The following is a 144,179-nucleotide window of genomic DNA, read 5'->3' as shown; positions in this document are numbered from 1 at the left end:
TAGTTGAGAGCTCGATATCGCTGTGCCTATTATGCTAGCCGGCCTACGTTTATTTCATGGCGTTGTATACATTGTGCATGTATTTCTAATTTGATTAATCTAGATTCTAGACTCGTGTAGAACGATGACTTCCGGCGTGCTATCGTAGCTCGGGTTCACACCGGCAGAGATAGCGCGATCTAGCGCGCGCTAGACCGCGCTATCTCTCGTGGACCACCCCCAAGAGGTGCTCCAGTGGCACGCCGTTTTGGCTCGCCGTGGCTCGCTGTTGGGCGGACCGAAACGACGTTGTACCTTCCACACCGCAGAGATAGCGCGATCTAGCGCGCGCTAGATCGCGCTATCTCTGCCGGTCTGAACAGGCTCATGGACTCCAAGTACAACGTTCTTAAAATAATTTTCATGCATGAAGCAGCAGGTTCCCAATGCAAATGGGTTCACCATGACCATCACCTCTTCATATTTTCCTAATCACTTGGGAGCAATTTCATTATCCAAATCGTTTTCAATTTGCCCATAAAGGGGGTGGGAAATAGTTTTAAAGCAGTCCCTGATTTATGGCTGTTTACCCCCTCTCCATTGAGAGTAACAATTTTCATCTTTTAACTTCAATTGATTTTGACATTTTGCAGACCCTAGTATGACTGCCTGCTTGAGCTAAATGGAAAATTGTACAATCCTACACATTGACTGGATGATTTGTTACAAATTGGCATTTTTAAGTAACTGAGAACAGCCCTAGGTTAGATGTGAGTGTGAAGTACAGAGTAATATAAATAGTTTCTATTTTACATGATGTAGTTTTGTGAATGTGCAGAAAAATTGTCTTCTATAAAATGCTTTCAAGATCATTAATTATTTAGAGAAGACAAATCTTTATTCCCCCCTCCCAAATAAATCCATTTATGAATGTGGGTTGATACATGAAGGTGAGAGGTGGCTATTCTGAGTACAAAATACAATCTTCTCAACTTAGTGAGTGGAAACTCCTTGAAAATCAGTTCTTATTGTCTGTTATCAGGAAGCCTCCTCCCCATGTTCTTGAACATGAATTAGACGTGGGTGTGACAGCAGGATCTGGTTTCATTAATTCTTGTTTTAGTAACAAAATTGCAATAACAGTTCAAAATCACTGAAACCCTTCAATTTTTTTAAAACAAAAAATTGTGCATTAGAAATGCAACCCTGATTTTTTTTTTCAGTTGCTAATCGCTATAAACTATAGAAAAAAGGGAACAAAGGAGCTTCCTAAATCTTCTTTTGATGGTTCGTAAATAATAATACCAGCAGAAATTTTGGAGATTTTTTTATCAGACATAAGGTACAATTTGTAATTTGTCACACTCGATTGACTCTTCAATGAGGGTTTTTCAGGCGAAAAAGTGACAAATTATGATTATCATATTCAAACAAACTTTCAGACTGACATTTCAGTTTTATTTGCAAAGATCTTGTATGACACATCATGGCAAGTGAAGATTTCCCATTGCTTTCATTTTCTATATCAAACTTTGGTATTATCTCTTTATCAACCAAGGATTTGTCTAAATATGATATTTTTCTATAATTTAGAATTTGAAACCATACTTGAATTATATATTTTCAGCAGATGTTGATGTTTGACTTGTTAGACTGTTCAAAATCATGCAAATATGGTTCAAGGGGGGCAGGCTCTCCATCAAGCAGTTATTGAGCCATTTCTATTTATAAGAAAATAAATAAATAAATGGCCTACATTGGAATTTGTGTATTTGAGACAAATCAACACACCAAACATGTGTCTACTCATATAAATACTCGTTTATAGATGAATAGTTCATGTATAGATCTATATAGCCAATTCTGATAATACTCCTATTCCTAAGTAAAACTTTCTTTAACGTTTTTTGCCCTTACCAATCCTTAATTCTCATAGCCTAATCTGGTTATTCTTCTGTGCAAACCTTTCCTGTAGTCTTTGCCATTTCCAATCTTATGTTTTCTTTGGCATTCTCCCAGCATGGATAACATCACTTTCCTCTCAGGCCATTTGACCTTTGAACTCTTGGCTTGTAATTGGGGTTATGGTCAAGGGTCATTTGAGGACAAACTCTGATATGCTGGATTAGGAATGGAAAACGGCCTATTTTCCCCCCAAGAAATAGAGTCCAACTTGAAGAAAGAAATATTCTTTTCTCTTTTGCTTTAAAGTTTGACATTGTGTCAAGCATCAATGGTTTCTAATACCTTGGTTTTAAACTGGTTTGTTTATATATTATCTTGTTAAATGATTGATAGCCCTCTTTACATTTTCATGCATATTATATTTTATTTTTATGATGATAATCACTATATCAATGGCTGGATGTGCATAGTACCTTTTCCAGAGGATGCAATCAATTTAAAGCAAAACATGCAAAGAAAAGTATGGAATTTTGTAAATAGTTTTTAGTTGTTACAAATGAAAATACCTGCATACAACGTGGGTTCACAGCGCGTGTCTAGTCTGCTGTGCAAACCCTTCACTCGAGTTAAGGGTCTGAATGTGCAGCCTACTCATACCTTGTAACAGCAAGTTTTGTATGTGCTAGTCTTAGCGTGGAGACACACTTGCTGATCAAAGTTCCAAGCAGAGTCTGTGCCTGCAGACTAGCGCGTGCCTTAAGGCGACCGCACACCTTACGATTGGTCTGCGACCTGATTTTGAAATAAAACGTAGTAGAATTTGATGCTGATATTGAGACATGGAATATCTTACTGTGTAATGTTCTCAATCATCATACGAATACCTATTTTCAAATCTGTGAATATGCTATCATCCTTCTTAGAATAAAAGCAAATTTAATATCTAGTCGTAATGACGTCATAGCAGTCATACGATTGGCTACGATTTGAAACTAATTTGGCCTTTAATCCAAAATAAAGGCTTGCAACCTTTCAAAATGGTTATATTAGTGTTCTTTCAATTAATTTTAACCTCAAATAAAATTATATGTTCTATTTACATTTTCAGAAAATGAGCAAAATGCCATTTGTTCCAAAATCGGATCGCGAATAGTCGTAAGGTGTGCGGTGGCCTTTAGCGTTCTCAAAAGTACATTTACTTGTGGCCTATATTTTTATATATTGGCACTTTGGCAGACATATGTCCATCCTGCCAAAAGTGAGTGAAGTCGGTCAAATAAAATGTTATGGGTCGTAAGTGTATTGATTAAGATGTCCGTTTTCCTGTGTTTTCTAGTCATTAGTAGCCAGGTGATCAACGGCTCACGTGGCGAAGATAAACATGTGATCTGTTTTATGTTGTCTTTCTGGGAATTAAACTGGTACTCAATGGTGGATGAATTTCCATGACCGTTGATAAGACATTACCATTATTAAAACATTAATCCATCTCATGTTTCCGCCAAATCAGTATCATTGCTAATAAGGAAGAATACCTTGTGATGTAGGAGGCCTACGTGTTCCTTGAGAACATGATACATTCAACCATGTCATGCTATAATGTCATTGAAATACATCAAGTTTGGGTCTTCATTCTTGTCTGCAGTATTGTTCATGGTGGGAATGTTCCTGTAGAGACCTGTCAACGTCGGATTGGTGAAATCAAGTAGGCCTTTTGAAAATTTAGATCTCTCCGACTCTCATCAGACTCAGTCATTCTTTTTCAATTCCTTTTGCTGAATATTTTTAATCTCAATCTTATCTGGATATTGTCTCGCACTTGATTGCATCATAAATTCTACAGTATGAGAATTAAGAAATGCTCAGATGACGAGGACGAGCAGCTCGTAATCCACTCAGTCCCACCCATGCCTTGTCTTGCCTTGTTCCATAACATTAGGATACCAAGGTGAGTCAGATCCGTGTTCACTTTGATACAATTTTTCTTTCATTAAACAAATTAAATCGGTTTCAACTTTTCTGAAAAAAATGCAGAATTATAAGAAACTACTTTTGCCACTATTTTGAGATCTATGAAGTAAGTTTTGTCAATCCTTTGTTTCCTGCATTAAAAACCTGTATAGGGAAATTCTTATGAAAATTTAGTTTTGAAAAATGCTTTTTCCCTGCAAGAATTTTGCATGTTACAAATTTTGCTGCTATTGTGGGTACTTTGGAGGTTTTTTTTTGCTCAATCAGCAATAGCAGGTACAGTGTACTTAATAAAGCTCTAACGAAATATTCTGGACATTTTGAAGAATTGAAAGAGCAGTTTAGTCAACTTGAACCTTTTTGTACTGTAGCTTCAATGTGATCCCCCTCTGGGTCCTCAATCCTTCAACAAAAAAACAGAAGGGGAAGAAAAATATTTTAGAATTCAAATCGATGGTTTCCATGACGATGTTTGGTCGAGCAATGTTTTTAGACCAAAGGCTCTTTATCTGGAATCCTCTCTTTTCCCGAATTTCCTCACTTTCTTTCAAGCAAAATAAGATTGCTTTTGTGAGGGTCTTGTTCGAAAACATGTAATTGTTCAAAAAGTCAGCCGCACCAGCAAACATCCCTTTTTTTTCTCTACACCTAGAAAGCTTTAATATTGATTGTTTTGGACAACTAGGGCATGATATAGAATGATTCCTATGAGATATGAGGCTCTGGACTATTCAGGGGGTGGTTTTGGCCAAGGTTCAAGTTTGAGACAAAGTAAGTTGGGTATGATAATATCATGATAGTTTTTGTTTCATACATAGGGTCTACCTCATTACCATTAAAAAAAATCAGTTTTTATGATATAATACAATGAAATCACTCATTGAATGCAAAATATTATCTTAAGAAGCAGATCCGTGCACGTTTTTAATAGGAAATGTTATTTCTTCAACTGTGATTTGTAACTTTGAATATTTAAATTCATTAGAAATTACACTTTCATTGTTGATAACATTACTTTTTAGCCTGACTTATTTGAATAATGATTATAGTGAACAAAAAAAATTATATTACATCTTAATTTTATACGATCTGAATTCTCTTTTATAGCAAAGGCATGTATATTATGCGTTATTGTAACCTGGAGGTCGGAAGTTAGATGAAAAGAAAACTGAAAAGTCAGTAAGAGAGAAAAAGAAAGGGCTCCAGTTGATCGACCTAATTCGATCTAAAATAGCTAGGAGGGAATAAGCTGGTTTGGGGGAATTGCAATTCCCATTATTGTAGCTGTTATCGAGTTTCTCGCTCGGGACTACCTTAACCTTGGCCCGTGCAGCTCTGCGTGTTGGTGGTGTGATGTTGATACTCTGTGTAGGACATGGCTTTTTCTTGTTATAATCTAAATCTTTCACGTTGGACAAGATTCGGAAAGGGGAGGTGCACAGATGATTAATGATATCAATTCCAAATAATCATTAGCTATTTGGGGCGTGTGGTCGTGAATTTCATCTTCTTTGTCATTGGTATTGAAAGATTCATCACTGCCATTTAAATTCTTGAAAATTCTATAAGATTGAACTACATGTAGTCTGTATTGCCCTACTTACGATTGCTTGGGGTAAATGAATGCCTTATTTCAAAGACCAGATGAGATTCTACATTTCTTGGCAGGGAAACATGATTTGGTATGAGATCATTTATAAGCCAAGAGATCATGACATTAGAGTAAGAAAGTTATTTTTGGATTAAGCAAGAACACCCAAAGCGTTCATCTCACGCCCAATACGTGAGACTTGGCTTGTCTTAAAGATGATGGCACTTATATCGAGGCCTAAATTTATGAGCTGAATTGTGCTTAATAAAGTAAAGGGCCTATCACATGAAAATGTGTTTCACAAATTTCACACACCTCTTCTCATTTTCATTTTTCTCGGGCTAAGTCATTGCCATATTTTTAATCTAGAGAGGGAGGGTATCTGTCTTTAGGGAATTTTTTTTATTTCTTTAATGTATTTTACTGATTCATAGAAAACAAATAATCAATTTAGATGTATTAATTCTACTGTTTGGTTTGCGGCCAATGACATCATGTACAAGTACCTTCGACACTTAAATTGCATTTAGAGATCCTCTGTTATACCTGTAAATTTCAGTAAATGCCCAGGCATTTGGACTGTATTGATGGGGGATTTGATTTGATTTGATATGATGATGGGCGGGTAAATGACATTGCAATAGGTTTCATGCTTTACATCTGAATGTTTGTTACTGGTATGCTTCAATGTTTCAATGGACACTTCAAGTATTAAGTTGGTTTGAAAAAATAAATAAAAATATCTGTCAAGCTTGTAACACTGACAAATTTCTTTGGATGTAAAACTTGAAAGGACACAGCTGATATTTTTCGGGGGGGGGGGGGCAATGTTGATGAGTGTATTGTGTTAGGGTCACTTTTCCATCTATGCTTGGTGATTATATTTAGCTAAAGTGGGAATGGCCATGTTCAATTCAATTGGTCAATTTAGTTATTTATTTGTCCTGTCTTTGTATAAAAACACAAAAATTATCCTCTATCTTGTGATGAGAAGGCATAGAAGTATGTGCAGTATTGTGCCACCGTGCCAGAGATGAAAAAGTAAATTATACAAACACAAAGTGCAAATGAATACATCACAAAAGAAATAATACATTAAATTATTTGATCTAACTGAGGATCATTCAATATTTTGTGAATATTTAACTGCGTAAAGGGGTAGAATAATTCTGGCAATTACTTGAAATAGGCCCCCACCCACATAGTCTGGTTGTTGTCATATTTACTGGTACTTTCTTTCTTGAAGTCAATTCTGATAAAACACGTGTGAAGTTCAGCAATTCAGTGTCACTATCTTGATTCTTGATGAGAAGGAAAACGTGACCACTTTATTGGCTAGGGCTGGAGATACCCTAGTCACTCTCAACTCTCGTTTAGAATGTTTACTTATTTGACACATTTTGTATAAATTTATGATTTTTACCTTCCTCTCTTTCAAATTATTCTAAAATCTAAAAATTGTTGTCCTTTTAATGGCACTAATACCCCACCCCCCCAAAAAAAAATTTGTTTGAATTTCCTAGAAAATGGTGACTATAGAATAATATAGGTATAACATTTAATATTTACATTTTTCAATTTTATCCCAACACAAAGTTTGATTGATTTTGGCAAGGAAAGAAATAGATCCTTTGAAAAAGAGGTCCCCTTGACACATTGAAAATTCTTGGCCCCCAGGTTCAAGGTTGGTTTGATGATGGGGGGAAGCGCAGGGGTCGAGGACAGTACAATAATAGTTCCTCTCACACCTTATTGTGCATGGCAGGGTAGCTGATCAGCTATGAAATTATTACAGTCACGTAAAGGTGTTAATTGCCTAGGAAAGTGTGTCCTTCAAAAGTGCAGAGTGATTTTGTCAAGTTTCATTTTGTGGGAGGGAAAAGTCATCACCTTGCTCTCTTCAGAGAAATTTGCTTTGTGGTCTCAGCATAAAATTTCAGACAAATAGCAGAGGTAAATAATATTTCAGAGAATAAAGTTTTGCATGACCTGAAATATGGATTGGTAGTAGTTACTAATTTCAATGTTATTCACATGAAACATGGGGGGTAGATGTGTATGTTTGGCAAAATGGAAAGAATGTGAAATATAGAAAATATAAAGATACACAATGATTGTTTCATAGTTTTGACAATCCTTTCACAAGATAATTATGTGAAAACAGATTTTATAGAGAATAAAGTACCTTTGTGGAAGTTTGTGGTAGTAATCAAAAGTTAACTCAAAGAGAATCCAATGAAATATCCACCAAGTGTTGCTACACAGTTACAATAGCACCTCATTATTTCAAACCCAGACGATGAAGCATGCAAGAAATGTTTCACGTTGCGTAAAACTCATTACATGAAGGGTATCGGACGGAAGGCAAGGCGCTAATGGGCCTTGTAATGAGTGTCTCAACCACGCACCTTTGCCATTGCCACATGTGCAGTGACTCTCCGTTTATCTCAATGACGTTTGTCTGTCACAAGGTATCGCCATCAAGTAAATTGCATTAGAGATGAGAGCAAGAAAAAATATTAGGAAATGGAGCTGTAGGAGTGGATACCGGATTTGCCACTCTCCACCCGGGTGAAGCAAATATGTGTTGGCCTACATGATGGAAGAAGTTCATTGAATTTTATATACTTGATTGCGGGTGCCATGCCTAAGCCAGGGTGATAATCTGTGGTGCCTAGAAATGTAGAAGTGTTGCTCATTATTGTTATTATAAAGATTACATATTATTGTTTACTATATTTTTATCTTTGAAGTTTATTATTAAGGTTCTAATAATTAATCTCTCTCTGACTTGTCTTTTCTTTGTATAACAGTGCCCGAAGACCAAGGATCAGATGGCACAGTTTCCAGAAATCCCATCGGCCAAGTCTGAATTCAAGGTGAGAATTTATGCCCAAACGTCTTTTGAAAATGGGCAAAAATCGAATAATCCACAGACATATGGCAAAGTTGCCTATTGCAAACACTTTTTCTAGATTTATCATTCATGAATACTCAAAAACATAGGCCCTATTCATGACACTTTCTTGCGTGATGTGGAAAACAAGCAATCCAACTGTCTGTCAATATTGAATATACTACTGGGAGGAAATAGAGAATATTGGTACACCACCTATGCTAGAAGGGGGATGATAAAAGATTGTGGATGAATTTGATTACATTAGGAGTTTGATGTTGCGCTGCGAGTATTCCCTTGGACACTGATATGTCGCTCTGACGTCAGCCTGAGAAAAACGGGGCTCGGACGCCAAGCGCTTTCAAGAAGAATTCAAGGGTCTATGGAATTGCAGGCATGTTCAGACTAGTCAGATTACAATGTTTCTCTCTTCAAATGGCATCTCCCTCCCTCTTTCTCTCTCTTCTCTTCTCTTCTCTTCATCTCACCCTTTCTCCCCATCTTCACCTCAGTCAAAATGTCCACTCATCATGGTTTTGGTGGTTTGCATACCAATACTGCCAATCTGCAAGAAAAATCTATTGAATTTCATACATTTTCTGGAAATCTTCCACATTTCAGTCATTGAAAACCGAAAGTTAGTTGATTGATGTGTTGAAAACTTTATTAAAATGGTATCAACAGAAGTAGAAGAGAAAAGAGTCTGGATCGGTAAAACAATTTTTTTTTTTTTTATTAGAGTTATTTTTATGTTAAATATATACTGTATGGGAGGGAGTTGGGATGTATTGTTTTTATTCTGAATTAATGCTGAAAAATATGCCAGTAAATCAAGCAGATGGAATGTCAATATGATTGCTCACTTTGACATTGAGTTTATGAAAGTGATCTGTGTGACCTCCATTTTAAGTCACTAAAGATGCAAAATATGCCATTATCTCTTTATTTAGAAAGAAAGTATATAAATCAATTGTGTGAAATAAATCAAGATGTCTAATGGTCCAAATTTATTAATGGTTTGAATAGTAATTTGAGAATTTCTCAATGCGATATTGTTGAGTATTTATTGTGTTGAGGTGAAATATATTAAACATGAGATGAAAGCTCTTTAAGGAGGAATTGTGCCCTTGGTAGTGCTCCACAGATGAAAGCAGAAAACCTAACAGAACAGGAACTGAAAATATTCAAAAACTATTTTTTTTCTGAATTTATTTCACACTTCAGTTAGGCCTATATTTAAAATGTCAACCATAGTCTTCATAAAGCTGTCACTTGACAAGTTTATCCATTTGAATATCTGACAGATGAATGTGAAAATAAATCTGCTTAATTTTAATCCTTGAGATTATTATAATCTCAAGAGAGACAAGACAAAAATTTCGGACTACTTTACAGCTGGTTTTGACACTATTGATATTAATTCTCCAGGCTTTATTGATTTTATATTTAATGAAATTTGGATGGAGATTATTCAAGCCTTTTCTCCTCATTATGATACCCATTATTGAGACAGTATATCTGAATGATGTTATCCTCATGAATGTAGGCTATTTTTTGCAGTGTCTCATAATAAAGACCTACCGTACATATAGCAGTCTGCCTGTCTGGAAATGTTTCAAAACTCTCTCTCTGCTCAGACTTCAAGGCTAGTTCACACTTGTGCACTCACTTGTGCAGTCAATCAACAATAGAAAGTTGTTGGTTTGTTTTGCGACTTTGATGAGGGAGAAAGTGTGCTCACTTATCTAGTCATTCAGCAGTAGTAAGCTATCTTCACCACATGAATGTAATAGAAAACATAAATATATATTTTTTGCATGTCACTGCACATGTTGCATAAGGCCAAAGCGTGACTGGAAATGCTATGAAGTCCAGATCAGTCACCGCAAGGAGATATCACAGGCAGCACAACGCAAATGTTTGAGCGCATGCCTTTGACCTAGTCGATCTCAAATGCAAGTATTGTACTCCAACTGTGTCTTCCATAATTGTAGACATAACCTTTTTTCTTTTTTGGAGCAATATCTTTCTAAAAAGATAATATTTCAGTGACTTGATATCTCAGAATATTTTTGAAACAAAGAAGCAATTGATTCTTTCTCATGATGGTGAGATCTCACAAGATTTATCATCTTTCAGAAACAAGAAAAGGGTCATATCGGAAAATCTCAAGAAAAGGGGTAAAGATGCCAAGATGGGGCAAGTGAAAGAGGGGGTATAGATTGGAGGAATGTTTGATGTGCCATTCATTCTCCACTTGCTTGTCCATCCTCCACCTTTTCATAAAAATAATGAGGAGAAAAATTGGTAGGAAGATCTTACTGTTAGTCAAACAAAGGATGGAGCAGATTGATGCCTTGTCATTGATTTCAATAGACGAAAAAGGAATGCACTCTTAACAAGGGGATGCAGTTGTGATTGAAAATGTTGGTAGAGTGCTATGGTGCTCCAGGAGGGAGTAATGATGAATAAAGGCCATTCGTTATTCCAATCCATCATCTTATCCTTGAACTCAAACCTGAGAATGATTGAAAGAAAAGGCAAGAAAAATGATCATCCATAGTTTCTCCACAAAAATATTGGTAAAACCATTAGATGGGGGAGGTGGTGTTGGTCTAGGATTAGGTATGGATCCTTAATCCCTTTGGATTGATTGATGGATGGATTATCCATGGAAAACATGACCTGATGCGGCTCATGAAAGGCACAGGTCACACCTCGCATATTTGAGGCTGTTTGGATTACCTTCACAGCAGTTAATATTTCATAAATGGTATGGCCATATTCTCTTGTACTGTATGTGTTACCTCACATTTACCTGCTCAGATAATTTAGATTTTTTTTTTTTTTTTTGCCTCCGACGAAGATTCTGCTAGGATCGAAAGCTTAGGCCCCTTTTGACTTTCTAATTTAGAAAATTGATAGAAAAGTGTAGTTTTCTTCATTGCATCCCCCCCCCCCCCCTTTGTTCACATTGACATACCGGTAAATATACAACTTCTGAATGTAAACTATAAATCATTTCTCTACTTTTCTATAACTCGTGGGGGGTTTGAAGATATGTTATTGCTCTACAACCTCCAGTATCATACAGAATTCACATTATGATAAATGAAATAAAACATTGAAAATGAATTGAAAGTTTGAAATCTTACATAATGATGCACAAAGCATTTGATTGGCAACATTCTAGAAGGTTCCCATACTGTTCTTATGAAATCTAAGCTTAAATAACAAAATGACATCAAAGTGTTAATTGAAAAAAAGAACCTTGCCTTAAAAGTGTCGATTGTCATGCTCAGCTGTTTCTGATCTTGATTTAAGACGTATCCAGCACCAATTATCTCTTGCGCCAGCAAAGACATCTGATGTCGCTTTGACGTCATAAGAACACATGTTCTTCAGTATGGCTATCTATGATGGTGATCGAATGGAAATGTCCATTCATTAAAGCCTCTCAAATAGGTTTCATACTTTCATTCATGAAAGTAAATACTTTTTTATCAGTTTTCTTCTCTTTCGTTTATTCCTGAAATCAAAGTGGTTTTACCAAATTTCAGAGCCAATTCAGCTTCTGTTTTATTCAATTTTCCTATGCCATTCTATCAAGTCTTGTCCAATCAAGCATCATTTAAGGAAGTATTTGATGTCTTATGTTCAGGATTTATTGTACTTTCTGATCAGAAATTATAAGTTCTTGTCTTGTTTTTTACTAAATATTATTTAATTTATGAGTATTCAGGGAAATACATAACCAAAATTTTCTTGTTTGTTTTCATAAAGGTTACTTTTCAATATAATTTGATGTGTGACATTGGGACAATATTCTTATTAAAAAACATTTTTTTGCTTCAAATAAACATTCATGTAGCTGTTGATAATGATAATGAAAAGAGAATAGGAAATGCCTTATTTGAGACAGCTGTTCAGAAATATGTTTTGGGGAAGCTTGCCTGAGAATGAATGAAATCAGATAGTGTTACGTGCTATACCATATTGTTATGTTTAACAGTGATTGTAAACAAAACTGATGTTCAGATAGGATAGTAATTGAAATCTTGCGATATGTGATTCATCTGTCCTTACATTTCATGATTGAAATATAGTATCATGAATCAGTATGTTGACATTCAACAAGAAGTCATTTGGATTTGTTTCGTGTGAGAAAGGAAGCAGGAAAAATTAAATATGTACGTGAGAATGCGTGATCTATGCAATGATATCCATACCATGTTGTTACGTGACACTGAAAAGTAATTAACGACTTCTGGGGAAGGGAGGTACTAGATTCATATCACGCCTTCATCGGGGAAGAAGCGAAGCGGAGATCGCTGTAGGACAGGGTTTTCGGGTGCTTACGTTATGAGATAAGACAACATTAATTACGAAAAACAAAGATGATATCATTTTAGTCCCCGTAATACAAAGGGGAAAGTGGATTTGTATTTTGATGTAGCATCTCCATACATGATCAATGGCAATGAATACAGTAAATACAATGCTTACACTTAAAGATATTATTATAGATTGTTTGAAGTTATGAAATTGTATGTGTAAAACAAGTGACCTCCAGATAATTAAATTTTTGTCATTGCTTGGTGCAAAAAAATTGTGTGGGGGACACAAAAATAATATTTACTTTTAAGGTCAAGTCCACCATAGGAAAATGCTGACTTGAATGAATATAGAGAAATCAAACTAGTTACATGTAGCATAGTGCTGAAAATTTCATCAAAATCGGATGTAAAATAAGAAAGTTATGACATTTTAAAGTTTCGCTTATTTTTCACAAAACAGTGTTATGCACAACAAGGTGAGTCAGTCGATGATGTCCATCACTCACTATTTCTTTTTTATTTTATTGTTTGAATTATACAATATTTCATTTTTTATAGATTTGACAATAAGGACCAACTTGACTGAACCATATAGTATTAAACAATGTTAATTCCACATGTTCAGGAAGAAATTAATCGTTGTATCACTTGACAATGAGGAGAAAAATTAGAATATTTCACATAATGAAATACAAAAGAAACAGTGAGTGGATGACGTCATAGTCTCCTCATTTGCATACCAGCCAGGATGTGCATATAACTGTTTTGTGAAATTAAGCGAAACTTTAAAATGTCATAACTTTCTTATTTTACATCCAATTTTGATGAAATTTTCAGTGTTATGCTTGTTGGATTTTTCTCGTTTTATTTCAAATGAACTTTTTGTTGGGGTGGACTTGTCCTTTAATAATCTTGATGTATCCATCTACTTTATGCTAGTTTGTGTTTCTTGAACTCGCCCTCAAATATATGTACACAGATTAAAAGTGCAACAGCATTATTACAGTGCCATCTCCTGCTGAACTATAGCCATGCACTTCACAAAAGTAATATAAATTTTTGCTAAGATAGTCCTTTTATAAAGAATATGAAATTTGCCCAAAGCACAAAATCAGGGTACACTTCACCTTTCCATGTTACAAAAAAACTTTTATTGCATTTGTGTTTCACAAATTTCCTGATGGATACAAACCTATTTCATCACTCAATCTTTGTAAACTACCACAATGTAGCTCAGCAGATTTGAAGTTGAAACCCAATACTTGTGACTGTTTTATTTGTGCATTCTTTATAGACATTTTAAACTTAATTCTTGTGTTTTTTAATTTCATTTTCTTCCTCACTGCAGACCTTTCCAAGTAAGCAGTCTATCTGTTGGTCAGTTGATGATCCTTCGCAAGCTTTCGCTCCTCAAATTGACCGCTGTGATGGAACGCTACGCAGTCTCTCACCGGAGCGGTTGGACGTGGTAAGGATGATCCTCCATTGTGATAATATCCTGCTTCCATATACATGTACATGTAGCACTAAATACTTATGGACAACATCTCTGAGCATTACAGAGACTTGTCGATACCCCACTCATCACATTCTAATGATGGGGGCAGAACTGAGGGTGGGGTGGGCACGCCCCCTGGGTAGTCATTTCATAGTTTCAGATTGTGAAAAGAAAGGTAAAGGAGAGAAAAATATGTGACCTCTTCAAGTTGTATCTTATAAACAGCGAAAGAAGCCAACAATATCAGAAGTTGGAATAGAGCACGATGTTAAGTGCTTTCTCCAAAAAAAGAATTTCTTCCTAGTTGCACATTTGTCATAAAATACATTACCTTTTAAGTTCCATTTACATTATGTCGCACTTTTTTCCTTGGTTAAAAATATGTAGCAAACTTCCTGCCCTTTTGAATGTGATGCTTCTAAGAATGTTCTAAACATTCCACGGACAAAGAGTGTCATCTTATCTTTATTTCACCTTGAGAAACATTGCTTTAATTGAAAAGAGACACTTTTCCTCCCCGAGCCCCACAAGAGTGCATTATACCCAACCATAATAATTGAAGCTCAACGATTCCCTTGTCGCTTGAAGAATTATAAGGAAAAGAGCCAAGGCAGTTTTTCCATACTTTGAATTTTTCTAGCAGTGTCCATTTCGTGACCTTTTCGTTGACCTGGAGGTGTTTTTGTGTATTCAGGATAGTGCAGCATTAGATGAGTTATTGTGTTACTGTCCCAACAGGCCAATCTGCTAGGATGATTCCAATTTTTCTCCAGGGACTTTCAAGATGGGTGATTTAATAAATGGAAATGGTATCTAAACATGGCGGGTTAGAGTTTCCTTCAAGATTCCTTGTGGTATTTTGAGCCTGGGAAATTTGGTGAGGAAATGTTTTCCATGTTTTAAATATAGAATATCTAATGAGTTTTCCATGTAATAGCTTGAAGGAAATTATGCATCACGTGTCTCCATCCAAGATGTATTATTATATGTCTTTTATTTCCTATAGAGCTTTCTTCTAGTCTTAATAAAGTAATCAAATTTTTATGCTCTAAGAAATCTTGCGCTTGATAATTCTTGATAATTCTTAAGTTACATGTTGCTAGCTTGGCAAACACGTGTCATTATGTCACAAGACACAACTACTCAAATTTCTAAGTCTTGGAGTTCAGTCCCGCCCATAATTAATGGGTTAATGTTACATGTAAATGAATGGTTCCTTTAAGTGCAGCTTCATAGGCATGTATCAAAGAAAACCATTAAACTTCAACATCTTTGTCCATTTTGTTTAATTTCTTTGGAATAGACTGATCACATTTGTGTAAAAGCATCAAATCTTTCATAATCTTAAAGGGAAAATCATGCACTTTGTACAGTTTTAACAGAGAAAGAGTTCAATTCAATTCATTTTATTCATATCACTTTAAAAACACATCAGAATTTTTAAAAATCAAAGTTACAAATCAGTACATTCATTATACATGATATTTTTTTTTTTAAGTTAAGAGATACACTGTAGGCCTACTGATTAGTTTGTAAAATACACCCATTGGAAACTTCTTGAAAGTACATTAAATCATTAAAAGAAATTCAATGAAAATATATCATGTTATTCATTAAAAAAAGAAAATAATACTGAATATTGCTTTCGACCATGCACTCATGAATCTTTTTTATTTGACTAATATGTATAATAACACTTAAAAATGAGGGATATAGAAGCGTGGGCCTTGTTGATGTACTGGTTTGTCCTGTTAGCTGACATTGTAGCTTCAAGGGAGTGCACGAGTCTCTGGGTTTTGATGACAAATAATCACTTCAATAGGGGCAGGTTAAAGATAGCATGCAGAGGAAATTGCCGGTTATGTATGGTAGATTGCAGCAATTTGTTTTGGATGTGGAGGGGACAGGTCGTTGTTTAGTCCCAATCACTGGTTTTCAATGGGGGAGGAAGACGGTAGGGAGAAGAAGGGAAGAATCAGTCTAGACAGGATTAGGTGGATAGATAGAAGGAGAGACAAAAAGAGGAAGAATGAATAGAAGAAATTAGGAGGAGGAATGAGAGAATAGCTGTAGATTGGGTAGATTGTAATGTAGTAAAGAAGTTGATTTAAAGGATAAGTAAGTAGAAATTTAAATTGCACTGCATTAGTCATTACAAATGTAGTATTGTCACCAATAGAAGCTCCACTCTGTTTGTATTTCAAACACACTCAAATGTACTTGTGAGGGATAGACTAGATTTTTTCTTATTTTCCTTTTATTTCCCTTTTTTTTTAAAGAATATCTCTCAAGCTAACCTCGTTTGAAGAGACAAACAGCTGTGGGCATTTTCAGATTGTCAATCATGTCAACCATTTTCCTGATCTACACCTTATGTATTCATCCTGCTGTCATATGAAATTTCAACTGTCCTATATTTGAGGCCCATTATGGATTCAAATTGTCTTCTTGCATTACCCTTGGGGGTATACTCCACCTATACGTTACTTAATCGATCATATTTTGTACAATGTACAATGAGTATTTCATTAAAGGGAATAATGCAATTTGTGAAGAGCAACCACCATTCATTATGTTCTATTTACGTATCATAGCCAAGGCTTTAGCCCAGCCATCGTCTTAACATCGGATTTGTGGTATTTTAAGCCAGTAGAAACAAGTTTAACATTTAAAGTGGATAGAGCTTTGCTTGAAATATATAAGCAAAGCCAAAATTCTTAGTAATTTTGTACCTATTTCTGACCCCCATTTTGATTTGTTTTCTTCTTTTTTAGGATGGTGCCTCGGTTCATGAAACGGTCCAAGACGGCTGACATCAAGGACCGGCTGGTGTTTGGGGTACCCCTCCTCCACCACCTCCAGAAGACGGGTCAGCCCCTTCCCCAGACCATCCTGTATGCCATGCGCTACCTGAGACGACAGGCTGGTGAGGCGGTAGGGCTCTTCCGCAAACCTGGGGTTCGGTCACGCATCCAGCAGCTGAAGAAAATGAATGAGGCTAATCCTGGTGAGTAGTTAACGGGAGAGTGGGATGTGGTAGGGTAAGGTTTTGGTGGGGTATGGGTGTGGTGGGGTAAGAGTGTGGTAGGGTATGGGTGTTGTGGGGTAAGGTTGTTGTAGGGTATGGTAGGGTAAGGTCATGGTGGGGTAAGGTTTAATATAGTTGTGATATGAGAAGGGTTTTGACAAGATGGTATAAGGACTTTGGGATTGGGTGAGGTAAAGTTGGGGTAAGGGTGCAGTGTGTTTGAGGCAGAGTAAGGGTGTGATAGGGATTGGGATATTGTAGCGATGGGATAAGGGTGCAATCGAGATGGGCAAGTTTGTAGATGATATGAAAGATATTATACTTAATATACTTCCATTATTTACTTGTTGAGCGAATGTTTTCCCATTGATTGCAAACATTTATCTATGACTTAGTTACAATGTATTCTCTTACAACCCACCCAAAAATTGGCGGCATTATAGCACTTAAGTTTACATTCATCAGTATTGATTTATGAACACTCTCTAATCCTTCATGAAGTACATTATGTGAAAGTTGAAATTGATCAAAAATCTATGCCCCTATGACATTTTGTGTTTCAGACTCCCTGAGTTACGATGGCATGATGGCCTATGATGTTGCTGATATGCTGAAACAGTACTTCCGGGAATTACCAGAACCTCTGCTTACACCAAAACTTTCTGAGACTTTCATAAGCCTCTTTACCTGTAAGTATCTTGATGGAAAACAAAGACATATGTTTAACATATTATTTGAAAAAATAAGAAAAGGAAGAAGAGTCACGTTCCATGGTTGATATTTGTCTACATATATCTAAGTTTTGACTATTTTGACCTGTTATGATTGATTGATTATTGAGAGCTGCTTGATAAACAACTCCTTTTGTCTTTATAATATACAGTGCGTATCAAAAAAAAGTTTACACTTTGAAAAAATCCTGTAAAATTATACATTTGTAATATCCTGAAGATTTTTCCACATTTTAACATTGGTACAGATCCATTTAAGCAAATGACAATATAACTGTCGAAAAATATTTCCACTTGAGTAAGCACCACTTACTTTTGAAAAGTTAGTGAAAAATGATTTGCGCAGAACTTTGAAATAGTTATGCGAATAAAAGTAGACCTAAATCATGAAGAACACGTGGAATTTAGCTAGTAAAATTGATTTGAAGATATCTTTTACCTCTTTTTACCTGTTTCCTTGCCCAAAACACTTCGAAGAGTGCATTTCGCTCCACCCCACTCCCCCACACACCGAGGCCATCATGACGATATTTGCTTTACACTGAGCTGTGATTACATGGAATGGCTTTAGCTTGATTTTCAGTTTGTTAATCATTGCCAAGCTTGGGAAAAGTGTGGAGAAACAAGTATTAAATGAAACATGAAATGTAAACCCACTTTTAATGATAAAAAACTTAGTGAAAAAATGCTGGAGATGTCTGATATAAACTTTTGTTCAGATTCAGGTATGTCCTCAGATCCAGCTGGCACAAAAAGGGTATTAAGGTTGTGCTTACTAAGTGTTGAAATTTAAATTTGGGTGGCAAAATTGTTACAAAATGCTTGAATGTATCCGTTTTATTTCAATTGACTAAAAGTGCAAGGGAAATGTATGAAAAATGTTTCGCAGGGTAAGTTTGATTTCGCCCTTTCCCCTTGACACAGCGTGAAATGAGCATTTCTGCGCAAACAGATTTGTGCGAGCTTTACAAAAATGGACAGTGCTCACTCAAGTGTAACATTCTGACAAAACTTTTACTTTCATTGGATAGATGAGACCCAATCGCAAGAATATATGTGAAAAAATTACCCACATGTTGTATATTTTTTTATTCCCAGGGCTTTTTCGAAGTGTAAAGTTTTTTTGATATGCACTGTACAGTATTATTGCAAACCTGTTCACACAATTATCATTCGCAAGCTTCATACCCGATAATTGTTTTTGCAAGGCTTCAAACCTTGGTTGGATAATTATAGAAATATAATGAAAGGAATATGATTTTTATAGAAATATGATCTTTCTACTGTGTACGTGAGGACCTTCACTTCTAAAAATCTTACAACATCCCTCACTGAAATCAGATCTTTTGTACTGTCTTGTACTCTCTCTCTCTCTATCTATCTATCTTTCTATCAATTTCCATGCTATCACAAATAAGGTTTCCAAACAACTCAGTTGAGTTTCCTGAGCTCAACTATCAGAAATCACTCCTCCTAGTAGTACCAAGCATCTTGCCCCTTGAGCAAAAAAGCACAAATTTGAACCCAAGTTATTTTCGGCAGCTCACCTAAAAGATCTCATTTTCTCAAGTGTTTTTGGATGGGGGAAGAAAGACCAATGTAACAATGTTGCTGATATGGGCTTCTCATTTTGTTTCTTCAGCAGTTGGTTGCAAATTGTAATAGCGCTTTGAATAGTTCACATTTCTCAGGCATTACTTTGTGTTTGGAAAGTAGCCAAGTATCTTGGAGTGCTACCCCCATGAATATCAGCTGCTTGTGGAAGTATTCATTTATGTGTATATTTAAAGATTTCTAGAGAGCAAGTAATATTGAACTAACTAACTTATCACATTATTGGTTCAAGAACAAATGGAATACATGTTATTTTAAAGAAGAAGAAAATGAAAAGTTTGTACTGAATACAAGTGAATTTAAGAGTGATCTGTAAAAAGCTATACAATATTGCGTGGAGTTTTCAGCAAATTTGGGATACAGATATACAAGAACTTGTTTGAGAAAAGTTGTAAAACATGAACAAAGGGGAATTTTACCACGATTACTCAACATTATGATAAGAATTGGTTACTTGACAATTTGTTATCTATAACCATCAAAGTAGTTTCACTGAACTGTTGTTTTAACCTGAAGTAAAGTGTATTTTGTGAAACAGTAGCAAGTTTCCATTAGAATATTGAACTACTCAAGCATGTACATTCTAGATATGTCTTTCACTTTGTCAAAGGTGTAGCGGGTCACCAGATATAAACATACCGTGTGTCGTTGTCGCATAAATGGATCTCTAAATATAGCCATGTTCATGTTAAAAAGCGGATCAGTGGCATAAACACTTGATCTGTGTGACTCTGGCTGTTTGATTGAACTTGGCCGTGCCTCCCAAAGTTTGTAGTTGGCAATTGGTTCAAGCTGTTTGACACGGCTCCCCAAAGAAGCAACAATTCATCTATCGCATGGCGGGAGAGCAGAGATCAAATCCTTAGATAATCACTTCCATTCGCCCACCCTTTTCTCTTTATTTTTCTTTGATTTGGTTTAATGGTTTTCAGCTTCTGTGCTTCATACCTTTTTTTCTGTGTCTGTCATTTTGCTCTTTGGCTATCCCTTGGATTATATTCTATAGTAGGTAGGTCCATGCTTGTATATTGTCAAGCATGTGTAGGCTTTCCCTTACCCTCTACAGTGCGTCCCAAAAAAAACTATACACTTTTGAAATTGCTGCCAAATAAAAAATATATCTTTTGGGGGGAAGAGACTTATATATGGGCCATTCCGGTTAAGGAGAGAAAACGGCAAGGTCAAAATCGAGCCCCTCCCCCAAAAATATATATCAACATAAGAAATTTGTAGTGAGTGAATTATTATTCACCAGTCCTGTAGAGATAGCAGTGATAACTTCAAGACGGAAATTTTTTTCATTGTTGAGAATTTTACGATTTAAGTATGAATTTCTCCCCAAAAATGTACTGAAAATTTGGACAAACAGAATATATACTTAAACAAACTGGAATAAAACAAAATTAAAGACAAACGTGATGGAGTTGGATTACCATAAAGAAGTCTGATGTGTATGTTTGTTGATAATTCCAACTAAATTGTTGACATGTTTTACGTTTCAGAAATATTGCCGTTTGAAAAACTAGTATTGAGACGTTACCATGTCCGTCCCCTGATATTAGATTCATTAATCTCTTATTATATCGAGCCTGTAAATCATCTTGTCTTTCTTAACCTTATCATATTATACACTCATGAGGACTCTTTCAATCCCATATGGTATGATCAGATATTCCATGTACGAGAGATATGAAAATGTACTTTCAAAAATCTGATATTTTTGTCCGTCCCCTTCGTAACGTCCCAACTTTCAAGTTTCTACCACACACACGATACGAGATTCATCTCAAAAGTTCTTGAGCACGTGCGCCGGTCAACCCTGTTCATACACATACAAAATTTTCCATGTGTGTTTTCAGTCACGTAGTCCCAGGGAGAAAAAAAGCTTGTCCGTCCCTTCAATATGTTTGCCGTAACGTCTAAACTTTCGTGCTTTGTCTTGGGTGATTGTTATGTTTTGGTGTTGATTTCTCGTATTTTGTCGCGGTGTGTTGATTGATTAGTGATATTTTTCCGTACTACCCTCATTTCTAAACGTATTTGTAAAGATATCCAATGATTTTCTTTCTTTATTAGAATATAATTTGCATTTACTTGAATATATGTTATCAAATTACGACGACCTAAATATTGATGATTATTACAAATATTAAGGAAAAATCTACGTAATTCTAAAAATGGCCGGGAATGTAGTAATCAAGAGATGTAGTCTTGTTGGGAGTTTCATTCTGAACAAACAAATAAAAAAAATATATATAGTTAAGGAGATAATCCGGACAATTATATAGATATCATGACGACGTTACTCATTTGATGTGGACATGATTTGAGGGTGTCCACCGTCGCGTCTCAAACTAAAAAAGTTTACTTACATGCATAATCGATACTTTTATTTAATTCTGATCTACAATCATATCTAGTTGGCAAGATTATCGAATTCTTATTCTTCATAATGCTGCAAAATAAAGCAAGAAGTTTTCTTACCTTTTTGCCATGCTTCACCTTCGCTAGGACGTTATTCTGAATCACAAAGACATGTCCAATATTTTATCCAATGACGTCCAAATTGTAAAAACGGCACATCGTACATTATCTACTCTTTTATAGATAAAATGTGTATTTCCATAATAAATCTTACGACTGCCCATACCTTCCGAGACACTTAAAAAGGTTTTATAAATTTTACATGTAAACAAAATGATGTAAAAGGCACTAGAACAGACTACACGTTATGATCTCCATGAGGACACTGTAGAATTAAATGTCCGCAATAACGTCCTCGTAACAATTATGTATTTTACCATATTTAGTTTTATATTTATTTCAAAAACATATCAAAATCTTCTAATCGTTCTCAGAAAAAACGTTTAAATCACAGTCAGGCTTTACGTTTATAAAGTGATCACCGTATGTGATGTTTATGGCTGCTCTCTTTACTTCAGACGTTATGATTTTAAACGACAATGTCTTCCGTAACGTCGCACGACTTTTACACCATAATTTGTTGCTGGTGATTCTTTAGATTTAGGTGGTTGTTTTATTCACATGAATTCATGAAATAGTGCTTTCAAGCAACTTTGATTTTCTGTTCTAGAATTAAAAAAAACAATCGAAAGATATAAAAACTACAAATTAGACGTTACGACTTTGACGATGGACATTGCCAAAAATGTGTCGCATATATAATTTTAATAATGCTTGAAATTGTCTTTATTTTCATTTGTTTTACCTCGCAATAAACTAGTATTCAAGAGTTGAAAAAAAAAGTTAATTTAGGCATACAGTATCAAGCGATGCACGATGTGACAAGTGTCCTTTTAAGACGTTATTTATTATTTTTAATATTCCACAATGTCTCATATAAAATTCAGGATTTTTGGAAAGTGGCGGCTAAATTTTTTGACATCGAGGGCTGCGAAACGGGATGAAAGTCGGGGGGGGGGGGGTGGTCGACCATGCAAAAAAAAATCAAAATCAGATGTTTTTTTCTGATGGGATAAAGCCATCCCAGCGCCCCCCCCCCCCCCCCCCCCCCCCGTTCTGGGACCCCTGGTATCAGCGGCGGTTTGGATTTAGGTGCCCAAATTATGTCAATGTTGTGTGGCCAATGTTGTAATTCGAATTGTGACAGAATTCCATTTTCTTCTCTTTTGACAATAAAATTATAATCTTGCTTTAATCAAATGTATTTTATTTTATTTTATTTTGGATTCTGAAACAAATGTATTGAATAAACATATTTTAATGGTTCGCTACCTAAAAAGATATTTTATACGGTTTCATTTGTTCCTGAATGTACCATGCGGCGGATCCGGATATGACAAGGGGCTCAAACTGATGACTTCCCAACAAAATTGATATTTTTTTATGTTCTAAAACTATTCAAGTTGGTTTTTGGACGTTTTGTGTAAACATTTTATGGAAGTCAACATGTGGTAGGTTTTAGACGTTTTAACACCTTTTTTTAAACGTCAAAATAACCCCCTCCCCCCAAAAAAACATTTAAAAAACTTTCGGAAGTTCGATGAGATGATGATGGTGATGATAATGATGATTGATGGTGATGATGATGATAATGACAATGAAGGTAACAATTTTGCACAATGGAGATCCGATTAATGGTCGTAATGACAAGAATGATGTGAAATCATTTTAACAAGCTTTCTGCCTTTTTATTGCATCCCCGATTTCCTATCAATTATCTTTCAATTTGTATGAAATATGTGCCAACAAATAATATCACTTTTGTTTAAATTTATTAGATTTTTATTCTCATTGTTATATTCTCGATCTTTGTCTGATGATTATTTTATCACCCAGTACTTTTAATGAATTTGAAATAAATGCTGAATTGATATTGACAACTCATTGTAGCATGAATAATCGGCATTATAGGCCTACGCAATAAAAAAGATGGTTCATTGAGGGCAGAAATTCTGTCAAAGGATGCATTTATAAACGATACAAGACACAAAATTGTTTTTTTAAAGACACATCACGCGAGACTTTTTACCTTTTATTATTTTCTTTTCCAATTTCATTCAAGGATTTCATCACGAAATTGTTATTTAAAAAAAAGACAAATCACGCGAGACTTTTTTCCTTTTATTATTCTCTTTTCCATAATTTCATCACAGCATCAATCAATCAAAACATTCACAACCTAAATTATAAAAAAATAAAAATAATTCTTATCAGGCGCTTTTCCAAAAGTTGAAAAGTGATATACATCAGCCATTAAAAACAAATTGATTGCATGGATGTAACCACGTTATTTTGATATTGTTCCTATTTTCAATCAAATTTATTTGTTTATTCTATACATTATATTTCATTAGTTACTTTTAGTTCTTTCGTTAGAATTTATCTATTTCAATTTTATGATTATCAATTCTCCCCCCCCCCCCCCCCCCCCCCGTAATGTTACCGTGTCATTAATTTGCGTTGAAACAGTCACATCGTTTGTAAAGCCGAGAAAATTTCCTTTTCTTTTTTTTTTTTGAAAATTTGTTCCTTCATTAGCACCGTAACGTCTCAACTGGGGACACGCGAATTGTCTTCGCCAAAGCGAAGAATTGCTGCACAAAACTCGATGTTTCTGTCTTTTATTTACTGGTATTTCATCAAATATCAGAGATGTTTGTCATTTAAAGGCACTTTCAAGTCATATTTTGGAATTATGCAATTTATTTCGATATCGCTTAGAGTAACGTCCCAACATACCGGCGTATCGAAGATTGCGCTTGCTACTGAGCTTGGCAGCGCAAACTAGTGCTTCGATCACCTCCGAGTTTCTTCTATGATCGACTTTATGCGTAAAAACAACGAAAATTTTCCTTATTTATTCATTTTTATGCATGTCCACTCGGGAAGAGTAACGTCCCAACATTTTTAGAAATCAGGTGATATTGTGAAATAGACATGCCAGCTTATCTTTTCCTTATCTGAACCAGTTTACCGATGTGTTGGCCTATCTAAAACACATGAAAAACCAAGCCTAGCGAGTACTTTATTTTTCGACCCCTTTGTCCAAGTCTTAACCGGAATGGCCCATATATGGAAAGCCAATAAAGTCAACTTTCAAATGACACCAAAAACTTGGAAAACTATTTATGCTTGAGCGAGCACCGCCCACTGAAACAAAGGGTATGAAAATTAGGGTGGGCTGGAATTAGCCTCCCAATTTCTTTCAGGCGTTTTGTTTGGTACTTGCAAAGTTGAGGGTTATTTGGTGAATTAATGATCAGTTGTGATCAGTTTGTTGTTTGTGAAAATTACATGCGTTATCAAATTGAAATTTAATGCATGAGTGATCATGAATTGCAATTTTTAGTGCAGCATTTTGACTTTATCATGTGGATCTCAGCAATGTGTTCATGAGAGTCAGATGAGGGGATAATATGACTTAGGTAGGTGAAGTACGTTGATGGGATAAAGGTCAACAGAACATTTAGCAACCCCTCCCTCCATCTCTACCCCCCCCCCTCCACTTCTCTCCTGAGAGACTAAGCTCGACTAGGCTGGGCAGGAATTAGCCTTACAGTTTTTTTTTTTGTGGTTAGTCCTTTGGAACTTGCAAAGCTAAGGGTGTTAAGCTAAATTAATGAATGAGATAACTTTGGTTTCTTAGGCAAATTTTATGAGTTACTAAATTAGAATTTAATGCATGAGTGAACAGGAATTGTAATTTTAGTGTAGCATTTTCATCTTGTTGACCTCAAAAGTGTGTTCGTGAGAGTCAGAGTAATGTGATGGTACCTGTTACAAGCAAAAGGGCGAGATATGCTAAGACTTGGTTAAAAGGGCATTCCTCTTCTTTTTGTCCTTTTACAAATTTAAAGTCATATGTACCGTCCACCTCCATTTCCCAGTCCCCCTCTCTTTCTGTCTCACTTCCTGGATTGTAGCCTATTCAACGCTTAACTGCCAAGTGACCAGTGGCTGAGTTTTTTTCATTGAATGATTTCCAAGAAATTTACTGATTATGATGATTAATGAAATAATTTATTGAAAAAAACCCTGAATGTTTGATTGATCACATTACACATTGAATGAGTTGGTTTACTGATAAATTTTTGATTAAATGATTGATAGGAAAAAGTTGATGCCCCAATTCAGAATTTATCATTAAATCAACATTCTGCTCTGGACTTCACGCGTACATGACAATAGCCATCAATCTCTCAATAGGAGGGGAGGGCAGTAAAGAGGAAGGGGGCGGGAGCTGAATGTTCTGTTGACCCTTATTCCTTCAACCTACTTCTCTCACTTAAGTCCTATCTCACCCATGAACACATTGCTGTGATCCACATGATTAAGTTGAAATGCTGCCCAAAAAGTGTAATTTGTGTTCACTCATGCATTAAAGTTCAATTTAATAATTTATGAAATTTGCTTAAACAACCAAAACTGGTCACGGCTGATCATTAATTTATCACAACGCCCTTAACTTTGCAAGTTGCAAAGGATTTGCCTCTCAAAAACTGACATAAATTGGAAGGCTAATTCCAGCCCACCCTAATTTTCATACCCTTTGTTTCAGTGGGCAGTGCTCGCTCAAGCATGAATAGTTTTCTAACTTTTTGGTGTCATTTGAGAGTTGACTTAATTGGCTTCCATACATGTAAGTGTTTTTCCCCAAAGTGCTATATTTTTCATTTGGCAGCCATTTCAAAAGTGTATAGTTTTTTTTGGGACGCACTGTATAGTGTGTTACATATCTGTTTATTTCAATTTTTCATACTCATTCTCATTTCATTTCTATTTTCTTCCTCATGTGTGGCTCTATTCATATTTTCTTTCCTCCTAATTCTTTGTTTTTCTTTCATCATTTTTTATTTCTTATTCTCTTTGTTAATGTATTTTCTTATTTTTCCCCTTCTTTTAGTACTTCTACCTATGTTTTTCCCCTTCCTTTTATTCCTTCTCCCTTTTTCTCAACCTTCATTCTGTCTCTTTGCCTCTTTGTATGTTGGTTAAACCATGTTCTTTTTTAACCTAATTTTACTATTTTGTCACTATTTCTGCAAGTTGCTGTACATACCTTTTTCTGTCACTATTTCTGCATCTTCCTGTACATACCTTTTTATTACATAATGTGCAACCTCAATGCCTGTCTCTCTCCAATGTATCTCTTCTCTTCATTCATTCTATCTTTCTTCAAACCATCTGCCTGCACCCTTTCACCCGCTATCTCGATCCATCTTCCTCAAACCATACACCCCAGACCACACACAAATCCAAATCATCTGTTTCATTTGAGAGGTGAAGTCTTTCAGGGTCCGACTGCAGAGTGTAAACCAGTCTGTTTAGAACTCACTTCAGAGTGGCATCCGAAGGAACTAATGGATTATTTGGAATCAAGTTTACCATATCGGACCCATATTTCATTTTTTTCAGAGACAGAAACCAAGCTGGATTGGTATTATTGATAAGCCCAAGCCCACGTAGTTTCACAATAAGCCAAAGCTGCTGGGAGCCATATGAAAGTTAAGGGGTGAGGGGTGAAGATGGGTGCGGACTGATGGAAACTGTCCAAAATTTACAGATTTCTAGTATCTTTAAATTATTTTTTTTTCTATTTGCATTATGTGCTAGGATTATGTCCATCTGAACATCTTGATCACCTAGAGTGCAAAAGTTTAACCATCTTTGAAGGATTAAATTCATCCTTTTCCCTGTTGCATTTTTGAGAAAGCAACATTCAGTGATACATGTATTTTCATTTGAAGAGGGTATACATGTAGCTTTTTATTGTTTGATCATATACTGTACCTACAGAGAGTTTGTAAATGAAGTCAGATCCCATTTGAGTTTTTTACTTACAAAGTTTTTGATAAAAAGTAAAGAGGGAGTGAACCGGTTGTCCATTCTGAAAATATATTGGTATACATGTACAATGTGGAATGTGATTGCAGTCAGATACAAGTGTATTACCAGCAAAACTTTTAGGGTATCCTCCAGAATTTTATATGAATGAATCATCCAAGTTTGGTGTTGGGAAAGAAAATCATGTCATCGCCACATCTTAACTTCTTTAAAGATTCTTATTTTGAATCCATGCAGTGGGGGTTCTGCGGTTGTAGAGCAGGGTCTGCGGTCGTTAGTTCGGTTGTGAAGCAAGCCGGGGATGACTGGATTTATCCCTGGGTCAACACCTGGAGGCCCCTAACATCACCTCCTTGGGTTATGACCTTGACTTTGACCTTTAGCCTACTGATGCTTGAGAGCCACCTGAGCTAATAATAGTCTCCATGATCCAAACCCTCTTATTTTCCAATCTCAATATTTATCACAAAGGCACGTCTCCGTACAGCGGATGCATGTCAAAATCTCTACTTTAAAATGTTTTCAATCTTCTAGAGAAAGATCAGTTTTGTTGTAGAGGATATGAGTATGAAAAGGAGAAGAACAGCTGAATGAACTTTGTAAGATACTTGGAAACATATGGGTACATTCTTACGCCACTGCAGTGATGCATTCACAATTTTACGTTGTCATGGTGATTTCCAATTCTACTGATGATCATGATGGTGTGCTTTCTTCAACCCAGCTTCCATTCTTTTATTCCAAATATTGATTTTTCCTGTGTGAAATTCAAGAACGTTCTCGCTCCCACTCTAAATGCGGAGAAGTTCAGAGAAATTGGGATATTCTTCAGAAAAGAAAATAGGAATATAATGAGAAGAAAGATGGATAGGAGAAGTCATTGACAAACCACAAGAGGGATTGTTAGGGTTCCCAGAAAATAGGGACGCACCCTTATAAAACCAGAGGGAAATGATTTGAGAGTGACATCAACCACTGTGAGAGAGTGAAGTGATCTACACAAGGAAACACTCAGTTCTCATTTGTAACCAGAGGCTATTTAGTTTAGCGCTGTCTGCAAGAATGAAAAAAAAATATGAAACTATCAGATTTAACGAACAATGCAAGACAGGAATTGATAGGGTGTTTATGATATGAATTTACTTCAAATGAGCTCATTTACCATTTAATGATGAGTTGGTTTGGTGAATCCAATGTCAATTGCAGCTGTGATGGCAGGCTATTACTTGAAGCTGATGGAGCTTTTATAACGTGATGGATACTTGTTTTGACGAGGCCCTAAAAAAAATAATAAGTGGTGCAGTTTTTAGCATATGTTTGAATGATCTTTCACACTTTTGTTGGATAATTTATCTCTGATCATCGACAATGGACTTTCTTTTTTCACCAGTTTGCATTCTCATCTGACCCATGTTAGAAATATCCCCACCTTCAGTGATAGTTTGCAAAGGCTCAACATATAAATTGCTAGATCCCCTTCATACTTTTCAAACATGCTATACACTTGTCAGTCGATATGTGCCTGGATGTGACTTCTCAGCTGAGGAATTCGGTAGAACCAAAACCAGAACCTGCCTAGTTGTACATATTGGTCTATATTTGCCAGGTTTCAGTAAATGGTCTCTCAACTTCTTTTTTGTATGTACTAGCTCTTGTCTTTGCCCCCTGTTTTGTTAACCCTATTAAACATCTCTTTTTCCTTTCTTTTTCATCTTGCTTCTCCCTCGCTTGATGTTATTCCTTTTGTTCTTCTGTTTCAGGGAAGATTCTGGCAAGAAACCTTAAAGTGAAAACAGAAGCCAATTAAGAGAGGCCCATTCAGCAGCTAAATATAGCTAATAGTCCTTTGTTATACCCAGCTATTATCTGTTTTCTTTTGTCCTGTCCAGACGTTCATGAAGATTCATTTAGAAAATTATTTTCATTCAAGAGATTGCTTCTCTGAAATCCTAGGAAGTCTGTGCTATTTCAAATGCTCTTATGTAACAATTCTATTAATATCCCGAATGCTAATTGTTTCATAATTAGTTTGATAGAGTAATTGGGTAGGGTATATCCAATAGCCTTGGGGGGTTGTTTTCACACCTATGTTTCAAATTTGGCTCATTTGAAGTGAAGAGATGTAGCAGTGGCTCTCTACAGTGACTTGCTATTTCATCCAGTAGCAGAATCACCACGTGAACTTTGGATGAGGGCAAGATGATCGGAAACGAGGGCTGATTCCTCTGACCGAGCTATCAGGCCGACAGATAGGGAGGAAATAGCTTGTTGTGAGCCTCGTTGCGATTCCTTTCCTAATCGAATCAGGAAATGCCATGCTCCCCAAAGCGCCTGGAATCATAATCGCTCAATTGGAGCCGCAGAAGCAATGTGAGAGTAATAGTGTAGACCTGGGAAGGGAATGTATTTGAAGAGGAGAGACAGGGAAATAGATAGATGGCAGATAAAGAAGATGAAGAAGAAGAAGATGAAAGGGAAAGTAGAGGAAGGATTAGAAGAAAACAGTATGGACGAGAGGGTTACATTTCAAATATGCAAAGAGTGTTTGCCTTTGCAATGACAAAATTATTATAAGAAAGACATATCTGACTTGATGATAGAAACTGTATTTTACTGTAATGACAGAAAATAACTTTAGGGGCTATAAATTATTAAACAAGAAAATATCTATACTTTAATGCCATTGACTAAAAATCCTTACTCTCATGTACAAACCTTAATTGCTGTAAATGATAGCCGGAATTATACAAAACTCGAACTGTGAACAATTTTCCTGTAGAGAATAAGCCTGTATCAATCCATTTACGTAATCTAAGTAAGTTATGGATGACAAAATCAGAGCAGAAAAGTGCAGTATCACTCAGTCATCAAGGATTGTAAGTCTACATCTGTAGTTATCTCTTCAAGACGTGACATAGTTCTTGAAATGACGTTATCTTTGGTATGCCTCCCAGACCATGATTGGACTACCAGTAACTGTTCTGGACATCACTCTGCTCCCATTCAAAATGGGAATGTTTAGTATCAGAAGGGCGTTCACCCCGACTCTGCTTAGACCTATGAGATTTACTCCGTCAGATTCAAAATGTATTTTAACCTAACCCAATATGTAGTATTCTTTGCATAAGGTCATTACCATCAGTCTTCATGGAAATTGTGTGAAACTTTCAAATGTTGCTCAAAGTGATTGTAACTTAGGGGACATGAGTTTTTTTTTTGGGGGGGGGGAACATACATAGTACTTTCAACATTTTTCCTATGTCGTAATAATCAGTAGTAATTGGAAATTTGCAACGAAGTAGGTCTAGTCATCTTCTTGCAAAGTTGTTAAAATTAGACATCGATGGACCTGAAATTCATGGCAATATGCTGTTTCTTCAAACATATTTGAATGTGGGTCATCTTGCAGCTTTCAATACAGTCCCAGCACCATCCTGCATCATAGCTTGATGTATGCCCCAGAAATTAAGTTGCTAGACCAAACAGATATTTGACAAATAAATAAATAAATCGGCAGCAGTCGGAATAAAGCTTTTCTGTGATATCATCATGAAATATCCTAATCCAATCTTAGCTGGTCAGTCCTTGCTCAGAGCTGATCTAGTTTCTGTCGGCTTGACTTTGAATCTAGACAGTAACAATTCTCTCAAATCAGTTTAAGAATGCGGTCAAAGGGAACAGGGGTTGTATCTTGTTGAGTGGACAATAGATAATTTCCTATTGTCGTCTCAAATCTGCTAAAGTTGATCTATGATTGCAAGAAGCATGTACTACTAGCCTGGTTGTCTCTGCTCCAGCTGCTTTTGTTGACATGCTTTTTCGCTATAAACAAAATAATTGAATATTAGAGTGAAAGAAAAGCACACCCTTGCAAATTTTAAGATTGCAAAGGGATTCCATGATCATTTTATCTAAACAGTTCATTTTGTTTTGAAGTTGTTTGTACTTTACAGGAAAAACCTGTAAATTAAAAAATAAAGAGAATATCCCTTTGCATTTGTGCAACATGCATATGATATTTATCATGTGGCATAGTTCTGCTTTCTTGCTTTCCTCAACCTTTGTTTTTGCTTTATGTTTATATTTTTTTCTTGTAACTTAGGCATATTTTTTTCTGGGATACAATGTTTAAATCAGTTTTGTCCATGGCTGCTGCTTCTAAGATGTGGAAAAACCTACCAAGATTTGATGAAGATTACGTATGCAGAGGGTATAAGTAAAAACATGAATCAATCCATATGTTTATATACAACAGGAAACTGCATTGCACTGATGGAAGTAAAGCTAGTGCATCCTCTGTAAATATACATGTTATTGGGTTTCCATAAAAAAATTGTAATATTCTGTTGTTGTTGTTGTAGTGTTGTTATGTTCGTGATCTGATATTAACCCAACATTTTCCATCTTATCTTCCCCTCCAGCATCCGTTCCCAAAGAGCTTCGTATCCCAGTGATTCAGGCAGCCATCCTCCTGATGCCAGATGAGAACAGAGAGGTCCTTCAATCACTCCTTCTATTCCTTAGTGACATCGCTAGCCAATCAGATCTCAACCAGGTGAGTTTTCAATAGGTTTCCATGGAAACGGCTCATCAACCCATTTACATGCAATTATGGGCTTGAAGCTGTGCTCTTTACTCAGATGTTGATTACTATCTCTATGTGAAATTAACAAGATGAAGCCTTTCAAATTCAAGACTTGTGTATATTTTTCATCCGATATTAACATTCTAACTTTTATTGGGGGTGTGTCTGTGTTTTCAAATGCTGTATATGGCTTCATACAATTGCTAGGAATCATTATGGAATGAGGAGGTACATCTACCGATAACTGATGTGATTAAGCAGAGTGCAGCCTTTCTTTCCATTTTAGAGGATGAATTTAAGATTATAATTTCTTTGTAGATTTAAAAGGGAACATTTAATTTTTGTCAATATGAATGCATAATTGTCACTGAAGTTTGCAGCAAATGAACCTTTAAAATCCCATACTTGATTTGATAATCTCCCCTTAAGTTTTCACTCTAAAGTTCTTGATGGAATTCAAGGAGAACTTTGTTGAATTGACAAAAGTTGAGAAAGATTTATGAAATTATTCCGCCCTTTGGATGTGGGTTTCAGGGAATGAGGCAGCTTAGTTGTATAATCCATAATTGCAGCGTTCCATCGATGATAATGAATGCCTCCTAGGCAATACTAGTGTCTAAACTCAAACTGACAAACAGTCATCAAAGGGGCATGGATTGACAAAGAAAGACAACATGATCCCAGAAATTAAATTTTGAATAGTTCATGAGATTCTAGAACATAGATCCCCCTTCTCCATTCATCTGAGACAAATTTAAATGTTTTGAAAGGTGAAGGGAATTTAGTCTCAGTTGATATCTGTGTTGGAAGCAGATAAAACTGTAAATTATTAGATCATACTGGTAATTCATCAAGGATATTACTCAAGTAATTGAATATTTGAGTAAAATACCCTGAGGACTTAAAGAACTGAATCTTGGATACTTCATTCCATCATCGTGCTACTTATTAAGTATTCTTGCAAAGATAATCATTCTTTGGGAGGGATTTCATTCTAATTAATGAGTGGGCAGTACACCTTCACACTTAGTCACTTGGGAGGGAATTTCTGATCAACCCAGGAAAGAAAACACGGGCATAAGTGTTTTATTGCCTTCATTTTTAGAGGTTGACCACAATTTTGCATAATCACATTTATTTCATGAGAACTTCAATCATATATGATGGGTTTTTTTTAAGAATGCAGAATTAGAATTCTTGGAATTAACAAAAAATATGTAGACATAGTTATTCACAAAACTCTTTTGAATGAGAGCCAAAAAAAGAACATAATTTTTTGGATAGTTTTTTATCACATCCAAATTTAAGCTATTTGCAATTGATTTTTTTAATTCATTGTTTTACCTTATAACACATGACAAGCGTGAAAATTTCTAGGTTGCCTCTCAAAATACTTATGAAAAAAATGTGTTTGTGATGATAAAACCACATTGATCATGTAAGTTATTAACTAATTGACCAATCATCTCTTCTTAATCCAGATGACTGCATACAACCTAGCTGTCTGCTTTGCTCCGTCACTATTCCAACTGAACTCTGGAGAGAGCTCTCGTCACCCGACGAGTCCCCGTCAGAGGCGTAAGATGGCAGGCAAACCAGATCAGAAGGAACTGATTGAGAACGTCGCTGCCAATGAGTGCTTGGCTCTCATGATCAGGGAGTGCAAGAAGCTCTTTATGGTAAGGGCAACTACCTTAATCCATTGATTATTGCTTCCTGTAAAGTCCTTTTAGACTTTGTACAGGGAGTACCCAATCCCACAAGCAATGTGTTAATAATCAACTGAGAAAATCTTCTAGTGTCATTTATGATGTGGTAAAATTTCTTTTGTTGTTCAGTATGACAAATTAATCCATTTCTTATCATTCTCTCTACTCCAATCAAACCAGTATATAAGGACCACTCAGGAGAGACAAGAAAAGTGATCTTTTATATGAGCAAGTGTTTTCAGAGACAGGTCCCTGTATTAAATGTTTCAATAGGGAATAAATATAAGGGAAACTACAGGCAGGTTCTCCTCATTATTCAGTTTTTTGTTTTTTGTTAATTATACAGTTAAGTACCATCATGCAGTGATACAATATTCTCCCAGGGGTCCCTGTTATGAGTAAATTTGTACAGGTTGTCACCAAAGCAAGTTTGTCTGTACTTGTAAATCTCATGTCTAATTCATGAATCTATATTTCTTTACTTGTGTCTGTATTACATTTTACTTACAAATTTAAACTTTCTTTCTGTTTTTCATAGGTACCTGAGGACTTACTTGCCAAGTGTCATTTCTCCTACATGGATCTTGGTGAACCGGTGACATTAGAGGAGCTTGGGAGGAAGAGGAATGATGAGAGTGGAGATTACAAAAGCTATCTGGAGAGCTGCATCCAAGGTCTCCTCAAGGTGAGAGGATGAGGGGAGTGATTCAGAATAAAAGGAGGGGGGGGGGGTAAGGTGAGAGCTAGGGTTTGCCCGATGATGGTTGGATGGTTCTCTTGATTTGGTTGCAGAATTGAGATGTTTGACGATGATGGGTATGATGGGTGTGCTTGTGATGATGATAATATGATGATGTTGATGATGATGGGGATGGTGATAATGATGTTGATGACGGTGGTGATGATGATGGTGATGGTGACTTTGGTGATGGTGATGGTGATGATGATAATATGATGATGATGATGTTGATGACGGTGGTGATGGTGATGATGATGGTGATGGTGATGATATGATGATGATGACTTTGGTGATGGTGATGGTGATGATGATAATATGATGATGATGATGTTGATGACGGTGGTGATGGTGATGATGATGGTGATGGTGATGATATGATGATGGTGACTTTGGTGATGGTGATGGTGATGATGATAATATGATGATGATGATGTTGATGACGGTGGTGATGGTGATGATATGATGATGGTGACTTTGGTGATGGTGATGGTGATGGTAATGGTAATGATGGTTATTGTGTTAATGACAATAGTGGTGATTGTCCAAATAACAAATGTTCCTGTTTCATACTAAGACTGCAACATTTTAAACATGTTGTATTCTATTGATTTCTTTTCAGGAATCCCGTGAGAAATTCAAAGGGTGGGTGACCTGTTCACCAGTAGACAAAGTTGAGGTGGCATACAAGAAGGTCGGTGATGGCCATCCTCTTCGTCTCTGGAAATGCACCACTGATATTGAGGCCCCTCCTTCCGTCATCTTACAAAGAGTGCTGAGAGAAAGGTAAGATTTAAACTTTCCTCATTGAATGAGAATCCAAAACAAGTAGAATGTTTTAAAAGAATGGAGAAAAATCTGTTTAGCAGAAAGACATGCAAAAGTTTTAAGAAAATCAGCCAAACAACAGGAAAGTTGATATTTTTTTTAAGTTTTAAATAGTTATCATCACTATAGCTAAGAGGATTTCAAATTGGCCACACAGATGATGTCATTATGATGTAGAATAGGACAACTCTAATTTTCTCCAAGGCACAAAAGGACAAAAACGGAATCTTAAGTTTTACTCGCAGTGATTAGAAGATAATGTGCTATTGTTTAAAACCAGAAAATGATTGCATCTTCCTATGAAATTTGCTGTTGAATTTCTCACTTTTTTTCATTGAACATTTTACATCAACACATTTTAATCATCATATTCTGCAACCCTCCTCATTTCCTTGAAGGCAATACTGGGATGAAGACCTACTGAAATGGAGATCAGTTGAGAAAATAGACAACCAGACTGAGGTCTTTGAGTATGTGGTCAATTCCATGGCACCACACCCGACCAGGAGCTACACAGTCTTGAGGTTAGTACAGTAAACCAATGGAGCATTGAGAACAGAACCAGGTTGTTAATATGTTGACAAGACCATTTATCTTATTTTTTTCCAAAAATTATCCTTGTTTCAAAAACTAGATTATTTTATCAAGTGATATTCTGTCAAAATTTAATCTCTCCGTCTGATAAAATGAAGGTACTTCGCTGTTTCCTGTCGGAAACTGCTGGGATTATAATTACCTTGAGTGCTCAAGTTCACCAATATCTGTTATTTTCTTTTGATCATGTAGGTCTTGGAGGACAAATCTCCAGAAAGGAGCATGTGTCCTGGTATCCACCTCCATTGAACATCCAGACTCCTCCCTTGCAGGCAGTGTCAGGGGTACAGAGCTTGCATCACGCTTCCTCATCGAACCTTGCGGATCAGGCAAGTCTCGTCTGACACACATCAGCAGGGTGGACACCAAGGGACGCACCTTGGAGTGGTATAACAAGGCATATGGACACCTCCTGGCTCAGACGGTAGCCCACATCCGCAACCTCTATACCCCTCCAGCAACGGGACCAGAAACAAAAGTTTGAAGGTCTGGTGCCCAAAAACAAAACACTTAAGTCTTCTAAGAAGATATGCTTACTCCTCAGTGTCACTGTGGTCTGATTGAGCAGAGCTCTTGATTAATTTATTCTTTGTGGTACAGAAGAATCGACTGCTGGTCATACAGTTCTAGAAGGCTCCTCAATAGCAACATGACACTGTCAACAGTATCATCAAGGCAAAGACACATGTAGCATTTACAATGCTTGTGTTCTGAAATGAGCAGGGTTGGTGATCTCCTGCTTATTCAGCAGTAGCAGTAAGCGTTTTGATCTTTGCCCCATTACAAGCAAAGAGGTTGTGCATCTGCAGCCTTGTTGTATAAGAAATATTGCCATGAAGTTGAGTTCATGCCCATCTTTATTTAGTTAATTCATGTATGAATGCCTTAGCATGTTGATATAACTTGTCTTAGGAAACAACATTCTTAGAAAACCTTTTATCCTTATTTTACAATCATGATAACTCTATTAAGACCATATTTTCATATTTTGGAATAATAACAAAAATAGAAATCAATGTTTTGCCCAAAATACTTCAATGAAATATAGATTGTACTTTTTTATCCCTCCATTTAATACCATATTTTCAGCACATCAGATTTGTATATTTCTAAATGAAAGGGATATATTATGGCCACTATTCATAAGCAGAGAGCTCATAATTTGATTTAATGTGAGGATACAGTGACAATGTTTGTGAATTATTCAATGCTGATATTTTTGTGAAATACCAAAGACTATTCTTGATAAGATATTTAACCATGGGGCAAGAAATGTGTAAATTTTATTGATTTTTACTATCCCTTGTAGGAGGCTAATGATCATGTACTTTGTTAAATGTTATGTGAACATTTTGAAGGAGTGATGGGAATTAGGTAGTGTTACCTAGTTGATATTTATAAGGTTACAAATTTAAAAATCTTGTACTCATTTTCAGTGAAACTTGAATATAGTTATTCATATATTTGCACAACTTTGATGAAGTGAAAGGGGAATTGGATTTTTGCTTATTGAGCATTTAAAGCTTTCCAATTGAAGTTTAATAATTCTACTCTGTGAATATTTGTGCTATTTATAGGAGAGATATTGAATGGGAGAGATATATAATGGAGTGGATTTAAGAGATGATGATTTGATTTGTATCATTTTATCGTATTGTCTTCTGATTTTGTGTTTGTGTCTAAGCTCAGAGTATCTCGTCTTGAGTTTTAGGGGTGGAAGTTTACTTGTGTGGATGTGCTCAGTGTATTTTGTTTACAATTATTTGTAGGATATTTATTTGATAAAACTTAATGGAAAAACACATATGGATTACAAGTGTGCAATTTAATGTCATACATGATGACTTCATGTGAATGTCTCTAGTCCCATATATGATGTTTTATGTAGTTGTTTAATACCTCCTTTGCTCAAAGTCTGTTTTCATGTCAATATTTGAATCATTTTGTGTATTATTTTATAAAAGTTCTCATACTCATGGCAGGAGTATGTATCAAATGATTTAACAATTTTAGTACAACTCAGAAAAAAAAATTTTTGCACTTAGGGCTTAGTGCCAAGTTTAGTGTAGCGTTTTGAATGTTGAGTATTATCCAAACTGTTCATGTAGTTTCAGCTTGATCGTTGCTGAAGCAAAGTGTGTTTCTTTGTGCCAAGACAACTCGTAGCCTCATTCAATTGGCAGATAGACACAGTATCCTCATTGGTATGAACAATGCAGACTTTACAACTATCCATCAGATTTATTCACCGTAGTAAACGACTCAGGAATATGAATTTGTTTTGTTTAAGTGCAGTGACTGCTAACTTCTGCACATCGCATGCAGCTGTATACTGATACTACTGAACTTGTAATTTGAAATGCAGTGGATTGTTACTCAATATTAAGTGAGAGGCTCACCTTTTTGATATTATAACAGCCAGTCGAATACCATTGTACTGCAAATGCTACTAAATATTAATATTTTAGTATGATAAGGGTCTGTGGTTATTTGTATGCACAATATTGTTCAGGAGAGCCAATTTCAGTGTTTCAGCCCTTCAATGTTGCTCTTATTTTAGTCAAACATTGTCCTTAACCATGTGTATTGTCATGTGTAAAGTCGTTGTTTAATTGATTGGATTGTGTAAAATAGCCAAAAATATATGAATTCTTTGAAGATTTTGACTGGGTTAGCTCATTCATAGCTTAGATTTTGACAAAGCCCTTTGAGAAAATTTAAAAAACGCACAATGAATTATGTTTTATATATTATTAGAACACCATGCACTTGCAAAATTTAGACTTAATACATTAATTGATCAGGCACCTCAGGGTAGACTTGGCAAACTAATGCAAAATTCAACAAAAATTCAATTCAATTTGGCCATATATGTAAAATGTGCTACATTGACGGTAGTGAAAATAGTATGATCAGGGGGGTGTTTCACAAAGATTTAAGTATGACTTTAGTCGCACTTAAATGCCGACGCGTATCTCAAATGCAACGCGCAATCTAATTGATCAATAAGCAGTAGTGCGCATCCTCTTTGCATGATCTGACCAATGCGGTCTCGCCTTTTATACCGCACGCAACTAGGCATTAAAGTGCGACTCTAAGTCATACTTAAATCTTTGTGAAACACCCCCCAGAATTTGTTTTTATCAAATATTTTAGTTTTATTCAAATTTTAGATGATTAAATTGCTGTTTTAGATATATTCTAGGATAGCTCACTTTAGCACGATAAAATGGGTTTCCTTCCTAACTCTTTTCATCTTAAAATGATGTGCATTTTTATGTCTTCTTTACTTTATTCAAGTTTAGACTTTTGGAGTCTCTTTAGAAAAGAGAACAATGTTTGGTCTACCAGTCTTGCCACAGTAATACTACCCAGACAATTAATCTTAGTGATGTTACTGATCAGAGTTGGAAAATCAATTGATGCATGTATTTTGATTTATGTAAAGCATCAATGGGTACCTTATAATTCATAATATGCACATTTTAAGAATTATGTTTAGTTTAATAATAAAGAAAAGGCAAAGAGGTTTTTATTTTCTGTTCTCTGTTTTAAAAACCCTACCTCAGTTAGACATTTTAGTGTGCTCAGTTTTTTGTATGCAAGTCAAAGTGTTACCCCGTATATAGCCATTGATATGTCTGTTACCATATGTGACAATTCTTTTGTTATATGTAACAATGTGTGGCAATTCCGTTTATTTGTATTGTTATGTTCTCGTCTGTCACAACAAAGTACTATTTTTATACCAATTTAATGAAAAATTGTCATTGAACATGATTAACTTGGGAAAATAACCTCTTGTTACACTGGTTTGTTACACTGAGGCAGGCAATCTCCCTGTTTACACTGGTGTAAACATTCAGTGTTCAGTGTTACACCAAATATGACCTGGGTATCTTACACTTTAAACTTTCACTAAAACTTTGCACAAGTGGATGACAGTATGTTACACTGGTGTAACATGCAATGTAAATTGTTCATACTTGTCTGATATGGTATATTATTATTATCCAACATCGCACTTTTATGCGACAGTGTAACACTGATGTAACATGCTTTGGTACACTTCAGTGAGAAAACTATGTGGGTGTTCTAACATCGGGATAATTGCACTTTTTGAGAAAGGTATTCTACTTGTGACGTTGGCACACTTGTGAAGTCACCCTATTGTACACATATGGTGTTATCTTGTTACATATGAATGCATTTTGTAACACATGGGTGTCACACTGGTATTTCACATTGTTACTAACTCTAACAGTGTATATTTGTTGTCATAGGCGTATTACACACATGCACACACAATATGTGTTAAATGCCTATGTAATACACTCAGACTCTTATTTTGCCAATATTTCTTTGGTTACATTTGTTTGTCTTGAGTGGCAATCGTTTGCAAGCATATCAAATTCCTTCAAACTATTCCATAATTAAGCTGTATGCAGCAGGGTTTGTAAAAGGTGGCAGAACAGTTTATAACCAGTTATTGATGGTGACTTCATTTTTTTTACATTCTGGAACATTTGCAATCATTTTAAGTATAAGAATAGCTATGGTTGCAAATATTCACTGCTCACTGAGAAAGCTTTAAAGGCTCCCTACTGTTCCCTTTTCCCCTGTAGAGCAAACAAATATCTGTCAGGTAGGCATTCTTTTATTTAATCTTGCCATTTGCTCATGATAACCATTGAAGTTATTTTCAATTTTAGATTCATTAAATATGGTGCACTCTGATATACTTAGTTTTATTCCCTCATTACTGTCATAGTCAGTGTTTTTAATGGACCTAGTTAGTACCATTTTAGATTAATTTTTGCACATTTTAAAGTAAACCTCTTTAAGTTTTCTGTATTGTGTTTGTTACAATATTTTATGTATTATTGTATAAATTGTAGTTATAGAGAGCTGGCCTCGGTTAAGTAGATGTTATGTGACAAAACTGTTCAATCTTCATCTAAACTTTGTTTTGACAAACTTATTTATTCAAGGGCACCAGTGTAGCAACATACATTGCGTTTAATTTGCAGTATACATACTGCAGCTGCGATCTCTCTATTGTGATAATTGCATTTCCGACCAAGATAGAAACAGTTTTTTTAAAGATTTTTTTAATCATTTACTACATTGATTTAGACTTGAGAGAGGGAAAGGAATTATTAAATAATAATTTCAAGGCAAAATTATGTAATTTATTTATTTGAATAATACTCAATTCCATGTTGCCATATTATTAGCATAGCAAAGTAGATTAGTTGTTAAGGTCTGAATGTATTGTTCACCGAAAGTTGTTTATCTTATATTGTGGAGAGTCTTGGAATTGATAAAGATACTTTAACTGAGATTTTATATCAAATCAATTCAGTTTAACCTTCATTTACAGTGATGAATTGTAATTCCTTCATCTTTTATCAGTATTTTGTTTTCTTTTTGTCTTTCCGTGTTGGAGTATATTCTCAACTGGGGATCAATCCTTAATCGTTTCTTATTTCAGTAGCCAATGTATCTTTCATCTTGTTTCATTTCTCTCTTTGTCATTATATTTGATGATTTATATTCAGAGAATTTTATTTGTTGAGAAGTCAGAGGTTGAAAAGTCATGGATATTAATTGTAATTGAGCATGCTACAAGTTCAGTATACATATTGCAGCAGAGTACTGGTGATACTGGTAGAGATGATATTTTAATCACGTCTTGGTTAAATATATTGTATATTAATTAGGTAAAATTATCCTCTGTTCTTTAAGCTTCGACACCAATGTCTCAACCATTTCGTACTTTGTATTACTGTGTAAACGCAAAACACTTATGTGTTGTATTTTGTTGTAAATACGTGTATGTCATTTTATGGGCCATTCCCTGCACACAGGCAATATATCCCTATACTTGTATCAGATGATTATTATTATTAATATTATTATTATATATACATGGCATAATAAAAGTGCTATCATAAAATGAAAATTGACAAGGCTACCGCATTGTTTTTTTTTTTGGGGGGGGGGTTCAGTTTTTCTTACCATCAGGCAGGATGTGCTATTTTTGTATTGCATGTTTCTGATTTTGGTGCAAAATGGGTTGGGCACACAAAGAGGGAAGAGAGGAAGTAATAAGATGATAATGATGATGATATGTTAATGAGGTGATGAGAATAAGGAGGCAGGACGGTTGTGGTGATGGTTAAAGGTGGAGGTGGTAGTGATGATGATAATGGTGATGATGATGATGAGGATGATGATGGTGGTGGTAGTGGTGGTGGTGATAATGGTGATGATGGTAGTGGTGATGATGGCAATGATGATGATGCTGATGATGATGATGACGATATATGTGGTAATGATGGCGGTAGTAATGGTAAAGGCAACGAAATCTAAAGATTCTTTGATAACAGCCAAAATACTTCGACAGTCTCTGTGTAAACAACAAAATATGAACAAAAGATGGAGCTATTTAAAATTGATGACGGCGCCTCTCATCGCCGAATGCATTAAAACACACACACATTTGGTAATTAAGGAGCCCTTAAAAAGTTTGAGTTAAATCATCAAAGCAATATCAAAATCGGGTCGTGTGGTCTAGTGGTTAGAGCATTGGACTCACAATTACAAGGTTGTGAGTTTTTAAATCCCCGCTCGGCCACTATCTCCATTTTAACCAAAAAGGCCCCAAAGGTAATTTCTGTGGAATGTTTCATATGTAATTTGTTATACTTGCTAATTAGTGCTGGTGCCAAGGAAAGCTGCAGCGATGTCGAGATCCTACGGATAGACGGGAGTTACTTCATCATTAGATATTGCAAATGCAATTGCTTTGAGAATGAAGTGCATTTCACGCCCAAAATCTTTGAAAACGTCAAGAAATTTTCATGTCCAGATTCTTATGCTTATTCGGTTTCTAGCAAAAATTAACACCTGTATCATTACTTTTATTGATTAAAATCCATCGATTTAGGCCTAATTTGTATTTATTGGTGGATGAGAATCGTTGACAATATCAATCGAAAATAAAAACAATAAAATACGTATTAAAAAAATCATTTCATACCAATTATCATCTGATGTGCATTATGATCAGAATCCCACAAAGATTCTGTGCATATCTAAACCATAATATAACAGTTCAAGGGTACACATTAACAACCATGAATTCATGCCTAAAATAATTATCATTATTGACTAATATAAAATAAAGTTGGTAGATTTAACTACGCAATGGTGCACCCTCCTAGATTACGTCATTTTTCTATCATGCAAATTTTCGTCGCGATCGTGAGATACATGGCCAAAATCTTATGGGGCCCATAATACCCCCCCCCCCCCCGAAGGAGAAAACTAAAAATACCATGGATATATTGTTATTAGATGCATATTTGAAATGGCAAACAAAGTGCTAGAAAAGACAGCTTCTCATTTCATGTAGATGTGGTCCAATACGTTTTCAATCAATAATTTACCACAGCTTCTTTTTTGTATAAACGAAACGGTTTTATTTGCTATATCACTATCACTCTGTCCTAATGGTCTTTGGACACATCGTCGTTCACTTTCTTATTAAAACAAACTTTAAAAAGTTGCAAGTTTGTTATTATCAACTTTGAAATGAACTTGGTAGTAATTGCGGGTAGAGTATACTACTAGAATGAAGGATGGGTTTGATGATGATGATGATGCACAGCATTTGTATAGCGCCATATATCTGTCAGGCGCATTTTAGGAGGAACCAGCCAATCTGGGTCGCCTAGAAGGGCGCGCACACAGGCCCCTTCGCATAATAGTCAACAGCCAATCAAAAGCAAGGATTCCATGGAATTTAGCACTCGATTGGCAAAGTAACCGAAGAGATAACATTTCGTGAAACAGGGCCCAGAAGGAGAGTGAAGAATTCTTGAGACTCTGTTACGTAGGAAATTAAAATTAGTCCAGGATAGAACAGGTATAACCTTGTTTTTTTCATATATACAATATTTATCCATGGTTTATTGTCAATTCGAGGTTGCTGATAACGAATCTGAATGATGCCACTCGTGTAACCTTGAGCATTTTCTGCAAATTGGCAAAATCCAATATGGCCGCCAAAATATGCAAATTACCCATGAAAATCATAAAATTGCCAGCAGATTGGCTATTAAATGTATGTAATTGTGTTGCAGGAGTGAAATACTCTCTGAAATAATGTTTAAAAAATATATTTATTTTCTTGATATTCAAAATGGCCGCCATATACCCTATTATGTAAAATATGAATAGGGAAAGCTAATTTTCACAAAAATGATCCCTAAACTGCAAGTAATTGTGATCTATGGACGAAGTAATGTATGAAAATCATCAATGCTAACAAGATATATCATTAATTATGTCATATACGGGAAAATTTTTGTATTTTATATTAAAAATAGCCGCCACTGGCTCAAATAGTATTATATACTATAGCAAAGGGGGCCAAAAAATCAAAAGAGTGAGCACTATAATGCATATTATTAAGATAAACGAGTGGAATACTGACTAAAAACATAATTAGAAAGTCAAAAAGGGGCCTAAGCTTTCGATCCTAGCAGAATCTTCGTCGGAAGCAGAATCTTCGACGAAGATTCTGCTAGGATCGAAAGCTTAGGCCCTTTTTGACTTTCTAATTTACTCCATTGGCTCTCTTTTATTAGATAGGCAGTTTTCAGCAGCTTCTTTTTGCCATTAAAAACATAATTGTTCACAAAACATATTATTTGATATGCCATGTGATAAATGTTGTATTTTGATATTCAAAATGGCCGCCAAACTCCCTAAAAGTAATATACAATGAGGAAGAGGACCAAAGAAATCACAAGAGTGAGCACTGAAATGCATTTATTTGTGATAAATAAAAGGGATACTGTCTAAAAAAACATCATTTTCAACGAAATATATCATTCAGGTTTAAAGTTTGTGTTTAATACTGTATTTTGACTTTCAAAATGGCCGCCATAGACATTGATTGTATTATGTACAATGCTATCTGGGAAATCAATTTTCACAGGAGTGAGCACCATAAATGCACGTAATTCTGATCTATGAGTAAAATATTGTCTGAAAGCATAGTTTCTAACAAGATATATCAGTTCTCCTGCTAGGTAGGTGATAAATACTGTATTTTGAAAGTCAAAATGGCCGCTATATACAGGCCCTAACATTATTATGTACAATGTGAATGAGGACAAATGATTTTAACAGATTTTCGCTTTGCTTGACTAAATGGTGGTGTATGAGTAAAATATTGTCTGACAACATGATTACTAACGAAATATATCATATTATATAAAATTTAGGTGATTAATGTTATATTCAAAATGGCCGCCATATGCCCTTTTGAGAAAATTATCTGTCCTCATTCAAATTGTACATAATACAGTTAGGGCCTATGGCAGTCATTTTCAATTTCAGAATGCAGCATTTATCACCTTAATTACACCAGATATGATATATCTCGTTAGAAACCATGGTTTTAGACAATATTTCACTTTTACATCACAGTTACATGCATTTTTTATTATTCCCACTGAATATAAGTTTTCCTAAACGCATGTAACATAATTTACTTAGGGCTTGTAGCGGCTAATTTCAATGTCGAAATACAGTATTTATCACTTGTATGATGGTAGAAGAAATGCTATATTTCATAAAAATCATGCTTTCGAATAATATTTTAATCATACAAAAGGATTATATGGATTTCATAGTCAAGCAAATCCAAATTCTTACAAAATTACATGTCCCCATTCACATTGTAGATGATACTCTTAGGGCCTATATATAGGGGCCATTTTGAATTTAACAATACAGCATTCATCTCATGCATGACAAAATAAATGATATGTTAAACTAGAAAACATGTTTTCATACAATATTTAACTCGTATATCACAATTACATGCATATCATGTTCTTATTCTTGTGAACATTAGTTTCTCCATTCGCATTGTGAATAATGTCAGGGCGTTTGGTGGCTTTTGAATACTAAAATGCTTCATTTATTACATACATGACATAACAAATGATACATTTCATTAGCAATCATGTTTTCATCCATTCGTTCACAAAAAATCACAATTACTTGCATTTAGTGCTCACTTTTGTGAAAATTATTTTTCCACATTCATATTGTAGATAATGTTGAATACAGCGGTTTACGGCGGCCATTTTACATATCAAGAAAATAAATATTTTTCAAAAATCGTTTTTTTCAGAGTATTTCACTCCTGCAACACGATTACATACATTTTATAGCCAATCTGCAGGCAGTTTTATGATTTTCATGGGTAATTTGCATATTTTGGCGGCCATATTGGATTTTGCCAATTTGCGGAAAATGCTCAAGGTTACACGAGTGGCATCATTCAGATTCGTAATCAGCACCCTCGAATTGACAAGAAACCATCAAAAAATATTGTATATATGAAAAAACAAGGTTTAGTCAATTTTCTATGGGGCCTATCCTGGACTAAATTAGAAAACGATTATAAGACGTGATTTAACAAACAAACAAACGGACCGATAAATGAATGGGTACATGATGAAATACATAAATGATATGTAAAACAAATTACTAAGAATAGATACTGAAATTTGTAAATGATCAATTTAAATATGTAAATTAATGGCAGGTCTATTTAATAAACAAATAAAGGAGAAAGGTAAAGAAAAAAAGAGAGAGATGAAAAGAACTAAGAGAAGAATGTAGAAGTGAAATGATTATGACAAAAGGGTCAAATCATGAAATAAAATAGTTGTGTACTCAGTGGAGTACGCAGGGGGTGGTTACAGGGGTAACCCCCTTAAGTTTTTATACCCACCCCCCCCCCCCCCCCCACCCCCACCTCCACTTATTTATTTATTTTTTGAAGACCGTTAATTTGGTGGTGAAGACCTTTTGGTAGGAAACGACCCAAAATTTGTGGTGAAGACCTTTTTTGGGGGGTTGTCAACATTTCATTAATTGAACTCCCCACCCCCCCCCCTTTCAAAAATCCTGCGTACGCTACTGTGTGTACTGTATATAGGCCGATTTATTTCATGTATAGGCATACTAGGTTCAAGTAGTAACTCTCCCCCCCCCCCCCCAAAAAAAAAAAAAAAAAAAAAAAAAAAACAGATTTCAGGTAGTCAGAAAAGTTTATGACTCATATGCGATGAACTGTCATTTATTTTATATTTGAGTGGAAAACATTCAATTCTTTTCCATTTTTCCTGTAAGTGGAGCTGTGATTTACAATTGATCCCTGCCAATCTACTAAGGGATCATGCATCAGTCAAAAATGTCAATTTTTTGCGCCAGAAACATTCACTTTGGATCAAATTGCTCTTAATATTGACCTTCGTTTTCTCCATGTTAATGGACTTGTAATCTAACCCTGCTTTAATTTTCTATACCCTTTGATGTTTGTATTTAGTGGTAGAAAATTCAATCATACACAATTACAATTTTATATGGCAGGAAACCGCAATAAATCGTTTATGAATCCGGTACTGGTATTGAACTGCTATTATTGTCCCTTTCAACAGTCAAAAGTCAGCGAAACGTCACCGTATCTTACCAGGCACCAATTTTTATTTAAAGACAGAGTTCTCGTTTGTAAAAATATGCATTCTTTTTGCCATAATGAAGTACTGCTATTGAAAATATACCTACACAGTCATGATAATGGAGTTTGTAGGGTTCTAAAATTTGAAATATTTTTTTTAGATTAATCAATAAATCCTTATTAGTACATCGAATACAAGATTTCACAAAAAAGAAGGGCATTTATAGGATGACGAAATATGATGTTAATACAAGCAATGCTGAGCAAACTAGTTATCACCCATGTTTTAAAAGTAAAGAGTGATTTAAAGATTCTTCCAAATTGGCTGCGAAACTAAATGGCCTATTGAATTCCGACAACAAAATCTTTTTATCATTGTTTCCTGTTATAGATATCACTTTTGAACCTGGCACCGTATAAAACTGCATTACAAACGTACGCAGAATTTTTTTTTCTCTCTTTAATCCTTATAAGAGGGACTTTATTTGTTCATATGATATTTACAATCGTTTTATACAAAAGTCACATACAAGAATATACATAGATAAAATAACGAAACAGGACCTAGAGGATTGAAAGAACATTTGAGACCTGTTTTAAATCAAGTCTCTTCTGATTACATTTTCTTCTTAAATAACTTCGAATTTCTACCTTTAGATCTTTCATAAAATAAAAAGCATGAGTCATATGCTTGACGTTTCCAAAACATTTTCTAATATAATTCCTATAGATTACAAATTGTGAAAAATTTAGAATAAGGTTAACCACATTCATTTCTGTTTTTTCTATTTCATGACCTATCAGGATAATTTTTTCGTTCATAACAATCTTTACATCTAACAAAGCATTTATTGATTTAGAAACAATTTTCCAAAATACTGTTACCACTTGACAGGTAAAAAGAATATGAATACTGGTTTCTGGAACTTTACAAATATTAAATAAAATATCATTTTTAATTTTCCATTTGCAAAGAATGTCTTTACTTGGTAGTATTCTATGAATTAATTAAAAATTATGTTTAATCCTGTTGTCGTTTATAAAATCAAGTTTAAACTCTAATAATGGTTTCCAATTAAATTCAAGAGGCAAGCTAAAGAAATCGTTCCAAAATGAATACAAGGGAGGTCTCTTTTCTCCTTTTCTATCAGATAATAATGTCTGGCTTTCATGCCATTGATTTCTATACAGTCACCTGTTGATATTTCAATAGTGCTGGATTTCGATGACATACTATTTACATTTCGTGCACTATTACGTAATTTATCAAGCCAGAACGTCAGGAACGCATTTTTTTATTTTCACCAATTCAAAGGTAGAAAGTAATTCTCTTTCTTTAAAAATAGTACATATTGAATCAATCTTCTTCCATTCACCACCTGTTAGGATTTGTTTAACTTTCAAAATATTGTTTTTTATCCAGTCAGGAAAATATATTACATCTTTTTTATACTTTATGTTAATATGGTACCAAATAATTTCGTTTTCAATGTTCGTTACTTTTAACATATCAATATACTTTAAATCAACCCATGAACAGAACATCAACTTTTTATCACATATTCCCAGCTCCTCTAACAATACATACATGTGGTCAGCGCATTGTATTTAAACTTCCCATATTAATTATTAAGGATGTCTGACTTTAAGGTATGTACCAGAAAATGATCAGAAAGTAAAAATTACCCCTATTAGGGGCTCTTTTACCCGAAGGTAATAAAATCTTTAAATGAGGGAGAATTAAAGAACATTATATTAGATGTCATTTCACGCACAAAATGGTTTATTGGTTTATGGCCTCACTTCACCGAAATTTAGATCCTGTACAGACATATGATTTTGTTTTATTTTTTATTCATTTATTTTAATCTTTTGTTAATTTGAGCTTAAGTTTTGGTCTAAGTTGGTTTTAGAATTACAGCAGGTATATGGCATCAATTGATTTAAGTGTGATGCACACTTGACTTGCCTGAAAAATAGGTCTATAGAGGAAGGTTTTCCCTTTAAACATTTTAAAAAGTGACCGCGTCAAAACCGAAATTCCAATCCCAGTCGGACCATTACGAATCCGAAAATATTTACCCGTAATTCGATTGATGAATTCAATTTTACTATTCCTTTTTTACTCCCTCATAATAGAAGCCGGGAACCAGAGAGTTGCGATCTGCTTCGCTTCACATTTACAAATAAAATACAGGTCGTTCATAGTTTAATACTCCCTCGCATTGAGAATTGCTGTCGATATGTGCGGTGACTGCATTTTGTCAATTCACAAAAAGAAGGAGAAATGGGGATTTTATGATTGATTTCTGTAACGATTTGTCGCTGTTTATCATGAACTTGTCATAATCCTACATCACCATGGAAGCTATCTCTTAGGGGGATTCTTGAATTTATTCATATTTTTCTTTCAAAAGTGACAAAGGGCGGCAGCGGCGGTGATATCGAGGAGTTGTGTTTGATTATTGACCTATGTAAGGTCCTTATTGACCCCAATTAATTCACCGTGAAAAAGAAATCATTTCATATTCCAGCGTGGACGTCTGGGCTTTATTATTTACCATGGTGATAGTTATTATGGAACTTTGTATCAGTCTGTAAAAGAGCATGCAGTGATCATTTGTTGATGCTTAAAAACCAGAAGAATATAAAGCTCTAGGAATGTTGGAGTCAAACGTCATTGTCGCCATTCTATTTATCTTTATATTCAACAGACACTCCGTGCTAAACCAAAGTTATTCATAATTTTCTTTTCTTTCACACAGAAGAGAAACCAATTTATACCTAAAATTTATCAATGCATTATGATCATCGCAGCGCGATTAAATAGGTCACAGTTGAAATAAAGTGTCATAACAAATTTTATTTCGAATAACCAGTGTTATCCAATCAAAGGATTAAACGATTTAACCTCCTCATCATCTTAATGTTTAGTCGTACCCTGAAATCGAGTAGTTTCATCACTTCGATCTATTCAATGGAAATATACATTATTGCTGGTTTGTGACGATCTTTTGTAAGTTGAATTCGAACTTGTACCAGGTGACCCGAAGGAACCGTAATTATCTGAACTTAATGTTCCGTTAATTTTCATCATTTACGTAATTCATTCATCGTTGTATTTTAACATTTCATGTGCTGTATTCCATTTAACGAGGGAAACACGGATGAACTTTACCTGAGTTCACGGAACATGGTGCCAAGGTCTCTCTCTGTGAACCAAGTTCAAATATTTGCAACCAGTTTGTGAGTAATATCCTGGGATGTGATACTAATCGTCGATAACATAAAACAACACTGCATGTCAGAATCAAAATCGAAAAGTTTTTTATGTCGAGCCACAAGCATCATCTGTTGTTTCATTGAGTTCGTAGTTATTGAACTATTGAGTGTTCATGAATGAAATTCGTGATGGACAAGAATTAATTTTTAGTCAGCTGATTATGACTTGTCTATATCTGTATGTAATTCCCACTTGACGTTCTTAATATTTCGGATGTCGTCATCGTCATCAATATCGGTGCCATCAACCCATTCATCTTCATCTGCACCAAATTCTCTTCCGTCGTTGGACTACTCGGGAGAACGATGTCGAGAGCAAAAACAACACGGAGGTAAGTGTTTGATTTGTACAATCCTGAATATTGGCATGCTCTTAAAAAAGAAAACATTTCAATTCAACTGCGACTAGAGGGTGTTGGGTTGTAAGAAAGTTGCCATTTACTCTCGTCGCCCATAGGCTCTATAGATAAATAGCTTATAATTATGAAATCTCACATGATATAGATGGTAAAAACGTTTGAGGGTGCTGAGTTTGCGATACTTTGGGGAGGGGGGTTGTATATAGTATTCATCTTTTTCCGGTTTTACAGTCAAGAGATCCTTTCTTTTCCAATCAAATGCTATTTTTACTTATGACATCATCATCATGGTGACGATGTTTCTCATCTTTAACCTTAAGTAGTATGAAACCATATTTTCTTATCATTATAGAACCTAAACCAGGCGAAATGAAATTACAATCTTTCGAACGCGCAAGGTGACAATCTCTTTAAGAATGTTCGCTAGATGACTCGTCGAACTCGTAACTTACAATGACCCTTGAAGTTCAAGTTTATACAATCATGTCCTATTCCATTCACGTTTTCAGACAATGCGACGTAATCAAAGCGCGGGCAATGCAACATTGTCTAAAGTTTCCTGACGTATACATGAACTCCTATCTTGTATTGGGATAGGCTAATCATGAACTTTTACTCCACAATGGGGTGAGCTTTGATATAGGCAGGGATGAAGACCTGAAGGTGAAGTAAATTCTCTTAATGAAAATTAGTATTTTGTACAACCTTCTATTTTCAGTAGGCCCTACTCCTGTCGTGCATTTCTGCTTTTTGAATCCCCCTCTGTCCCCTTCCAATTTTTCTTCTATTTATTTAATCACTTAAAGAAGAAGAAGAAAAATCCGATACCCCTGTCTCCACGTCATTCCAACCAACCACAAGATCGGAGAGTGAAAATATGTGGAGATGCCTTGTTTTGTAAAATGACCGTAATCAGATTTTGTTCTATTCATGTTTTGTTGATGTTTTTGTCATTCGAATATAAAATTATATTGAATACATTATATTCATTTTCTTCTCTCATAAATTGAAGAAATATGATACAAATATTCATTATAGATTGAGGCATTTGTCCAGTTATAATCATAATTGTTTTGAAGGAGGCGCCAACTGCGTCACTTCCATTGTCCATGACTTCCTTATCAGTTCATAATCATGATAATGAACTTACAATCATGCACGTTACATGCACATATTATGTTGGTTAACCTTATTTTGACCAACTCTCAGTATGTCTGAGAGTGCAGGGTGTATTTTACATTTGCGGGGGAAGGGGAGGGGGGCATCTTAAACCCAACGTTATTTTGGCCCGTGAGGTTTAACTTTGACATTGGTCTAACTCTGTGCTAAAATTTATTATGGAAAGCAAAAAATGTCAATTTTTTTTCTTGCATTGTTGTAAAAAAAAATTATACAACGCTGTTTAATATATGAACCTTACAGCAATTGTTTAAACAGTTTAAACAACTGTTTAAATCTTAAGCAACAAAGTTTAATTTTCAATATCTAATTTTCAATAAATTAAACATGATTGTTTAAACGGTTAAACAAATACTGTAAGGTTCATATAGTAAACAGCGTTGTATAAAATCTTAAACAGCGTTTTTACTGTGTATGTTTCTTGTGTTTGCTGTGCTCTTTCAAAATTCGTGAATGGTAAAGAAAGCTATCTTATTCCGAGAGAGAAAAAATGAGCTGATATACACACTGAAATTCTAAGCTTTTTCATGACCATCTGGACCGAGACTGATTTACACCGATTTCAAAGGGGTTAGGTAAATCATGCGGCCATGCAGATCCCCGGCCCAAATTTACCAATTCCCACCATAATGGGCTTGATCATTGTCTCACATGCCCCACATTGCATCCAAAGTGCTCGAGAATGCAACTGATTTTTGGTGACGTCATCGCACGACCAAGACAACTCTTTTAAATCCTCTTTTTATGTTTGTTCTTCCCCATTCCTTTGTTGTTGTTGCTGTTGTTGTTGACCAGTTTATAATCATTGGGACGCCCAGGACCCCCCCCCCCCCATTTCTCTATCCCCGTATAATTTATGTTCGACTAGGTCCATGGTTGGACTATCTGGGATAATTGTAAGTTGGTATAATTACCATTCCGTCTAGCCGAATTGAAAGTTAACCCGAGCATGGACCTACAACCATGACCCGAGTATATACGGCAAACGTACTCGGAATGTGTGGGATGAACGGGTAGTTATGCCAAGTGAAAATTAGGCAAAAAGTGGAATATCTTTTAGACGAACTGGTTGTAGACAAAATTGATGCGAAAAGTTTGAATAACTGTCAATTAGACCAAATATGAATGAGTATGGAACAAGCGAAAGTGTGACACCTTTATACCATTACCCTTTTATATACTCATACTGCATAAAGAAATTCAATATGAGCCTTTAATAGGTCTACAACCACTTTTTAATCTATCCTTTTCCTCCATTAGGACACCGCATGGGGGTACATTCTCCCCGGTTCACAAGAGGATGTGTATGAGGCAGATATTTTCAATTATTATTACCTAACAGGCAATGCGAGCGCGAAGAGCGAGCGAAAATTGTATATAGTGACATGAAAGATTCTATTTATTTTTAAGTCTTTCCCTCATCTTATTTTATTCACTCGTCTTCCTCCTCTTCTTTTTTCCTCTCTTTCCCCTCCTTTCCCCCTTTTTTTTTTCTTTCTTTTTTTGCTCCGCCAATAGGGGGGCCCGGGCCCCTCGCCCCCCCTGGATCCGCCTATGTACACAACAGACTTATAGCCCTGATGGTAATAGGACTATTTCAAGTGAAGTTATAATCATGACTTCGACTACCCTTGATTGGTTGTAACGTTATAAAATCAATTGCATTATTATATTTGTTTGTTAATCATTTTGGTACAGTCAAATATTCCTTCTCTATCGGTATCAGCGGAAAGAGAACGAAGTAATCATAAAAATGATTAGGATAAATTAATTCTAACGAGGCATTAAGTTCACTGCTCGAACAAAATAATTTGTTTACAATTAGTACCCTAATCCCACGATGTTATCATTAATTTTAATCAAACCTATTTTATTTAATCTTTCCCATGGTTCGGGAGGTCGTTTGTATTTTTGTTGTGCTTCCTGTTTTTGACGGTAAATTTCAAATCTTTTATTCCGTGTCTGGTCATTGTTACAAAATATGCCGCAGTCGAAAACTCAAAACAGTGGCGGTACCAATGATGGGGGCGGGTGCGAAGGGGAGGGGGGGGGGGGTAAGTGCCGTTGCGATTGTGTGAATAGGTGTAGGCCCTATGATAGAATAGAATTAATAATCGCGATCAACTGAAAGACTAATAACAGGGGCAATGGGATCGATTTGAAAGGGGGCTGAGCTGAAAGTGTTTTTTTTTTTTTGGGGGGGGGTTGCAAAACATGCAAAAAAATGAATCCAATGAGATTGTAATTTTTACGTTTGTCCCCAGCCCAGTTTCGCGGCACTTGAGAAAAATATGAATGCGCTTTCCTCAGTATTTTGTTTACTCTCAGAAATTATGTACAGTATATATCATACAGTATAGATCATCGGGGAGGGGGGGGGGGGTTGGGAGAGGTGCGTATAATGTAAAAGGATTCTCTTTTTTTTTCACTGAAAATAATGTTTGATGGATATTGATGCAGCTAGAGATGTGTGATTCCTATTGCATTTCTATAAAAAAATTCATTTTGCATGTTTATAATGGTTTTTTTCGATCCATCCTATTAATCCAAAATTATCGTTGTTAGTCGTTTTCATGAGATTCCAACGCCCTTCCACCGTTTATCTGTGAAATTATTTTCCCTTTGCGTTTGTTGGAAAATTCTGAAAATATTTGACTCTGCAATTTTTGTATTTTGTTGACGAAGAATTGATAAATTTATCTATCTGTAATAATATATTCTGTATGTGTGAGTAACTTCTGAACGAGAGCCATCTAGCGTTCCTAGATTGTACATTGTTTATTATAGAAGCGAAACATTGCGCGCGCAAATTTTGGGGTTTTAACCTTCTATCCTGAAAAGTAAACCTCAAATTTTGTATGATGATACAGCAGTCTAATATGAAAATTTAATCACTCAACGTTACTATTATTTATATTAGATAAGTTTGAAACTGTTCAAGAAAAAGTTGAAGGAGTGAGAGATATGAGCAGAAAAACAGATCTAAGGGGATAGAGAAATGGAGAGAAAAACAGAGAGAGAGAGAGAGAGAGGGGGGGGGGGGTAAAAGGAGGAGAGGTTAATTCGATGCGGGGGAGGGGTAGATATTCTACATCTGATGGGAGCATGCGTTCGTACACTGCACCCCCCCCCTCCCCACTCTAATTTTGAAGAAAAAAAGGTATTGTGAATTTGCACAAAATCACGCCCAAGTAGGCCTACATGGTGTGTTTTGGCGCTTCAAGAGATGTTTCGTTCCTTACGATGTTATCATTATTCACTATTTATTATATATATTCCTCTTAGTAGGCCTATACAAAGTATGGGACAGGCACTTCACTTTCAAATCGAAAAGGCAAAAATATTATATTCTTGAAAATATTTTAAACATTTCACGTGCCCCACCTCAAAAGAGAACGACCATGGATGGAACACCAAAGTTTCAATATTGCCCCTTACAAAGTGAGTGCACCCATTATTAGGCTCGTATCGTATCTCTTTGTAAGACGGAGCCCAGTCTATAAATATGATATTAGGTGTGTACAAAAGTATTATAGTTTTAAAAAACTTAATGCATCCCTGACAACTTGAAACTTGTTGGACAACAAAGTCCGTCAACAGCTGCATGTGTGCCCGTCTGAAGAAACCCAAACGTTTAATACACTTTGGGACTAATGTCAGCATAATGCGACCAATAACAAAGATGATAACTTTGACCAACCGCAACTGCCATGACTTTTTTTTGTACTTTTTATTTTTATTTTTAAGACAAGCTAGGTCACTCGAAAAGGAGAAAATCGTTATACTTGCACATGCTGATCGAACCCTAAATTGGATCAGCATTGCTTTAAACAGGGTCGTGTTATAGGACGCCCCTGCTTTAGATAATGAGAGTTACTTTTCTGTTTGGATCATGTTTGCTCATGCATGCAGACTCAACCACATGCGAGAAAACGTGCAGACATGATAACTAAAAAGACTTTTTTTCCCGCGCGAATGCAAAGGGAATAAAATTTCAATAATTCATAACACAATACACCTTCAGTCATAAATGTCAGTCAAGTTGCTTGATGACAATTACATATCTATATTGCTATTCAATATCACACATTCCCGCACCCGTGATCACGAAATATTCTTCTTTCTTTCTTTCTTTCTTTTCTCTTTACCCCTTTGATCCTTTTGAATATTTCGATTCATGTTTACATTTTCCTTCAGCTCAAACACTTTTGTATATAGGAGTGTTCTCTTTTTGCTTAGTGTGCACTTCGAAGGTGAATATTTATTTAATGCTGCTGAAAGCACTGTGTATATCCAGCACTCATGTGGTTCTTGTATTTTTGATACGCAGTTAAGTATATAGTGAGTTGGTAATATTTACCGTTGCATAATCATTGCGGCATTGGACCAGGAGTGTGGTATATAAAAGAGTGTGACTAATATTTTGGAGTTTGGAAACAGATTTGGTCGTGGTTGATGATACTGTAGCTCCTTGTTATATTGAGTTGCACGTTTATGAATGGGCCTTCGCTCTGGAAATCAACTAAATTGATTATGATTGTAAAAACTATACAGTGCTCACCGTTCTGACTGCAAATTAACAAATCTATATTTTAAAGGTGACTTACGGCCCCCTTGACATCGGTACTTTGAGCTCTGGAGTCTGAACCGACAGGATCTTGGGATAAAGCTGTCTTGGGCTTGGGAAAAACTTTAAGATAATAAACGGCTCCGAATATATCTATTCAAGTGAGCATATAGCCTACTGGTGATTGGTAAATCAAACTTATATGCCTACTGATACATGATTGAACTTATCGCTACCTTGTCTAAGGTATCCCTTGTAATGCTTGTTGAGCATTTGCTATTTGACTGACGATAACACGTTCACACAGTGGCTGAGATGAATGCCTTTAGGTCGAAAAGACGGTTTCGACGTCACAGTCATGATAATCATGATTACGATCCCAGGTAAAGTATTTTTTCTTTCATCTCTATGGGAAGGAGAAGTAGAAAAGAAGAATAATTATGATGATGATGATGACGACGACGACGACGACGATGATGACAACAACAACAACAATAATAATAATAATAAAAGAAGAAGAAGATGAAGCAGGAGAAGAAGAAGAAAAAAACAAGAAGGAGATTTAGGGGAGGAGGAGAACGATGGGGAGGACTAGAAGAAGAAGAAAGAGGAAGAGTAGGAAAATTTTCAGTTAAGGATCTTAACAAATAGCGCCTCTAAATATCCATCATTATTATGTAGATTATTATATTGAGACAGCATTTGCTTATTCTCGCCGGTATTAAAAAAAGTAAATTAATTCTTCAGTTAGGTTGTTTCACAATGTCGCCCTCTCAGGCTTGAGGACGCATCATACCAATGCAATTTATTGAGGAAGCTTTACATGCTTATGCTTTCTATTTTGTTTATTTTGCTTTATTATTTTGAAATTCTGTATATGTATATTACGAAATGTTATTTTCCACTTCACCTGTCAACCTGAGGTCGCTTGTTTTGATAAATCTTTAATCTCGAAATCAAGAGAATTTCTATTAAAATTGATTTTATTGACACAAAATCTTGACTATAGGGTGGTATTCATTTTAATGAAAATAATTATATCGTGCAATGATATTGTTATGTTATGTTTTAATAAACTACATTGATTGAAGAATAATCGAGAAATAGGAATGTTACATACAATGTGCACTGAAATCCTACAACCTAAAGTAGGGTCTATGGGGGAAGGCGATAGGATATATATTGGGGAGGGGGCAAGACTGACTAATCTTGACGTAATTATAATTATTCTCTATATCAATACAGGTAAAACTGAGGCCTTTCATTTTCTTCCTCTAAGTTTGTTTCTATTTTTTTTCAATTTCATGTTTCCCCTCACTCGAAAAACATAAGCTTTCGGTGCCCCCCCCCATGACGTAGTCAATAATAATAGGCATCAAAATGGTATACATGGATATCAGAGCAATGGCGTACAGATAAGATGGGGGGGGGGAGGGGGTGGGGAAAATGCCCCCAAATGTTCCACGACCAAGCAAATAAAATGGAAAGGGGGAAGGCTAAGAAAACGGATAGAGGGTAAAATGTGTTTTTCCCCCCTGAAAAACTACATGTTTGTCAAATATATCACGAAGTTGAATATTCATTACAAAATGGTCAAAGACTTTCATACACACACTCACACACACACCCACACACCCACACACCCCACACACGCACACACCATGTTGTGCCCCCTCAAATTATTCTCATTTTGTAAGTGAGTAACCCTATGACGTCCTTTATGTACTAATAAACATGTTCTCATCTTTATTTTCACAGAATTTTGGCAAAAGGTCGGATTTATTATCTACTTAATAATGAAGAAACTGTTTGGTATTTGGATGCCTGCCAACATTGTCTTAAAAAAAACCTGTCATTGATCTTGTTATTTCCTAACTTGACATTGTATTCTTTTGTCCATGACGCCTGGCAGGCATGAAGTAATGAATCTCTGAAGCTTATCGTGATCATTCTTCAAGCTACAGGAATTATGTATATAATAAAGAATAATTATGGAATGTGAAGGTTTGTGATTATTATGTAAATATCTTGCAGTTAATTCATTTTAAGCCTCAGGTCATCGACTTTAAGTGCGGTTGCTTCTTTTTGTATGTCACTAAATACATGTTCCTTGTTTGTCCGATATTTTTCTTCTCGATTAATTTGTTATTTTTTACCAGAATTCAATATGGCTAAAAAGCTTGTTTCCTATCTGTATTTACTTCGCCATGTAAAATAATACCTACTCTTGTTTATAAAATCAAATTTCATTCAATTCAATTGTTATCTGTCGAAAATGTATAAATTATTTTACAAATTTTGATATTTTGACATCTAGTGAGCTATATCCATTAATAATTTCTACCACGCACATTATTTTTATGAGAGCCATATCTGTCGTCTTTGGCTATCGTTGTAAAAAGTAATTTGTCAGGACCCTATAGGCATACACAATAGTCTTATAGCCCTGTTGGGAATAAGACTATTTCAAGTGAAGCTATAATCATGACTTCGATTACCCTTGATTGGTTGTAACGTTATAAAATCAATTGCATTATTATATTTCTTGGTCAATCATTATTTATTTCAGTAATATCGATTTCTTGAGAGTTGTCGCCACGGTTAGCGATGGGGAGGGGGAAGGGCGGAATAAAAAATTACAGTGGTGCCCCCCCCCCCCACTCCCGGATCACTACCTATATACGCATAAAGGCATTCAGTTTACTGTGCCAGTCTAAATGAGTCTATATTGAAGAAGCCACTTCAAAGTTCATCGTGTCAAATCACTTTTCTCTCACTTTATCATTCCATAATATCCTAGACAATTCATGTTTATACTAACTATAGAGCTGTGTTTACATCGGAAGTTTCCACGAAACTTGAATGATTCACTTTGTCATCCTGACTTTGCCGTTTTTATATCAAGCCTGGGTTTATTTTGATGTTTGTGAAAGGTGTGTTTCTATTTATGTCGTTAGAAATCTTATAAAGCCACAATTTATATTGTTAATGTTATGCCCCTACAGTGATTGTAATCATTGGATACACATTCCCTCTAAATTATTAGTGTAATGACAACATCCAGGTTTGTTCCGAGGATATTGAAAAATGTTACAGCGTCTTTAGGATCAGCAACCCAAAAGTCAGAAAAAGAAACTTTGTTTCATTCTTTATCATCAATTTTTCGATAACACCAGTATAGACGCTACAAGAGGCAATGAGATATTTCGCTTCTTTAAAAAAAAATACTATTTTGGGTGAATGAAATTCTACGTACCATGTATGCGTGATGGGGAAGGGGTGGGGTGGCTTGGCTGGTTAATGTTTATATATCTCTCAATCATTACTGCGTGAAAACCCCCCAAAAGAACAAAATACAGCATGGAGTCTCCCGAGTAACAATGGAGTTATGATCAAAGAAAGGATTAAAGATTTTTGTTTTGTAATGCAATTATGAATTAAACGAGGGATGTAATAATCCTCCCTTTCAAGACTGCAAATCCTATCACCTAACTGTAAACAGTTAATTATAAATTAGAGTAATCATCATTGGACTGGTTATAATGGATTCGAAATGTGTTAACTTTGACTTTGAACTTGTTGTATGAGAGGGTTGTATAAGGGAATCAGTTATTGACATCCACAATTCTTAATGTTTACTGTTGAATTTGGAAGTACATGTAGTTTTGTCGCTGGGATATAAATTAGCCTTAGATGTAATATAGAGCAGGAATCATTCATATTATTTTAAAACATATATCATTATGAAAAGAGGGAAAGTGAGTAGACCTTTCCCGATTTAAATTGGGGGGAAAGGGATAGACCAGCATCTCCCAAGTTCCCGAGTCCCATGGAGACTAAAAATATAATTATCCAGACGAGAAGTTTTTAAACAAAAAATATAAGCTTCAATTTTGCAATAAGGTTGTTTGAGGGGTGGGCGTTACCAAGCAAAACTCGAATTTTATTCTCTCCTGATCCCTGAACACGTGCTTGAACAAATTGAATTCAGATATGCCCTCCATTTACCCTCGAACTGTCATCAAAATCAGGGAGCAAAACCCTCTCCGCGAGCAGTTCGATTTGAGTTCAGCTCCAAGCCGGTTGTGGGAAGCCCCCATCTGTTGGTCGGGCCATTCACCGCCTAGCTTATTAGAAAATTAGTGCTCCAGTGAAGCTCGTTCGTGTAATGGATGGAAATATCAAAACTATATTTGAAGATTTTGGCGTCTCTTGCTATATTTTATGCATTTCGTTATTTGATAACCTCATAAAATATTATTAAAAGATATTTTAGATGCAAAAATTATTTACATATTACATCTTTTGAAACGATTTGACGCCATGAAGGGTTTATTAAACAAACTTAAGGTGCATTACAAAGACTATTACCGTCGAGCGTACATGCCACCTGCACAATACTGTTCTCCATTGGACGAAGATATCGAAGGGGAAGAGGAAAATGACAGGTAGGAATATATCATTTTCTCCCTATTTTAAACATTTTATCGCCAACAGTGTCACTTGTAGTCAGGATTACGTTGATATCTACAGAAAAATGCATTCATGGCTAAAAGTTATTAGAAATACTGAAGAAAATGTCGATATTTCAGATTCACATTGGCCCTGGCCTGCCGAATCGTCTTTCAGATTTTGTCGAGCTCATTCTGACGTTTGTTATTGTTATGATTGTGTTCATATCATCATGCATGCGCTCATTGACTACGTGTGGTCGTACTGCACTGCTAGTGCTATACAGACAGCGTGAGTGAGAATTGAACGTGACTTTGTGTGAACAAAGTATGAAGGGGCATGCTGGTATGACTATGAGTAGGCCCAAGGGCAAGGCAATAATTTATCAATACAGATTGTTGAACCAAATTGTGTTGTACAGGTGACTTAAAATTTGTAGTGTGAACTTAAAATTAATCCATTTGAACCAAAGCCAAGGCAACAAAACAAAAGTAAATCTAAATCATACATTTAATTATGATTTTTGGTTGAAAAACAAAGTTTGCATTTACCTTGTACATGGAATCATGTTTTTGAGCAATTTTGGGTCTGACATGCACGCAGAAAATGTTGCGTAATTTAGAAAGCGTGCACTAGGGTGACTAGGGCGTCGCAAATTTGGTCTCAAATGATGCGCAGGACTTGAAAGTAATAAGTCAGTGAGCGATGCAGTAAAAAAAATTCGCGCGACGGCGTAGTGACAAAATTTGTCAAGGGGGGGGGGGCTCAAATTGACCCCCCTGGCCCAGTTTGATAATGGTTAATTATTGCATTAGGGGCCTACATTAGACCTAAATGCACACTCAGACCTAACTGAGAAACAAAACAAGCATGGCTTACGAGACATGTTCAAAAGAGTGTGAAATACTTTATACCCTTTTTTTTCTCATAACCAATGTTTTTATTCATAATTATGTTTGGGGTAAGTTGGAACATGTTCCAAATAGCCCCTTCAATTTTGTTCCAACTAACCCCAGAGGCCCATTTGACATTTATTAGCTTACAGCACAAATAAGAAACTTCACCATGGCATATTAACAACTTTATTTTGCAGCTTGGTACAAGTGTCTATTATACCCCCAAACTGGCCAACATGATCTACATGTATAGACTTCTCTGAGATAAAACATTTCTGAAAGAAAAAAATTACTCAGAAAGAGTCAGAAGGTGAAAACACAAAAATTCCTTTCTAACTTCACTAGGCTTGTTGCACATATGTGTTGTCTGTAATATGGTGGATGGCTATTGATAATGGCAATAAATTGAGGGCATTATTGCATTATTTTATGTAAAGGCATTAAAGAAAATTACAATGTTTCAACTTAATTACCCCGCGTTCCAACTAACCTCGATCTCCCCTATTTGATTTTATTTTTTTAGTGGAACATCTTGATATTATCCCTTTCTATCAATAAATTAATTTCAATGGCAAAAAGAAGCTGCTGAAAACTGCTTATCTAATAAAAGAGAGCCAATGGAGTAAATTAGAAAGTCAAAAAGGGGCCTAATAAATTAATTTAAAAGCTCACATTTTCATATCTTATCCACAACTCATATGACTTTAATGGTGCCCACTCGCTAAAACATACATCAATTCCCCCTCACATCCGGGGACCAACCTTACTCTCTTACAGTACAGTTACCGGTACATAGAACAATGACAAGAACCTTGTGAATACCAAGCCGACAGACTGTATGACCAAGACGAAGTGCATATATTTGCTCAAGAATCGAATACCCCATCCCCCAAACAAATTTATTGCTGTTTTCAGCAAGTTAAACATCAGTTACCTGCTCATCGCTCTTCCTCCCTTTCCTCCTTTTTCTACCACTAAACTGAAGGCAGCAATGGAGAAGCTGTGTATAGGCCACTGGCCACAGTGTTTTGAATCTGAAAATGTGAAAATTTTAATTTAATGTGAATACCGATATTGAGGAAATCTAAATTGTGACCCATGTTTGGTTATATTACCGATATTAATGCCAACACTACTGCCGAACTCAGTTTACAAAAATTACTGTGATGAGTGTCTACATGTAGATCTTAGCACATAAAAGTCCATAGTAATATTTTACTTTTGGATCGCGGATCGACCGTTGACAAAAATACCATCGGAATCAATCTCAAAAAAATATTAAATACTGAGTACTGATACGACTCAGGGAGTCAGCCTTTGCTTTGTAGATGTACGTACATGTAGCTAATGATAACCTTGAGGCTTGATTATATACCAGGAGTGCTAAAATTATGGTGTGTAGAACTACATGTATGTCATTTTCATTTATTGATTCCTATGAATGTTGTGTAATAGAGGAGTGATCCTTTCTTACGCTCCAATCACCAATGAACATTCAATGGTCAATATCATTTAATACGTCAAGAAGGGATCGCCAGTCATTTTGTAAAGTCGCTCTTACGAACAGCGTTATGAAACCGCCCCCACACAAGTGATTCCCTTAAAATTTGCTCTGGGATGGTTTCAAGCTTGAAATCATTTCAAAGAAAACAATCCGCATAAACAGCTCCACTATGATTTACAGGTTTGGTGCTCGTTAATGACCAATCCATGTAAAAGATTGATGTGTTATAAGCCAAAAACATTCATAAAAAATGGGTGGGTGCCGAAATGCCCTCTCCTGTGTTTATTTTTTGTGCCTGGATAAAGAGCATAGGTTCAAGAGATCATCAACAAGTCTGGAGCTTGTAAGAGTATTGTTGACAGTGATGGAGTGATTGGTATCCCACCCTGGCTTGTATCTTAACATGAATTGATGGGGGAACAACATTCAGAGTTTTACACATACCACAATTCTAAAGGTTACATGTTCATGTTGAGTCACTATTCAAATGCCCTAATGCAAGCCCGTTTAGTATGCCTTTACAAAGTGCAATCATCTCTTGCCATCAACTTGCTGAAAGCTTGTGTTTTGCCAAGTTCTGTCAGGCTGTGACACTTTTGAGTAGAATTTATTACAGGTTGAAATTTGAAAACAATTAAATTTCTTTGTCTCTTAAAGCTGACCATGAAACTGTAGGTTAAAAGTAATAGTAGTGTTAAAGTCCAAAGTTTTTGGTGTATTCCTTGATAAAAATTTGGCACTGTTTCCTCATCTGATAATGCAGCTTAAAAGAGTTTTAATCACCTGATGAAATGCTGTTTATGTTAAGTTGACTTATAATGCAGAAAGGCAGTCAGCTCTGGAATTTCAACTTGTAGACTGATTCTAGAGGTTCGAAGTTAAGTGGAATACTGAATTTCAACATTGAAGCATTCATTTTCTTAAAAAAAAGGAAGAAATGTGATTCTTGGACAAATTCTTTATCGACATATGTGCATTTCTATAAATTGTATGATCTCGGTAATAATATACAAAATGTGCAGTTTTGGTACAAGGATGGAAAGGTGTTCCTATTTGGTAGTTTGGCCCAATAAATAGCTTTTGCTTTATAAGAGAGCCTGAAAGATCATGCACCAGAATAAAAATAGTATTATGCCCATTCTATGTAACGGTATCTTTTGCTCAATGGTAGTACCCAAAAGTTGTTGAATGAAAATAATCCTTTAATTCTTTAAATTATGAATGCAATGAAAACCAAAAGATTGCAATGTCTACAGCAAATTGTTCCCATATAATTGTAATTAGGCTCTCTACATTATTATTTATTTCTATTTCTAATATATTATTGGAAAAAGCAAATTTATAGCAGTGAAGTCAATATTCATTCCTCACTTTCCTTTAAATGTTTTTTTTTTTAAGTAAGTGTAAAATTTGTAGTATAGGCCTACATTGAGGAGAGGTGTGAAATACATGTAAGTTTAGGGTGAGGCCATGTAATAGTCATGTCAGGCGATCAATAAAAAGTAATAAAACTCTGTACCAGGGAATAATATTTGTCATATTTTGGCAGGTTTATAGAGATGTCAGACAGACACACTCTCCACATGGTTCAGTTTTAATATCCATGTGAACTCCTATGGGAAGAATTATAATGTCTGTCTCAACTCTGTAAAGTTGGAGTACAAGAACTGATGGATGATAACTCTTGTGACCACCTGACGATCCCTGGAAGCTTGTCGTGGGCATAAATGAAGAACTTTATGATAAAATTGCATTGGTTCAGGATGTGACAGGAAGAGTATGGAGTTGCAGGGTTGGGTCCTTGGGAGAAACCACCTCCAAGATCAGTTAATTTCTCAGATTAATTTCAGATAATTGTATGACAGTGCTAGTAAAGTTTATGTTTTTGTTGCCTTTTTCCCTCATCTCTTCATTTTTATAATTCTTCATATATTTCTTACTGCATCTGCATCTAGGGATCCTTCAGCCAACAATTTATGCCTTTACTTTTGGCTCCTTCCTGTCCTTATTTCTTGGTCATTATTTTGGAAGACAAAAATATCACATTTACAAGTACTTTTTTTCATGAACTACATTCTGTTTTTATAATAAAAGCCTTGTTTACACATTTAAGTTTATGAAAATCTATACTTTAAAATGAATTTTTGTTTGTAAAGTGTAAACTCAGTTGTCAATGTAAAATGGTGAAATGTACGTCGTAGACTAATATTACCATTACCATTGAATCATGAAGCTCTTTTATACACCACATCAGTGGCTGTTGACAGGGCTTGTTAGCTATGTTTATGGTTGAAATCCATAGCCAAAGCTTCAAAATAATCTTCATGGAATGGTAGATGTGTTGATTTATGAAGAGGGTTCAATGTGAGGATTAGGCTCAGACCTCAGTCCTCTGGCCCACACAGACGGGGTCATAATTTTGGCTTTGTTTACTGTCAATAAATGCCAGGATGCTGTGAATCATGGTCCACTGTTTAAAATCTCCAAAAGTATTCTTGACAACATTTGCATACATAAGGATTACCCCCATTTCATTCCCTAGAAAGAAAAGGAAATAAAGTAATGAAAACAATTATATTTAAACAGGTTAAAAAGTTTTGGGATCATACCAGTTTTTGTAAGTACGACAATACGACAGACAGTGGCCTGGACTTGTAGAGAAGAAGAAGAAGAGCCTATAGTGAATATTGACATGGACAGAGGATAGCGAATGTACTGTAGATTCATGCCTTGCCAATGGATGCATATACAGATGGAATTAAAACCCCAGCCCTCACGATTTACAACTTTCTAAGGGGGGGGGGGGGGACGTACTGACACTGCTTATAAAAGATTTCATGTTTCATAGGCGCTGTGATGTCTCTGAGGTCATTTCTGCAGGTTCTTCATGCGTTGATGAGTGTTCATATTGAATTGTTTTTCGGGTCGGGTATTAAGCTTGCCCCCTGGCATGTGATCACATACCCATTCCTCCTGGTGTTGAAAGATGGGAGAGGTTCACACGGGTTGTTCATACAGAGCAGAAACCTTACAAATTCAATGTCAATGAAAAGTTTTTCTTTGCAACATGGTAGGAAATAGGTTCTACTTTTTGGGAGCTCTTTTTCCACATTAGGGCAATCAATGAATTTTTGGGGCTATTTCCTTTATTTGAAGGGCTACTCTTTTTCGCAACAAGAAAAATTAAGTAAATAGCCTGTAGCCTCATTTTGCCATATTGAGGAATATTGCTTTTTCTATAACATATTTGTGAATGTTGTTTTGCAGATCTTAGGGCGTCTTTAGAAATTGTCGTCACCCCAAAGCTTTCCATTTCTGGAATTATGGGATGATTTGGGCGTGATCATAAGGGTGAAATTGCCCGTCACTTACCTTGATGCTGCTTTGCAACTCGCAAGCACTACGTACTTACTACATGTACGACCCCATCCACATCTATGAAACCAGTGTAGATGCTTAAAGTGGTCTTGGAAGCGATCTTCAGTGGTCTTCCAAACTAGTTTGAAAACCACCGTGTGATATGGTTTTCAAGACCCCTTTGCCTCGTTGTACACTGGTTAAAGCGTTGGTGAACATGCAGACATTCTTCGTTCGGGATCCAATCTTCGCTTGGAAGTACAAGATTGTATGCATGTTGGGCGTGATACTGTGTGTAGAATTTCGCGCAAAACATGTGACCCCACTGAGAGTGTTCCCATAGCAACAAGACACTAATGTGAAGCGGTTCTGGAAACCAGTCCAGGAGATGGTGATGAGTATTCTAACGAAGCGATCTTCTCAACCGATTTCCTTTTAAAACTGGTTTAAGTGAAATCAGTTCAAGAAAATTTTCTGAAAACAGGGTTTTTTTAAGAGAGGGTTACCAAGCCTAGTATAAAGTCATTGACCATTGTGTACTGTATGTCCAACAGGCAAGGTCAGGTGGTTGGAAATTAAAACAGGAAGCCTGGTATTAAAACTAAATCACATTTTATTTGGTTTGATTTTTATTACATTCACAATGTACAATTGCAGTTCATTGCCCTATGATAATTACTAATTTGTAGTTTTAGAATTACCAGATTTATTAAATCAAAAGAAATGCCCTTAACCTGTGTATTGGGCTAACATTGGTGAAAGAGTGGATTTTGCAGGTAATAGTCTGCTATGCAAACCCTTCACTTCATCTGAAAGTGCAGCCTATGATGCCTTGAAACAGCAAATTTGTATGTGCTAGTCTTTGCATGAAGACCCACTTGATGATCAAAGTTTCAATCAGGATCTTTGCCTGCAGACTCGGTAATAACCATACCACTTTAAGCATAGTTTGTGTGCATAAACCCCCAAAGTAAATTATTTTGGATGTGAACACTGTATGCCTCAAACACAAGAAAATTATTTTTGATGAGAATTTGGTTCATCTTTTCCTGGTCATACATGCACATATTCTTGTTATGTAGCCCTATAATGTCAAAGTTCAAAATACTTATAGTATGACTTTTGAACACACCCATATTTGGGGGATTTTTTTTACATTCAAGACTTCAAGTTGACATTCTCTGGAATGCTCAAGGTCGTTGAAGGCAAATGTTCTGTTTGGTCAAATGATAAATGCTAAATCTTGAAAATGAAAATGTTACTCACTTTACACCAAAAAATGCCATTATTCATGATAGCGGCAATCCATCTTGTACTTAGTTAGCTTGATATAACTGGGGCCTGTTTCATAAATAATTACTGCTAGTGTTTATAGAAACTACCATGGTAACAGGGCTCAGCAGCCAATCACAATCTTAAGTTACCATTGTACATATACATGGAGTGGTGTAGTTGTAACTCTTTATTTTTATGGGCCTCTGGAGTTAATTCCTTAATAATCTTGATCATGTTTATTTGGAATACAGGTTTGCGAGAAGAGTAAAGTGTGGAGGGGGTAATCCAGATGTTTGTAGAATTTATAGAATGATGATTTTTAAAGAAAGAAAATATAACAAATGATTATAGTTATACTCCTGTATATACACGTAGGCCTTCATGTGTGAATAAAAAAAAGACATATTAATAGCCTACTAGTAGAGAAATACATGAAGAAAGAAAGAAAGAAAGAAAAGATGGAGGGAGGGAGTGAGAAAGAGAAAAGAGAGAGAGAGTAGAGGGAGAGAGAGAGACAAACCGACAGATGGAGAAAGGGAGAGAGGTCAAGAGCAGATAGAATTTGGGAAGGATTAAACTCCTGGGTCAGGTAAAGTTCAATAACTCTAGAAAATCTAGACTGGCTCTCCAGTGTCACATTGTTGACTTGCTTAATATATCTCTGTCTATATTTCATATTTCATGGGGTGGATGTCATGATTTATGGTATAACAGCAAAAGAAACGAAGAAGGCGGAAAGATGCATGTAATTGTAAATGGTCAGCGAAGAGCAAATTACCCATCTTTCATTCAAACTTGGAATTTTACATAAAAGATCAATTTTGTGTCATTTCAGGTCTTCATTTTGGTTGGGGTGTGAATATATTTTTGTTTTTTGAGGGGTCTTAGACCATGTGATGAGTGGATGAGTTGGCAATGGACGAATTGGCAATTTACCCTTTCAAAGCCATTGTAGGCTGCATATTCAGACCACTTTAAATATGAAGGGATTGCTTTGAAGGGTAAAAGGTTTGCACAGCAGACTAGTGTGACACTTGTGTTCTTTCCAGTAGCGAAGATTAGTCCATTTGTCAGATTGCCCAACATAGCAACCTATTATGTCCAATTTCAATTAATTTCTAAATCATGGCCATCTTGTAGAACATGTGCACAATAACGAGGCAAGACAAGTCTTTTCATTGTGCTATTAATATTTAGTTTATTTCATATAAATATATAACATCTTTTGTAAAAAGATAAGTGAAAATATCCTGTAGAAACAGGGAAGGGTACACAGTCAGTCCGCAAGCCCTGAAAAAGTAGCTTCTTTTATCCAAGTGATATTCATGACAAGAGGGTTTTTGCATAGTTAATGAGCTTGGTGCGAACCAAAACCCCTCTTTTTATTCGGCCATTGCTGCTCTAAATATCGACCAAATTTCATGTTTTTGGTATCTTTGTAAAGAAGAAGAATCATTCTTTTAGGTCATGTGTTTGGATTTTTAAAAGAATGTTGTAATATAGGAAAAACTTTTGATCTAAAACATGAAACAAAATATTTTTTTTCATGCAACAAAAGTTGTTGTTTTCACACTTAATTTCTGTTTGGGCACAAATGATTTTTAAATCATGATAAAGCTGAATATCTAAGCTTTAATATGATATAATTTTTATAAGAAGATGTATTTTAGATGGGTCAGCAGCCAGCTTTTCATAGGCCAAGTACATTTTGCAGCTCAAAAACAAGAATACTGCGCTCTGATTGGTTATAGACTCCACACACCCACGCAAATTCCAATGTTCCCCACACTGGGCCTCTGCAAGGTCACACTCACCATGTGGTAATCTCTTCAAATTACCCGCGCCTGTTTGTTTTGAAAACAGTATTCAGCCAATCAGAACTCTGGATTTTATGTTACTCAGAAATTTCAGAAATCTCGTCTTGCATCTTGATGGAAATAACTGGCTGCTGACCCATCTAAAAGATGCCACATATCAAGAGTGACATTGTAAGAAAGTATAGAGTTTGAGCTTTCTGATGATATAAATAATGTTGGTGCCTAAAACACAAAATGTTGCACAATTTGCAAGTGAAAACAGAGGAAGAAAATTCTGTTTGATGCATCTTTTCAGGTAAAAAATTCACTTATTTATCAAAATATTTCATTCAAAAGAAATGACCAATATAAAAGGGTAACATTTACTCTTGCCCATGGTACAAAAATAATCAATATTACTCAAGAAGAAAGTGGTTAAATTCTTTGAGAAAGAAAGTCTCACAATTCACGAGATTTTGCAGGGACATGAATTCAGCCACGAGAGGACTTGGATAAATCTTGCTCATTTGCTCATTAACACAGGGGCTTGCGGACTGACTGTACACTAATAAAGATGTTCTTGTTCTTAAAAAGAGAAACATCCCTTGTTATTGAAGGGCAAGTCCTCCACATGTAAAAGTTGATTTTAATAAATAGAGAACAAATAAAAAAGAGCATAACAGTGAAAATTCATTGAAAAATCGGTTTTAAAATAAGAAAGTTATGTCATTTGTTGGGTACCTATTAACCTCACCTGGGTTGAGTGCAGCATTTTGTGGATAAATTTCTTGCTGAAGAAATGCATGCTATGGCAGGGATTCAAACCCACACTGGCTACCCTTTACGTACCATGCAATGAATAATGCACAATTGCACACTTAAAGTAGGTTCTACATAAAGTATAAATTGTGTTTTATTTAATAGCCAACAGAATTCAAGGTGCATATGCATGTCGTTGTGTCGGTGCGAGGATGCCCTTAGAATCAGGCTTTCGCTCAGTGCATCGCATGTTCCTAAAGACACCCTTAGCAGCACGAATACATGTAATTGCATTGTGTTGCATATTAAAGGGCATTTCTGCACTGATGCGGTGCGCCTAAATGTTTGCTAGTATAAAGGGCGTTCTTGCACCGACATGATGATTTGCTAATAAACAATACAGACCCTAAAGACGTTCCTTTGAGAACCCCTCCCCATAGAATGTATTCGTAGAATCCTACCACTAGTCAAGTCTGTTTAATGGATGGCCCACATCACCATGTTACATGATTCCTTTCATATTCTCATTTTTCATACAAAATGAGCATTTAGCAATATTTCATAGTCAGCAAAATTGGCTACATGATACTGATTTATGACACTAATGGGGCCAGTATTTATTGTACGTGGATGTATGGGTCAATGTAGGGTCATCCTAATAAGAAACAATGGATGTCTTTTTATGTGTCTGTGGAGACCTTCCCTGTCATATTTGATTTTTCATACGATTCAATAATAGCTTTACTTAGAATGAATTATTGTTTTGCATTTTCTAGAACATAATTTTGCAAAATGTCTGCAATATTGTCAGCACATGTACTGTACATGTACATTGGAAACCAAAGTCACTTTCAAAGTTTCAGTTGCCAACTGAATGTGCGAAAACTGTAAATCCATGTACAGTGTGTATTCCCCAGAAGAAAAATAAAATACCTCTATTTGCAAGAAAATCAGAACAAGACAGTGTATAAAAGGTCACTCAAGGTGCATTTTTGATATTCCATGCAATTATAAGAATTAAATTTCTTGATCTATGAATAAACTGAATCCATTAAAAAAGTATGTACATGTATTTCAAGTACATGTAAATAGGCGATTATTTCAGTGCATTCTGAACTTACACATACATGTACAAAAATTGAATTAATTTTTTCCCATGTGAATTGTGATAATTGCTTTTCCCTAGCACCTTGCATTCAAGATCACTTTTCTTTCTTTAGTTGTCTAGGGTTTTGAATCTTATGAGGCTTTATTTTGAATTTTGCCCTTGGACCCCCACAGAAATCCCATGTAGGTTTTGCAATTATCCCAGCTTTATTTTCATGTTTGCATTGATTAAAAATGCCTGCATCTGGTCTGAGAATAATTGCTCCCAATGAAAGCCAGCTGTATGGTGGTAAAGATAACTTTTTCCTTGAACTTGGTATGAAAATAAGAGGAATTCTGGTTATTCCCATGGAGAGTAAGAGGATTTGAGAGGTGAAAACATACGTGTCATATTCAATGTTTTTCAGAATGTTTTTGAAGTAATGTTCAACATATTATTTAATCGAAAATGGATTTATGAGGAGTCTCAAGTTTTTCTCAGTTATAATGCAATTTTGTGATCATTAAGGTCAGGCCCTCTTGTTACCTGCTCAAATGTCAACCTTTTGTTGTTGTTGTAGTTATATTAATTTGATTAATTTATATATGTATTTGTTTATTTATTTACAGTACACTGTAGTTATCTTTAAAATATATTCTTTAAAAAATATTTATATTGAAAATTAATGTTTGAGGGAATGAGGGCCTACAACTCCCCCCCCCCAAATATACAGTTCACTCCCATTTTCTTTCATTTTCTTCTTCATGTCTCGGACTTTGTGCCTGCCCCCTTTCCGAGCTTTCTCCTCCATCCCTCCCTCTCGTTCCTCTCTCCGTTAGACCCCTGTTTCATGGAAATCAGTTGCCCAGGGCCCACCCCCCCAGTCCAGTTGCAACCTTGACTAGAATTATAAGGTGGTTTCAGACCGCCTCGAAGTTCGTCAGTTCCAGGTATTTTCTGATAGGGAAATTTACCCCGATCAGAAAATACCAGGTAATTTAGGCAGTCTGAAAGCAAATTACGCGTTATCTCCCCCGAAAGAAAATACCTGCTAAGTACATGTAGTAGGTACTTGTCAAAATTACGAGAACTGCGGGGATTTTTCCAAGGTTGCAGGTATTTTGGCAGTGTGAAAGCAAATTACAGGAACTTTTAGCCCAGCGTGTAGTTGGGCGCAGGCGCCGTGGGTGGCTCAGTGCTGAGAGGTGGAGAAGTTCGCCGGGGAAGTTTTCCTGTGTACCTTTCATACTGGACACTTTCGGCGAAGTTCACTGGGGAAAAGCGCAGTATCAAAGGGGTATGAATTTCACAAGATATACACATCCTGGCCGATGTGCAAATGAGGGAACAAATGATGTCACCTATTCACTACAGGGTGCTACATAAGCACTTGCCTGATTGCCCGGGGCAAGTAAAAGTTAGAGTCGGGCAAGTGTTTTGTAAAGACCAAAACTACTTGCCCGAATTGGGCAAGCAAAATTCACACAGTAGAAAGCAAAATTCTCACAGTAGAATGACCAAATTAGGGTCAATATGATATCGACCCTAATTTTGGTCATGGCAGGCAGAAATGCAATAACAAGGTAGATCAGTTCATGTCAAAAGAGAAAAAGGTCAATGGTTTATAAGAAATCAAAACTCTCTTTTGAAGAGGTAAAACTTTTTTTCTATTATTTTTTGGGGCAAGTGAAATAGATTTTGGGGCAAGTATATTCCAACTATTTAAACATTCACTTGCCCAACTGGGCAAGTGCTTCGAAAAAGTTATGTAGCACCCTGCACTATATATTTTGTGTTTTATATGATATAAAAATATTTTGATTTTCTCATTAATGTGAACCAAGTTCTTTATTCCTAGTGAACATTGTTGTGATTTGATGAAGATTTTGTTGTTGTCAAATCTGCAATAAATATAATATTGTATAAAAATGTCAGTAAAATGCAAAAGAAATATTTAGTGACATCAACTCTTTCATTTACATATCACTGTATTGTACAGTACGTAACTTTTGTATGAAGTCAAATCTGGTTTTGACGAAATTTTCAGTGTTTGGCTGGTTTGATTTTTCTATTTTTATTCATATCAACTTTTTAAGGTGGAGTCAACCTTTCTATGTTCTGCTGTTTATTTTTGTACTTTTCTACATTATTTTGTACCAAAATGCAGTATTGCCCAAATCCCTCTACATGTACATGTATGTGCTGATATTTACTTTCTCATGCTTGTTGTAATTTACAATGTGATGTATGCACCATATCACTAAAAACATTGTTTCCAATTTATTTCAGCAATTGTTCTTTGTATGAACTTCCTTTGTCCTTTCTGCTCACAAGATACAAGAATTTTCTTCCTGCCTCCTTCTTATCATGATTGATAAAAAGCTTTGTTGTCATATCATCAAATCAATTCCCACTAATTTTAAATTGGTCATTCACACCACATATACAATTGCAATTAAACAGTGTACATGTACATGTATATGGTAATAGTTTTTATTTGTCAGTAGGCCTACTTACTATTACATGTACTCTATAAAGTGATGCTTGTGCAGGATGGATAATAAAATGATATATTATTATATTCATTCAAAGAACTTTGCATTGGATTTGTATGAGATTTTTCTGTTTATTTAAAACAACTTTTTACTGGTGTTAATGGAGGAAGGGGAAGGGGTGGGGTCACCATTGCTTCCTTTGCTAATATATTAATTTGGATAATAACAGGTTCTGAAGGCCTTCAATACAGGCAACCTGCTTATCAAAACCTATCAGTTGTAACTTCCACTTCCCCTAATTTACTTTCCTTTATGCCAGGCCACATTTATGATATCCTCCTTCCTGTGTTAGACCTAGGGACAATATAATTATTAAAAATTATCATAAAGCAGGTTCTCCTTTGATCTACATGTACACCACTTTATTCATACCATGGGTAAATCTCATTTGCTAAAGCTTGAGGTGTTCAATGAAGGAGTGGCTCCGCTATAGTCATTTCAAAGAAGTCGCACCTTGACCTTACTGTTTCTGACAAGATGTTATAAGTGGAGACAATAGAATTCATCAAAATTATTATAAAGCAGGTGATCTACACTATTAAACTTGTCTTTGCAATTGGTAAATCTCATTTGATAAAGCTTGAGATGTCCATTGAAGGAGTGGCTGTGCTCAAGTCATTTTGAAGAAGTCGCACATTGACATGATGGTTTATCAAATTTGCTGAATGTCCTAGAGGCTGTTTGTGTTCCTGCCATGAGGATACCCCTCATATCTTGACGATACCCCTCGTATCTTCCAGCGTTTGTTTACTGCAGTCTTCAGTGAGATCGCATTGCATAATGCTGTCGGTTTGTTTCACGTCAGGGGATTTGAGAAGAAACTTACGATGATGAGCAGAGTAGCGAGACACCAAGATCTGTATGTTTTATTTGAAGTTCTTACAGATGCTGTAATTGTACTGTAGTTTCCATACTTCAGAGATGGTTGGACTTCTTGGATCATTATGGCATTGATGTGAGGCTGGCCAATGTTTTGCGTTATCAAGCAAATTACAAGGATATTTTTTTTCAATTGGAGTATTAAAAAAAGAGATTTTGATGAACCCTTCAGTTCATGGTTATAATTTTCAAGAGCCTTTGCTGTGGATTGAATGAGGATCTCAATGTACAGTGCAATTCTTCTAATTCTAAGATTTCAAGATGGTAAAACTTATGAGGAAACATTTGTTTTTGGTGCCTACATATTTACATGTAGGTCTTTATAAAGTCTAGCATTGTGAAGTGTTTAATGTGTGTATGCATCTGAGAGTGCATTTTATTTCTTTAACTTTTTAAGGGAGTGAACAGATACGTTCGCAGTATGTCATCTTTATCACACTGATGGATAGCCTATCTTTTAAAGAGATAAGAGCATCCGACCATCTTGAAGTCATTGGTCATTCAAGATTGTGTTTAGTTAGACCTTTCGGAGATGCATAGTTGGTGAATTGCGATGACTGAAGATAGGACTTTGCTTTCTGAAAGGCGTCTTTGTGGTACAATTTGTACTAGATTTGGTGGAAAAACAATCGCCATGGATACTGTTTGAAAATTGAGGGGAACTTGGATTGAATTACATAGATTCTACACATTCTTGCCTGTGAGATTTATAGAATTTTAGGGGAAAGGAATTGTTTAGGTGCTGATATGGATAATATTCAGAGACATATATTATGGGATGCAATTTCATCTATAGTACAGGCAGACTACACTCAATATGGTCTTGTGTCTTGTAGTGTAGTATCATCTTTCATTACAGCATCATTCCAGATCATATTGCATTTGGATATGATAGTACAGTGTATGTTTTCTTGAAGGATATGGTATTCAAAAGCCTCTGGATGAAGATGTGTTTGAAGGTTTGGATTAACAGGATATCCCTCTCTGGATGTATTGATGTTCAGGATTACGCTCTTTGAAACAAGGGACTCTTTGAGACTCTACACCAAACAGGACTCCTTTCCATGTCTCCCTCTCTTTGCTTTGTCTTGAACTGTGTTCAGTCAATACATTTTGACCCTAGAAACATTACTTCAAACCAAGTTGTGTTCAAGCAATTTTTGTCTTTAATTTAAAACTCATACTTCTGTCTTTCAAAATGCATACACGGAATGCTGAAAATTACATGTAATTCAGTTACTTTCAAGAACAAATACATTTGTTTACTTTTGTACAGGATTAAATCCATGTAGATTATTCTCTGCAGCATTTGTACAGGACCCAGTCCCAATAATCTAACAATTAGCTTAAATATATGATTGGAAACAGTACAGATTTTAGATGGGCCTTCATCCAGTGGATTTGGTGTACATGTGCTTCCTGTGTCAACTCACTGCTTTGTGATGTGTTGTGGATACGGTAGGCTTTAATAAAAGAGGGAGAACAGTGATGATCCTAAATAAAAACAAAATAGGGCCTTCTATCAAGAAGTAATTTGTGTGTGTCTGTGTTTTGATTTCTGATTCATGTTTGTGCTTCCACATGTAGCTTTGAAATCTTGACTGAACACACCCAAGTTTTAAAGAATTCAGAATGTGTGTTGTTGAAGAGATCTCCTACAGTTGCAGATGAACCAGTAGCAGTGTTGTGTCTGTCAGCGTTCATTTTCACAAGGCTCTTATTCGTCCAGCAAGGACATTTGAATGTGACACACTGAAACCTGAAGCGACTCATTCGTAAATGAGGACTTAACATTCAAGAAACATGCAGTGATGCTCTATTGAACCGTGTATGGAAGCCGAAACCGTAGCCTCCGGGGAAACCGTGAGGAACATCTGGATATTTTATTTTTGGTTTTGATTATTTAAGTGAGCCATGTCTGCTCTCGTAATCAAGGTGTTTCTGTGGCAGATATTGACTCGGACCCTCTTCATTGCTGAGCACATTCACACGGCCACACGATTCTCTCGCACCCCTTCTCACTAAAGTGCGCTACCCCTTCCAAAATTGGATCTTGTTTGGAAGTCAGAATCTCAGGGTGTGAAGGAAATGCACAGCAACGTCAGTGAGAACAAGGAAGTACATGTACTTAATTTCAAATGTTGGCTGTTATGTGCCTATCTAATCAAATGAGCCAGCAGAATGTGCTTGTATAACATTACACTCTGTACTTATGTTCCCTGCCCCTGCATTTAAAATTTTCCCCTTGTGTTGAAAGCTGTTCCAGTTTGAACAGTCTTTCAAGAAATCACTTAAGGAGAATTTTGAGCAGTTGTATACACGGCTTTTGTGTGGTACAATAGGTGTGATATCATCTTTCCTGGCAGAATCTTTCATTGGATTTCCTAAACATTGATTTCAATCTCCAGTTATTTTGTCCATCCTACATTTTGTCTTTAAGTTTGATCTCTCTGCTCTCAGTTATTGTTGGAATGATGGTACTGTTTTTTTGTCCAGTGAGTTTTGGCCCATAATTTTAGCTTGATATTACTGAATAATAATATGCTGTTACTTCAGTGTACCATGATGTCTTCCATATACAAACTGTACTCGTATAACGATTCACATTGAAGATCTTCAGCACCAAGCGTCTTCCAAGGAGCACATTTTTTTAAACAATGAAACGGTAAGATTGTCAGGATATCTATTTGTATATTTTTCTGTTGATCTCTGTCAATGTTTTTACTGATATCTGTGGGGCTGTCATGGTCTAGTGGTTATGACTCTTGTCTTTCAATCAGAGGGACATGGGTTCAAATCCCTACCATGGCATCTTTTCCTTCAGCAAGAAATTTACCCACATTGTGCTGCACTCAATCCAGGTGAGGAGAATGGGTACCCATGATTTCCTCCAGCAAGAAATTTACCTGCATTGTGCTACACTCAACCCAGGTGGAGCTAAAGCCGTTGTAATATTATAGTGCGCCATTGAATAGGCAACTAGATATTCGCCACCTCATAAATGCTATGTATTATATCTGGGATTTTACATCAAAGAATGTTGGGGATATTTTGAAGTTTGTTCTACATAAATCTTAAAATGTTCTGGGTTTGATAATAGGAATTGAATAGTGCCACATATCTACCTTTAGATATACAGTAATCTATTCTGAGGCGCATTCTTATTATTACTCCAGCATTAGCTCAAGGTGCTGCTTACAGCTGGTGCTCAGTGCATTTCAGGAATTAATCCTGTCTGATACCCAAAGACATCACCTGGGTTGAGTGAGCACAATGTGGGTAAATTTAAACAAGCCATGGCTGAGATTTGACCCTAAAACCCTCTTTTATCTAAAAGACAAGAATCAGAACCACAAGACCATGATGCATTCACAGTACATAGATGTCTGGACTGGATATTAAACAGAGACAATGTTAAGACTAATTCATCCAGGGTTGGTTAAATTATAGACTCTTTATGGATATTCAAAACTCATCTGTCATTGTTCGATGTAATGATAACTGCATCTACATGTGTAGGAGGAAGTTAAATCAGGCCATGTTCACATTATGTGATATAAAGGTGAAGCTGTATTAAAAGATAATTTCATACAACATGCTCATTTGTCTTTTCTAGAAAGTGAAAATTACATGTACCTGCTACCTTGAGTCTGATTTTAATTATTCTGGTCAACAATGATTTGATTTCATTTTTCATTGCGTTTTATAGTTTATCAACATACATGTATACCGTACATGTATGTTGATTAAGAGCTGTGGCTATCAGAGTGATAGTCCAGACTTCCTGTTGTGGGAAAGATGAAGATGAAAACATATATTGTGAAATTTCTTTTTTTTTCTATTAATATTTTGGGAGAATGACCAAAAATGGTGTACTGCATAAAGTTGTTTTTAAATGCCCTTATAAGTTATTAGAAATAAAAACAACTCAAGCATCTGAACAATAATTTTTATTCAAATACATTTATTTTTGGTGTGCATTGAAATAGACCCTAGGCAGAACTGTAACACGTTCACACTAGCTTTCACAGCAAACACCAGTTCTCCCTGATCAGACACAACGTTTAACAATCACTTTGAGACAGTTTCATTCACAATTTTAATTTCCAATCAAAACTAAATTCAAACTAGGACTACATGCAAGTTCATTGATGTGCATGTATGAATGTGGCTATATTACTTTCAAATATATCCTGTGAAACAAACATCAACTTCGTAGATATAAATGTGATCATTCAGTTTTATTCAAGCTGTAAACAAGGAAGTTTCATACTGTACTCCATTGGGATTTCATCCTTTCAAAACTAATCTTTAACTGCTCAATTTTTGTGTCGGCTTTATCAAAATTATATCATGCCACGAGTGAAAAGGTAAGAATTTTTTATCTAAGATTAATATATATACATGTACATTTTGCTTGATAATTTATATAAATTTGATTGATGTAAAGTGCTCTTATGCTTACATGTAAAGGATCTGAGGGCGGAGAAGATAAAGGGGAAGTGGAAATTTCCGACACCTTTTTGTTTGGATAAAAAACAACTTTTGTCATTTTGGGCAATTAGATTTGAAATTTGTTGAAAAATAAAAAGGACATCCCATGGATTTGCCCATATACATGTACACCCACCTGTCAAAGATTTGATTGACATGCTTCACAAATAAATAAAAGCTCATTAGATTGATGTGATGGTATTCTGATTATGCCAATTAACACCTTCTGATATTACACCTCTGGTAGAGGTTCAAGGTTTTGAGTAGCCTAGCTGATGTTCATGGTTCATGAGAAAATCTGGATTTTGATATCGCTGCATAAACAACATTAACATACATATATCCTATAGGCCTGTAGAGTAGACAGGGGCAGAACCAGAATTTATAAATGGGGGTATGGGCCCAGTTTGTTGGGTCATTTTTTTTTTTTTAAGTGTCTTGTTGCCAAGGAATGTGGTTATTGTTACCGATTTTTTTTGAGGGGGGATGACCCTGATCTGATACTGTGTTTCAGAACCAGTTGCCAAGCAATTAAGGCTGTTGCGGCTGATTTTGTTTTTAACACTCCTTCCCCCTTGAATTTGCAACTTACATGTAATTTGGGGACGAGTGTGCTCAAATGCACCTAGAATTTTGACACTTGGCTTAACAAGGAGGGACGATAGCTCAGTCGGTAGAGCGGGGGTTTCGTATTCCGGTGACGCGGGTTCGATTAACATTGGTGTGCTAGTGCCCTTTGGTAAGGCATTGGAATCCTCATTACCAGGTCCCTCGGAGAGGACATTAAGCCTTTGGTCCTCTGGTTGCTTGCTTACAAGCATTCATGCTTTAATAGCAATCTGGTAAAAAAATCACTACCATTCATTCACCATTATTATGAGCAATGATTTCCTGAGTGAAACCTTTATAGCCAACTTTTCAACACATGATATCTCTGTAATGGTCTAGTGCAGAATGCAGACCCTACATGGGGTGTGTTTATGCTTCAATTTCCGAGACAGAATCAGCGTTTTCAATTGTCATTTCAGATCGCCGATCGTAAACATGGTTCTGGGAGTGCTGTTAATGCTTCGTTTTTCAGAGGCAAAATCACGATTTGCAGCTGGCTTCACATCGTAATTTTTGTTGAGCAAGAAAGCGAGGTCATATTGGGCGCGCCATTTTTTTTTCGAGTGCTGTCATGGTCGACATTATTTCAACTTCGAACAATTTCCGATCTTTTAGTAATTGCATGGAGCTACTTGCCATGGCCATAGAATTTCCACCATGGTGAGGATAATGATAAGAAAAAATATAGAATATTAAAGTATACGTATGAAAATAATAAGAAATCTATTTGTTCATGCTACTGGGATGCTACTGGGGCTTTTGGCTCAGCATTTTCTCCTCACCATAACTCATGTTCCAGGTTTTTTGTAAATCCCTCAACGTAACATCGTGATGACAAATTAGATGAGTAGTAATAGTGATAGTACATGCGAATGTACATTGGTCATGATTAGAACAAGGAGATGAGACGTAATTCCGTGGAGGCAAGTCCCTGTTAGAACCATGCGACTGTATTTGCCCGCAGATTTTCATCTCACCGGAAGCATGTACCAAATGACGTCATTTAAACACGTTTACGATCGTGGTGCTGTTTATACTTCCCCAGAAACCCTGATTCTGGTCAAACAGCGTTTTGAAATGTACATTTTTGTATAAAGTTTATGATCGGCATTCTGTATAATGGACTTGCAACTGATTGCAACACTCCTGTAGAGTTCAAATATGTACATGTAACATCTTTCTTTATATCATGCTCAAAGCAGGGATTTTAAATTTTTAATACACAGAGTATAGTTTAGCTGTAAAAAGTTCCAAATTATCATTCTGAATTTGCCCTCATTTAACCTCTGAAACAAAGTGATGTCTCTACCATATGCTGATAATCTTTTAGAATACTTATCCATCTTTTTGAATGAAATCGGGTCATATTTTCTAATGGTCATATCAGTGACGGACTAATGTGTGAAACTCAACCCAAAAGGCTTGGCAATTTGTTTTAAGCATTTTAACCCGGCAGCGAGCCTTGTGGACCTTCAGTGAACTCCTAATGAATGCTTTTGCTGATATCAATACCATGCTGGAGAAAAGCTGATGGTATCATGAAAAATCATTTGAGGTTCGTCAAGTTGGAAATGAGGTTTCAGCTCGACACGAGCTGCTCATTTTGAAATTAGCCGTAGTCGAGGATGTACGTTGTGACTATAGAAATGATTGCTAAGGTTGAATTTAGTGGTGGGACAAGAGACGCGTGTCCGAGAAGAGATCCAGGCACAACGAGCAGCGTAGTAGGTGCTAAGAAAACACGAAAACGGCGGTTAGTGATCAGAGTGGATTAGAGAGAATGTTTACTTGCATTAAAATATGATTTCAATTTGAATATTAATTTTTGTGTCTTGTGTCAGAGATTTGTTTGCATTCTTCATGTAAAATTTCCATCACTGTATTAGCCCTGACAAAGCTTAGCACTAGTTTTTTCCAATACAGTGTAATGTATTCGCTAGTGTCGGTTTCTTTTCACTATTGTATATATTTATCCATCTGCATTGTGTGGGAGTTTAAATTATTTCTGGGTGAGTTTCAAGAATCTACATGGGCACATGTCCAAACCACATTATGAAGAGGAGCCTATCTATTAAATACAACAAATAGTTTCTCTTCCTTCTTTGCAGGTCATATATACAGAGTAACTGGAAATTACAAGGAAATGTGTTTCATTTGTCTTTACATGTATGTTCCTGATGATCAATACTTCATGTCAGATATATTTATCCAGAGAGATAGAGAGAGAGAGAGAGAGTGAGAGGGGGGCAAACTGTTCTTTTTTCCAGAATATTTTCATCTAAATTTACTATTTTTAATAATGAACTCACAATTCACAGGGGGCTCTTTTGCAACTTGTGGGGAAAAAAATGTTTTTTTTCTGTTTCTCCAATTCAAATTTGTTTTGTTTATAGAGTTTATAGAGTTATAGGATACTACATGTGTGCCTGTTCAGGAAATGGATCCTCACCTTTTTTTAACAAATCATTGTTTGTAAAATTCTTCTTGTTATTTTCCTAATTGGGTTTTCCAAAGTGTGTACTCTATAGTGCTGGTTAGTACAATATCTTGTACCATGCAATGCAGTCATGTAAATTGTAATGTTATTTTTCTCAGGTGTTCCTGGTACATGTAGTATCTTTTTTTTTGTCTGTCCTTCGGTTTGAGTTAGTCAACTCAGCTTAATTTGTTTTCAGGTAGTGACCTCATTCTTCCAATTTCCTCTTCTTCTCTTTGTATGACACAGAACCAATTCAGTGATCATCATAGAGTTCTCTGGCAAGACAAGCAGTCCGACCAACAAGAGTGTCCTCGTAGAGGATGAAATCGTCAAGATGGGCTCCCCGCCGCAGATGTACGACTCCTTTGTCACATCCTTCACCTTTGATTGCCAGACCCAATGGAGGGAATCGCTTGTTGTCATCCAGCAGCTGTACAAGACAAAGGCGCTGTGCGACTTCACTCTCCGTTGCGGCACTTCATCATTCCTCTGCCATCGTCTGGTGTTGGCAGCCTGCAGCCCGTACTTCCATGCCATGTTCATGTCAGAGATGATCGAGAGCCGACAGGACAGTCTGGAGGTGCAAGACATCGATGAGAAATCTCTGGAGGCCATTGTCGAGTTCATGTACACTTCAAAGATTGTCCTCAATGTGGACAATGTCCAGAAGATCCTGTTTGCAGGATCGCTCCTACAGATGGATGAGATCAGCAAAGCATGCAGTGACTTTATGAAATGCCATCTGCACCCCTCTAACTGTCTTGGGGTGAGGACATTTGCCGACCAACATGGTTGCACTACTCTTTCAGGTGCAGCGGACTCTTACGCCCATGAACATTTCCTGGAGGTGGTGAGCCAGGAAGAGTTCTTCAGCATCGATGCACCCCATCTCATCGCCTTGATCTCATCACATGACATTATGATTCAACATGAAAGTCAAGTCTATGAGGCTATCATAAAGTGGGTGAAGTTTGACGTTCCAAACAGGGAAAGACATCTTGCTGCACTCTTGTCAAAGGTACAGTTGTGCTATCTCTATTTTATTAGTGAATGATACAAGAGGATTGAAATTTGCAATTGAATGAACCTGATGTACATGTACCTAGTATGTACATTTGACAACTTTAATACACAAAGATGAATGAATGAAAATGTAATCTTCTATTCTGTTTGGGGAGACAACAGTTTTCCTGTGAAATATGGCTCTTGAGTCTTAAAGTTCTTTGAAGATTGTCAGTGTGGAGGATTGGGTGTGATAGTAGATTGTCTTTAGCTAGAATCATAAACAAGAATCACACATCAAAACACAAATATAAAATAGTATTACTTTGGGAGAGCTGATAATGATAATATTTTGCTTTTAACATATTGTGTAGCGCTCAAACACCTCAGAATGACGTCTCTATGAGCTTTACATATTATCATGTGCATACTAAGCCTGAGTCATATCGATTATTTTGAAAACCGGTGTTCGACAGCTTTAATTCGATCGAACGACGATGCATCGAAATTTGAAGGCGGGGAAAATCGAGAATTTTTTTTGGCTCCGGCCAGCCGGCCGTCGATGCATGCGCTATGCATGCACTGACGGTCTGCGCTGCCCGGGTGAGCGTTGCAAAAGCAGATGACAGAGCAAAGTTCATTTGTATTTTCCATGATCACAAAACACAAAAAAGGCCGGGGAGCAATGCAGAATTCTTCCCAAAATATCTTCAACAATGATATTTGCAGATGATAACATAAGTTTAAAATGAAACAGTATTAAAGACATGAATCACGCAGAGTCGATCCGAATGATTTTTCGGTCAACTAGCATTCGCAGTCCAGACTCGCACGCACCAGCCCCGTCCGCAGCCCCGTACTCTCCCGAAACGACAGGCGTGCTTGCCAGCGCCATTTAACTTGTGCAAACAGCGGGGAGAGCGCTGTAACTTGCCTGAGATTGTGTAGTTGGCGGGGTGGTTGGATCCAAAATTAGCTCCAAATAAATTGATGGGAATAAATACGTAATTTTCTCTGGATGGTCATTTGAATTGGTATTCAATGCTGATATAACGATTGTGAGGAAAGATTGTGGAATATGAGCTCTGGCGATGTTCGAGACTTAATCCTGATAATTATAATCCATTTTTTTAGACACAAGAGCTTGTGATCGAAATAAATACGAATGTCTCGGATCAAGCTATAAATTCATATAAATTATTATTGGATGTTAAATAATTACGATTTAATAAGATTTTATGGCCATACTAAAAATATTGACGATGTCAGCAAAGTATGTTATGTTCATATGGAAAAATTAATAGTATTATACTGGCATTATTTTTATTTTTTATTCCATCTCTGGACATCTCAGAGCTCCGAGAAAAGAAGCACAATGCGCATGCGCATTCGATGACGTCTGACATATTTTCCATTCATGAAATCAGAGCCCAAAGTTGGGCACAAACAAGCTTCAAATTGAAGGGGAAAAAATATCAAACGTAATTTTTCTCTGTTTTGTCATGTAAAATATTATTATATGGTGATATTACGATCTTCAAAAGAGTTTCTACATGTTGACAATGTTCGATAATCAATCCTGACGTGATAATTATTTTTTTAGACAAGTGCAGTGCACTTACTCGATAGTCGATCGTCATGTGATGTCCGCCATTAAAAATTGAAATGAAATACAAACATTTCACATCAAGCTCTAAATTCATATTAATAATTATCATATGCAAATTTTTGTTAAATTTTACGATTAAATCATGTTCTATGATCATGATATTAATATTGTTCATGAAAAAGCAAGATTTACTTGACGTTGATCGCGTCAATTTTCCGGCCATTTTCTGATTTGATTAAAGAACAGTACTGCGCATGCACGATCAATGGCGACTTCCATTTATAAATTCATCGTGCATAAATTATCTCGGCACGAGCAGACGAGCCGGGCAGACGAGTAAGACTCGAACTATGATCGAAATAAACTTCAAATTAATGGTGAATAGGCATCATAATTACACAATCGGTTTCATTTTGGGGGCAATATAAATGAAGTAAGTAGTAGTCAAGTTGGATATTACTGTTTATTTTGATGTTTGTTTGTGTGAACCAAATGAATTGGCCGGCCGACGTATTTTTTATTTTGTTTTCGATGCACCGATTTTGCAAAATCTGCACCGGCGTTCGATGACATCGATCAAACACCGATTTTAAAATCGATTCGACTCAGGCTTAGTGCATACAATGCATGCACTTTCTCCACTCCAGCTGGGAAGCATGCATTCTAACAAGTGTTTTCAAACTCTAGTTCAGTTAGGCCTACACTGTTTCTTCCCTTTTCAAGCCCACCCAATGTATATCATGAATCAAGGAGTTTTAAACAAGAAATTTAGATCAACTTGGAGTGTCTGCAATACATCCTGAATAGGGCCAGCGGAGTGTGAATTCTCTGAATCTTCAGTTGATATGTTCCTTGTTTGCATTGGAGAATCACTTTTTCACAGAATTATGTGACCATTTTGAATTTGAGCCAATTATCTTTTGGCTATTTCTACCATTTAGCTTTTTTTTTAAATGAATTTCTTCTTTCAAATAAACAAAAATACCTAGAAATCTTCACTGTCAAGGGGATGGTATTTGTTTTTTTGTTAGTTCAAGAGAATAAATGAAAAGAAATGAGCTACATATATATAAAAAAAAAAGGAGCCTTGTAATCATTCAATTTTGATTCCTCCTTGGCAGATTGCCGATCCAGATCTTGCTCTATTTTCAATCCTAGGAGGATTATTTTTCTTAATTCTTCCTCAATATGTTGTGGAAATATAAAACTACTTCCCTGGTTTGAAGTTTCAGGATTTATGAATAATGGATTCTGTTTTGACAAAATGATGGTACAGACATGTACATGTATAGGGTAAAATATAGGCCTGTTTTTGTGTATGCATATCATGAGTATTGAAATGAATTTTGTTTTCATAGTTAATTGTTTTATAGAAATACTTGTAAATTGATGCAATTTTTGGTACTCAGTTCAATACTATAGGTAACGTAATGAGATTTTTTTATTTATGGAATTGGACGACAATGTTTATTCAGTTCTATGCATTAATCAATATGCTTCTCTTTCAAAGTGATTGCAAACCTCATTCAAACTACATTTTTCCTTGGATCACACTTGTAGTTCTACTGATTAAACATCATTTGAGAATTTCATTTTTAAATTTTATTTTCAAATTCTCACTCATTCATACTGTAGGCTAACATGTATAGGAAAACATATTAAAGTTGTTGACCTACAAGGAAAAGTCTTCATGCATTGTAAGACCCCTCCTCCACCCCTCCAGTCCAATTAAAAATCCATCTATTCTGTAAACGTTAGAAAGTTGTAATTGCTTTGAGTTCTTTGAAGTTCCTGGCCTTGATGTGTCAAACACCATGGAACAAAATTCCATCTGAAATTAGATTGAGAAGCCAGGTGATGCAGTGTGATGCTTCTGAGACCCTTGCACTCTCTTGGTGGGGTCAATCGTCTGGGACATGATCTTCCTTGAACCAGAGACAGAACCTTGGGACAGCCACTAAGAATCCTGGGAAGACAATTGGCACGCAACACCCAAACAAACTAATCCCCAATACCATGCACTTGAGCTTTCCTGAATGATATTCTGGCATGACATTCCACCAGGGTTCGTTGCTGATCAGCTCATGATTATAGGTCAGTACCGAACTTAGGCAGGTGGTTGTGGTGGAGCTACATGTGGGCCTACCTGGCTGGCTCTGCTGTCTGCTCTGGGAACATCTGTACCTGGTTCTGCAACAGAACTTGCACCTGTTCTATGGGTTATGAACGAACAGTTCTTGAAGGATTCATGTATGTGACCAGACTGATTTTCAACATGTGAATGATACATATACTCCCTTTATGGTGTGCATACTTCCATGGAAGAGAAAATTTTAAAGAAAAGTCAATTGATTTTATGATATTATCCATATTGTAGTCTTGGATGTGGATTCCTGAGTTTGCCATTCATTCTGTTCATGCTGAACTTGTACAATAATTACTACAGCATCTCTTTTCTAGACGTTTTCTCAACAAAAATAAACAACTAAAATAAAACCCAATAAAGGGCGCCCCCCACACACACATACAGAACAATACATTGCGAGTGTCTGAGTATGTACCCTAAACTTGTAGGCCTGCATATATGTATGGTTTTGAAGGTGGGCTTTAAATGAATTCAAAGGTTTTGTTTTATACAGAGGTAAATAGGGAGGGAGGGAGGGAGGGAGGGAGGGGGTGTGTCTGACTTATGCGAGAGGGAGAGAGAGAGAGGGGCATGCAGTGACAGACAGAGTGATTGGTAGCCTATATATATACATGTTCATATCTACATGGTCCAGCAATATTATAATACTCCATAGGATCATCATCTCATGAAATTTATGAGATGATTTCTGACATGAACTTGAACCACATCCTCTACTAAACGTACAACATGTATTGTGGTAAAATGGGCAGATCATATAAAAAAATATAAGAATTTTTGTGTGTATTTCCTAGAAAACCCCCAAACCTCATACCCCAGCAGAGTTTAATTATCAAGACAACCTGAACATGATTGGATTTGCATTGGCAAAGGGTGCGATGTCTGGTAGGCTTGTACAAGCAGGCCTAAAACTGGTTATACAAGTGGCTAGAGTCACTGGAAACCGTAGCTTTGGATGGATCATTCTCTATGCAACCCCAAGACTTTAGAAATGTTATTCTTTAAAGGTCAAGTCCACCTCAGAAAAATGTTGATTTGAATCAATAGAGAAAAATCAGACAAGCACAATGCTAAAAATTTCATCAAAATCGGAAGTAAAATAAGAAAGTTATGACATTTCAAAGTTTTGCTTATTTTTAACAAATAGTTATATGAACGAGCCAGTTACATCCAAATTAGAGAGTCGATGATGTCACTCACTCACTATTTCTTTTGTTTTTGTCTCGCCTGCGTAGCGGAGCGAGACATAGGTATCACTATTTCCGGCGGCGTCGTCGTCGTAAAAAATTGTGTTGTACACCCAATAACTTTCTATAGCTTCGAGGTAGGATCACCAAATTCATACCAGAGGTCCATCTCTTGAAGGCAAAGGTCAAGTTCGAATATGAGTCGAATTTGATTAAGGTCAAAGGTCAATGAACTTTCCATGACTGGCACTGTGCTATGTTGTACACCCAATAACTTTCTATAGCTTCGAGGTAGGATCACCAAATTCATACCAGAGGTCCATCTCCTGAAGGCACAGGTCAAGTTCGAATATGAGTCGAATTTAATTAAGGTCAAAGGTCAAAGGTCAATGAACTTTCCATGACTGACATTGTGCTATGTTTTACACATAATAACTTTCTAAAGCTTTGAAGTGAGATCGCCAAATTCATAACAGAGGTCCATCTCCTGAAGGCACAGGTCAAGTTCGAATACGAGTCAAATTTGAATAAGGTCAAGGGTCAAAGGTCAATGAACTTTCCATGTCTGGCACTGTGCTATGTTGTACACATAATAACTTTCTATATCTTCGAGGTGGGATCACCAAATTCATACCAGAGGTCCATCTCCTGAAGGCACAGGTCAAGTTCGAATATGAGTCGAATTTGAATAAGGTCAAGGGTCAAAGGTCAATGAACTTTCCATGACTGGCACTGTGCTGTGTTGTACACACAATAACTTTCTAAAGCTTCGAAGTGAGATCGCCAAATTCATAACAGAGGTCCATCTCCTGAAGGCACAGGTCAAGTTCGAATATGAGTCAAATTTGAATAAGGTCAAGGGTCAAAGGTCAATGAACTTTCAATGACTGGCACTGTGCTGTGCTGTACTCACAATAACTTTCTATATCTTCGAGGTAGGATTGCCAAATTCATACAAGGGGTCCATCTATTGAAGGTGCAGGTCAAGTTCGAATGTGAGTTGAATTTGATTAAGGTCAAAGGTCAATGAACTTTCCATGACTAGCACTGTGCTGTGTTGTACACACAATAACTTTCTATAGCTTCGAGGTGGGATCGCCAAACTTGTAACAGAGGTCCATCTCTTGAAGGTACAGGACATTTTGCCCTCACATCTATCATAGCCTTTAATCAAAATGTGCTTATAAAAAAACTACACTCTTTTAAACTTCCTACTCATACCCTATTACTTATTTATCTTGTAGTACTTCACTCTTGCATCATTTACTACATTGGCTAAAAATCACACACAATAAGTTTTTATATTTATCTTTCATACACAATCTTTCCTCCATTTTTTCAAACAATAAGTTTGCCATAACACCTTAATAATTGATTTAATTCTACAATCTTACTCACATTATTATTAATTACATTCTTTTTCACTAACATTCATTTCCTTACTTGCATGGAAATAATTATAGCTTCATAGTATTAACAGCATTCTTAGTGTTATCTGATTTTCTAGGGATAAAGTAGGCCTATACCATTAATGCATATGTAAACTGTCAATACCACAATTCACCCCCTAAACTGCTGACAGCCTCAGATGTCATATAGCATAGTTTTGACATGCAGTCTCTTCAGGACTGCAATATGCAGGCGAGACAACGCTTGGCGTTTGCCTTGTTTATTGTTTGAATTATACAATATTTCAATTTTTACGAATTTGACGATTAGGACCTCATTCCCTGAACCACAAAATGTTAAAATAATGGAATTCTACGTGTTCAGGGAGGAATGAAACTTCATTTCATATGACAATGACGAGAAAATCAAAATATTTCATATTTCATATAATAAAATACAAAAGAAATAGTGAGTGAGTGATGTCATCGGTTCCCTCATTTGCATACCGACCGGGATGCGCATATAACTGTTTTGTGAAATGAAGCGAAAGTTTAAAATGTCATAACTTTCTTATTTTACATCCGATTTTGATGAAATTTTCAGTGTTATGCTCGTTGAATTTTTCTCTTTTTATTCAAATCAAGTTTTCGTTAGGGGTGGACTTGTCCTTTAATATTGAGACATCAAGCTATACAATCAAGTTTATGGTATCAGGGCCTACTGTAAGTGTGATTCAGAGGTCTTTAATACAGCACTGTAGTAGTCATATAGATCCATACTTTCTGTGCTTGAATATTTAATATTAAAATCAATATTTTCATATTGTTTTGTGATCCCAGTATAAGTTATGAAGTATGGATACTGAAACAGAATCAAAAGGCTATCAAGAGAGTTCTTGATGATTATTTTTCTTTGACAACCTCCTCACATCTCCTACATACATGCACATACAGAGTTCATGCATTTCTTTATACTACATGTATGTTTAGAATGTTCTTTGTTGATGTTGAAGAGTCTGTGACTTCAAGTGTTTACATCATTAGTTCAAGGAAATTATCATCATGTTGCTGGTACATTACATGTAGTCCTCGATAAAATAGATACAAAGTATGATTTACTTAGAAGATGACAAGGATATCAGCACAAACATGTGAATATTGATGGTAGTTTGGTACTTTCTGAATATTGAAGGAGTTTCCTGAATTTTGATAAAAAAATAAAAGTGCTTTGCACCCAGTCTTCAATTGTATATACTTTGGTTTAGTTTATGGTGAGAGTTTTATCCTACAGATGATCATTGATCAAGAAACTATGTGTAATCTATGAAAGGAAACACATGGACTAAAATGTATTTCATACTGCCATTGCGGTATTTATGAGAAATAATTTTAAATCTGCAGCTATTATTCATAATTAGGATATTTATTTTTTTAGACCATGTCTGAGGCTTTGGCCAAGGGTTAATAATGTAACGAGTATGGACATTCCATTCTTGTTGCCATTATTTCTTTTTCAGCCATTGATGTTTTTGTGAATTATTGAATTTTCAATTTGGGGATATTGAGCAACCCCTCTCGTTACTGATTGTATTGTTATTCAAAATGACCATTTGAACACTTATCTTACAAATTTTGTGATTGGAAGCTACATCCAGAGATCATATCCTGAAATTTTTAGCTCATTCCATACTTGTCAAGTGTTTCCATATTTGAAAGAAGAAAATATATGGATCAGACACCTGAGCAAAATGTAAAATTGTAAAATAGATGTACACCCACTAACATGCTTTTATTCCATACTGTTAAAGTTTCATGACATGATACACAATTGATACATTATTTATAAATTTCTTTTTTGGTTGTCCAGGTGCGTCTTCCAATGGTGCCTGCCAACTACCTGACAGAGGAGGTGGAGCGAGAGGAACTGATCAAGAAGTGCCACAAGTGCAGGGATCTTGTGGATGAAGCCAAGAACTACCACCTGTCTGTTGGTAAACTCCTTCGGGACACGCCCACATCCAGTCTAGTCAAAGACCTAAACAGGCTTACACCAAGGAAGAGCTCTGCAGGTAAATTGTTAGGTGGCTTCATGTGGTTCCCGATTTGGAGGGGGGGGGGGGGGACTCCCGCAGGAGGGCATCTATCTAGTAGTTTGCAAGTTGTCTCTATTGAATACAAAGGTGCTCTCCAGAGAGACAAGTGCTGTTTATAAGAAATGTTTCAGATATTATCTGGAATCATATTGGGGAAAGAGGGGGGGGGGGGGGGTTGCCTCTGCTATTAAAAGTCAAACATAAAGGAAGTTGCACTAAACAAACATTTCAATTATTTTTGCTAGAATAGAAAGAGTGGAGATAATTTGAAATCTTTTGCTGATGGGGATGAGCCTTGCATGTAGTCTCTTGTGCAAACCCTTCACTCTAGTTATGGGGTCTGAATGCTCAGACTACAATGTCTTGTGTACTGAAGGCCCTATCGTGAACAGCAAGTATGCGCTTGTCTTGTGTGAAGACCCACTTGTTTATCAAAGTTTCAACCAGGGTCTGTGTTTGCAGACTAGAACCTACAGATGCATTTGCTTCATTGATGGATCTGAGACAATCTCAAACCAGTCAGAAACCAAGATTGTCACATTGAGCCTTTAGACATAGACTTGAGACACTCAACCAAGACTGAGACAGAGACACCTGTGTCCAGAATCCACAGACGCAAGACACACAGTCACTGTGTAGAGACATACAGTATCTTGAGACTAAGACCTGTCTCCAGTCACCTGACACTACAAATTTAACTAGCAGTGAGATTTACTCATCAAACCTGAGCTCTTTTTTCAGTGTGTCATGGCTCTTGCCAGTGTCTTGGCCTCTGAGAAATGTTAGCTTTCCCTTTAAGAAGAGTCCTAGATATAATCCTTCGAGATCAGGTTGATACACAAAATCAGTATGTCAAGACCTGGGCTCCGTAACACAAAGATTTGCGACGGATTGAAAATATGAAAGAACCGCACTGATTAGTCCCTGGTCTGCATTTTAAACCAAACGCGCGTGTATCATTTAGCGATTGATTGTTAATCTTTGTGTTACGGAGCCCTGGGCTGGCTATGTCTCAAGATGATCAACGCTGGTAAACATGTAGCCTTTACCAACACACAACCATCAGTTTTGAGTACCCCCCCAAAGAAAAAAAAATACAACCATCTCATGAACTTGCACTATCAAGTGTCTTCCATTTAGTTTGTAAACACTGCATCTTTACCCAAGAGCTTTCAATGACCTCCATTAAAAAGAACCCTAGATTCCTTGTTACCGGAAAGTTTTTGAGTTTTTGAGTTTATTATGCGATGTCCATTTTATAACTCTGTGTATTATCGCATGGGATGGTTCAATGCAGATCAGGAAGAATTTGACAGACTGTATACCAATAATACCATTGTTTTTTTCTTCAATATAATCCTACAAATCATCCTCTAGTACTACTTCAAGTTGAGCATGATGACACTAATGTGTTGATTTATGTATGGGTCGGTTAAGATTCACTCTTGATGTTTTTGCAGGCTCATAAATTACAAGAATTTCAGAGTCGGTAATTTTAATTAAAGGTATCATTCGAAATATTAAAGCTATACAAAGAATGGAAAAAGAACTCTCCAATTACATACCAATGTGTATTTTATGATGCCTCCCCTTTTCAGATCAATGTATGTTTTGTAAAAATTTTGTAAAAATTGAAACCTACGTATGTGCTGTACATACCCACATTAGTGACACACATTTGTTACACATATAACGAGCTACAAATTCAATTTTCAATTAGTGATCAAACAAACATTGCATGTATTGTTACATGGCCTACACCGTCAAGGTCAAGTCTAAGACCTCATTAGAAAGGTGAGTTGAATAAAGTAAGAACACCAGAGAAGCGAATTAAACATTGAACATTTCTTCTCAAATGAATCTGAAAAAGAAAAAGTTATGACATTGTTACATTGAGGATCAAGGGTATTTGTATTCCAGTTCATCTTGACCTACATTGTAGATGTGAACCAGAATAGCCTGGTGGTTGAGTCGCTTCCCGGCAAGCAGTAGATAGCAGTTTCGAATCCTACTGGTTCCAATTTTTTCTGACTTTTACAGATCGCGCATGCGATCTTAAACACATATGGGGTGTTGCAAGAAACTTGCGATTGAACGCAAATCGAACGCAACTCCCAAAATTGAGCGTAAGTCCTCCGATTAAACGCAAATCTGCAATTGAACGCAAGTTACGTTCAATCCTGTTGCAAGAAGAAGTTGCGTTTGATCAATTGAACGTAGATCAAGCGCAAGCTTTGCGATTGATTGCAAATCGAACGTAACTTATGTGAGATTTTGGAGGACGCGCAAAATTTGCGTTCGATTTACGTTCAATTGATTGTCCATAGGCTTGTGTACTAAAAATTCTGCAAAAAAATTTTTTTTTGTATTTTGTTTTGAAAACTTGTGTAAATTATGCCATTTTCAATTTTCCATGGGTTTTTTTCAAGAAAAACTTGAAATAATGTTATTTTCAATCTTTATAGGCCTCTTCAGCAATTATGCCATTATTTTCACACAATTTCAGTACATTCTCTCCTAATATCATTTTAAAGTGTGTCAATCACCAAAAATATTCTGCTCTTGTTATCAGAGGTCATGGAATATTCAAATTGTGATTTCTGAAATAATTTGTATGAAGAAATGTTGAAGAAATAATAACTCTCCATAGGCACAAAAGCCACTCTTTATTAAAACACTTCATGCACTGGCAAATGCTTATAAATATATCTGAGGGTTTGCAGTAAATACAACTCAGAATTTATTTTGCAAGAGCACTAAATTGCTTAAATGCTTTCATTCATACATATCATAATGAATAACATGCCCAATTAAGTTATTTTAGTTTGATTTTCAAATAAAACATACATTTCAGGAGATTGCTACACTTCAAAATCTGAAGCTCTCTTTAATCATAAGATTGCATCGTAGATATATATCACACTTGCATACAGGGATGAGGTCGAGGCTGATTCTTCCGAGTCATGAGGCAGCTTGAGAGAACTTCCCATAGATTCTGTACAGTGACTCGGACCAAGGCCAGCAAAATGTTGCCTCGAGGTCAGCATTGACTACATCCCTGCTTGGACTTGAAAAGATCCATTGATCTGTGCACAAAAAAAGAACACTGCTCAAGACATTCATTATTGATGGACCTTTTATTTTTATTTTTCAATGTTTCTTGCTCCCGAGGAATTACTTCTGAGATTCAGTTATATGAAATAAAATTTCATATCATCTACATCAAGTGTTTCACCACAGAATGTCTTGTTTGAAATTGACGTATCATGCAGAAGACCACAGTCCTTAAGGTTGGCATGAAGAATCCATAGAAGTCCAGTCAGGAAAGCCACAAGCGTCTCTGCTTGAAGGAACAAATCTGGTTTCCAGAAGCAGTCTAATTTGAGATGAATTTGGAGAGCTTCATGGAGTGAAGATTTTAAACAAGCAACGCCCTCATTCTGAAGTCCACTCTAAATGATCTTACTACAGACAGGAGCAGCTCTGAATTCAGTTCTGATAATCAACCTGTCCATAAAAAAAAAATAATATAGGAAATAATGCAAGCCCATAACTATACATACATGTAGCTTGGGTTAGTTCAAATTTTGTCCTTTCAGTGCAAAAACGCCCTTAGCAAAACATTTTTGTGCACCCCATTGGTGCAGAAATGCCCCTATGCCTGCTGGTAAGGGCGTTGTTTGCACCGACATGATGATATGATAGAGGGAAAGTGGCTTACTCCTGAGACCATAGTAATTGGCAATTTGCCATGATGTAATCTAAAAAAGTGTGAACTGATTGTTTTTCCCCAAATAAATGAATCATGGAAATTAAAATATGCAATAAATTAAATCAATGAAAGCAAAATACACACTTTCATACAGTACACCTTGGATGAGCACAACAACCGCCCCCTCCCCTCCCCCCCCCCCCCATCAATGGGATGTCTTCATTGCTGAGAAGTCCAGTCAAGATAGAGATTTGTGTTTGCCTTTTTTTCATTTTGCATTATCCTTTGGTCAATGTGTACAGATTTCACCCCCATCCGCATTACAATCATGGTGAATTATTAATAATAATACAGTTTACATGTAACCTACCATTCAAGAGTTGATAAAATGAATCAATCAGCTGGTTGCAAGAACACACATGGTAGCAGACACAGTTATGGTGGTTCGGTTTATTCCAGACTTCCTTGTCATAACTGTAGTAAGCAATTAAAAGCAAAAAGCAAAGAGATAAAACATGTTCATGAAATTAATATACAAGTTAAGCTCAGTTGCCAGAGTGTTAATCATTATAGTAGTCCCAGGGTGTTTTGATTAAAGTCACTTCTGTCCTGGGGAGGGGTACTATGGTTCCTCAGCTATGGGCGGCGCAATGAAAAAATTATGAATCATACCTTTTGCTTTAATTTACTAAAAAAAGCTTGTAATAGAATGCTAAACTTTGGTGTACATATTCCTTTCTAGAGCATTCCTAACAACTTTACTTTAAAAAATCTGGTATAAAAAAAAATCCTTTCATGTTTTTTTTTAAATATTTTTTCTTAACTTCTTAAATGTATTTTTTTTTTTGTTATTTTCAAGACAAAGTTCATCAGTGACATTAAATTACTATTGTCAATAAAAAAAATTACCCAATTAACTTTTTACATGTAATCATGTTTTTGTCTGACATGTACTTAAACAAACACAATGTTGCAAAATTTCCTGACCCTGTACCTGGGAATTGCAAATTTGGTCTCAAAAGTTGCGCGAGACTTGAAAGTAAAACGCCAGTCAGTGGTGCGGTAATAAAATTTTGAGTGGCAGATTTATTCTGAAAAATGTGAAGGGGGACTATATGCCCCCCCCCCCCCCGAGTATTGTGCTTGATGTAAAAGGATGTAAAAAAAAATCATGATTATGCATTCAATATTAATAAAATGATAATGATGCACCATATGAGACACCCTTTTACTGTAAGAACCTGGAAAAGCATTGTAATCATCCATTAAACAATTTAAAGTGAAAAAAAATCTGTCATCTATATAGCACCTCATGTGCTTGCATAAAAATCAAGTTAAGACTAGAGTCAGTTAAATAGTAGCCCGGGGGGGGGGGGGGGGGGGACTCACAAAATAATGCATATGGGGATGTGCCGCTGGAATGGGTCGCCTTTTTGGAAGAAATCCCTAAACATGGGGTATGATTTTATGCTGGAAAATCCCTAAACATGGCCCAATTTTTAGATACTGGCCTTAAACATGGGTCCATATTCTACTCTTGTCTTTGGTGCAAATACAAAATTACCTTACATTTTGGGCGATAACTTTTTTCTTTTTTTTTTGCTTGTCAAGTTTTCCAGGCGAAAATGTGCCCCCCCCCCCCCTTGTGGAAATCCTGGATCCGCCCCTGTAATGAATCCCTAATAATGGGTACCTTTTTAGCCGAAATGACCTGTAAATATGGGTACGGGTTTCAAACCTTCAGCCGCACACCTTTGTCCAAACCAAATCTAAGTACCTTCCCCCCGGCATAGTAGACCTACATATTGAATCTAAAAAATAGATTTATTTAGGCTTACATGTAGGCCCTATATCTTTTTATATTTATATGTGATGGATATTAAAAATGTGACTCATACGGCACATCATTACAAATCAACGACACAAATAGACTGTCCTTGCAAAGAACCTCTTGTGCAATCTGCCCGTAAGAAATTTTAAAAAGAGCCCCGGGCGGGCAACTCCCTGTTCAATGTTAAAACTTCCCAAAGAATGTGGCAGATGTGGCCAATAGGTTTAATAGCCCAATAACATCTTTAAAAATAATTAATAATATAGGCCTACATGTAGACCCCCTATACCTTTGTTGTTTTTTTTTGGCCTGGCGAAAAATGTGGAGAACCCCCCCCCCCCCTCCAAAAAATTAAAAATAAAGGAATAAATAAATAAAATAATTTAAATAAATCTAAACAATTCCTCCAAAGTCAAGAGCAAAATTTTCATTCTATCCCAGGCCAGGCAAAGGAAAGTCATAAAAAGGGAGGTTAGACAGACTCTTAAAAAAAGAGAGACTAATGGAGAGGATCTAATAATGGAAGTCTTTGATTTAAAGCCTAACGTTAGATTAAAAATCCTTTAAGTTAAAAACAAAAAATTGCTTTCTGTCGAGTGTTTCTCAAAAGTTGTGGCCATTCGACTGCATTGAATCCATTTACTGGATGGTTATTAGCCGTTGAAACTTATATAACTTAAAAATCATTTCAAATATGAACAATAATAATCTTTTAAGGTCATTTTCGATGTTTCATACATAATTAGAGCCTACAAATTTACTTGCTTCAGGGTGATTTTTAACAGCACTGCACCGGGAATGTCCTGCCGTGTTGTTGGTACAACAGTGCATTACCGACACAAAAAGTCAAGTGTGGGACTGGGTTTAAACTGTGTGGTAAAAAAAAATTTGAAGGTGAAATTTCGACTGGCGATAAAGATACATTTTCACATTTTACAAAATAATTTTTTCCCTGGCATAGGTCTAAAACATATAAATTCTCTGAAAACATACATAATGGAGAAAGAAAGCAGTGAAAAATGAATATTTTCTACTTACTCTCTTCCACAATCACGATTGTTGCAAGGATTATTTTGCTTCATCAGCTAGTCTTGTGCTGCAGACCCTGTTTACAGCTGCAAATCGTCTGCAAATCAGCTGCAACTTGCGTTCAATCGCAAGCCTTTTTCTTGCAACGCAAATTGGCGATTGATTGCTAGTTGCAGTCGATCGGGATCGGCTGCAAAGTTGCAGTCGATTTGCAATCAATTGCAACGTAACTTTCTTGCAACACCCCATTAGAGTAATGCCGAAAATTTGTTTACAAAGTTAAATTTCCCTTTCCTCACAAAACAGTATTATGTGTCTCATACAGTATCTACATGTATGTATAAAATGAGAGAGGCTCAGATGTCACATAATTCTACATGTACTCACTATAATATTTCTTTTATATTTGAAATATCAAATATTTCATTTTTGTTCCTCCAGCACTGTATTAACCTGCTTGAAACACATAAAATCATTGTAATCATGATTTATTCTCATATCTATAAACCAAAGAGATATCATAACTGATATCATCTCCAGATATAAAACAAAAAAGAAAGTTGTTCTAGAACCTGCCCTGGGGAACTTGCATAAAGATATCTTCTTTTTATTTAAAAAGAAATATCACTATTTACCTTTTGTTTAACTTTTGAAATCCATTAGAAAAGGATAATTTCAAAGACTGAAGAACTGACCGTTGGTCAACAGGTGGGATATTGCTGACCATAAATCAGTTGAAAATGGACAATTTGACCTCGTAACTAATTCTGTTACTTCAGATTACCAGATGAAAAATTGACACAGTTAATCACAAGATGTACATGCAACTTACTTTGACCTACTTTCCTGGTCATGAACAGGTACCCTGAAGAAAAGGCTCAAGGGTCAAAAGAACCCCTTTCCCCATCTACGATATAGGTCATATGGGCTGCCCAATAGCTTCTTACCTTCACAATAGGCAGTGCTGCACCAGCCCGAGTTTGCTCAGTCTTGAGATTCTAGCCAGATCAGCCCTCTTCACGATTAATCTCGAGATTCAAGAAACCCCGTCTCCACCAGTGCAAGAATAGCAATTCGTGCTTGAGCGAGGCATTGATGCATAATGATCTGACGCTGTGTATAAATAATCCCGAGTCGAATCTCCAGTGCGTCTGCACCTGCGAATTAGCAGGATAATTCGTAAATAGCACGCTATTTTGCTAATAATCCTAAGTTGACTTGGATTGCAATCTGGAGATTAATCCAGCAAACAATCCTGATGATTGCATTTCCATTACAAATAATCTTGAGATTGTTGAGATCGGGATAATTTGCCGGATCAGAAATAGTGCGATCATTTGAAAACTCGGGCTGGTGCACACGGACCTTATGAACAGCCCATCAAAACACCTGGCAGAACCACTCTCACCCAAACTTGTGCACAACGAGTTACCAGTATCTCATGGTGTGACCTATTTTATATAGGGTTTATGTCTAGCTTGATGTGGAGATTTTCCATCAAAATAATCATCAGAATAAATGTCATTGATCAGGTGGGTGTTTCATAGTAAGTTATAAGCGACTTTAAGAACGACTGATGATCCTGAAGTGATAACACCAGATCTCCATTGGTGACGATTTAGCTCCTTAGAAAGGGCACCAGCTGTTCTTAAAGTCGCTTGTAACTTCTGAACAGCTTTATGAAACACCCATCTTATTTAATTTACTGACCATCACAGGCTATATTGATTTCATGTGATTAGTATGTTGCACTTCCTATCAATGTGCAGGCTTTGTAGATATATACCAAGGACATGCTTTGCTAATGACTTTACCACTTCGTAGACAAGTCAAATTCACATCAACAATTCTTTTTAATAGTAAAATATTATTAGAAATTAAAAATAAGTTATTTTCCTGCAGAAGTTTCTCTATCCATTATCAGATATTGTTGGGTGTGATACTCTTTAGATATATTTTCCCTTAAGAGTGCAAATAAGAGGAGTTTCTTTCAGAATACTGTATAGCCTACATGCTGTAGGCCTATATATTTACTCCATAATGCAGTTGTGGCTTCCGGAAGTTGTCGACAAGTTCACCCCAGTTGATTCCTGAAGAGAATCCTCAGAGATGACAACTCAATACATAGTATCGCATGGTTTAGGCCATATATCATTATATTTTACAGTTGTTTGACATGACATGAAGTGGCCTCATGTCAAAACATGGAGGAAACAGTATTTTACACATTTGTTGAACCCTAGTGTTTTGAACCCTACTGACTGTTTGTCTTGAACTTTCTTACAGTCCTATCCATCATTATGAGTCATGCACTTTTATTGTTATCTGGAAAGCCGGAAAACATTTGCCAAGACATTTGCGCAACACGTGGCGGTTTTTGATGATTCCAGTGACCGGGATTTTCAGTGGTTCAAAGTTTGTTTCAGGGTTTTGAGCAAGTTTTCTTGAGGTGTGTTTGTGTGCCATATTTGTAGTAAAGATAATTTTTACGATTTCACAGCTTGCTGCATCTACATACAGTATATGCTAAAAATTAAATAATTATACCAATGATATGTAAATAATGTTATTATGTTTGTGATAAGATGAACTCTATCAAACTATTGCTAGTCATTTAGAAAAAAGGTTATATCATATTCACTCAAAGCTTGAGATAGGATTTTGATGTGGCAGAGTGAGGAAGATAGACTTATACTAAAAATGTGTAAATAAAAGAATAATCAAATTGTATACAATTGTGATATTGCTGTAGGCCTACATAGTTTTGCTATTAAACTGGTTGACTTAAACAAAGGAATGTAGATGGAGAATTTGACACATTGTAGAGTTGTTCCACGTTTTCATCATTTAGAAAAAATATACTGTTTTTTCACGATATCACTCATTTGCTGTCATTTTCTCAATAATTAGACCATTGCAGGAGATCTCTCAATACACTCGTCCTTAAGGCTTTGCTTATTAAAAAGGTATGCAGACCTGTCCCCTGCGGGCTACGTTGGCTGTTTAAATGAACGCTCCCAAATGCACGCCTTTCAAAATGCCATCTATATTTAGATCACATTCTGGTCAAATTTAGATTTCTATTTTTTTTATTACAGAAATGATAAGAAAAATAAGTGGAAAGAACCTGTACTCTTCATCGCTGACCCAGAAATGGAATAAACTCTCTAGAGAACATTCGTCTAAACAATGTATTTGTTGAAAGGTAATAAATGCCCAGGGCCCTTAAAGTGACCCCAGTTTTTTTTTTAATACAAAATCACTCATTTGAAAAATATGATATCTCTCCATTATTGTTAAATTGTTAGTATCCAAATTGCTCTGACAGAACGTCCTTGGGCAGGATGCCATGCATTTTTTCTTTGGAAAAAGAAAAATGAGACAACTAATGAAGGCCGTGAATATATTATTTCATAAATACTTGATGTGAAATGGGGGAGGTCTATGGGCCTGGGATGGGGTCCGTAAAGGTGACAGGTTTGAATTAGTCCGTTATTAATCAGAAATGAAAGAGTTATTGGCTTGAAATCAAGTTTGCCTGATTCTGTTTTGATATGTATTTTCGTCTGTGTCTCTTGTGCCACAAAGCTGGAATTCTCAATGTGAACCTGTTAAAAAGCCAAGGCTGTAATATTCAAATTTCTCCCTCTAAGGGTGTCAGACCAACATGACAGACACACCCAGAATGTCCTAATATCAGGGTCACTGTCTTCAAACATTAATGTTTCTTTTCAAAGAGTTTGACAGAAAGGTTGTTTGAAAAGTCTGCTTTCTTTATATTTTTGTAATGTTATTTATATATATATATATATATATACCTGCATTTTCATAGTATTTTCTATTTCAGATTAATATTTCGAACAGTAAAGTATGGATTTAATTTTTATATATATTCATTAGAGATCTTTAAAGAGTGTATTAAGATTATTGTGTAAATAAAATCCCAATCCATATTGCAATTCCCAGAGTCTACACAGCTAAATGGAATATTCTAACGTTTTATGATCATGCTCCGATACTGTATTCATGAAGTTGTCATCACAGTTGCCATTTAATGATGGTTACCATGGTAACAGTAAGTGATCAGGGCCGGCATTCAATTCGATACTTAGCCAGAATTTAAGTATTTTACTTAGTATTTTGCTTGAGTAAAATGCTTATCCATCTTTGGTATTCAATTCCATTTTTTACCAAGAATTTTGCTTAAATCTAAGTCAATCGCCTACCAGACTTAAGTCTTGCTTGCGCACAGTTTACAAACGCCAGTCATACATTCTGGGCACAGATGGATACATACATTTCGTGTTATATTTGGCTCAAACTTTATGACGTCACAAATGGTTATTAGTAAGTATTTTGCTTGAATTTGGCTTGATAAAGTAAAATACTTAGACATTGTCTGAATACGAGTTTTTAAAGCATTTTGCTTGGCAAAGTAAAATACTTACAAAATCAATACTTTCAGTTGAATACCAGCCCAGGGCTTCTCAGCTGATCAAAACCAATGATTTTACTGATATATTGCAGTTGACCAGCTCCATGAAATGCTGCCTTTGATCAATTAATATTGCAAATGAGGGTTACTAGTACTCATTGGACATCTAGGTAAAGTGGCCTTTTCTGCACCCAGCTTTCTCAGTCTTCTAGGCGATCAGTTTTGTAGAATGTGCCTGATTAATAAAGGTTGCATATATGCTTACATCTATGCCTACATGTACATGTACATGTATATGTTCGGGTGGTGTCTCTGAGAGGAGATCTAGCTTTAATTCTACCTGTAAGCCCATACATTCTATGGATCGAAAACTGCAATGAAATAAGATTGAATTCTAAATCTGTTGATTGAAAACTTCAATCGAACTTTGGATTGGTCCCTGATCGCAATCTATTTCGATCTAAGGAATTCAGAGAGTATATTTTATAGGTAACTTTTGGTTACAAGATATGGCAGCAGTGTTGCAGGAGAACTTGTAATGACCTTTTTGAAGGTAACTTTCAGGACAGATCTTCCAGGAGTCCTCTGGAGACTTCACAGGTAAGATCAAGGACCTGAGAGAAATTTCTTTTATTGAGATTTTGAGGGATCTTGTATTTTGTTTTTTACATTGTATTTCTCACCTCGACCAAGGGGGTATGATTCGAATTACAGATCCAGACAAAGGATGTAAAAAAGAATAGACTGCCAAAAAGGTGTTAATTATGTCATCAAGGAGCTTGGTGGGATCCACACCACCCAAAACCTTTAATGGCTGAGCTTTCTTTTTAGGATCCCACTGATTATTTTCCTCTTCTTTGTAACCTTGAACATTTGTATTTAGACCAAGTGAAAGCTATTTTTCTCTGATTGGTCTTTCTTATACCCCTTTCACAAACCCAATTATGCGGATATTATCCGCATAATTTGGTTGTAAAATCGGAGCGGGACCAGAGGTATCCGCAATTTTTCGATGCTGCAATAATTTCATCCGCATAATAGCAGCATCGTAACCAGATTTTGGCTTTGTGAACACATTTCCAAAGTAATGCGGATAATTGCCATGGTGCGGTCACAAAAGGTCACCCTTTTCCAACACAACCCCATCGGAGGGGGCGTGTGCAGTTGCCATGACAATTATCTGCCTTTTTCAGGTCGGGCGCTCGAAAAAAAATAGTGCGGATTATTTTCGGAGTTTGTGAATGCAATTTTTATTGAATTATCCGCATTACTCTTAGGCAGATAATTGGAGGATGGGTTTGTGAAAGGGGTATAAGACAGAATGTTCCATGGGTATTTCATGTCAGTGATTGTATACATGTATTTTGTTATGGATTGATCAAGATTTTCAGTGAGAACTTGATGGACATTGTCTCTGGAAAATGAACTGTCATGATCTGGTAGGCCTATATCTTCTCCCCTTGATTATCCTCTCCCCTTTTTGGAAGGGGATTTCGGAAAAATGATGCATCACCACCACCCATCCGCCCCATACCCCTTTCATTTGAATCTCAACTAAATTTATATTTAATGGGGAAATTCACCCTGACAAAAAGTTCATTATAAAAATAGCAGAAAAAATAATAAAAATTATTGCCGAAAGTTTGAGAGAAATCTGTCAAAGAAAAAAAAAGTTATTAGAATTATAATCATTTGATTTATGACGTCATATGCGAGCAACTTCCCTACATATTGTATGGGAAATATTCAATACAATTTTTCTCAGAAAATTGAAAATAGTATTTACTGTACCTTCAGTTTGTCAATAGACAAATCATTTCACACCCATTTCTAAACAAAAAAAATAAATATAAGTCATCACGAACCATTAAAGAAATTGAAATTTATGCATTTTGCATTGCATAACATATAAGGCAATTGCCCGTTTATGACATAATTCCAAAACTTCAAATTCTAATAACTTCCTGAATCTTTAATGGATTTACTTCAAACCATCGCCAATATTTTTAGATTATTTTTTCTGCTATTTTTACAACAATCTTTTCTCCAGGATGTACTTCCCCTTTAAAGTTGATATGGGTTTTCATCAATTACAACTCTCTAGGTAACATACTGTACTTAGTTTTTCTTGGTGTAAACGCCTACACTTTCATGATGGTAGAGCTATGACAAAATGTCTGTCTCCTTAAGTTCAGGGTTAATTGTTCAAGGGTTACCCCAGCGCAGAAGATACCCTGCTGGGAAAAATGTGTGAAAATGTTACACCAGTCTCCCTACTGTATATGAACTAGATTTTTTTTAAGGTCAATTTCTTTTTTGGGGGGGGGGTCAAGAAGGGATAGATTTGAAAAGCAGTTTGTGTATTTCTCCATCAGGAAATAACTTCATTTCATCCTCCTTTGTTTCCAACATTAATTTTGCAAATTGTATATTAAAGCATATCTGAGTGGACCCCCCCCCCCATTTCTTTGTAAGTTTTTTTTTTCACTATTCAGCTAAAGGGACTTTTATATTTGCCCAATCACACTATAAACCTGGTACTTAAACAGTATAAAAACAAAGTACTTGCAATACTCCAGAAAGGAATCACCTGCAAGTTTTATAGGTTCTTTAAGACATTCTATTCTTAGAGCTGTTTGATAGTAAACCACTAGAACTTTATAATGTGAGGGGTGTTATAGTATAGGACAGACAAAAAAAATTATATTTGGGGGCTACTTTTCGCAACTTACTACCTAAATCCGCAACATTGGATGAGCTTTATCATTGCATTGAATAGGGATTTTCCAGGGCTCCTTTTTTAGTTGTCCAGGGGCCCGTTGCAGAAAGAGTTGCGTTTAAACGCAAGCCAAAAATCAATCGCAAGTCCAAAATGCGCGCTGTTGATTGGTTGAAAATCAAGTTGCGCATGATTTTTAGAGATGCGATTGATTGCAACTCTTTCTGCAATGGGCCCCAGGGCTGTTCTGAGCATTTCAGGGGCGAAATTCCTGAGCCTCCATGTAATTTTTTTCCCCCTGATCAATTGCAAAGTTAGTAAGTTTTAAGCTGGGGATGTGGTAGTGGGGGGGGGGGGGGTTGGCTAGATCTTTTTAAAAAAATTCAAGACAGTGTGAATAACCCAGAACAAGTTCTTGTAATTTAAAGGTATTCTTGTGATCAGGCAAATGTGAATATGCCTTTTAATATGCCTTATGTAACTTTCTGCCAGTCCTCTTCCCGTGCTAAGTTTGGGGATGCAGATCTACTGTAATTCGAACAATTCAAATTGCAATTGAAGTCACACATATGGACTTACTGCTTTGTGGGACCATGGGACTCCATCCATAACAAATTATATTTGTGGCTCCTAACAAATCATAGGAATTCATGAAATTTGTTAACATACATGTAGTGAAAATAATTACATTTAGATTCCAATTTCTGTTCAATCAACAGCCATGGTAGGAATTATAAAAAAAAGGTTTCTTTTAGAAAACAATTTTATGTCGCTATGCTTTCACATAAACTATGCATTAATGTGAATGCACACCATGTCAGGAGTAATCATGATACCATGAATGATTTTTCTCATTTTTCTAGTCTAGTATTCACATTTCAGGGGGTTCTAGCCATCATTGCTCAAAATTGATTTTCAAATCATGTGTCTCCAATGTGGCATATTTGGCCATGCTGCCGTCGTCTGGAGACTTTGGACGTGACTCTCCTTAGAGTCGGCTTAAGATTTGTGAAAAAGGCCAAAGATGTTTCCGATTGGCCCTTCTATGAACCCCAAGCATCCATTGTGTTTGAATCAAGATCTATTGTTCATTTGGATAAATGTATTTTGAGTATAAGATGCAGATGATCGTTGACATGTGTTATGGATGAAAATACAGTCTCTAGATTTATGTGTCTCGTTGCAGGGGTGTTAAAACCTCATATCTCAAAATTTAATAATTTGAGCATAGCGCAGAAAAAGCTTGGTTTCAGAGTTATGACATGACAAATATGACAAATAAGTAGCCGCTTTCTTTTGCCGAGAAAGAGTTCTCTACATGAATTAGGAGTCTGTTTTCAGACAATGTGAGGTTGCAACCATTCTACAATAACATTTTTCTGGGCTGCCCTCAAAACATTATGAATTTTGAGAAGTGAGGTTTTAACATCCCTGCGATGACAACAATGCAGGTTCCTTCGCCTTCTCCACCTTTCATGTTTAATTGGTCTTTTGTGAATGAAACAAGAAATAAAAGGGCCGATGTATTGAAAATCATAATTAGTAAAATAGACCCCCCCCCCCCCCATGGAAGGGCATAAAGTCAGTTACCATTAAGGATAGATGCAGGAGATCGTGGACTATCATCCAGGGAATTAATGGTTAGGGGTTTCAGATTTGAACATCAAGGGCAGTGAACAAAGTGAAAGTGGTATTGGGGCTCTATCCCTAGGGATCCAAATCAAATTACCAGTTCATGCTACCACAGGGAGAGCCATAGAGGAGTCAGGGAAGGCAAGGCTGTTCACACCAATCAGCAGCTTGGCAGTTGAAGCACTTCATTTCAAGGACTCTTCACACAAATAATTTCATAATTATAGAAATGATGAATTTCATGTAAATCGAGGAAATACCCTAGTCTGCTGTCCATTCCAAACTCTTCACTTGAGGAAAGTGGTCTGCATACGTAGCCTAAGGTCCTTGCCTTGACTTGTGTACAGAAGTCCCCTCTCATTCAGGAATTTGAAACAACAAGTTTTATTTGTGCTAGTCTTTTGTAAAGACCAGCTTGTTGATCAAAGTTTCAATCAGGGTCTGCGCCTGCAGACTAGAATAAACCCTTCATGAACAACTCTACACAAGAGCTGGTATTAGAGAAGGTAGTGAGTTTGGGATAGAAAAGACCTGAAATCTATTCCATAATGATGACATTTCTTTTGATCTTTGAATACATGTATGTTGCTCCAAAGTAGGCAGGAAGTGTATTTTGAAATATCAGTCCTGAGAAAGTTGTCTAATTCATTTTCATGCAAAGGTAGATGTGAACAGTCTTATTGAGGCCGTTCTCATTACGCTTTCTAAAACTAGTTTACTGGAAACCGATTCAGGAAACCACTTTGGAAGATCGCTTTGCTAGCGTTCTCACTTGATCACATGAAAGTGGTTTTCAAACTCACTTCACGTAAAGCGCTCTTGTTGCTATGGAAACGCTCTCAGTGGGGTGACACGTTTCGCGCGAAATTCAAAACCGCAGCATAGGCATTCTACACCTGTCGTGTGGAGTAGCGCGCCCAAAATGTGCGAAGATCGCTTCCCGAAGAACGGTTGTGTCCTCACTTACGCTAAAACCACTTTAACGAGGCAAAGCGATCTTGAAATCTACATCGCGAGTTGGTTTTCCAAACTGGTTTGGAAGATCGCTTCCAAGACCGCTTTGACCGTTCTCACTACACGTTAAACTAGTTTCCACTAAACTAGTTTCCAGTAAACTAGTTTTAGGAACGTAGTGAGAACAGCCTCATTGATTCCTTCTCATACCAATACGATGAAAAGAGCAGCGTTACGCTTCTACACTCGTGCTTGAATGCTCTTTCAAATTCACGTGGTCCACCTTGTGCCGAAACACGTGTTCCACTCCATGGACCAGGACCTCTTCCTGACCTTGTAGTCTAGACTCATCAGATATAATAGACCTTTATGAAATACAAAGAATAGATCCCTTTTCAAGAGTACATGCCCAGTGTCCTCCTTCTGACCTTCCCACTTAGCTGTGATATGTGATATACGTGTATGCTTTTCACACTGCATTTCCTTAACCCCATACTATCCTAATCCCCGGTCTACCCTTAACCCCATACTTAATCCTGGACTATCGCACAGCTCATGAATATTGATGATTTTGCCACACAGAGCGTATTTAATGTGCAATTTCTACTTCTGTGATTGGCTAATGCTTAGCCCCACTTTTCCTTAGCCTGGTTTTGTTTCACAGTGCATCCCTTAGCACCACAATTGTGGTGCTAGCACCGCAATAAGCCAGCTAACCATGTTGTTTTGCAGGGCCAGATAGTACCGTCCTATTTACCTTGCTAGCCCACTTAGCTATTAAAAACGTAGTATGAAACTGAAGTAGGCTAAGCATAACCCTGGGAAATTGGTGGGGCTAAGACCCCCCTCAGCCCCACCAATTTCCTGGGGTTAAGGAAAATATGTGCAGTGTGAAAAGCATATTTACCTCTGATTTATGATAGATACCCCCTTTATTTATTATTTTTTAAGTTGCATGTTCCTTTCTTGTATTCTGTAGGCTTCAGGTGTAATAATGAAGTCCCTCTTATTGGTTTATCTGTCGGACCGTCCTCCGGTCCCCATTTGTTGTTCTGACAATAAGGAAAGATGTATCCAAGTATCCTTAGAGGAGTGAGGATGTTCTTATTTGTTCGGGGGGGGGGGGGGGTATCAAGGTCAAAGATCACAAAGGTATATTCCCCCAAAACAAGTATGTGTGCCCCCATGTGCCCCATCTTTAAAGAAATCCTAGACCCCATCTTACAAAGAGTTACGATTGATCTGATCAACCACAACTAAGGAAAGCCAGCAATTTTGTTCAAAATAATTTCTATGTTGGGTATTCTTTAATACATTCATTGTTTTCTTGAAAATTTTGTGTGCTTTTTGTTAACAATGGATATTGTGCAAACTTTGTGTAGAAAAGGTTAGTTGAGGTTGATCGGATCAATCGTAACTCTTTGTAAGATGGGGCCCTGGAGCTGTCTCTGGCAACTAAGTCTGCAAATAGCTCATTTTTATTTTTGACATGCATATTTCTGTTTTTTGTCAAGATAAAAGTTTGGTTTTGTTTTAAATAATATTAAGAAAAACAGAAGGGCCTACTATTTTGTCTCTATGACCGAAAAATATGGTATTGGAATGGTTTGATATACCCATATTCACATTTTGCTCCATAAGGCTGGTAGTATTAATACTAAAAGCAGTAGTAAATTATTGATAATATATAGTCCCATTTAATTGAAACAAACTTTTAAAAAATGCAATGACTGTTATAACTCACGAGCGAGCGATTAAAATCCTTATGTTTTGATCGACTATAAAAGCGCATTTTTTGGATCAAGTTTTTATTGTCTCGCCTGCATAGCAGAGCGAGACTATAGGCGCCGCTTTTCCAACGGCGACGGCGTCAACATCAAATCTTAACCTAAGGTTAAGTTTTTGATATGACATCATAACTTAAAAAGTATATGGACCTAGTTCATGAAACTTGGACATAAGGTTAATCAAGTATAACACAACATCCTGCCTGAGTTTCAGGTCACATGCCCAAGGTCAAAGGTCATTTAGGGTCAATGAACTTAGACCATGTTGGGAGAATTATTTTCAAAATCTTAACCGAAGGTTAAGTTTTGAAATGACATAATAACTTAGAAAGTATATGGACCTAGTTCATGAAACTTGGGCATAAGGTTAATCAAGTATTAGTGAACATCCTGCTCGAGTTTCAGGTCACGTGACCAAGGTCATTTAGGGTCAATGAACTTTTGTCAAGTTGGGGGTATTTGTTGAATTACTATCACAACTGAAAATTTATGGATCTAGTTCATGAAACTTGGATATAACTTAAGGTTAATCAAGTATTAATGAACATCCTACCTGAGTTTCAGGTCACATGACCAAGGTCAAAGGTCATTTAGGGTCAATGAACTTTGGCCAAGCTGGGGGTATTTGTTGAATTACCATCATAACTTTGAAAATGTATGGATCTAGTTCATGAAATTTAGACATTAGGTTAATCAAGTACCACTGAATATCCTGTGCGAGTTTCAGGTCACATGACCATGGTCAATGAACTTTGGCCTTGTTGGGGGTATTTGTTAAATTACCACCCTAACTCTGAAAGTTTATGGATCTAGTTCATAAAACTTGGGATATAAGAGTAATGAAGTATCACTGAACTCCCCTGTGAGTTTCAGGTCACAAAACCAAGGTCAAAGGTCAGTTGAGGTCAATAAACTTAGGCCATGTTGGGGTAATTGTTGAATTGCCATCATAACTTTGAAAGTTTATGGATAGAGTGAATGAAATGTGGACATGGGTGTAGTTGACAAGTCTTACAGTGTAAGTCACCGTTCAAATGTTTATGGTCAATGAACGTGGTATTATATCATTATATGAATGGTGTTTTTGTTAATGATTATTTTATAGTAGTTTTCAAAGTTAGCACTGCTGCTATATTAAATCGCGTAATGCAGGCGAGACTGCCAGAGGCGTTCCACTTGTTGATATCAAGGACCAGGGCCCCGTAACACAAAGGTTAACGATCAATCGCCAATTTGAAAGAACAGTTGTAATTGGTTCCTAGTCAGTCTTCTGAGCAAAATGCACAAGCAACAATGATCTTAATAGGCCATTTCAATAATGATTAATCGCTCACCTTTGATATTATGGGGACCAGGACAGTCTTCATCATAGTCTATCATTGGGCCTGTTATATGTGATCAAGGTTTCACCTCTATTGTTCATCAATCACAATCCACACATCGGTTTTAGGAATACTTCTAATGGAAGGTCTTGAAATTTGTAGAGGACTGTCATTATCCTTTCATAGTAACAATTTGTAAGCTTTAAAATAGGGAAGAACATATTGTGACATCAATGCCTTGGTACTCTACTAGTGATATACATTATCAAACTGAGAAAAGACACCATTGAGTTTTGTCTTTCTTTCAAAGCATTTGATTGATGACACCCTCTTAGATAATGATGATTATCCTTCTCAGGTTGCATTTAAGAGAATTCAGAGAATTCTTGATACACTTTATGTCAAAGGCTTCCCTTTAAGGAGGAGTCACTGTAAGTGAAATCTGTAAGCTATTCAGGACTATGAAAGGAGACGGCTCAAGAATAACTTTTCCCTGAATGACCTAATCGCTTCTTAGCATTGGGATCTGATACACTAACTTTTTCAAGGGAATATATCACATCATTTTTGTCTATTATCCCTAGATATCTGAAGAAGAAAAAATAAAGCACAGAAAAATGGATATAGTGTATGTTTTCATGCTCAAGTTTCTACACATGAAGGCCTATTGAGGCCCTCTCAGTTGCCATTGCAGACACCGACATAATTGTTAGTAAGGCAAGGTCTGGAAGCCTATTAAAATGATTATATTTTCAGCCAGCATTCAGACACGAATTCATTGTACAAGCAATACAATCAGGCATTTGAAATTTCAATTATTTTCAGGGCAATGCCACTTTTGTGTAGTCCACATTTCTGTACAAATTTGAAAAAAAAATTGAACATAAAAAATATCCAAGGCCACTGAGAGGGGCATTTACACGTCGGCCTATCAATAGGACCCGGGGGGGGGGGGCACTTACATTGACGAGTGGATACCATGCGCGACCCAAAAAACATGTAAAAAGGATGTCTTTTTCAAGATAGGGCATGTTAGGTACGTAACGTAATAAGGGTGTCAAAAACACTAAAATAATGGGTATCTATTTCACTTTTTATTGTTGATTTAGTTTATTGTGATAAAGGAATATTAATTCAATGAAATTTCTTTACTTAATTTCTGATTTTGGACCAATTGATCCGATAAAAAATCTCAAACAAAAAGATAGTAAATATCCCTGAACCAAAGGAATACAAAACAGAAAATTACAAACAATTTAAATCCTTTACACATTTTTCAGATTCATAGACGAAGAATGCAGATGCCTTTCTTTCATTATCTGATAACCTCTCTCTATATTTGTTCTGTTATCTCTCTATAACCTTTCAGGGTGATCAAGAATAGAATGGTATCTATAGTTATAAAAGGTTGTTGGAGATTGATAAATTGCTCTCTATTCATTGAAGTAACAGATGACCTTACAAAAAGAAGAAATATGAAGTTTCCAAATTATAAAAAAAATTATCCAGAGTTAAATGATACTTTGTAATGGTAACAGAGCTTAGAGCTCAACAGCCATTCAAAATTAAATGAGAATATTCATGAATAGCAAAGTTAGTAAGTTTTAAACTTATGATGTGGTGGGGGGGGGGGGCTAGAATAAAAAAAAATATCAAGATAAGTGTGAATAACCTCCAACAACCCACATCTTGCAGAGAATACCCGTTATTCTCATGTAAAGATTGTCTTGATAGTAGGGTCTACAATTAGGCTAAATATTGCACATGAATATACAGTCAAACCTATTTTTTAATAGAGGCCACCAGTCTATAAAATTGTCTCCCCATTGACATGCCTATATGCACTCTCCAGTGGCCACTTTTTCTATTTCCATTGGGAAGCCATGATAGATGGGTTTTAATGAAAGATATATAGTGTATCCAAATCAACAATGATCTTTAAGGGAATAGAAGATATTTTCATGACATTGTAAAATGAAAATAAACTTTCCATAGTCAGAGAGTCACACAGAAAATATTGTAATACTATATGTATACCAATAGGCCTATATTCTAAACTTTTCAAACTATCTAATGCCACCCTAGGTCATGGCCTTAATGTCCTATTGCCCGGAGGGGCCATTTCCATTGATGAGTGGATACCATGCGCGACCGACCGTGGGGTCTCGAAAAGCACCCTAAACAAGTATTTTCCATATTCTGAAAATGCACCCCTTAACAAGTATTGGCAAGTGAAACCCTACCCTTAACAAGTATTGGAAAAAAATGATACTGAATTGAACCCCTAAACAAGTACAGCAATATTTTGTTATGTCACGGACGTCGGTCGTCGGTTTATTACCTACATTGGGTTTAGTACGGCCCCACCTCCCACACCTCGCGCAAATCGCACCCTAAACACGTAGTGTTGACTGTTTGGGAAAAAGTACATTTTAGTCTTGATTTTCTATACCCTCGCAAATTTGACCCTAAACACGTAGCTTTCAAAAAAAATAAATTTGATTTGGTGTTCATTCCTCATTTATTAGGGCTGCAGAATGGTTTTGAAAGGGAGGGGGGCTGACCATGCAAAAAAATCACAATCAGATGGTCATGTTTAAGTTTTTGTACCCCATTTGGAAAAAAGTGGGGGGGGCTGAAGCCCCTCCTTTCTGTTTATTCAAACTTTTTCAAGTTCTATTAACTTTTAAGACTCCAACTAAATCTTCCATGGTTTCTTTAGTATTTGGGAGTATTTTATAGGTTTACTTTTCAAGACAAGATGCAACTGTACTTTCCAGAACTTTAGAGAACTTTGTGGGTTTCTTTGTAATTGATTACCAGAAAACATCTGTCTTATTCAAATACAATGGTACAACTCACTTTGTTATGATGCTCTTCTCAGAAATGATAATCCTAAAAATTCAATTATAATTGCATTACAGTTCACTATCCTCTTGCCATTTTTCATTACATCATCTACATGTATGGATATAAAATAGCTGTAAATAGAATCCTTTGAAAACTATTAACAAAAAATAAAATAAGCATTGATATTGAAAAATACTTTACATCAATCTAAAACAATTCCCTTCTTTTGTTAATTTCATTTCCAATCTCAGGAGTTCTTTTTGTCGTGGGCGGACGTGGAGCGACGGGCGACCCCTTCAAATCCAACGAGTGCTACGATCTGCGAAACAATCGTTGGATCCCCGTCACGGAGATGAGCATGAAACGAAGGCACGTCGGGGTCACGGCAACTGACGGTTGGTCGATCTTGCACTTACATCTTTTCAACCCTTTTTTATTGTTCCCCATCCTGTTTATAACATCAATTGTTAAGGTTTATAATTGTAACTTTTTTTGCTGGTTATGAACTTGTTACAAAGTCTTTATGGCATTCTAATGCAAGGTGAAGTACAGTGCATCTAGTAGGTTGGCATGTTTGTATAATAAGAAACAAAGATTGTTTTGAAGAAGATCATACTTTTGGCTTGACTTCTCTGTAAGTCAAATACCTCTAACCAAAAGAATTTTTGAGAAAAAACCTCAAATACATTACATTTTCAAGGTATTCCCAGTGCAGAAATGTCAATTGTGTCATCTATTCTTTTTTTTAAATTTGGTAATAAAGTTCAATGCCTTTGTTCATTGGAGAGCAAGATTTTTTTTTCTTCTGTATGTTCAGATTTTCCCTGTACAAATAGACAGAAATGTATATACTCCTTTAAGAAGCATGAGCAGATATTTAAAACAAATCCACAAAGTGGAAAATACATTAACAAATTAACAAAATTAAACATTTCTTTTCATTCTGTTCTTCACATATAATACATGTCTACATTTAATATAGAATAGGAAGAAAGAAAGGATGTCAGAAATTGTCATTTGAATGGGTTCAAGTTTGAAGCAAAGGTTTATTAAAGTTGTTGAACAAAAATGTATACCGGTATCATATCAACAGTTCTGAGTTCGTCAACATAATAGGTGAAAAGTAAATGGTTTGGTATTTGAAAAAAAAAACACCATCTAAAGTTGAAAGAAATCGCTACATTAACACAAAACATGCCATTAAGCCAACTACAATCAATGTGATGTCAAATGGAAAAGTCAGTTTTCATTATATACATGTACATGTATAAAGGGATTTGTATTTATAGATCATAACTGAAAAACAGCCATTGAGGATCTATCAGGTCGAGACCACTATTGTGTCTTGGCGATGATAACATCAGGTTGTTAGATTAGTGGTTCAAGGAGAGTTTATGTTTGGTATTTACTTGATTTCTTTTTGGTGGTATCCATTTTCTGACCCATTTCTTGTTAAAAGCAGGTTGTGCACTTAGTATATCATTTCTATTTTTGTTGTATAATCCTGCTTGTATCATTGACTTGGAAATGTACTTTGCATATCAAGTTTCAGTTCGGCTTCTGATACCCACAATTCATAATAACAGGAAGTTCATATAGGGAGCCATCTGACTTATATTTACATAATGATTATACACATCCTTACATGTAGCTATAGTTACAATAAACTTCAATCAAATTGTTTGAGGTATAGATAACTTAAGACAAGAGAGTGGAAAAAGACTTTTATGCTAAAGTGGTTTTATCTTCATTTTTGCACTAAAAGACTTTCAAATTCTTATCAGTATTACACTTCAAGAGTTTGTTCCATTGAGAATGATGATAAGATTTGATATATACCATGAAAGTGCTAACTCCAATCTGCAACTTGGAACTTCAAATGTTTTTCTCACAGCATAACAGCCCTTAAGTTTCCATACTTTCAGGAGAAGGCCAATTTTTGGTGGTGTACATTTCTGTATGAAAGCACAAATAAGAATATTTGAAAAAGGGCACAAAAATGTCTAAGAAATATGAGAGGGACATGGAAGCCAATCAAAATGCCCCCGCCAAAAAAATATATATATATACAATTCATGGTCTTGGATTGAACCCCCTTGATACAAGTGTTTTCATAATGCTGAAAAACATTTATGTACATCCCTCACAATTACAAGTAGTTGAAGTAAATGTACTTGTGTCTGTTTTCTTTGCAGCTGGTCACATATTTGCTGTAGGAGGATTTGATGGAAGGGACCATCTCAACACCGCAGAGAAGTTTGATCCTCATACAAACAAATGGTCAAATCTAGCACCCATGGCTAAAGCAAGGTAGGTCATATGTAATCTTCTAAATATGCTCAGCACCCCTACCCCCCCCCCCCAAAAAAAAAGAGCATGATTCATGTTAGAGGGGAAGGTGGTCATTATGACCCCCTACCCCCCCCCCCCAAAAAAAAAAGAGCATGATTCATTTTTTGATTGAAAATAAGGGTATTTGCACAGTAAACATTACCCCGCCATTTTCTCTTTTTTTGGTTTGATATTTTGCCCCCCCCCCCTTTATTGATAATCAAAAAATCATTAAGGGGTTGGGCAGTTGTCTCTTGCCCCAACACCCACCCCCAGCACCATATTTTTGTTCAGAACCATGAGAATATTAAGGCATAGAAGAACATTTATTTGCTCCTTGCTAATTGAAGTACAGTGTACGATCAAAATTCATTTCTGCAATAACCTGACCTTTGTAGAAGTGGATATGGGCATTTTCACCACAGATGGACACAGAGGCAAAAAAATCAAGTTGATATTCATGTAAAATGCTTTATGTTTTTTAATAAAACAAGACCTGAAGTTTCTGAGACAAAATTTTTTTCCGACTCTGGCAGCCATTTTTTATTTCAAAATGGCTGCCAAAGTATGGATACAAATTAGTGTTGAAAATAGTATATTGATGTATATTTTGTTTTGACAGATTTTTAAAGAACAGGTTTGATCATGATGTTTTCGCCTGTGATTTAGCTTGCTATTATAACACTTTTTAAAATCCCACAGAAAGAAACACCAGTAATTCATTCATCTGATAAAAAAACATTGATGAAGTATGTGATATGGTATGTAATGTCAGTTACTTAAAACATTAACTTTTTTTTCTCATTTCCTGGAAAAGATGATATATTATATGAAACTTGGTAGATTTCCTCTCTAGGTAACACCCCTCCCTTCTACACCAAAATTAAAGATTACCAATTAACAATGAAGCCATAGGGTACCATAAAATATATGTAATGTCAGTTACCAAGTGGAAAATGTAATGTCGGTTACCGAGATGTAATGTCAGTTACCATGATAAAACGTTGGTTACCAATATTGAAATGCAAATATGTGGTCAATTTTATGGTGAAGAAATATTGTATACTTGTTATTTAAGTCAAGTCACACCAGAAGGAGCTTGCTATTGACTTTTAAAAGGTATAGCTCACAAGGAATACTGTATGAAATTATGAAGGAAGTTGCATTCCCATCGTGCAAAAAAAAATTACTATGAAATTGTTTTGTACATGCACTTACCAAGTACCTAATTGTTTGTATCAGACAATTTTTTGTTTGGTTTTCGGGGGTACTTTTCCCAACCTATTGCCTAAATCTGCAACATTTTTAAAGCTTAACATTGTGATGAAGGGGATTTCCAGGGTCCCTTTTTTAGTTTCTAGGATTCTTTTGAGCATTGCCTCGCTAAAAGTAAATTCCTGGTTTTTATACAAGGGTCTGTTAGTAGTGTGGATGTGTGATACAATTTTGTTTTTGGTTTACAAGTATAGATGAAAAGTGAAATTTGACAGTTCTGATCAATGTTGCATGGATCTACTAAAACTGTGGTGTTTTTTTCTAATTTACAAATAGTTCAGTTTCAGTTTAGAAGCTGGAGTTTATTTTTTGTTGACAGCTTATAAAAGAAATTAGCAAAGAAAATTATTAAACAAATTATGAAGAGAATTGAAATTCGACAGATATGAACAAGCATTGCTTGCACTGACCAGAATAGAAATCAATAAAACTACATGGCTGCATGAGATTCGGGGGAGGGGTACATACCGTACATGTAGCCTAGGGGAGGAGACCCTTATTCATTTTTGCCTTTTTTGAGGGGAGGGGGAGGTTGGAGAAGGAAAAGGTTTAAAAAGTCAATATAAAACTGATGAATATATTATGGGTGTATAGTCAGAAAAATCCATGTGTACAGTCAATGCAATATTAAATTACTATAGGAAAACATGTAGCTGCTATGACCCCACCCCCCCCCCCCCCGAGTAAGTAAAACATACATTTCTTATCTTTTGATAATTAAAAATGTGAAGTATTATGAAACTTTTATGATTTTAAAAAGCCTTACATATATAAGTACCAAGAAAATTATGCCTTTGAACATCATATAGCACTGTTAAATGTTAATGTGTATTGTCAGTTACCCACAAGTAATGATAAAAATGTTCAAATCAAAGACAGGAATTAAGAAAAAGAAAAAAGTTTTTCATTGAAATGTTCCTAAAAACTCGGGTATACTTCCACATCAAGCTCACTTTCATGTGAAGCCCTGCACAGAAGATACAATGCAATGATTCCACACATTTGACTTCCATGTGTTATCTCTATGGCAAATTAAGTGTAATGTCAGTTACCGTAATGTCAGTTACCAGCATGGTTGTGGAAAAATTATCATAGTCCCCAAAAGACAAAAACAAATTTTTTAATATTTTGACACATCTTAACCTAGTAACGGAGGTATATTTGCATATTCAAATTATTACTCTATCTACTCAGGGACATGAGATATTTCAATTTTAATGAACACCCTGAAATTGCATGTCCTTTTGCGTAATGTCAGTTACCGACACATTTTTGCTTGCTGATGCGTAAAAAAATGTGGTTACATAGGAAAACTTAGTATCAGAGTATACAGCAAGGTTCACTTTATTAACTCTATCAAAAGCAAACTCCCATCATTTGTTGTTTTAGAGATACACACAATGAAAGGTGTGAAAACATTGTGCCGTGTAATGTCAGTTACCGTGAAAATGCCCATATAGGCTTTATGGCTTGCCTGAGAGGGGGAAAGTATGGGGCTCATGATTTGATAGTACATCATGGGATTGTGTGTTGAGTGTCTTCCAGTAGGTAATCCATGGCATGGAGTGCTAAAGTACTTAATTCCAAAGCCTGGTATTTTCCATCTTGCTTTTACCACAGGAGAGGCCTTGGTGTAACACAGATGGGCACTCCCATCTACGCCATTGGAGGATTGGACGATAACCTGTGCTATAGTGATGTGGAGCGATACGACCCCCAGACAAACTCCTGGAGTCTTGCTCAATCTATGAACTGTGCTCGAGGTGGTGTGGCGGTGGCCGTTCTCAATGGTCTTATCTATGCTGGTGAGTGTCAGAAGTCAAAATTTTCAAATTCAGTTTTGTCCTTGTGAACGGCCCGAACCTCCCACCTCTATTTAGCGTGATTCAGTGCATCTTCCATCCTCAGCCTACTATTCTACACTCCTCCACCACTTCCAACCACCATGTCTTCTTTGACCATCCCCTCCTCAAATCACCTATCTCAAACTCCAAAGCCCTTCGTAATACAGGCCCATCATCCTTCCTCAGCATGCATGCTTGCACCAATGTATCTCTCTTGGAATGAAAAAAAAACAGAAAGGCAATTATTGCGTTAGTGATAGAGTTACCACGTTCTGGAGAGGCCAGGGGTGGTGTTTCACAAAGATTTAAGTATGACTTAAGTTGCACTTAAATGCCGACGCGTACATGATATGAAACGCGCAATCTTATTGATCAATACGCAGTAGTGCGCGTCTATTTGCCATGATCTGACCAATGCGGTGAGTTGGTTTTGAATTCTGTAGTTTCTGCAGGTCTTGCACATTGATTACAAGTAATTCAGTGTGCATAATAAGAAAAAGTCCAATAATGAATGCATGCTTTTGTCACAAGGTGCAAAATTCATAGTTGTTATTGTTTGAGTCAAAGTCATTGTATTGTGGAGTTATTGCTTCAAAACTTGTGAATACTGAAACCAAAGCATTAAACATGAATTGTGACAAAAAACAAGCAATCATTGTGTACCCTTTTCCGATATATATGCACTAGATTCAGCTTGATTAATGCAAGAAGTCTTCATAAAGTTTGGTTACAAAAGCAGTTTTTGTCATGTGTAGAAAAAATACAGAATGACAGTGACAAGAAGCAAACTTTGAAACAGACTGATTTGTTTTTTAATACATGTATTGATCAGATTTGTCACTATTTAAAGATGCTTTCCATGTTTTTCAAGTATTAAAATGAGCATTTACAAATTTCAGAATTGAGCTTAATCTACGTTGCTGTATCATATATATGTAAGTTCTTTTGCCATACACCTGCAGCTGTGTAATATGGCAGAGTAAAGATTATTTTAAAAATATCTCTCAAGCATGGAGTATAAAATGACATCATGAAAAATATAATATTTTCTGCTCTAATACATAATAAAACTCCAAAATGACTTCTTTATTTTCTGATATGTTCATCTTCTCTAAATCAGAATAAAACTCCTTACTGACTTGTTGTTACCAATAAATAATAAATGATGTGATTTGTTTTTTTAATAGTTGGAGGCAATGATGGATCATCCACGTTGAATTCTTGTGAGTGTTATGACCCTCATCTTAACAAGTGGACGATGATAACACCTATGAATACCAGGAGAGCAGGGGGAGGAGCGGCAGTCATCGATGGTTTCCTCTATGCTATTGGTATGTAACCCAAGAAGCCTTGGAGAACTTTTCATCAACAGTTTTCTCAGTGATTTTCACTGACTGATTTGCTCTCTGCCAATCAGATGCATCTGTCAGTCTAAAATCACTGAAAAATGTTTCCATGAAACACTCCCCTAATTGCTACATATAGAAAAGGAATATACAGTTGAGGCCAAAAGTTTACATACACGCATGGAATTCAGTGAAATTTGTTCGCTTGCCAAACATCGTAAAATTTACTATATCTTCAGAAATATAAATACTACCATGACGAATTTGGTATCAAATGAAGGAGCTGACTAAGCTCTTTCACAGAATTGGGATGCCGTTGTGATTGAAGTATATTTCAGGTGGAATTTTCTTTGAAGAAAAAAAGTAATATTCGTGCCAAATGTATTCTAGTGTTTTTCAAACATCATTTCATAGATAATACATAAATGTCAAATTTATGATTTATATTACTTTTTCTATCATGACATGTCACCACTAAACAAAAATGTATAATCTGAAATGTTTGTGTTGAGAAGTTACTAGCACAAATATGAAATGTTTGTCAAGTTTTTATTTTTAATTTGTCTAAATATGAAGATTTTTAGGGAAAAATGACACCCAAATATTTTTCAGCTCCTGATGACAAAGCAATGTGATGAAGGGGCATGACATACTCATTTGATATCAAATTCGTCATGATAGCACATATTTTATTAGATACAGTAAATTTTAAGATGTTTGGCAAGTGTCAACTTTTTTTATGAATTTCTAAACCCATATGTTGCTGCATGTAGGCAAGGTTTTCTGTAAATAGCAAAATTAGTCACTTTGATCTTGAAACTTAAAAAAAAAAAAATATGTCTCATTTGATAGAGTATTATATATTCACTCTCAACTGTGCATCCCACAGAAAAAGGAATTCAGTTTTCAGAGAATGTTTTTACAATAAATATGATACTTATGGTAAGAATGAAATCTCATATTGAATTTGAGACCAACAGCTTAGCCAATCTTTTACGCATGGCAGATTAAAAAAAAAAAATATTGAGGCGTATCAGAAACGATCTGCGCAGAAACTAATGTGTGAATCTGAATCCACTTGCATTTCAGGGATCAGTGAGAACAAGTCATCAAATAAGCATGTCCCTCTTCATAACCAACCTTGTCCAATTTTTCTGTACAACCTGATTTTGACATTAAAATTTCAAACTCGTCTTGCTCACTAATAAGTGAAGTGTTCATCTCATATTAGGTATCAAAATATAAAGGAATGATTGAATTGTATGATGATGTAAATGAAACATCATAAATTCATTTGCCTTTGAAGAAAAAAAAACCATGGGAATCCCAGATTCTTTTTTCTCGGATGCACTGTATATTTGTCAAGTCAAACAACATATTACATTACTGGTACACCCTGCACAGGAATTTCTTTAAGACTCTTTTAGTAATTTCCGAGTTTTTTCATATATCTGGCATAGAACTTGTCTCTTGTGTAAATTTTAGAAATCAAATGTGTAACATTTGTCTGGCAATGGAAGAGGCATAAATTATGACTGGGTGTAGCGGAGTATCCATTTGGTTTGTATATGTCTTTGACTGTATCTCTACTTTTATTTTGGCAGGTGGTTTTGACCACAGCTCACCACTCAACACAGTGGAACGCTACGACCCCCGGAAGAACGATTGGATCAGCATGACCCCCATGTCCACCAGTAGGGGCGGGGTAGGTGTGTCGGTACTAGGGGGCAAGATATTTGCCATCGGGGGACACAATGGGTCTAATTATCTCACATCGGTGGAATGCTACGATCCTATAACGAACAGGTGAGAAAAAAAAATTTAGCAGGTTTGTTATGTAAAGACAAGTCTTACTTCCTCATGAACAGTCAACTGTGAACTACATATTTCCTACATGTTTTTAGGCATTTTGAACATTTTACTGGACCCATTTGCCATTGGTGATTTTTAGACGGGGAAATTAAAGAGATGTGACATGCAAATCCTGTTTCGGAAATCAATTTTGTTCTATAATTATAATATAGGTAAAGAATTTCTGTTGTTGGGAACATAAAAAGTTCTTTTTTGAAGGTTCCAGAATTTTCAGTGAAGATAAGAGGATGTAGAAGCGTTGTGGCTCAGCTTGATAAGTCTCCAGACTTTGAACCACATTGTCCGGGGTTCAAATCCCACCGCTGCACTCATGTCCTTTGGCAAGGCATTTATCTACATTTGACATGCTGCATCCAGGTGAAGTTAATGGGTACCCAGTAGGAAGGAATTCCTTGGATGCTTGAGCACCCTATCACAATAGCTGTGCTAAAGCCTGGGCAATAGAATGCTGTCCTTAGAAACATTGTATTAAGCACTATACAAATATTGCATATTATTTTTAATATTATATAATTTTGTATTTACTTCTACTCAGTTGGTCAGCTGTCCAGGACATTGGGACGTGCAGGGCGGGAGCAGGTGTTGCCATCTGCCATTGCCTTATTTCATCCCTTAAGGAGATTCCTCGACCGAACATGGTGAGCTGTGTATGACGGAGGCAGGAACACTGAGTTGCAGTTTCCACAAGTGATGAGGGTTAAAACCCTAAAAAACATTATGAAAGATGCCTAGGATGATGGCAGAGTTGCAATCTTGTCAACGAATCCAGAACCATGTCCAGTTTCTGTAACTTCCACTTGCACCTTGAGTTTTAGGATGTATTGACTGAGGAGAAGTTCTCTGATGTATGACATCTGATGCATCTAGATGTACTACTTGAATAATGAAGCTATAGAGTTATATCTGCATGAAAAGGAGCTGGGTGTTTTGTGGTCTATATGTAGCATTTTCTATCTAGAAGTATTCTATTGTGAGGCACACAATTATTGGCATTAGCCAAGTTCAAGCTGTCACTTCCTGTGCAGTCAAGCAAGGACTACTGCCCGGTACACACATCCTCACCTGGGTTGACGGCAGCGCAATGTGAATTGACTTCCTGCAAAGGTACTTGATGCTGTAACAGTGTTGAACCCATAACCCTCTGATTTGAAGGTCAAGAGTCCGAACCATCAGACCATATCACTTCCAGGTGACTCGGGAGGGTTACACGATGATGTCTTCGACCTGGCTTGTTCTCTGGCGCAGGATGTGGTGATTCCTAGTTTGTCTTGAAGACATACCACTGAGGAACAACTGGAACATGAACTTCTATTGCCTACTGCAAACAGTAGATCCCTGTACAAAGCCTTTGAAGCCTAGGAGATCAGATAATTAAGTAGTCAACAGGTTTAGGTCTTCAATGCCATTCCAGACACTGCAATATAATGAATCCAGTGTAGTCGTGGATTGCACCCTGAAAATCTAGTAGATATCCAGAATCCATAAGGGGTGTGTGTGCGCACTGTGACAGATAGATCATAGATCCAAAGGCCTCCACTGGAAACCTGTGGCTTGGTACCAGGATGACTCTTTTTAAGTTAATTTCAAAGATGGTGGATGGATGCATGTATAACAGTTATGTAGTTTCTCTGCAACAAAAAACATCTGTTCATGTAGATATATCCAATGAATTATTGATTTTTGAAAAATGTTATTATGGACTTGACCAGATACTATGATATTCAAGATATTAGAGTGTGAGGGGGAAATATTTCTTAATTATGAAATCATTGCAGCTAACTCCTGTCTGCATTCTGTGTTCATTCCTAAGTGTCTTCATACATGTATCTTTTCATACTTTTCTATTTAACTGTCATGCGTTCTTCATTCTTGAATATCTTGGAACTTACAGTGTATGGTATCTTTGATGACACTCAAGCTAATGGTGAAAATAATAATATATACATTAAAATTATATGCCCAAAGCGCTTTACCATACAAAATGAAAAAAGTAGTTCTGCTTAAAAGTTTTAAAGAGGATATTAGACAGTAAAATTTGGTTTCTATTTGTATTTTAGTTATTGTACCAAACAACATGAACGGATGCTGCTGCTGCGAAGACTATTCCAAACACCGACTGGTGAAACTTATGCATTGTTGACCTTTCAAGTTCAGTTTTGGGAATCTGTATATGAAGAGTCTGTTCTAGGATGCAATGAATAATGAAATTGATGGATTTGAAAAAAAAGAAAGTTATTGTGGTGTCAGGCTATTTATAATCCAACTATTTAAATAGGAGGCTTAAAACATATCTACATTTGTTGTCAGGTTCATGCATCATTATCTTAAAAGTATTCTTGAATGCAGTAGTCAATGAGTGGACATCTTTAATGGCTGAATATACCTGTATATCGCTTTGTGATGTATTCACTACCATCACTATTTACCATGGTGCTCTATTTTGGTTCCATGACATATGCTCCAGCGACAATTGCTCTGCTGTAAATTCCACACACTAAATGGACTTACCAACTTCCACATTTTATCCTAACCCTAAACCTAACATAAAACCATACTGCAACCCTATCTCTATGTCTTAAAGATGAAATAAAGCCCGGAGCAATTGTCGCCAGAGCAAATGTCGTGTCACCTCTGTGTTAAGGTTCGTATCAGTCGTAGAATGCTTTGCATGGAATTTACATCTAATTGCAGTTCAACATTGTTCCTTAACTTCTTTGTAAATCTTGAAATTGATTGCTTCTCTCCTCAAAACAGAGCGTGATTTTGCTTTTCTAAAGGTGAAACTAATCCATTAATTGCAAATTTGAATTCATTTTGTCTGGTTAAAACTTCTCCTTTAAAAATGTATGTACTTAAAGGAAAATGATACTCGAAATCTAATACAACATAAAATAATTGTTAAATACTGGACAATCAAAATGAGTGCACTTATACCCCAATCCGATTTCCTGGTATGGAGCTTTACCTACCTGTATTCAAAGTCTCTGGATGGAGGTTGCCATTTTCGCGGGGTTAGTTCAAAATTGTCAGCTACGAACTACATCTCTATGTAGATATCTACGTTTGCCTATTATAGATTCTATTTTACAAATAATAAATCAAATGTACACATAATCTCATTAAAAAATATTCAAATTTTGTTTGATATATATTATAGTTTCAAAATATGATTTGATGATGAATTCTAATGATTAATTTTACACCCTTATCTACATTGTCCACATTAGTTATAATTTGCCAATTTCGAAATCGTACATGTGGTGGGTGTAAAAGCTATTATAAAAATTCATCAAAACATATATTTTTTTACTATAATATAAAACAAATTGTGGAATAATATTCTAGTGAGTTTTATGTTTATATTTGATTTATTATTGGTAAAATAGGATCTATAATAGGCATATGCATAAGAGATGTAGTTTGTCGCTGACATCACAATTTTGAACTACATGTACCCCCGCAAAAATGGCGACCTCCATCCAGAGACTTTGAACCCGAAGCCCAACTTTAAAAGAGGTGATACTCCATCAGATTGGGATATAAGTGGATCAATTTTGATTATCCTGCATTTTCAATGATATTATGTGGTATCAGATTTGGGGTTTTATTTTCCTTTAAATTAATATTTATCAATTAATTTGCAAATTCGATTTTTTTTCTATAGTTAAATCTGATACATTAATTTAAATTTTTAATTTAATGGCTATGGTTAAAACTGATCCATAAATTGCAAATGTGCAATCAATTTTAATTTAGTTTCATGCAACCCCCCCCCCCTCATACCCATTTGACAATACATGTAGCTTGCCTATTCCACACCCTTCACATAAAGACATTGTTAAACTAAGTATTTTAGCAGTCTTGTTAACCATTCAGTGTCTTTCATAGTTATTCCCCCTCGCCATTGTTTCTATGTGGAAATGGGAGGATTAACAAGGAAAAGAAGCCGAGTAGGATTGCTACAAAAAAATGCTGTTGGACTTCATTCATTTTATAATAATGAGGATGTAACAGTGTATTAATAGTAATATGAAGTGTACATTGTAAAATTCTTCATTTATTTAACTTCATTTATTTATTTTAAATTCAAGGAATAAATAGTTTCGAGGGGGAAAATGCATGATCAAGATGATGTAAATGAATTTCTACCTATTTCCAACTAATTTTTCTATGATTTCTATTTATTAGGAGTCTTACTTTCAATATGAAAAAAAAGAAAAACTAGCTATGTATTAGATATCAATTACAAGTATATCTATGATTTTTTTTTCTTTATTTTTTTACTGTTAGAAATTGTTATCTCTGAATTTGCTTGCATTTTCCATGGATGCCCAACAGATATGCAAATAAGTATGAAATTTTCCCTCTTTAAATAATTGAAATAATATATGGAAATGAGAGCATTCATTTAATATGAAATAAGTATTAATTAATTATAACCTATTTGCCCTTGTCAAGGGTACCGTTTTGTTCCAATACTTGTTAAGGGTAGGGTTTCCAATACTTGTTAAGGGGTGCATTTTCAGAACATGGAAAATACTTGTTTAGGGTGCTTTTCAAAACCCCATGGTCACGCATGGTATCTACTCGTCAATGGAAGTGGCCCCCCTGGGTACAAAAAGTACCTGCGTTTCAAAGGAAAGTTATTGGAAAGTAACCGGTCTGTTGGCTCAGTTGGTAGAGCGTTTGTCTCACAACCGGGAGGTCGGGAGTTCAAACCCAACCGCGTCAGACCAAAAGATAGTTGCTGCTACCCTGTTTGGCGTTCAATGATTCAAGGGATATAGCTACGTCGATCTGGTGCTGCACAGTGGCTGCAAATCAATTGGGCAAAAAGAATTTGATGTATTTCTATTTCAGATTTCGAACAATAAAATATTGATTTCGTTTTAAATATGTGTAGAAAAATTGATGTCTGCCAATAAAGTATAATGGGCAACAAATTCATAACAATGTCATGTTTATTTCTGGAGAATTGCATTTCCATAATTTCAGAAATCAAATTTGTTTCACTGGATGCCGTCACAGCGTCAAGAATAGTATACAAAAGACTTGACGCATGGCTGATTGACAAGTGGTGGGTGAAACTTCATACTCTACTGCTATGGCAGGCATTCATTCCAGCAGTGAAAACATCTTTGTTTTGTACAATTAAAACACCATTTTAAACAAATAGAGTTTATTATTTCTACATCATTTCCTATTTTTATTCAGGTGTTGTATGGGAATGTAATTTTCCTTTTAAAACTCAGACACTGGAAAATGCATTTTGTTACCCTCTCTTAAAATGATTTTTACTCACTCATGCTTTGAATATGCATATCATATTTTGCATCAAATAAAAGAGGGGATCTAAGCTTAGCAAATTTGTGCAAATTATTGACAATGATACTGATTAAGTTATATAAAAAAAGAAACATTGATGACCCTCATTTTCATTTTGGGAATGCATTTCAATTACAGTTTCATTGGTAGATTGGGAACTATGAATAATTGTTAGTACCTCAACTATATTGTATGATTTGTATATATAAGAGATGATTTTTTTGTTAAAACTGAAATATTTTACATATTTTAAATGAGACCAGTTTTGTTCTCTTTCAAAGCAATATTAGTTCTAATTTGAATTCTTTAGATACATGTATCTTTGTCTATATTTTTTCTTGTGAAGTTCAAATGGAACAAAATACGAATGTTACTTAATCATTTTGATTTTATGTGTCCATGTACATGTAGTTGACAATGTGTTTACAAATATATATGAATATGCCTTGCATCTCACTTTTGCAGCAACACCAAAAAATGAAAATGAATTAAAAATAAATTAAAGTCTGCATATGAAATGGACTTTTGCTTGCATTTCACTTTCAATTCACTATTTCTGATATACGATCTAAGTTTCAGCTAATGAAATTTTCTTTAAGATATATCCAGAGGTGTTGTGGTCCAGAGGGTAAGTCTCTTGGCTTTGACCCACAAGGTACTGGGTTCAAAGCCCTGCTGCACTCATATCCTTTGAGAAGACCTTTAATCTATATTTCTCAGATTCTTTATTCTCTCAATTATTTGGCTTGTAAAGGAGAGGAGGTATAGATTTGCATCTGATTTAATCAATAGAGAAATTTGCTAATGCTGTTATTGCCTGCTTGTAATAATTGAATAACAAAGGACATACACTGTAGTAGTTGTCATTGTTTATTCTACTTCTGAAAATCTTCCAGGATCACAATCTTCCATTGTATTTCATTATTAATATGTTGTTCCATGTATTGTTATTTTGAAACTCACAAGAGATAATATTTTTCTACTTACACTGTATTTGGATGTGGCACTCATAACTGAATAAAGAAAAAGAAAGCAATTATATTTTTCTTTTTGTTTTGTCTTTAGTTATCAAGTTGTGTGTATTCAGTTCTTACATGTAAATTTAAATCAAATTAAGATCTGCTTATAATTCACAAAATATTGTCTTACTTTCAATATCAAAGAGAATTCTAAACGTTACAATTCCATGGCTCTGGGAAACGGGGGTCCTGGGGGTTGCAACCCCATAATTTTTTGAGGAGTTTGTAACTTCCCTCAATTTTTTTCTATGTCATTACGCTTCATTTACAAACTTATCACACAGCGAACGGTCACAAATCCCTTTTTGTTGCTTTTTTAATTTTTAAAATTACTTTACTTTCTTTCACAAAAACCCTCTAACATTAAAGGTCAAGTCTATCGAAAAAAATGTTGATTTGAATCAAAAGAGAAAAATCAGACAAGCATAATTCTGAATATTTCGTCAAAATCGGATGTAAAATAAGAAAGTTGTGACATTTTTAAGTTTCGCTTATTTTTCACAAAATAGTTATATGCACAATTTTATCACATGCAAATGAGAGAATCAATGTCCTTCACTCGCTATTTCTTTTGTTTTTAATTGTTTGAATTATACAATATTTCAATTTTTATAAATTTGACAATTAGGACCAACTTGACTGAACCACAAAATGTTAAAAGTAATTCCACACGTTCAGGGGGAAATAAAACTTTGTTTCTCAGGACAATGAGAAAATTAGAATATTTCATTTCATAAAATACAAAAGAAATAGTGAGTGATGTCATCAGTTCTCTCATTTGCATACCAACCGGGATGTGCATATAACTATTTTGTAAAATTAAGACAAACTTAAAAATGTCATAACTTTCTTATTTTACATCCGATTTTGATGAAATATTTCAGTGTATGCTTGTTGGATTTTTCTCTTTTTGTTTAAATCAACTTTTTGTTGGGGTGGACTTGTCCTTCAAAACTTTTAATGACATAGCTTCCACTGTTGAAAACTTCAGGGCGATTTCTTTGATGAATGCAAAGAGCGGCATAAGCAGAATTTCGCCTCGTTATGCAAAACGAGATAGAACTCTTCATTTAAAATATGATTGGAATTAATAGAGCAATGCGAATACAACTCCACTTGAATGATGTCAAATACTCAGACTCGTAAGTGCTTTTTGTGCAAAGCTTTTTAAAAGTTCATGTAAGTAAATATACAGTGTGTCCCATAAAAAAGGAAACCCATTTTCATAGATAGATTTCAGAATTATAAAATATGTTTTTACAATAAATTTGCTACTATTGGTGACGATGGAAGCCTGTCTTGATTTGAGATTTTGACATTGAGATTTCAAATTCGTCTTGCTCATTAATGCTTGAAGTGCTCATCTCATATAGGTATTAAAATAATTGAATTGTATGATGTAAATGAAACATCCTAATTCATTAGCCTTTGAAGAAAAAAGACATAGAAAACCCAGTTTCCTTTTTTATAGGACGCACTGAGTATTTATTCTGCTTGTTTTATAGCTACACACTCTGAATTACATCTTTGATTTTGTCATGTAAGTTCCAACAGATAGAGATGTCTGTTGGGAAAAGGGACTTTTGGACCAATTACTGACAGAAAAATTATATACTGTTGTGTCCCGCAAGGCAGTGTCAACTGCTTTATATACCGTTTTCTTGCTCGGTCTGTCAGAAAATATCAAATTTCACACTTTTATCATTAAATTGTGATTATTTTACAATGCTAATATTTAGGAGCTCTCTGTACCGACAGTGCTTAGAATGTTCTGGTTTTAGGTCTAAATCGCAACAAAATGTCAGCTCGAGCTTCTGTATTGACAATGATATTGCTGTATAGAGCCCGGGTGGGAGCACCCAGTATTTAATGTGTGGTGGATATGTGCCGCGGAGAGGAACCCAATTTTTACACTCAAATTTCCGTTCCAAGGCATAGCATTTTTATCTTATGGGCATTTTCACGGTAACTGACGTTACCCGGCACAATTTTACACACTTTTCATGGTGTGTATGATTATCTCTAAAACAACAAATGATATTTGTTGAAAATGCCCTTATAGAGAAGAACAAATAAAGCGTTTCAAAGCATACAATGTAGCATTTCTGGGAGCATTTTCTTCTAATTGAGAAAAAATAAAGAAATCCATTCCAAAGCTTTGCATATTTTTTGTTATGCCGTTTCGGCCGCATTGATCCACCACAATGAGCTGCATTTTTTGTAAAAATCGGCCCACAGAGCGCTGTCCGACCATTGCCTCTGCATGAGGCACATGGCGCCCATGCCGCCGGGCTAGCAATTAATATTTCATGCATTTAAATCAGTTGTCAATCCAATATTTTCAATTCTTGGAGGACAAAATGTGAATTAACCTAATTTCATATATTAATAAACAAAACAACAAGTGGGAATATGACATCGATTTCCTCATAGAATATTCATGAAGACATACTGTTTCACCGAAATAACGCAAAATTTAAAATGTCATGATTATATATTTTTTTCTTGTCCGATTTTGATCAAATTTGTTTTGTTTGATTTTTCTTATCTGTTAAAACCATATTATTTTCAGCCTGTAGTACCCCTTTAATTCAATATTCTAATGGGAGCAAATTTAGCATGCAATAACCTGATACTACACTCCACAAATTTAACATAAGTATTTTGGTTGAAAACAGTTACATGTATACTGAATTATCAGAATTTCATACGAATGCTAGTAATTCATGCAAGTACTTACATGTATGACTCTTTTTTAAATCTATACAGATTTCTCCTTTGTTTGATAAGGATCCAAGAACTATGGTTAAGTTTTCTAGAAAAACATTCCCTCTTACCATCATGCGATAACTAATCTGTCCTTACTTCTGCTTGATAACATACTTCCATTCAAGATTGACCATTCCTTTTGATGATTCCTACATGTATAACCATTTAAATTAAAATCAACATCACATCACTTCATCCTTCTGTAATACAGAATTACTGTTGCTTCCAGAATTTTATGGAAGGAAATGGGCCAAATCATGGTTTTCAGGCATGCGCGCACTTGTGCACAAAATGAATGGAGTTGAAATAGGGAACTATGCGTGTGACTGAATAAAGCGCTGCTGTACGAAGTGAACGGTGGTTCCCATTTTCACGATAATGCCAAGAAACATTGAAAAAAAAAAACATTTACTTTGAGTCTTGAAATCAGAATTGTACAATATTCATCACCGACTTTTAAGGTATTAAACGTGCAAGTAATTAAATTTAGATTTACAAAATTTACAGAATAATAACAACTTACGGATATCTTGGGAAGTTAGGTCCTTTATTGTTGCTGATCTTGGTGTGTGGGCAGCCATGTGAAGGATTGTAGGATTGCCAGCCTGTAAATGCTGGTGGGGAATCAACCTTCTTCTCACCGGTCTCAACCAAGACACACCAACATCTCACATACACGATGAGGTGAACTTATCCTTCTCCCTGAGCCAAAGTCAAATACAGTATCCTGCCCAGGGTATCTTGCTCACAATGAACACCCCAAATCAGTTCTTGACACATCCCAATTTCTACCAAACTATCTGACTGCTGTCCTAATTGCCTAGCAACAGAAAACAATTTAATTGTTATTTTGCATACTTTTTTGTCCTAGTATTAATGTGAACTATTCCTTGACAATACAGGGACCACATTTTGTGTCAGCTCTGTGCAGTGTAGCAGAAAACAGAAAAGAAATGAATAAGCAGAATAGAATACATGACGAAAAACTTCCATTTGAGAACACTATACCCCAGTTTCCCTTCTCATCAATTCTCTTCTCCAAGTACGACAAACCCTAACTGCCCCAAGCAAGCAATTTAAGTATCAAAACACCTGTTTCTTGACGTCGGTCCGAAGATAACACAACAGCCCGGCAAATACAGTCACAGCAGGGGGCCACACACGATGGGATGCATGTGCAGCGCTGAGTGCGGTCCCTGCAAAGCATGCCGTCATTTTTATTCGCTTACTTTCCTTATTTCGAGGTCGATTTTCTTCGTTCGAAATTGAAAATGGACTAACATTGGATTACTGAATACAATATGCCTTTGAAAACGTAATTAAATATCGAATACAATAATTTCATTCCGAAGGTCCTACAGGCAGAGAAGTCTTACGTAATAGCACAGCTGTTGTTTATCTTTTCGTCCTTTGCTCAACGCTCATATACTGGCCTGTGGAGGTGAAATTGAGACAGCGGGGATTACCCCTGGATTACAGTACCTGGCCAAGCGCGGTTGATAAGGGCTTGGAAATGATTTTTGGGAGATCCAAATTGAAAATGGGGTATAACACCGCAGTTTGCAATCTGAACTGCGGTCTTTCTCCAAACGGGGGTTTGAAGTAATGGCTTCATGATAGAATAGAGTAGAGTAGTGTGCAAACTCCTGACAATGCAGCAGCCCTTTTTGTGTGCAAGCTCCCTACAATAGAGCACCTGAGGAATGTATGCACCTGTATGCAAACAAGAGTTAGGCAAGGAAAATATAAATACCCTTACTATTCCTAAAAAGAAGGAATCATGTTCATGGCGACACAATGGGGAAACTCACATTTTGAGGGTGTTTTTCCTCATTAACGTGCATGGGGTGCTGATTTAAATATGAGCAAGAAGTTTTCATAAAAAGAATAACAATGAACTTCAACTTAATTTAGCTTCCAACAGAGATGCACTCAAGGTGTTGGCAGTAACATACGGTGCCGACAGTTTCATGGGAAAGCTGAAAAGTGATTTAGTGTTGAAAATATAAAATTGGGAATTTTATTTGATTAAGAAACATGGATATGAAAACAAATAAAGCCTCATTGTGTCCTGAAATTGGGCAAAATGTTGTATATTAACATTCTAAATCAACATTTTACAAATTTCCAAAAACTTCCACAAAACCAAATTTAAGACTAGTTTGATGGAATATCGGCTATCTAGTTTATGATTTTATGTGTCACCGTTGCGGCCAGTAGAGTAATTTCAAATCATACTTTAAGAAATATTGTTTATTTTTGCTTTCCCTTGTAAAAATTAACAATTTGCCTGCTCATATGATCTGACCAGACTTGCCAGAGGTAGCGAAAAGTAGGCCTAATTAATTATAATTATCATTACAAAAAGTATGTTTCAGTTTGCACTGTACTGGCCTGCAAGTCTGTAGCTAGGCAGGAATCTTTTGTATACAATCTGCCAGAAAAATTGAATGAAGCACATGATTTAAATGCACGAGTGATTATTAATATTCCACTGAACAATCAATCCCAAGTACAGGGAAGAATAGGGATTTGAATAAGGTTTGAAATTACACAGAATACAAGAGAAACAGTGAAAAGTGCAAATGAAGTACCAGACAATTGTTAATCCATCGGAGGGCACAACTTGTGTGCAAGAATTGTGAGATGCACGAATTGGATGCCTTAAAAATAATTCAATGACAATAATGAATTTCAATATCAACTTGATAGATTTAATGCTCAAGTTCTGAGTATATGTATATAAAACATCTTTCTTGAAAAGAAATGTACAACAGGTATCAGAATTTCAATATACATTGTATTCAAGATAGACAATCATAGAGTATCAGACACATTTTCTAGTCAAATTTCAATATACTTCATTAGATATTCAACTTTACTCATATTACATGAAAGTCAGACTACAACTTTATCAAAGTACCTCTAAAAAGTTTATGGTACCTTTGTAAAAATCTGAGCTGCCTTTAAGCCAGAATAGTGTCTTTCCATTTATAGTCCACTTCATTATAGGCTAAACTATATGAAACGGAGGTTTGCTTCTGTCAAAGACACTGAACTTAATTCTTGGTTAAAGAAGCAGTTCAGAAATATTACACAGTAAAAATTACGCAACATTTTGCAAGTGCATATCAGACCAATTAGCATAATCAATAGCAATTTGCATGAAATAATATATTTGTAGATTATATTCCAGACAGGCCAGACAAATTTTTGGCGCGATCGATGACTAAGATCTCAAGGGGGGCCATATGATCTCCCAAATACCCCGGCCTAGACACGGTCAAAAGCTACTTATTAAATCCTAAATAAAGTTAAAATACAATATATAAAAATCAATTCAAGCTAACTCTTTCATTAAAGTTGTACAATTGGTACTGAAAGATGCTCAGGAAAGGAATGTTAATAAAAAGTATTCTTAGATGCATAAAAATACCATTTCTAACTAGCTGTCACTCTCCACTTTCAGGCAAAAAAGAACCTTTTGTGCATGAAATGTCTAATGCTCAGTGATGATTCAGACTTTTGATCAATTCTTACAAGCATTCCAGTTGAAGGAGTTTCCCAAGAGGGAAAGCTAATCTAAACTTATCAGGACAAAATTATTTCATTCTTTATTCATTGAAACTATTTGGATGATGGTATTTTACTTACTTATAAATCTACATTGCAAAAATTAAATTTTTACATGTATCTCTGTATATTCTAAAATCTACAAAATATTGCTTTTTAATTGAATAACTGAAAGGTGATTCATCATATTCCACAGATTTATGGAATGCAAGGTGACAACTACTGTGTCTCATATCACAAATTACTTCTTGACATAAAATGAATTCAAGTTAAAAGGTCTGAATCTTGAACCATAGAGACAGGGATTCAGGAAATGGGCAAAGGTGTATACAACACAGTATGTCAAATACTAAACACTTCTTTAGCATGATTGACACAATATGTAAGTGCTAAAATATACAAGCACATGATAGTTTTCTGAAATCAGTACTGACGTTTTTGTTGTTTAATACATGTACATGTAGGCTATAATAAACAAATAAAACTATCACGTTTCAATTGAATACTTGTGTTTTGTCCAACCATTCTTCAAATAATTCCAGCTACTGACGATTGTGAAGTTTCAGAGCATGTACTGTACATATCCACGCTTTAGGCAACTTGTCAAAAGTCAGCGCTTTGACTTTTAGTATGAATCCTGCTATAAGGATCTTATTCATCTCTTCATTACAGCTTTCACTGCAGTCCCCATTGTTTTGTCTATGGCGACTGTGATGACTTGTAGTACATAGCTGCTTGCAGGATTCCTGGGGTAGAGACTAGCCTTGAGGACTCTGTTATATTTCAAATATTTTTACATATACTTTTACATCATAACGAAGCGGTTCAAGCCTATTGTATTTGTGGTGTTTACGAATGGATAGAGGGATCTATACGAGATCGGTCTGGTAAGAAACCTCTCATTTTTCATATTCATACTAAGAAATTTTTCACACCTTCATATGCATTAGGCGTATGAAGGTGTATAAATAAAATCCAACAAATTTAAGCGATTTCTAGTTCTAAAGATGGATTTCCTAGGGAAATCCTTTCGTGTTTACATGTCTCGCTTTATAGGCAATGTGCAGCATGTCAAGGCTCTGTGACGTAAAAGTATATGTAAAAATAATCATCAAGGAGTCCTCATGGCTAGGTAGAGACGATGTTCTGACCTTTGACAAGGTGCCTTACACACTTACTCCTCACTAACATAAGCTGGTTAGAGACTGACTGATTATACAATAACACACATTGATTTGTCATAAACCCCAACTTGTAGGCCTAGGCAGTATATGCAGACTCAGTCTTGCATGGGTTAAGTAGAGTAAATATAATCTTCGGCAAATGCATAGAGCAATGAATTTCAAGCAATATATATAATACAGTAATCATGCACAGAAATAATCCAAATAAATATTCTGACATGATTCATGTACATGTAGGGGAGAGTGGGGTAAATAAGGCCACCTTTTTCATAATTCCATTCATATCTTTAAAAAGCATACCCGCAAAAACGTTATTAGTTGTCTAATATTACATTGTAGGTCTACAGTAAACCTACATTATCCAATAGAAATATGAGAACTAATCAATTCAGTCTCATTTGCATATTAATGAGCATTAATCATTGCTATCAAGTGGCCTTATTTGCCCCGTCAAAGTGGGGCAAATGAGGCCCCTTGATTAATAACTATTTTGTGTCGCTACATTATATTCAAAGTAAAAATAATTTAGTTGGTTTGATACAATCACTGAACATTTACTAGTAACAATCACTGGATTAAATTTTAATTATTCTCCAAAAGGCCACTATTTAAAGATTTATTTATTGATCTTATCCAATATGATGAAGAAATCATTGTCAAATTATGTTTTCAACTGTCAAAGTTATATTATCATGTTTCTCCATGTTCTATTGAAAATGACCACTTTTGGTGTACATAAGCAAGTGTGGAGATCTCTACACTGCATTTTTTCTGTTTTATCAGATGTCCATACAGTGTTAATTAAATTATGTTTTCATAGGGGGGGGGGGGCTCATGTGCCCCATCGGACATGTTGAGTTCATAGGCATTCAGTCAGAAAATAAAAAGGGAAAGTGGTGAAATTTACTACAGTTCTGGCATGCACAATAATACCTTACACAAGTAAACTAAGATAAAAGTTAATACACATTACTGGGTAGGTACAGTACTCGGCTCTCTAAAGTGGCAATGCTGCTTTCAAAATTTTGATTTTGAGGTGCTGCTTGGTTAGTGCTCCTCCTGGCCATGTGCACTGGGCTGTGAGACATTCTCTATGCTCAAAATCTGTGCTAAGGAACCGTCTCAAATACTACACAAACAGTAATCCATTGACCCTACCATTCTTGAGCAGCCAGCTAAAATCTTAACAGGCAGCCTTATTTACCCCACTCTCCCCCAGCCTGGAGGCGTCTGGGGAGTAAAAGTCATCTACTCTATGTAGGGGCATTTTCACGGTAACTGACATTACACGGCACAATGTTTTCACACCTTTCATTGTGTGTATCTCTAAAACAACAAATGATGGGAGTTTGCTTTTGATAGAGTTAATAAAGTGAACCTTGCTGTATACTCTGATACTAAGTTTTCCTATGTAACCACATTTTTTTACGCATCAGCAAGCAAAAATGTGTCGGTAACTGACATTACGCAAAAGGACATGCAATTTCAGGGTGTTCATTAAAAATTGAAATATCTCATGTCCCTGAGTAGATAGAGTAATAATTTGAATATGTAAATATACCTCCGTTACTAGGTTAAGATGTGTAAAAATATTAAACAATTCGTTTTTGTCTTTTGGGGGCTATGATAATTTTTCCACAACCATGCTGGTAACTGACATTACGGTAACTGACATTACACTTAATTTGCCATAGAGATAACACATGGAAGTCAAATGTGTGGAATCATTGCATTGTATCTTCTGTGCAGGGCTTCACATGAAAGTGAGCTTGATGTGGAAGTATACCAGAGTCTCTAGGAACATTTCGATGAAAAAACTTTTTCTTTTTCTTAATTCCTTTCTTTGATTTGAACATTTTTATCATTACTTGTCGGTAACTGACAATACACATTAACATTTACCAGTGCTACATGATTTCCAAAGGCATAATTTTCTTGGTACTTAAATGTAAGGCTTTTTAAAATCATAAAAGTTTCATAATACTTCACATTTTTAATTATCAAAAGATAAGAAATGTATGTTTTACTTACTCGGGGGGGGGGGGGGGGGGGGGGGTGGGGTCATAGCAGCTACATGTTTTCCTATAGTAATCTAATATTGCATTGACTGTACACATGGATTTTTCTGACTATACACCCATAATATATTCATCAGTTTTATATTGACTTTTTAAACCTTTTCCTTCTCCAACCTCCCCCTCCCCTCAAAAAAGGCAAAATGAATAAGGGTCTCCTCCCCTAGGCTACACGTACCCCTCCCCCGAATCTCATGCAGCCATGTAGTTTTATTGATTTCTATTCTGGTCAGTGCAAGCAATGCTTGTTCATATCTGTCCGATTTCAATTCTCTTCATAATTTGTTTAATCATTTTCTTTGCTAATTTCTTTTTTTAGCTGTCAACAAAAAATAAAAAATAAACTCCAGCTTCTAAACTGAAACTGAACTATTTGTAAATTAGAAAAAAAAAACAGTTTTAGTAGATCCATGCAACATTGCTCAGAACTGTCAAATTTCACTTTTCATCTATACTTGTAAACCAAAAACAAAATTGTATCACACATCCACACTACTAACAGGTATAAAAACCAGGAATTTACTTTTAGCGAGGCAATGCTCAAAAGAATCCTAGAAACTAAAAAAGGGACCCTGGAAATCCCCTTCATCACAATGTTAAGCTTGAAAATGTTGCAGATTTAGGCAATAGGTTGGGAAAAGTACCCCTTACCCCCCCCCCCCCCCCGAAAACCAAACAAAAAATTGTCTGATACAAACAATTAAGTACTTGGTAGTTGGTAAGTGCATGTAGAAAACAATTTCATAGTAATTTTTTTTTGCACGATGGGAATGCAACTTCCTTCATAATTTTATATAGTATTCCTTGTGAACTATACCTTTTAAAAGTCAATAGCAAGCTCCTTCTGGTGTGACTTTTAAAGTGAGACTTAAATAACAAGTGTACAATATTTCTTCTCCATAAAATTGACCACATATTTGCATTTCAATATTGGTAACCAACGTTTTATCATGGTAACTGACATTACATCTCGGTAACTGACATTACATTCTCCACTTGGTAACTGACATTACATATATTTAATGGTACCGTATGGCTTCATTGTTAATTGGTAATCTTTAATTTTGGTGTAGAAGGGAGGGGTGTTACCTAGAGAGGAAATCTACCAAGTTTCATATTATATATCCTCTTTTCCAGGAAATGAGAAAAAAAAGTTCATGTTTTCGGTAACTGACATTACATACCATATCACATACTTCATCAGTGTTTTTTTATCAGATGAATGAATTACTGGTGTTTCTTTCTGTGGGATTTTAAAAAGTGTTATAATAGCAAGCTAAATCACAGGCGAAAACATCATGATCAAACCTGTTCTTTAAAAATCTGTCAAAACAAAATATGTATCAATACGCTATTTTCAACACTAATTTGTATCCATACTTTGGCAGCCATTTTGAAATAAAAAATGGCTGCCAGAGTCGGAAAAATTTGTGTCTCAGAAACTTCAGGTCTTGTTTTATTAAAAAACATAAAGCATTTGACATGAATATCAACTTGATTTTTTTGCCTCTGTGTCCATCTGTGGTGAAAATGCCCGTAGGCTTACTCCTTTTACTCCCCAGACGCCTCCAGGCTACTCTCCCCTACACAGTAAACCCACCTTTGGTCCACAGATTTTCTTCATGACATACGTTTACACAAAATTAGTCATCACATGATAAAAGATGAAATAAATCCTTAAAAAATGGATTTGCAATTTATATTCACACTATCATTAATCAAAAATTTAAGATCACACTTCCAAAACACAATGGCAAAACTGTTCATAGAAAAAGAGGGTTTTGAATCAGTAGTTTGAAACTATTCTTTAAATGCAGAATAGATGAATTGAATGTGCTTATTTTAGCATGTACAGTGCATTGAGAAAGAGCCCGGTAATAATGCATGCTTATGTGATAGGGTGCTTTAACAATTCCTTGCTTGATGCTATCATTTTGAGTATTTGATATACTTATTCCTGTAACCAACAATGGTAAGAAACAAAGTTATGATATCAGTCAATGAAAATTATGGTAAAAACTATACCCAGACATTCGCAAGGAGTTTCTACTTCAGAAAATGATGTCTGTATGTAAATTTTGCATTTATAATCATTTCCCTAAAGGCCTGTTGCTTGACTAGAAGATGAAATCTCACTGAAATGTTTAAAAATGCGGCCTTATCGTAAAATTAGTCACCTCTCTTCTTGTGTGTGTGCACTCGTTGTGTACAAAGTCAATGGGAGAGGAAAGAAGTCACCAGCGCTGACGAAATAAACGGCAGTGAATGGACTTGTGACTTACATGTAAACCAGGATAATGCCAAAAATGCATTATACATGTATAACTTTCTAACAATGTTTTCCGACAAACATCTAACAATTCCACACTGAAAACCACTCCTAGTACCAATGAGGTCCAAACATTACATGTATGGACCTCATAGGCGACATCAGTGATAAAACCGGTTAGACATTGCCGTTTCTATTTGCACCCAAGAACTTTGGCAAATGTACGCCTTAATACATAGTGGATGGTAACAATTTAGGTATTAATTAGTTTTAAACATGATAAGGAAACTTCTACGACATTTGAAATTTAATGGATTGAGGTTAAACTTACATTTTCAGTCTTTTTTCTTGAATTCTTGGTGAGCGTTCCAAACGCTGTGGGGACTGATCAACTACGATGTGATTCACGTACTGGTCAGCTGATCGGTCAGGTGATCGGTTGGTTATCTTTTTGTCAGACGTTCATAATTTATATTACAATATATCAATCTTCAGTATCTTGATTTCAAGCATCAGTATTGCAGGGAAAAGTCATTATCGATTGGAATCAATGGCAGATCGGGGGGGGGGGGGGGGTTGAGCATTTCTGGCCCGTTCCACCTTTTGAGATTCATAGTCAATATTTTGGATGTAAAAAAAAAATGTCGTTCGTACAAAGTTAAGTCCCCCCCCCCCCCCCCCCACCTCCTTATGAGAATCACAGCAATATTTGTAATGGGGATATTTTGTTCATATTCTTTGCTCTTTTTTGTCCTTTTCTTTTTTGCTTCCCAAATTTATTTTACTTTGAACATATGACTTTCTATATTTAATGACAAACTTTTTTAGGGGGGTGGGGGGCTTGCCAAATATAACGCGCGACAAGATGACCTTCTTTTTTTAGTGACAACTTTTTTTTTATTTGTCAAATTTTACGAGAGACAAAATGACCTTCGATCATTATTAATTAAACCTTTTTTTTGGAGGGTAGGGGGCTCGCCAAATAGTGACACACTTTTTTTTGTAAAATGTTATGCAAGAAAAAATGATCTTCAATCATTATCAGCTACCTTTCATTTTTTTTTAGGGGGGGGCTTGTCAAATTTTACGTGGGACAAATGACCTTCATTTTTTAGTGATTTTTTTTTTTATACTTGACAAATTTTAAGAGGAACAAAATGGCCTTCAATCATTTTTAGTTAAAACCTTTTTTTGGGAGGGGGGCTTGCCAAATATTTCACAAACAAAATGAACTTCAATTTTAGTGACCATCTTTTTATTACTTTTAAAATTTCACGCAGGACAAAATGACCTTCACTTTTTTTTAATGTTATGTTATATCGAGATTTTTTACCTGACTGCTAAAAAAGCACGAATGCCTGTGAGCAAGCAACCAGGGGACCAACGGCTTAAGGTCCTCTCCGAGGGACCTGGTAATGAGGATAAGCCTTAAGGGCACTAGCGCACCACTTGGGAATCGAACCCGGGTCACCGGAATCCGAAACCCCTGCTCTACCGACTGAGCCATCGCGCCTCCGATATGTTAAACTTGGGGGGGGGGGAGGCTTGCCAAATATTACACGGACAAAATGAGTCTTTTATTTTTAGTAACCATCTTTTCTTTTTACTTGTCAAATCTTACGCGAGACAAAATGACAATTTTTCTGTGATAACCTTTTTGGGGGGGTTGTCAAATTTTACTTGAGAAATTGCACCCCCCTACTTTGGAAAATCGAAGATTAAGATCATGAGTATAGCCTACATCTCAGAGGCATAAACAGATGGGGGCATGGCTGGCCATCCCCCGAGTGGATTTCACCTGGAAAAAAAACATAGGAGCAACGGAAGGAAGAAAGAAAGAAAAATGAAAGAAAGAACGAAAGGAAATTTAAAAAGGAAAGTAATGTGAGAACAAATAATCCGGGGGGGGGGGCTACTCAGATAATAAAAAAATCTGCCATCTGTAATTAAATTGGATTAGTTAATATCCAGAGGTCCCAGGGCTACCAACATACATGTAGCGCGGGCAGTGCATGGCGTACCTAGGATTTTCCACAGGGGGGCAAAATCGGCCGCCAAAAAATTTGACAAGCAAAAAAAAAGGAAAAAAAGGCTCTTCAATGAAAAAGGTCTTCAATCATACCAGAAAAAATTTGACAAGCAAAAAAAAAGTCTTCAAGCTCGCCAGGGGGGGCAAAATAGGTATTCAAGC

General features: G+C 35.9%; 3 protein-coding genes and 1 long non-coding RNA gene across 4 annotated transcripts; 3 read left to right on the top strand and 1 right to left on the bottom strand.

Moving 5' to 3' along the window:
• The first annotated feature begins 3,498 nt into the window (after window positions 1-3,498).
• LOC129261097 (stAR-related lipid transfer protein 13-like) lies at window positions 3,499-38,966 on the top strand. Its single transcript, XM_054899142.2, has 11 exons — window positions 3,499-3,832; window positions 8,260-8,325; window positions 14,028-14,147; window positions 16,952-17,184; window positions 17,769-17,894; window positions 32,300-32,433; window positions 33,945-34,142; window positions 34,711-34,857; window positions 35,531-35,694; window positions 36,135-36,260; window positions 36,523-38,966. Exons 1-11 carry the CDS (start codon window positions 3,729-3,731, stop codon window positions 36,812-36,814), a joined length of 1,710 nt encoding a protein of 569 aa, XP_054755117.1. The 5' UTR covers window positions 3,499-3,728; the 3' UTR covers window positions 36,815-38,966.
• A 39,403-nt stretch (window positions 38,967-78,369) lies between these two features.
• LOC129261279 (kelch-like protein 8) lies at window positions 78,370-97,931 on the top strand. The gene is made up of 3 exons (XM_064099238.1): window positions 78,370-78,493; window positions 83,657-84,428; window positions 92,610-97,931. Exons 1-3 carry the CDS (start codon window positions 78,486-78,488, stop codon window positions 92,952-92,954), a joined length of 1,125 nt encoding a protein of 374 aa, XP_063955308.1. The 5' UTR covers window positions 78,370-78,485; the 3' UTR covers window positions 92,955-97,931.
• Window positions 95,958-99,636, bottom strand: LOC135154068 (uncharacterized). Its single transcript, XR_010293510.1, has 3 exons — window positions 99,417-99,636; window positions 96,918-97,021; window positions 95,958-96,342 (listed from the first exon to the last, which is right to left on the bottom strand). It is a non-coding gene; the product is annotated as an uncharacterized LOC135154068 (long non-coding RNA).
• Window positions 99,637-113,285: 13,649 nt separating this feature from the next.
• On the top strand, window positions 113,286-126,838 carry LOC129261098 (kelch-like protein 8). Its single transcript, XM_054899143.2, has 7 exons — window positions 113,286-113,292; window positions 115,358-115,501; window positions 117,302-117,416; window positions 120,333-120,517; window positions 121,744-121,887; window positions 123,507-123,708; window positions 124,310-126,838. Exons 1-7 carry the CDS (start codon window positions 113,286-113,288, stop codon window positions 124,425-124,427), a joined length of 915 nt encoding a protein of 304 aa, XP_054755118.2. The 3' UTR covers window positions 124,428-126,838.
• Window positions 126,839-144,179: the final 17,341 nt, after the last annotated feature.

The sequence above is a fragment of the Lytechinus pictus genome, chromosome 5 (assembly GCF_037042905.1).
Source record: "Lytechinus pictus isolate F3 Inbred chromosome 5, Lp3.0, whole genome shotgun sequence".
Classification (NCBI taxonomy): domain Eukaryota; kingdom Metazoa; phylum Echinodermata; class Echinoidea; order Temnopleuroida; family Toxopneustidae; genus Lytechinus; species Lytechinus pictus.
The sequence above is the reverse complement of the archived record's forward strand: the minus strand, read 5'-3'. Positions and strand labels throughout refer to the sequence as shown.

What these genes read in the sequence shown, in the direction of transcription:
- LOC129261098 (XM_054899143.2), top strand. An exon ending in CGGGGTCACGGCAACTGACG is followed by an intron (nt 115,502 to 117,301) that starts GTTGGTCGATCT and finishes TTTTCTTTGCAG; the next exon opens with CTGGTCACATATTTGCTGTA. An exon ending in TACGATCCTATAACGAACAG is followed by an intron (nt 123,709 to 124,309) that starts GTGAGAAAAAAA and finishes ACTTCTACTCAG; the next exon opens with TTGGTCAGCTGTCCAGGACA.
- LOC129261097 (XM_054899142.2), top strand. Translation starts at nt 3,729, where the DNA reads ATGAGAATTAAGAAATGCTCAGATGACGAGGACGAGCAGCTCGTAATC. An exon ending in AGTGCAAGAAGCTCTTTATG is followed by an intron (nt 34,143 to 34,710) that starts GTAAGGGCAACT and finishes TGTTTTTCATAG; the next exon opens with GTACCTGAGGACTTACTTGC. An exon ending in GCATCCAAGGTCTCCTCAAG is followed by an intron (nt 34,858 to 35,530) that starts GTGAGAGGATGA and finishes ATTTCTTTTCAG; the next exon opens with GAATCCCGTGAGAAATTCAA.
- LOC129261279 (XM_064099238.1), top strand. An exon ending in TTGCTGCACTCTTGTCAAAG is followed by an intron (nt 84,429 to 92,609) that starts GTACAGTTGTGC and finishes TTGGTTGTCCAG; the next exon opens with GTGCGTCTTCCAATGGTGCC.